Source organism: Myotis myotis, unplaced genomic scaffold (genome assembly GCF_014108235.1).
Source record: "Myotis myotis isolate mMyoMyo1 unplaced genomic scaffold, mMyoMyo1.p scaffold_m19_p_7, whole genome shotgun sequence".
NCBI lineage: Eukaryota > Metazoa > Chordata > Mammalia > Chiroptera > Vespertilionidae > Myotis > Myotis myotis.
Genome location: NW_023416379.1, coordinates 58628813 through 58772991, shown reverse-complemented (window position 1 = coordinate 58772991; position 144179 = coordinate 58628813). Strand labels below are relative to the sequence as shown.

Sequence of the window (144179 nt, the reverse complement as noted above, 5' to 3'; positions counted from 1 at the left end):
TCCTTGGGTGAGGATTTAAAAACCAAAACCAAAAGAAAATGAGATACAGTCATTATATTTATAATCCCACCATTTATTACTTAGTTTGTGTTTTTTTCAATCAGATAAGTAGGTTTTTGCCAGATTTTTCTTCTGCTTCCTATTTTACTTCTCTATTCCATTTGAACTAAGTAAGCACCATTTAGAAACTCAATACTCCAAATACAATGGAATGTAAAATATATTTGCCACCTGGAATTAAGACTGTAGGATCCTTTGGTCTGATGCATTTGTGCTTCTCCACTACTGAATAGCCATCAAAATCTCTTGAGGAGGCTTTTTTGTTTGCTTGACTGTTTAGGTTTTTAAATTATAGGTACAAGGTCACAAGATCCATTCACTAAATCAGAATATCAACGGTAGATGTGCAGCAACACAAAGGTGTTGTGTCTCCAGTAGAGTATTCTGGATAGATGATTTTTTAAAAGCTCTGCAGTTGAGTCTCATAAGGATCCAAGGTTGAGAAACATTGCATATACCCAGAGTGAGGGATTTCACACTTTATGTATTGCCAGATCTCCTTCCCTGTTACTTTATTCAGGAATTATTAATGTTCTATTTCCTGTTGTCTTTTAGAGTATCTGGTTTTACAGTTTTATTTGACATGTTTCTTCTTTATTCTTAAGATATCTAACTGCTGTGTGTGAAAGCTTTTTGAGTTACCTTTAAATATTTCAACAGTCTTATGCTACTTTTACTCTCTTTTTTTTGACAATTTCTATAGATAATGACTGTCTTTACAAATATTTAACCAAAGAAAAGAAATAAACTAAGGTAATTCTCTGCCTAGTTTAATATATATTTTTATGATGATTTATATGGCATCTTTTATTTTTTTGGTAGATAAATACTATGTCTATTAAAATAAAATTTTAAATATAAAAAAGCATTTGTGGAACTCTTTCTAAATGGTTAGGTTTCTCTTAAATAATAAAATATATATGTTCCTTTTTATTGTGATGATAAATAACATACCTGTTTAGAATGTGTACTACAGATTACAAATGTTTTGTGTGTCTATAGTAGAGTATTCTGAATGACACAGGAAATATGAACGATAATAAACAATTTCTTTTAAATTTAGCTTATTAGTTATTATTAAATTTGAAATCCATGGATTTTAGAATAATTTCTTAATCTCAGCATAAGAGATGCTGAGAATAGAATTTAAAACTTGGTTCTGTTAATCAATTACATGAATTGAGTGCTCAAAGATTTATTTTAATCAATAGTAAAGCAATAATAATAATGATAATGTAATAATACTGATCTCACTGTTTTCTGAGGAGTTTCAATGGAATAGTATTTGTTAAATTATCATGATTATCTCTTGGCAAATGGCAGAGAAATTTAAAAAAAATCTACTTCACTATTTAGTATATTACTTATCATCAGCACTATTGTTTTGAATAAATATGTCCTCATAACTTTATTAGGAGACTAGAGTAGGTAAGTGGTCTATTAATTTTATCAGAAAGGGAGAGAAGGCTCACAAAATGTCTTTTGTTAATATTTCACAGTATGGGTGACTCACAACCTTCAAACATTGCACTGTTGCATGAAATGACCTTCACAGGTTATTTAGTAAATAGTACTTGAAGTATGCTTGGGTAACAAGGAGTAAAATAAGTGACATTAGTCTGGCATGACATTTCCTGTAAATTCAGAGTGTAACTTTTATTTCCTCATTTAGCTTTCATTGAGTGAAGAATGCAATTTCAATTGAGCACTGAATTGGAGATTCAGAGAACTCGAGTTTTATTACCAGCTCCATCACTGACATACAGTGGGACATTAAGAAAAAGTTACTTTTCTGCTGTGTACATCAGAATTCCCTTCTTTAAAATAGAAATAAATTTGGTGGCTTGGAAAGGATGTTGAATTTGGCAAATATACTAGTAGGTGGCTTCAATACTCTAGAACATTTGTTTAATGAAATTCATGCTGTGTTCATAATTCAAAGAAATAACAAATAAGTATATATGTAAATTGTGATGGTGATAAATAAACAACTACATAGGAAATTACATCAGCCAGTGGAGCCATATTTACGCAGCATGCTGTGTTGTGTTATGAAAGTGGAAGAGTAAAATCGTCTGTCCCCAGCCATCCATATTAGCCCTCTCCGGTGTGATCCAAACTGCCATCACTCTCCGACGAAGATTACCTGAGTGCTTATGTTTGATTTTGGTACTGGTAGGCAGTGGTATTATTCAGTATCTGTGTATGTATGCATAGGTGTAAGCTAGTAAATTTGTAGCTCTCCAAACTTTGGATCAAGGGGGTGTATGTAAAACAAGTCAGAGCAGAAAAAGTGGGATGAAATAAGGCAGGAGAGAAACATTTTTCATCAACAGTGAAGTGATTATAATCCAGTCTCCAAACCCATCAGAAGATTCTGGTAAGAACTAGAAACCAAGAAGACAGCCAGGAGGCTAGAGAAATAAATAGCCAGACATAATAGGGAGCAAATTAACTGTTGTCTATTGTTCCTGTGGATGTGCTAGGGTGAGAAGGATATGTATGTGAAGAAAAGAATAGTGAACTGGAGAAGACTTTTTCTAAGTCTTTAACTAAAAGGGAATGAGCTTCTAATGAGGTTCACTCTGAGTCTTAGCTATTAGGTACATGAGGGTGAGTCTGGAACTAGACTTAATATCTTGAGCAGAAGGGAGCAAGTCATAGGCCACCAAAGCATGTCAGTAATAAGAAGTTTAGTGAAATTTCTAGTTGTTAATGTCTAATTATTCATGTATCCTATAAATATGCATTTACATTATTTTAACCCACTAATAGATCTACATTTTATAGACATATTTATTATTAAAGAAGTATGGAAGACTAAATAGGCAAAAATATCAAAGAACAATCTGGAGAAAATAAACGAGATATTACTAATTTAATACAATAAGTCACAAGTCAGAAAAGAGTATAATAAAATAAAAAAATCTTTAAAGATCCTGTTATGCATAGAAAGAATTTTTTTTAAATAATGGTAGACATAATTGGATAGACTAATTTCTTGTTGTTATGAATGATTTACTTGAAGCATGGTCTACAAAAAAATAAAACAAAATTCAGACAAGTTAAGTTGAACATAAAACTAAAAATCATCCAATTTGTACTTAATTTATTGAGTGCCTACAATGTACTTGTCATTATTTTAAGCACTGGGGTAACAGACAGAACATAGACATTAGCCCTATCCTACCGGCATTTACATTATATTAGGAAAGAGATAACAGTAAAATAAATTTAATAGTAAATAAATAAAAATCAATAAGACAATGGACAACAAAAAAGAAATTTGCCAGTCCAGAATTATACTTGTGAAGAACTAATTTTTGTTTGATAATTATTTACTAAAATAGCCTTCCAATAAAGAATTAATGGATTTAATTAATATTTTATTCATATATTACCAACAGACTTGGAAGTGGAATTCTGGGAAAATGGCAGCATGTTCACTCATTCCTGAAGCCTTCTCCCTCCCAACTCCATGTATTACGGAATAGTAAAGGAGGCATACAAATTACCCGCAAGTGGAATCCCTCGAGCCTCCCCTGAGTGTTCCAAGAAAAAAATAGGGACCAGATTTTTTTATCTTTGGTGCACAGAGAGAGCCATGGAACCAGATATTCTAGTTAAAATTAGCTGCTTTTTTTTTTTTTACTTACAAAGTGCCAATCAGTGAAGAATACAGTGACCAGGAGTATGGTTGGGCACCACTATCTTGATTTGTGCTGAGACACCAGCAGTTTTACCCATCATTACTTTGTACCACCATTGTAACAGTCAATTAAATTCTTCTACCAGGTCCAAAGAATGATGAAATTCAAAAATGTTAGTCAACACTTTGAATATTTCAGTGCCACTTGTGTTTGGTGCCAAATAGTCACCAAGATCTTCCTAGATATTTAGTTGTTGCCCATATCAGATGACTATAAGCAAATGAGCAAGTCCATATTTATGGATTCATTCATTTGTAAGGAAAAAAGTAAAGTTCTGCATATTAGCTATTACCTCATCTCCATGGTTTTAGTAAATCTTTAATTTGACAAGATACTATAACATTGAAAATTGACACAAATGTGAATGCTTTCACTGATTTTTCATTAATAAGCATTGAGCAATGTCAATGGTCCAAAGCTTCATTAAACTCCAGCTATTGTGTGTTCTTCAGTCAATGCAGTATGATAAAATATCCTGAAAGATGTGCCAGTGGCTCTGTAAGTCCAGTCTGAAAAGCAATAACAAATAGTTTGGGCTGTTAAAGACTGTAGCTCAACTATGCTTTAAATATTGAATTTATTTTTTTTTTAGCTTCTGAATGTTTGGTCTCAAAATAACATTGCAACTTAATTGGCACTATAAAACTATTTTAAAATATTGTGTATAAAAAACACAATAAAGAAAAGTATTAGTGCCGAAACCGGTTTGGCTCAGTGGATAGAGCGTCGGCCTGCGGACTGAAAGGTCCCAGGTTCGATTCCGGTCAAGGGCATGTACCTGGGTTGCGGGCACATCCCCAGTGGGGGATGTGCAGGAGGCGGCTGATCGATGTTTCTCTCTCATCGATGTTTCTGACTCTCTATCTCTCTCCTTTCCTCTCTGTAAAAATTCAATAAAATATATTTAAAAAAAAAAAAAGAAAAGTATTAGCATGTATAAAGATGACAGAAGTAGCATTTTGTCATAGTTTTGTTTCTTGGTTAGAGTTCCTTTAGAATAGATTCCTGTCTTCTGTGAGCCTAAATACACTCTTGTATGAAAGTTTGCATTCCTCAGCATCTTTAGATGTAGATAGTGCATCTGTGGGTTGAGAAAATGAATCTTATATTTTTTAAGCCAATAATCATTTCTTAACTATAAGAAAATATATTTATTGTATTTCAAAATAAATTATTATTACATTCTAAAATAATAAGTTTTAGGTATTACTTAAAAATTTCAATATTTTTCAAAAACATAAAAATATACAAATCCAGACTTCTTTTTGTGTTTTCATGTAGGTACAAAGATAACTGTAGAATTTCAAAGTAAGATTTACTACATGATAATTAGTTTACAAAGATTACAAGTATAACTAGTGACAATAATAGTACAATGTAAGTACAAAAAAACCCATTGAGTTAATACATGAAAAAAAATACGTATATGGGCTAATATTAGATTTTAGTAAACATACTAGTAAGAATACCTATGCACATATGCCATTAGCATTATTGTACTAATGGGCAAATAATGTCTTCATATAATTATGGAAATAGTTTGACCTTGCAAAACCCTTGAATTTTTCATGGGTCCCTTGACCACGCTTTGAGAACTGGCGTGCAGTTTATTGTACCTAAAATATACTTCAAAAAATTTGATAAGAATAAAATGAAATAACAATATAATTTAGAATTTGGAGGCACCTCAGAAATCATTTCATGGCCTTCCTTGAGGAGGGGAGCATTGGTTAGAATCTTTTACTTCCCAGCCTGTGCTATCTTAACTGCATAAATACATATATGTATACATGTGCATGACAAATTAGAATTGTATAGGATATTCTATATGATTAGTATTCACAAATATGTACTGTCGGGACTAACTTCTCTGCCTTTCTAACTAAAGGGAAGGCACTTGGTTCCCAGAGCATATTGGTTTGTCTGGCTTTTCCATAAATGATAGGAATTTATATTAGGATATATTTCCAAGACCTGGGAATGTTTTCAATGAACCATCAAGAGTTTGGCTTAACCTTCGGTTCAGTTCATGCCTTTTGGGCTTCACAGAACACTCAATCTATAACATGTGCTAGAAACCTGGATGAGGCTATGATTGAAAACTTCTGCTGTCTGTCATCTGCCACTTTGCTTTTGCTTTTGCTCAGTGGTCCATTTCCACCTGTTTGGGAAAGTGAACCTCAGAACAGCAGCAGAAACGGGAGGTGAAGGTTAACCCTTCCCAGGTCTGCGACCTGGCCCTCTTGGGCTCTCTTAACCAGCGTATCTGAGCAAATCTTGGAAGCTTCATCTCTTCATTTGCAACATTCTGCTCAAAATGAGTACTCTGAGCATTTATGTGGAACAAAGCAAGTTCAGTTTTGCTCAAACATATGACAGGAGCTGTGAAGTGTGCTCAGGGGGCTTAGAGCCTTGTCAGGGAGGCAGATGCAGTAGCTGACCATTTTATCACATGCATAGAGATGTATGTTGAGCCTTCCCTGTCAGACTGAATAAACCACAAGAGAAGGATTTTGACAAAGAAAGATCTAAATTTTATCTTAAAACATTAGAAAAGGGTAAAATACAGGTCAGAACAATTTTGGTTGTGAGTTTCCTCATTTGTATAGTGAATGTTTAGAAAACTTTAAAAATAATTCTCCAACACTCTCCTTTGACAGTGGCAACAGGGTGTCTCGTACAATAAGGTGATGGGATGGGCACCCCTGAGGTTGAACCCTTGGAAATTACTCAGTGTTTATAAGCTCTAGGTGCTGCCAACCATCTTTTGGTTCTCTGGGATTCTAACAAGGGGAGTGGGTTCCCCTAACAATTCTAACTTCTTGCATGTGGCTGCATCCGTTCTCGTTCTTTTGGCTCCTCCTGCTAAGCTTTTACAAAGATGCAGATGTTTCTTAAAAGTGGCAAAAAGATCAAAGAGACATTTTGTGCCTGATGTGCTGGAATGGGTCAAAGTTTTCTGGTAAATTTTATTTGGGCATATTAAACAAAACCAGAAACTAGTGATTTGCAAAGTTTGCTGCTGCAAATATAGAGCTTCATGGGTCAAAATTGCAGCACACACAAAAATGTCAGATTTACTTGTCTTTTCCTTTTTAATTGTGTCTAGAGGTAGTAAACCAGCAAAATCGATGTTTCTACACATTGTGGGTGATTTGTTTTAGAATATGGGTGCTTCTGCAATTAATTAGCTGAAGTCTATGCACTATTGCTTGCTCCTTTTTCATTCTAAATATGACCAAAGAGTGTATTTACCAAATGTAATGATGCCTCAAAGCAAATTCAATAGACAAACATAAAAGTAACATTTTCTTCATGCAAAGTACTGAATAGAATGTGAGGAGACAAATGGAAGCATCACACAGTACCTACGCACACAGAGGACACATGCTCTCGGAGAGAATAAATCACTCATGTAACAGCAATACATGTAAGTCCCATAAAATTGTACAAAAGGCTTATGGAGTATGAGGAGAAAGCGCTGAAATCTAGCTCATGTAGATAGATATTTATGTTTGATGAACTTAAACTATTAATGCTATTCTCTTCCTTACACACTGGGGTAACTGCTTTGAGTCTCAGGCTTAATTTCAAAGGATTAGTAACCCTGAATAAGGTTTTAAAGGATAATTAACATGTTTGCAGATATGACCAGTCTCATATGTTTGCATTTTAAAGGTATAAAAAAATTCATCTGGCTGGCACAGCTCAGTGGTTAAAGTGTCAACCTGTGAAAGAGGAAGTCATGGTTTGATTCCCCATCAGGGCAACACATCCCCAGTAGGGGGTGTGCAGAAGGCAGCTGATCAATGATTCTCTGTCACCACTGATGTTTCTCTCTTTCCCTCTCCCTTCCTTTCTGAAATCAATAAAAAATATATTTTAAAAACTATAAAAATTCACAGGAATGAAACTTTTGGTAATAATAACAGTCAGATGGATTAACGTATTTGTTGTAGGTCCTCAAATGTCATACTAGCAATTCTTCAATTCAACCATTATATTTAAAGATAAAAAATATATATTTTGAGTTAGGTGAGATCTCTGGATGTGTTCTATTTGAAAAGTTCTAGAATTTTCTCCCTGAAATATGCATTATTCTGTTGAGATTGAGCCATAATTTTCCTATTGAGAAAGTTGCTAAAATGTCTAATAATTGGGAGACATTGAATTTTTAATCCTATCTGATAAAGAGGGAATAATGCTAATTGACCCTCATGCTGTCACAAAGATGGCAGCGCCCACAGCCAATAAGGAGGGAATATGCTAATTGGCTGCCCCATCCTCAAAGATGGTGGTTCCCACAGCCACAAGATGGCCAGCAGGGGAGGGCAGTTGGGGGTGACTGGGCCAGCAGGGGAGGAGTTAGGCGTTGATCAGGCTGGCAGGGGAGTGGTTAGGGGGCAATCAGGCAGGCAGGCAGAAGCAGTTAGGGGCAGGCAGGCAGGCAGGCGAGTGGTTGGGAGCCAGCAGTCCTGGATTGTGAGAGGGATATACGACAGGGATCGGGCCTAAACCGACAGTTGGACATCCCCCAAGGGGTCCCAGATTGGAGAAGGTGCAGGCTGGGCTAAGGAACACCCCCACACACACCACCCCCCAGTGCATGAATTTCATGTACCAGCCCTCTAGTTAAAGTATAAAAGAAGAAACAGAAAGGGGCCTGATAACAATTGATGATACTTCCACACTGAGTTTGGACAAGGGCATGTCTGAAAAGCATCTGGTAAGCAGACTGGAGAGTCATTCCAATGTGAATGGAAAGGAAACTTTGAATTTTAAAATATCAGAAAAATGCACATAACTAAGAAACAAACCAACAGTTGAGAGCAAATTATGATTCTCTCAGTATGTACCTTTCTCCAATAATCTAAAACTATCTTAGGCACTAATAAAGAAATTAAGGAGTTTCTTTTCACTTCTAAAATTTATGATCCTATGATTTAACTTTCTTTACATAAAATTAAATACTTTTGCACTAAATTCAAGTAAAGCCCTATTTTTGAAGGAAAAAATTATTCTTTATTTAATATAATAAGTACCTTCTGAGAGACTTCTGTGCTTCACTTTTTGTGCTCTAGTTGGATCCATAGAAAAGTGTATGGTCAGGATTGCAGATATATGACTCCCTAGGGAGGATCTGGTAGTCATTAAACACACAAAACTATTTAAAACAAACAAACAAATAAACAAACACTTGCAGGCCATAGATAGAGCAACAGGCATCTGATTTCCATTTTAAATATTCCTTTTTCACTTCCTTTCATCACTTTCACCACTTATTTTTTGGAATGTAGGTTTTCATAATATTAAGGAATTGAGTTGCAGGCCAGTCATTTTAAGAGAAAAAACTTGAAAAGTTGTAAGAAATGACTCAGGCACTGCAATGATATTTCTAAACACACACAAAATGTTATTTGTAAATCTTGGGCAAAAATGAGGTGCAATGCATGTTTTCCACATAGTTAATTAAGCTAGCAATCAGTGATAAAATAGTTATCCTATATAATAAAAGCCTAATATGCTAAGTGTCCGGTCATCCATTCAACCAATCAAAGCGTAATATGCTAATGATATGCTAAGGCCACTCAACCGCTCGCTATGATGTGAACTAACCACCAGGGGGGAGACAGTAGGCTGGTTGACCAGTTGCTATGACATGCACTGACCACCGGGGGTAGACACTCCAACCAGTAGGTTAGCTTGCTGCTGGGATCTGGCTGATCGAGACTGGATGAGATAGTCTGGACACACCCTGGAGTCCTCCAATGGTCCCTCCCTGACTGGCCAACTCTTGCATCTCTCCGCAGCCCCGATGGTTCATCGGTGGGGTGTCTCAAAATCCGGGACCCCTCAGGGGATGTTGGAGAGCTGGTTTTGGCCCAATCCCGCAAGCCAGGCCGAGGGACCCCACTGGTGCACGAATTTGTGCACTGGGCCTCTAGTCCTATCTAATAAGAGACAAACATGGTAATTGACCATACCTTCGCTACGTCTCCCATTGGCTAATCAGCACGATATTCAAATTAACCACCAACAAAGATGGCGGCTAATTTGCATAGGTAGGCTCCAAGTGGCGGAGCGAAGCCTGGCGAGGATGCAGTTGTTCTGCACCAACCCGCTGGTGGAGGGCCTCTGGGCCTGCTTGGTCAGCGCTGCCGCTGGGATGGAGGAGCAGAGACAGCCCGCAGCGGGGCTGGCACCCAGCAGCCCCAAGCCCCACCTCAGCACTGGGGCTGGAGGAGCAGAGACACAAGCCTTCAAGGAGGCAGGGTACCCAGCAGCTCCAAGCCCCGCAGCCGTGGTGGCGCTGGGGCCGCTGGGGCCGGAGGAGCAGAGACACAGCCTGCAGGGGAGCTGACACCAGCAACCCCAAACCCCATGGCCGCGGAGGCACTGGGGCCGCTGGGGTCAGAGTAGCAGAAACACAGCCCGCAAGGGGGGCCGGCAACCAGCAGCCCCAAGCCTGGTGGCCAAAGAGGCTCTGGGGCTGCTGGGGATGCTGGGGCCAGAGGAGCAGAGACACAAGCCTGCAGCGGGGCTCGGCACCCAGCAGCCCCAAGCCCCACGGGGGCACTGGGGCTGGAAGAGCAGAGACACAGCCTGTAGGGGGGCCTGGCCCCCAGCAACCCCTAGCCCCAAGGCCGCAGAGGCGCGGGGGCTACTGGGGCTGCAGCAGAGACACAAACCAGCAGGAAACCTGTGAAAAGGGAGATAAACTATCATAACTTTATCTCCCTTTCCACAAGATGAGAAAACTAACCCTGATTTATGTAGTGATATGGCCCACCCCTTTCTACAAGCACAGGATATGTTATGATCACTCCCAGGAAGGTCTGGTCAGAATACTGTCATCTAAGAGAGGAAACAAGCTTTTGTTGGGTTTATTCTGAAGGTCAGAGAACAGGCCACCCCAACATATACCATGTTGTTATATTGATGATCTTGACCTGCAGATGCTTGAAAAACAGCAAATGCAAGGAGAGAAATCGGACCCCCAAAAGGTTCCCTTGATGGGTAAAGTGCCATCAGCCAGTGAAGACTGACTCCTGTCACAGGACAGGAGACTAGAAGTTGACATCACACCCGAACTTTGTTACACACTATCTCCCCCACCCCCATTCATCTTTCCTAAAAATCATGTACTCTCCTCTAAGAGGCCTACATATCCCATCCCCTTTCCCTAGGAGGAAGGTATTTAAATCTGGATTCTAAGCCACTTTGGGGAGTTATTCATTTTTCCCTGGGATCTCCCACATATACACGAGGTACACATGTTAATGAACTTTAGTTTTTCTCTTGGTAATCTGTCTTTCATTACAAGGGCCTCTGCTAAGAACTCAGAAGGGTAGAGGAAAACTATTTTTCCTCCTCCATAATTCCATCTCGGGAAATCAAGTCCTGGGCTGAACAGTGAGTTTGGCTCAAGTGCCAAGCAGTCCCCGCTGAGGGGAGGGAAGTTTCTAGAGGGAAATCAATGATACTGGCATCAAAGTAGGACAGAGGGCACATGCCTGGTTGCTGGTGGGAGTTTAAAGTGGTTCAACATTTTTGGAGGATGATTTGGCAAAATCGATAGAAATGTTCAAGGTGCATCCAAGAGTCTTCTAGGAATCTCACCTGCTGAGATAAAGCACAAGTGCATAAGCCCTGGTCAGAACCCAGGATGCTACTGCAGGCTCTCCTTCCATGATGGGAAAACCTGCTAACAACCTGCATTTTTAGGACAAGGTGGCATCTATACTAATAAAAAGGTAATATGCTAATTAAACTGAACATCTTCCAGATGATCTTCTGGATGTCCTTCCGGACAAAGCCATGGTGGCAGGGCTGAGGCAGAGGTGGTTAGAGGTGATCAGGCTGGCAGGGGAGAGCAGTTAGGAGGATCAGGACAGCAGGGGAGAGCAGTTAAGGGTATCAGGCCATCAGGGGAGAGCAGTTAGAGGGATCAGGCTAGCAGGAGAGAGAAGTTAGGGTGATCAGGCCAGCAGACAGGTGAGCAGTTAGGTGCCAGCAGCCCCGAGGCGTCCCGGATTGGAGAGGGTGCAGGCCAGGCTGAGGGACCCCCCCCCCCCACCTGCTCCCATGCACGAATTTCATGCACCGGGCCTCTAGTTAAAATATAAACAAAAATGTAACTCAAGCTAATTAATACTTATTCCATTTAGAATTCCTTTGCAATGAATGGTATTTTATTCTAATATTAGAGGCCCAGTGCATGCAATCCTGTGAGACCCCAGACCTGCTGAGCCACTGCGGGAGCAGGACCCCCAGAATCCACCTTGCTGCCATGGGACCCCAGACCCGCTGAGCCGCAAGGCCCATCAATGTACTGGTCATTATAGCGTTATGGCGTTACAACCACATGCCTTTTATAATATAGATGATTTACTTTAGCATAGAATTCAACATTCAGTATTTAGCATGGGATTCTTATTTTCCACTCTAGCTAAGGGAGTTTACTTATTGTCATAACAAGAGAATATCATTTTATTAGAAAATAAAGACTGCTGTAGATTCTGCACATTAATTAGTCAACAATAAGAGAGAAGCCTCAAGAATAAGAATTAAAAAAAAAAAAAAAGAATAAGAATATCCATACTTTTAATAGGGGACAGTGCAGAAGCTAGCTGAGAGAAAGTTTTCTATCGGATATATTTAAGAGAAGGTTCTGGCTTTGCAGTACTGCCATTAAACATCCACACAGCCATTTTAAGAAGTTTTCCATTTTACTGAAAGATGAAACCCACCTGTTGTTGCTGACCGTACCCTGTTGTATCTGCATTGAGCCCCAAAGGTTACCAGTGAAAGTCCTTCTAGCAAGCAGCCTCTAGGCATAACCCACCTGGCTGAGCTATTGCTCCGTGGGTGTTATTAAGTATCTGTAGCCTAATTGGTGATATGGTAACATTTATGATTTGAAAGTCTGGAGGTTACTTAATTTGTTATCTCACTTTATCCTAAGAAAATAAGAAACCTGTGATGTATCTGAATGCAAAAACAAACAAAAACTTGTATCTCCAACTTTTCCTATATTAGTGCACTAATGAATTTTATAAACCCTTTTTAGAGTAAGACTCTGAGGACAGAATGCCTGAGATAAATTCTGGTCTTGATGCTCACTAGCTGTATTCATTGAGCAACTTAACCACCTTTGTTTCTCAGTTGCATCATCAATAAAATGGGAACATTCATTGTACCTAATGGTAACTCTTGTGGATATTCTTATATTTTGTGAGAGAGAGAAAAAACAAACCTTAGAGTGATACCATATTTTTATTACACTCTAATACATTTTATTCTATTATCATGCTTAAAGTTTTCCACCTCCCAGTGCCCAAACTTTATATTTGATCAAGGAAAGGCATGCCTGAGTTTTTCTTAAACCTCTTTCAACTTTCCTTTCGTAGTTTTTTCTATTCAAAAGTATCATAACTGGTACAGGACTTTCATTTGGGAGTGAACTCATCATATTCAATTTATTGGCTTAAATTACGTAGCATCATTTACATTATCATGAAGTTCTCCATACAATTCTATTGTTTATACCCATAAAAACCACGACATGTAGAGATAAGAACTTTTAGGACAGCCCCTTGACATATGGAACAAATTTACCAAATTCTTTTTGGTTGTTTAAAATACATAAGGGGTAATTACCTTTCACAGATATTTTCCAGGAAACATAAATTTAAATTTTAGTCAATATGTTAACTGAAACAATCATGTTATGAAGTAAACATATCAGAATAAGCATGAATACTTTTTATTTTATTTTAACTGCGATAATGGATTTTAATAAAAGCAAGTTTTGTTTTGCTTAGTAACTGCTGGAAGTAGTTATGCCTGGATATTGGATTAGAGAATTTTCATGGCCAGAAGCAAACTCGAACCTGAAGAGAATGAAAACAAAACAACAAAATCTCCTGAAGGCAGCACAGGAGCAAATGACACAGGAGAAAGCAGAAATGTTTCTTTGGAGCCTGTGCATATCAGGTAACCTAATTCAGGTAAAAACCAGAAGAGGGAATGGACTTCAATGTGAAAATATTAGTTATTTTTGTAATGACAAAATATATAGTTTACTTTTTTCTTATAACAGTGAGAAAAGTCTTTTAGGACTATCAGGGCGATTTTAATTTCATGCTTTTTAGGTGTTTATAAAATGAACATAAATAATATATATTGGAAACAATTGACAAAAGCTTTTCTAACAAAAATGGGGCTGTTAGAATCTTATTTTATCTCAATTTATGTGCTACAATTAAGCAATATATTGCTGTCCATTGAAAGTAGTAAGACATGTTAATATTGCAGAGTAATCCTGTATTAGTTGTAATATCAAAAAATGCTACATAGGAAATAGTTGATAATAACCATACTAAGTTTTGCAACCTTCCTGGGTTTGATTTTATAGATTGAATCTCAAAAAATCATGTTGGGACAGGGTACAGAGGTGGAGCAGCTGAACAAACCTTTTAGCTTTGCCTACTTTTGTTTCATAATGTCATTTGTGATGACTTAAAGAAATCTGAAGTAGTTCAGAGAGTGGCACAGAACCTGGTGTTATTAGAGTATGTTAGAGTTATCTAGAGAAAGAGAGGCAGGGGTGGGCAAACTTTTTCACTCGAGGGCCACAATGGGTTCTTAAACTGCACCGGAGGGCCGGAACAAAAGCATGGATGGAGTGTTTGTGTGAACTAATATAAATCCAAAGTAAACATCATTACATAAAAGGGTTTGGTCTTTTTTTTTTAAGTTTTATTCATTTCAAACGGGCCGGATCTGGCCCGAGGGCCGTAGTTTGCCCACGGCTGGCTTACAGACTATATATCAGTGGTTCTCAACCTTGGCTGCACATTAGAATCACCTGGGAATCTTGTTAAAATCCTGATTTCTGGGCCACAACATTAGTAACAAAGAAACAGAATTTCCGGAGGATGAGGCCCAGAAATCAGGATTTTAACAAGATTCCCAGGTGATTCTAATGTGCAGCCAAGGTTGAGAACCACTGCTATATGTGTAGAGAGAGATAGAGAGATACTGATTTTAAAAAACGAATTCAAATGATTATGGTAGATTCTGGCAAGTACAAAATTTGTAAGGTAGACCAGCAGGCTGGAGACCCTGGGAAGAGTTGATGTTGCAGCTCAAATCTAAAGGCAGTTAATTCCATATTTTTCCAGGATGTCAGCCTTTCCAATTAAAGCCTTCAACTGATTGGCCAAACATCTTAACTTGAAAATAAAAGACCAAAGTGAGAGGCAACAAGTGTTCTGATTAAGATAGGGGGTATTTATGAGAAAAGGAAAAATTACATTAATAAAAGGAAATCATGTTGCCCTAGCCCGGCCCATTTTGCTCAGTGAATAGAGCATATGGCCTCTACCTGAAAGATCCCCGGTTAAGGGCATGTACCTCACTTGGGGGCTCCGTTCCGCCCTGGGTTGGGGCAGGTCAGGGCACCTGTGGGAGGCAACCAATTGATGTGTCTCTCTCTCATTGATGTTTAATCTCTCTCTCTCTCTCCCTCTCTTTCCCCTGCACCCCCCTCATCCACTCTCTCTCTAAAAATCAACGGAAAATTATCCTCGGGTGAAGACTAAAAAAAAAAAAAAGGAAGTCATTTCTACAGGCACAGAGAAGCGAACATAGTGATGCTAATTCTAAACAATGTCTTTAATTTTCAGTCCTGTAGTTATAACAAACAATTGTTTGGAATAAAGTGCTGCTGTAGGCTGAGTACAAGAGTTATTTTGCCCAATTTTTAACTTCCCAAACATTTGAGAAATAAGACTTTCAAGGCAGTTCCTCTGGACTGGCAGCTCAGACTCCATTTTAAAACAGTTTTATTTATATTATTTTTCAGAAGTCTCATCATTATTGAAGGCAGCCTGCTCTATGAAAAAAATCTTCTGATTTAAATGTAAATCTTATCAAAATACCTTCACAGCAACCTGTGTTTGATCAAAATTTAGGTGTTGTAGCCTAGCCAAAGAGACACATAAAATTAACCATTGTGGCCATCAATTGGTGAAATTTAATGACCTATACAGAGGAATAGCAAATGAAAGATACCTGATAGAGATGAATTCCTGTGCTCAAAAAAAGCTTAAAATGAATGTGTGTGTACATGTGTGTTTATTAATACACATCTATATATACAAAAGGCTAAGCAACCATCTGATTGTCCTACTGGTCACTATGGCAAGCAATGACCACCAGGGGGCAGACACCCAACACAGGAGCTGCCGAACTGCAGTGACTTGGCAGTGGTGGTTCTCGGGTGACACACCCCAGAACCAGAAAGGAGGGAACCCCATTCCAGGGTACATCATCTGAGAACTACCCTCTCACAATCTGGGACCCCTCGGGGAATGTTGGAGAGCTGGTTTCAGGTCCTGATCCCCACAGGCCAGGCCGAGGGGCCCCACCTGCCAGAGGGACCCCACTCACTCCACAGACACCCATTGAACCCTGGCGCCACCCCAGGCGCGGCTGGCCGGGGAGGGACCATGGGAGGTTGGCTCCAGGGCATGTCCAGCCTGTCTCGCCCAGTCCTGCCCCACTGGCCACCTTCTAATTAATTTCCTTTCAATGTGCATGAATCCGTGCACCAGGGCACTAGTTTAAAATATGCTTGATGCTATATTTTGGCCTAAGTTCAGAACAACAAGCTATAAAGTTGAGATAACTGCTTAACCAATTTCTACTCATTTTATTATTTATATTAAAAATGCTATTTGAAAACAATAATATTTAGAATTGCATTTTTTATTTCTCATTTGCTCCCTGAGTATTTTATCATTTGGGGTATTGTGGGGTAATTGTAATTGCTAATAGTTCCAATTATTATTTACTCATAAAATGCTTAATTACATATTAATTGGTTACTTCTTTCTCAGATTTCCTTTGAATTGCATTAAATGTGCAATACCTGACAGTATAAGCTCTATATTTTTGTTAATAGATATTTTCTGACATTCTTTATTCATTATTACAGGGACAAATGTTAGAGTTAGCTCTAAGAAAGTGAGGAGATATTAAGAGAAGAATATGATAAATGATAAAATTTAACATGTAAAAATGCCTATTACTTATTCTTCAACGATTAAAGCATGTTAGTTTGACAGTCTCTTCGATGCTGCTCTGCCTCTGTATCTATTTTTGTTCATCAGTTTATAATGGCCTTTATTATCCATAAATGAGTGAGATCATGTGGTATTTTTCTTTCATTGACTGGCTTATTTCACTTAGCATAATGCTCTCCAGTTCCATCCATGCTGTTGCAAATGGTAAGAATTCCTTCTTTTTTACAGCAGCATAGTATTCCATTGTGTAGATGCACCACATTTTTCTAATCCATTCGGCCGGGGAGGGTTAGGGGGTGGGGGTTGGGGGGTAAGAGATCAACCAAAGGACTTGTATGCATGCATATAAGCATAACCAATGGACACAAGACACTGGGGGGTAGGGGAGGCCGGGAGAATGTCAAGGGGAAAAAAAAAGGAGACATATGTACTACTCTTTGTAATACTTTAAGCAATAAAAAATAAAATAAAAAAATAAACTAAAAACAAAAGCAAGTTAAAAAATAGTTTGTTTAGTATGATATAATTTATTCAAAGTTACATACACCTAAATTGCATTCGTATGACCCAATAATCTCTTATGTATATAACCAATAGATATGCTAAAAAAGAGAATATAAACATAATTAAACATAATTAGTAATATTCAGTTTTATTCATTGTCTGTCATTACATGTAAATTATAGTAAAATGTACCTAAGTATTTTTAGTCTAATGTAGAATTGAAAGGGATCCCTGTTGAATGGGATTTTCTGCATGAAGATTTCAGATAAGAAGCATTCACTTACTATATGGAAAACCCAGTTCTCCTGTGTTTCTCCTTTACTCTCACTCTACTACCACACTCACAACACTCTGACATCAGATGTGTAGTTGTTTTTGCTTCTCCCTCCCCCACATTAAGTAATTCTGGGACACCTAGTTCAATAGGTGTCCTATAATTTAAATTCTAACGCTATATACTTAGAGATAGTGTCAGATCTCACAGGTTAAGGGCTCAGTTCCAAGAAATTGCCCCCCATCTCAAATATCAATCACAAGAAGTAGGTTCCTAGGTTAGCCACAACTTCTATCTAACTTGACTACAAATCAAAGGTTCCCATCGCCATCTCTCCCATGGGATTCAATTATTTGCTAGAACTTGGGGAAACACCTGCTTATGTTTACCAGTTTATTAAAGGATATGATAAAAGGACAGAGATGAACAGCCAGGTGAGGAGATACATAGGGCAAGTCATGTGGGAAGGGGCAGAGCTTTCTTGCTCTCTCCCAGAATCCCTCCACATGTTCATCACCTGGAAGCTCTCTGAACCCTGTCTTTTTGGGTCTTTATTGAGGCTTTATTACATAGACATGATTAATTAAATTATTGACCATCAGTGATGAAATCAATCTCCAGCCTCCATCTTTGAGTAACCTATGGGCTTTCCAAAAATACATAACAAAAGACACCATTATTGCTCTCAACACTTAAGGAAATTGTAATGGTTTTAGGAGCTCTATGCCTGGAATGGGATAAAGGCCAAATATATACATTTCTTGTTGTAAATTATAATATCATACTTAAAAATCCAGGGATTGTACATAATGCTCAAAGTAATAATTCCTATCCTTGTAAAGGTTTTTATATCACATTTGAACTTTCGGACACTAGACTGACAGGCTTTTGAACTAGTTACTTTGTAGCCAAAGAAACAATGATCAGGAAATTAATAATGCTGGAGAGTCACTTCCTTTGTGACTCCAAGTTGGAGTCTGAGTATTTATGATATGTTCCAAGTTATTCCTTACTCTCACCCCATTCTTTCTTTCTGTTTTTTGTTTGTTTTGTTGGGGTAACATTGGTCAAGATGATTATATATGTTTCAGGTGTGGTTTTCTATGTATATTGTACCATGTGCCCACCCAAAGTCAACTGACACTTTATAAGATTAATTTCTCAATTTAGAACAAAGTAATACACACCATTTAAATTGCACACCATTCTGAGTAACATGATGAAATTTTGAACCATTTTGTTGCATCCTGTTGGGGACGTAAATCCTCCTTTTACCCCGCATATCCATGCTGTATATGGTACCACCCATTATTCACCTAGTAGCCTTCTCAGCTATCAGATCGATGCTGGTGCAATGCTTGTACATTTTATTTAATAATGCCATATTCATGTAACTTTTATTATAGTATATTTATAATTGTTCTGTTTTATTGATACTTATTGTTGTCAATCTCTTTTTTTCCTTCCCACCCCTCAGCTTGTCTAATTTATAAATTAAACTTTATTATAGGTATGTATACTAGTATGTAGGTATAGGGGAAAACAGTATGTATAGGGCTCAGTAATATCCATGGTTTCAGGCATCCACTAGGGGTCTTAGAACATATCTCCTAGAGATAAGGGGGGACTACTGTATTCTGCTGTACTTATCATCTTACTGACTTTTAATATTGGAAACATTAAATAATACAATGCAATTATAATCACTATCAGTTACAAATAAAAATGCTGATTTTGCAATACTGTATTAGAAAGTTGACCAAACCATATGCAAAATTACTTACAAATTAAAATTGACATAGTAACACTGATTAAGGGAAAATAACAAGGATAATGAAGAGAATGATTTGATTATCAATTAGCAGAAGCCCCTGGGGAAATTGGTGAAGACACCAGATATTTTTGCACTTCTTATGATCCTGTCATAAAGATAACATATAAAAAGAAGAAAATGTCATTGATAGCATTCATATAACATATGATTGATTTTTTAAAATTTTTTGTTCATTTTAAGAATTAGGTACATTTTAAATTATACTTTGATGTTATTTACTATAAAATAAAACAAACATCTTTGGTTTTATTTTTGAGATAAAAATATCACTTGATCTCTTTAGATTTAATAATTTCACCCTTATTGTAAGCAATTTCCTTTATGTAGCTTTTCTTATTATAAATGTTCTCAGATAACAAGGACTTTTTGTATTTTGGAGTCTGTAGCCCACCTTTAGAGGACAGGAAAGCATTTGAAGATTTCGAATGCCTGGTAAAACACAACTTAAGGCTACTGGTTTTTTGGCAATGTGTAGGCAGTTTTGAAGTGGTAAACAGAACCAGTGACAGACCATTAATTGAGCTTCCTGGGAAGACAGTTTTCTAAAAGACCTTCATGGGTCTTACTGGAAAAATAATTCTACTTTCAGAGAATAGACAAGTAGACCTCTTTGAGGGCTTCCAGAAGTCGGAAGAACCCAGTAGAGATCCTGGAAGTGAAGCAAAGTGGCCACTTCTGACCAGCAGCCACTATAGCTAGCATCATCAACATGATTCAATAGAAAGATGAACCAGTGGGGTTCTTCAGTCATGGCAAGGCCTTCCAGAAGCCCAGAGAATCAGAGATGCAGGGCCATTGCAATCATCTAATGGGGTTTGACCAGATGAAATCTAGCAGAGACACAGAAAGGACAATTAACAATAATGCCTTTTGTTGTACAGACATGGACTACTAAACTCTTAATGTTAATTGCTTAGTAAATATCTCTGCAGTTAACTCATGATATTTTTGGGTTCCTTTCAACTGTGTTCTTTCATTATTCACTGAATTCCCCAATTAGGAATAATTTTAGGTTTTCTAAAATAGAAATAATTGAAATTGAGTAAACATAGCTAATTGTTTGGAGGTTGTATTTCTAAAACTGTATCAGAAAAAAAATTTTAAACAGTATGCTAACAAGGGTGGTTTAAAGAATTGGTGTCTGAACAAGAACTTGCTCCATCTTAAGTGTTTTCATAAAACTTTGCAAGTCATTCTATTATTTTTATCCCTCTACCTCTCCTCTCTCTCTCTCTCTCTCTCTCCCCACACACACACAGTTTTTTTTGTTTGTTTGTTTAACCTTCTGCTTCCCCTGCTAAATTTTTACTTCCCCAAAACCAGGAACTGTGGCCTATTGATGACTTAATTCCAATTCTCTTAATTTAAAAAACAATGGATCAAATGAATCCATGAATTTGAATAATTTAGTGTCACAATTCCATAGGTGGCTTTATTTTTCTTTCTCTCAAATTACAAAGCAACATATTGTGATAACTGGGCATGCAGATCTAATTCCACTAATATAGCAATGTTTATCTCCTAGAGATAAGGAAATAAAATAAGATGGTGTTTTATTATCATTTCCAGATTTATGATTCTCCTAATTGGTTATATGTAGATCATAAGAAAAGAACGCCAAATAATATTTAGGAGCTGAGGGTCCCTACTGCAATAAAATCCTGAGTGATAAAAGCAGCTATAATTTACTACAATTTTCTGAGTGTCTACTGTGTATTAGGCTTTTTGCTAGACATTTTACATGTAGTCTTTATAACAAATATACAAGATACTTACTTTTAGCCCCTTTTTACAGAGGAGAAAATCAAGCTTAGTAATTTTGTATCACAGAGTGCAAAGCTTGTAAATGGCAGAAACCCAGAATTTAAATTCAGGGCAGTGAGACTCTGAGGTATTCTGGTATGTCCTGGGTCCTACATGCTTTTGCAAAAGATGCTCAGTTTGGGATACAGGAGTGTGAGTCGAAAGGACCATTCATTGGCAACTAGTAGCTAATTTTGGGTTTATGCATAGAGTCCTCTTTCAATAAACACTTCACCTTTGTGAATTCTGAGTGAAGTAGCATCTGTAGACACTGTTGACCACGAAGCCTTGCTGACTCAGCTGTGTAGAGATGCAGTAGGTTTGTACTTTCAATGAGAACAGAAAGTCTCTAGGAGGAGATGACTAAATCATCCCTCCCCTCAATTAGGCCTTTTACATGTGGTGCTCTGGCAGCCTGACTGCCTTCGTTCAAAGTAGAGAGGAGGTTACCCTTGTAACTATATTTAGCATGGATCTGGCAGAATAAAAAAAAAAAGCCAAATAATCCTGGCAAATTCAGAGACCACTATGTTTGCATTAGGTCCAACCATTGTTTAAGTCCACATAAATAGCGTTTTCTTTGTTGAATATAATTTGAATTTATATGCTACAGTATCCTATTCTTACCTATAATTCACCTAACTGCAGCTGGCCACACTGTGGCTCATTTGCAGGTATTATGCCTGTTTCTGAGTGGTGTAAGCTTGATACTGATGGCTGCTGTCTCCCTGGTCTTCTTAAAGAATGATTTGGGGAAACAATTCAAGGGACACTTGAAGCATAACTGCCTCATAAACATATTTGACTCCATAATAGTTTTTCCAAAAACATGGACTTACAAATGGAGGTGATTTATCAATATTTACATCAGTCCCATCAGGTGGGTGGAAGCTAAGTATCATCCTTATAATTAACATCTGTGTGTCAGCTGCATGCTGAGTTTTGTATTTACACAGACTTTTCCCAAGGATGCTTCCAAACACTGCTTCTCTTTCCCACTTCACAGGTCCCTTGATAAATCAGATGCATAATGAAGCAGGCTACAGGCAAGGCACATATAGACTAATAGGAGCACTCGATTGCCAAGGCTGGTGACTCAGGTTTTCATTAGAGAGTTGACAGTAATTAGCTGTTTAGCTGTGTGATCGCTAATTAGTTACTTAATTTCTCTGAGCCTCAGTGTTCTTACCTAAAAATAGGAGACACCTACACCCTAGCCGGCTTGGATCAGTGGATAGAGCTTTGGCCTGCAGACTGAAGGGTCATGGGGAATGGACTAAAGGGTCGTGGGTTTGATTCCCGTTAAGGGTATATGCCTGGGTTGCTGGCTTGATCCCTAGTGGGAGGTGTGCAGGAGCAGCTGATCAATGATTCTCTCTCATCATTGATGTTTCTTTCTCTCTCTCCCTCTCCCTTCCTCTCTGAAATCAATAAAAATGTCTTAAAAAATAAAAATGGGAGATACCTAATTGATAAATGAGGTTCGTTTTGGATCTGACATTCAATAGATCTAATAATCAATGATTTATCATCAAAATTTAGAGGCTTGAGAGGTTTTTAGGCCTTCATTGGTGGTGAAAGCAGAGTTAAGGGGGAAAACTATCAAAGCTGGGCCTCCTAAAACTGAGCTCTAAGGAACAAGGGGTGAATAGAGCACTCCTTTATGTTCCATACCTGTCTTGCAATTTCTATCATCATTGTATTTTTCCTTTCCCTTTAATCTTTTCATTCCCAACTCCCCAGGGCATTTTCTTAATCCAGACTATGGTGATGACCATCCAACTAGTCTCTAACTTTGAGCCTTTCACAACTCTAATGAATTTTACAATTTTTTTCCAGATTAAAATTCTTGAAGCAAAATCATGCCACTATCCTATAAAAAATTCAAACTACAAAAAACACCAAGAGTTAATTCCTACTGAAAACAGAGTTAAAGCAAACTCTATTTACATGTATAATATGGCTCAAATATTATTTTCCAGCAATAATGCTCATTATTCTTTACGGTCTATGTTTCCACAAACGGCCTCCATCGACTTTCCTATTGATGTGCCTTAATGTGATTGACATTTCTGTCTTGAGAAAGTTTCCAGAAATGTCTTTTCAGCTCCATATTCCCAAACCTCTGTACACCAAATCATATTCATCTTTCCAGGTTCAGCTCAATTATCATCACATTCCCAAAGTTCTTCATAATACTCCATTTGAAATATTATTTTCATAGCATACTTACACTCTTCATATTCATCTCTCTTTATCTCTCTTTGTGCTTAGCAATTCATCCTCTCTCTATAGATAGATAGAGAGGTAAATATATATATTATATAATCCATATATATATAAAACCCTAACCCTAATATGCAAGTAGGCCAAATGGCAGAACAACCGAACAACTGTCGCTATGATGTGCACTGACCACCAGGGTGCGTGTGTGGACCATTGTGGGCATTGGCAGCAGGCAGCAGAGTGCGGAACATGGCAGGCATCGGCCGTGGCAGGATGGTGAAGCAGGTGAGTGGGAGTGCCAGACCAAGGTGGGGCACCAGTTGCTGTCATCTGGGCGAGCCTCTGATGGTTACTGAAAATTCTTGGCTCCGAGCACTGTGTTCCCATCCACACTTGCACCTGCTGCTGGCGTCTGGCGCTGGCCCCGATCACCCCTCAGGTCTTCTCCAGTTCCCCCTGATCTTGAGGGGCGATCAGGGCCGGCAGCTGCCTCTCACACCCACTGCTGGCTCCTGGCGCTTGTCCCTGTCGCTCAGTGCTGTCAGTGGGTGTGAGTTGCAGCTGCCGACCCCGATTGCACCTGTGGGCTTCTCCACTTCCCCCTGCTTCTGAGGGGCAATTGGGGCAGTAGCCGCCACTTGTACCAGCTGCTGGTGCCAGCCCCAATCACTCTGCACCATCAGCAGGTGCAAGCGGAGCTGGCGCCATCAGCACGTGGGAGCAGTGATGGCAGGAGTGGGGCTGCCGACAAATAGGGGACTGCTCTTGCGGAGGATGGACCGAGAACCGCCCCGTGCCCACCGCAGCCTCGTGGCCCACAGTTTCTTTCAAGGTACATTAATTCGTGCACTGGACCCCTAGTTAAATATGTCCTCTGAGTATTCTTTTCTTATTTCATACTAGAGGACCAGTGCACAAAATTCATGCACGGATGGGTGTTCCCTCAGCTCAGCCTGAACCCTCTCCAATTAGAGACATCCCTCTCACAATCTGGGACTGATGGCTCCTAACTGCCTCTGCCTGCCAGCCTAATCACCCCTACCTGCCCTCATCTGCCAGCCTGGTTGCCCCCAACTGTCCTCCCTGCTAGCCTGATCTTGCCCCCAACTGCCCTCCTCTGCTGGCCAATTTGGTTCTGATAGGTCGGTTTCTATGCCAGTCAGCGTCAAAAGCTCTGCCTCCTAGGCAGCCATTGGCTCCCCACAGTTCACCCAGATTTGGTTCTGACTGGTCAGTTTCTATGCCAGTCAGCATCAAAAGATCTGCCTCCTAGGCAGCCATTGGCTCCCCACAGCACCCACATTTGTTTCTGATTGGTTGGTTTCTATGCCAGTCAGAGTCTCTGGGCTTGTCAACGGGACCTTATCAGAAAGGCAGGGCTGATCAGCAGCCCCAGTGGAGGCCTGGAGAAAAATGGAGGCACGGCTGCTGGTCAGACTGGGAGAGAAAGAGGCAAGTGCTGATCAAAAGCTGCCACAGAGGCAACGGATCAGTCCCTGCTTCTCTGTTCAGGCCCCTCTCTGGCCCTGATTTGCAGCACCCTCAGCAGTCAGTGCTCGGGCACCATACCTGCAGTGAAAGCGGTCAGTGCCAGGTGGCCACAGCAACCCAGCACTGACTGCAGGACTGACTTTGGTTGGTCGAGCCTCAGTGGTTACTGATCCTTTTGACCCAGGGTTTTTATATATTAGGACTAGAGGCCCGGTGCACAAAAATTTGTGCACTGGTGGGGGGGGTGTCCCTCAGCCCCACTTGTGCCCTCTCACAGTCTGGGACCCCTCGGGAGATAACAACCTGCTGGCTTAGGCCTGCTCCCGGGTGGCAGAGGGCAGGCCCAATTCCTAGGTGCAGCCCCTGGTTGGGCAAAGAGCAGGGCCGATTGGGAAATTGGGGCACCGCCCCCTGTCATGCACAGAGCAGGGCCGATCAGGAGGTTGTGATGCCACCCTCAGTCACGCTCAGGGTAGGGCCAATTGGGGGGTTGGGGCGCTGCCCCCTGTCACACTCAGGGCAGGGCCGATGGGGAGGTTGTGGCTCCACCCCGTCACACACAGAGCAGGGCCCATGGGGGGGTTGGGGCGCCGCACCCTGTCACACACAGAGCAGTGCCAATCAGGGGGTTGGGGAGCTCCCCACTATCAGGCACAGAGCAGGGCCGAGCAGGGGGTTGGGGCACCTTCCCCTGTCACGAACAGAGCAGGGCGGATAGGGTGGTTGTGGCCCCACCCCCTGTCACACACAGAGCCGCAGTGCAATCAGGAGGTTTGGGCACTGCCCCCTGTCATGCTGCTCCAGGGGCCAGGAGGCCTCACTGCTTCGCTGATCCCAGGCCAGGAGGCCTTGCTGCTCTGCTGATCCCGGTGCTGGGAGGCATATTACCCTTTTACTATATAGGATAGAGGCCTGGTGCACGGGTGGGGGCCAACTGGTTTGTCCTGAAGGGTGTCCTGGATCAGGGTGGGGGTCCCCACTGGGGTGCCTGGCCAGTCTGGATGAGGGGATGATGGCTGTTTGCAGCTGGTCATACCCCTTCAGGGTGGGGGTCCCCACTGGGGTGCCTGGCCAGTCTGGGTGAGGGGCTGAGGGCTGTTTTCAGGCTGGCGGGTGACTGAAGCTCCCAACCTCTCCTTTTTTCTTTTTTTTTTATTATGGGATTTATTTACCATCTATGGCTGTCACTGGAGCTGAGAGACAGCTTTAGCTCAGACCTCGGCTGCTGAAAGCAGGTTTCAGTGCTTTGTTTACCTTCCATATTTGAAACTTTGTTGTGATTCCAGCTCTGAGATCCCGGCTGACTGAAAGCAGGTTTCTGGGGTTTTGTTTAGCTTCTATATTTGTAACAATGTTTCTTAGAGAGCAGCTCAGAGCCCAGCAGCAGCAGGCGGGGAAGTTGGCTTCCTCCGTCACTGGAGTAAGCAAGCCTCCTTTTTGCGTCATTAGCCTGGCTGCCGGACGCCATCTTGGTTGGCAGTTAATTTGCAATCACTCTGATTAGCCAATGGGAAAGGTACCGAAGTTATGGCTGATTACCATGTTTCTCTTTTATTAGATAGGATTGCCTTACAAATAGTGATTGCTCAATAATAAACAATTCATCATCAGCTTGTATACCATGTTATGATTCTAAATGGGAAGGAATAGAACTAGAAAACATAAATAATATTTATAAATAACAAATAATTGATCGATTGTATTGTATTTCTTAAATGGAAGCTTGTTCCCTATTTTCATAGGTTTTAAGTTCCTGAATACTTGCTAGAACTTGAGAACTCTCTTTGTTACTCAACTGATCATTTCATTGGTGTTTATTTTATTTCTTAGCTGAATGATCATTTTCCTTCATCTTTAACTTCTCTATTTCATACCACATGGAATATATACCAAGTTGCCCACTTTTGTTTGTGTCTGACATGGCACACTGATTTGATATGTCAGTGCAAAGAGCCAATATATTCTATATAATAAAGAGGTAATATGCAAATTGACCATCACTCCAACACACAAGATGGCCACCTCCATGTGGTCAAAGGTGGCTGCCTCGCCTCCATGTGGACACAAGATAGCCACTACAAAATGGCCTGCAGGAGAGGGCAGTTAGGGGTGACTGGGCCTACAGGGGAGGACAGTTGGGGGCGACCACCAGGCCTTCAGGGGAGGGCAGTTGGGGGCGACCAGGCCTGCAGGGATGCAGTTAGGCATCGATCAGGCTGGCAGGGAGTGGTTAGGGGGTGTTCAGGCCGGCAGGCAGAAGCGGTTAGGGGAAATCAGGCAGGCAAGCAGTTGGGAGCCACCATCCTGGATTGTGAGAGGGATGTTCAACTGCCTGGGATCGGGCCTAAACGGGCAGTCGGACATCCCTTGAGGAGTCCCAGATTGGAGACAGTGCAGGCTGGGCTGAGGGACACACACCCCCCATGCACAAATTTTGTGCACTGGGCCTCTAGTAAATTATATAAATTACATAAATTATTCCATCCAAGTTCATCCACTGCATGTGTGTATATGTATTTTGATGTTGCTTTAATAGAAAATAACATGTTTACACTATTTGTGGTGAGACTTTCAAGAAAAAAATATAGAAAATATACAGATTTTTAAATAGTTAACTTGCATTTTCAAAATTTATGATAATATTAAGACTTGTATTTTAATTGCCCTTTGGTAGGAAAGATTGCAATTTATGTGGGTTGAAACAAAGGGAATATATCAAACAGAGTTTGTTTGAGCACACCAATTCTACATTTCCTCAGAGTGGTTCATTTTTTCCTAAGACAATTTATTTTCCTTCTCTGCAATTAAAATTTTCTTCTCATGAGAACAATGAAAACGAGTACCAAGAAAAAATTTATAACTACTAGCAATGTAAGTTGTATTTGGGATTAAACTTAGAATTTAAACCTTTATATTACAATTTCATCTTAATTGAGTAAAATATATGAGCACTCACATGCTTTTATCTTAAGAAAGAGCTTTCTCTTCAAATTGAAAAATTAGGGTGATATTTTGCTTATTTTTTTATGAGATGGAAGGAATGGGTCATAAATGAAAAAGATTAAAAAGTTGGATATTAAGATATTAATTTATTTAATGTTGCTTGTCAGAATAATTGAAGAGTATGTAATATCACTGGTAATGATTATAAGATGGGCTAAAACTATATGCCTAAAATATTATATTGTGTGCTCATTGTATCCTGCAGCAGGAAACTAACACTATCACTTTATTGTCCACTTACATGATGGAGTTTCCCAGAGGCTGCTCACACTATAGTTTTTAAACTGTAGTCACTAAGCAGTATTTGGCCTCTTCTTACTTTTGCTCTTAGGGTCCCAGTGCTGCCTATAAATCAATTCAGAAGTCTTCCTGCTGTCATTGCTAATGATGCCTATCATGAACACAGCAATGCACAGCCAAAGTTGCATTCTCCATATTTGCTTTCAGAATCATAGACCCTTGGGAGTCTAGACAGGGAAGGAAAAATGACCTTGACACTTAGTATTTTTTAAGATATTATTTATTAAGTTGATTGGGGTGACATTGATCATGAACATATAGGTTTCAGGTGTGGATTTCTATTATATTGTACCATGTGCCTACCATCCAAAGTTAGATCTTCTCTTGGCACCTTAATTTTATTTTTTAAATAACTGTTTTATAGGATTTTTGTTTTGTTTTGTTCTGTACTTTATCAGGTGTTCATAAAAATCTCAAGAATATATATCTATTTCTGGATAGCAACCCCCTTTCAGAATTCCAAAGTCTCTATGGAAACATTTTTTCAGCTTTTGTGTGCCAATACTTATTTTGTCCCTTTGTGGTGCATGGGAGTGCTCACTCAAGCGCTTTGCTGTAGTGGTGGTAGATCATTGGTCTCTATACATCAACCATCTCTCTGTGACGTTTACTGTGTGACTTTATACTTATTGACAGTATAGTCGGTACAGATATATTCATTTGTAACAACCCTCTTAATAAGCAATAGCCAGATATCTAAGCAGCATGCAGCCATGGGGCTATTTTTACAGGTATATTGGCTACTGGGGTTCCGGAGACTCATACTAGGCCTGGTAGGTGGCTCTGCTTCAGCAGCAGTGGCTGAGAAACTTACTTCTTGCTGCAGATTTGTGGGTTGACTGAGGGAAGGGCCCTGCTTCTTTAGTCTGTTATCCTCTTTGGACCACAGGATTCACCTAGGTATGTTTTCTCACAACAATAGTAAAAATACAAGAGTCAGGCCAAAATCGCGAAGGCTCCTACCCCATTCTATTGCCGAAGGAAATCACGCAGCTAAGCCATAGTCAAAGACTACATTATCAACTAGATGTCATCTTTTGCAAAGTACCTATTCAAGTCTTTCCCCACCTTTCTTTTGGATGTATGTGTCTTTTTCTGCCTGGACTATTTTCTATTTTTTCTCTGAATGTATTCTTTCTCTCCAAGACAACAAATTCATGTTTCCATTGAACAGAATTGAACTTTTTTTCAAATGAAAGGAAAACTGAATATTCACACTCAAAATGGATTAAAGATTCAAATGGAAGACCTAACATTGTAAATCCTAGCAGAAAACATAAGGAAAACACATCATGACATAGGGTATTTTTATTTCTAAATGAATTACTTATATCTTTGATAATTGCTGCTATTGCAGTTGATATAGTTTTTTAAAAATAATTTCTGTTTTTGGATCTCTATTTCTCTATTCTTTAAATTATTACTTCCCACATTATTACATTTTTTCCATTGTCTATAAATGCCATGCAAAACTTAAATTTCTCCTTTGCATTACTCATTATATGTGTTATACTTAAGCCTTCAAAATAAATTTGAGGATTTCTATATCATTTCATTTTTACAGTCTTTTTTTCTCACTTTTCCGTATTTAGCTCATATTCTTACCTTCTTATTTAATCTTATTTTTTTCATTAACTGGATTTCTGTGTTGCTTGAACCATGTCACATTTTTCCCCATTGAGCATGCAAAATCAATTTCTTAATTATTGTTTTCTTTAGTAAAATACTTTATAAGTATTATCTTTCTCTGAGTACTCCACACATTCTTTTTCATTCTAAAGAAACTTTTCATAGCTTACATTTTGGGTTTTTAATATTTATAAATCCTTGATCAAATGAAGATATGGCCAAATAGTATGCCAATGGTTTGGGCATATAGCCCTTTTTAAAATTCTTTGTCAATCTCAGTACTGGTGAAATCCTCTTATAGTTTTTAATAACATGTTGTGTATAGTTTATGCTTCCATCCTCAGTCCCTGACAGGGTTCATTGAATACAGTTATACTGGTATAAAGTCAGACTTTTAGTACTTGACACTTTGAAAGTCTTAGCATATTAAGTAATTTAAAAACTTCATATGCAGGCATATATTGGTATCAGGATGCTGATGTTGGTTGTGATACCCATGGCATGTTCTGTGTGGGAAATACATCCTGAGCAACACCAGCAGCAGAACCCCAATCCCTTAGTGAGATGTAAGTGGGAAATTGAGAGAATACTAACATTCTTCTTTTCTTAATCATCACAAGAGGATAAGTTTTTACTGATTTTAGAGAGAGAGGAAGGAAGAAAGAGAAACGTCGATGTGAGAGAACCATCAATCAGTTGCGTCCCTTATGCACTGCGACAGGGGATCAAACACGTAACTCAGGTATGTGCCATGACCCAAAATTAAACATGCAACCTTTTGGTGTACCCGATTACTCTCCAACCAACTGAGCCACATGGCCAGGAAACATTCCTATTTAAGACATTGCTATACAGCAAACTAATTTTTGGTTAATTTTAAATATATGCAAATGCACATTTATTGTAAAATATTTTAATAGTATAGTAAAAATTCTTATGAAGATAGTTATCTATTTTTTTTATTTCCGGAATTTCCCCTTGATCCTGTTTATACAAGCTCCTGTTAAACTATACTATGGGTGAGGATATAATATAATATATATAGCCAGAGTACAAATATTCTTTAACTTACAGAAAACTATCCAACTTTATTCCAAAAATTTTACAATATTGTTTCTCAATTTCACCCTGCTTTTAGTCATGAGTTCCTCGGAGATGTTATAAACCAAAGACTTCTCCAGCACCATCTGGTATAGATTACTGCAGACATTGCTGGTAGGGAGACAAAGGTCTGTGGTACTGATCCTCTTTGTGTATCATCTAATCCTTACTACAGAATCCCGAGTGTATCTGTGTTCTGTATAAAACACAAGAATGCTGAAAGTGATTCAGAGCAGAACAAAGCTTTAACCAATGCACTGTTTCTTGCTGAAGATTGTTTTGCTTCAGTGGGCAGAAATCTGATTATCTATAAGCGGTTAAAAGTAAAGTTGTCTACACCCTCTGATAATGGTTTACTGACCACATTGCTTTTCCTATGTTTGCTCACTGAAATATGACCTCCTCTCTTCTTCCACTGAGGTTAAGAAAAAGTGTTCAGGATGGAAATAGTGTCAGGATGACGATGAGCTTACAAAATGAAATCCAATGTTTACATGTTCATTTGACAAAAACTATGATTGCATATGATGTGGCAGACATTGTGATGGGCATTGAAGGATCCAAGGATCCAAGATACCTCTTTAATCACAAGATGCTCCCAGGCCAATGGTAAAGAAAAACCAAGATAAAACAATTAGCACTGCTGCAGTGCTAATTTCTTCTATTTCTTTATCAGTAATATTAAAAAAAAACAAACACCTAAAGTACAAAATAGTGACAAAATTACAATGTGATTTCTCAAGTTTGAAATTATTTATAGACTAGAAGCCCAGTGCTTGAAATTCATGCATGAGGGAAGGGAGGGGTCTCTCAGCCTGGCCTGCACCCTCTCACAATCCGGGACCCCTTGGGGTATGTCCAACTGCTGGTTTAGGCCTGATCCCGTCGGATATCCCTCATGTAATCTGGGACCACTGGCTCCTAACTGCTCACCTGCCTTCCTGCCTGATTGCTCCTATCCACTCGCCTGCCTGCCTGCCTGATCACCCCTAACCACTCTGCCTGCCTTCCTGATGCCCCTAACCACTTGTCTGCCTGCCTGATTGCCCCAACCACTTGGCTGCCTGCCTGCTCGCCCCTAACCACTCAACTGCCTGACTGATCACTCCTAAACACTTGCCTGCTTGCCTGATCACCCTTAACCACCTCTGCCTGCCTGTCTGACTGCCTCTAATCATCTCTGCCTCTGCCCCTGCTGCCAAGGTTTCATCTGAAAGGACGCCTGGAATGATGTCCAGAAGGTCATTCGGCTGTCCAGTCTAATTAGCATATTACGCTTTTATTATTATACACTAGAGCAGGGGGTCCTCAAACTACAGCCCGTGGGCCACATGCAAATACAAATATTGTATTTGTTCCTGTTTTGTTTTTTTACTTCAAAATAAGATATGTGCAGTGTGCATAGGAATTTGTTCATAGTTTTTTCTTAAACTATAGTCCGGCCCTCCAACGGTCTGAGGGACAGTGAACTGGCCCCATGTTTAAAAAGTTTGAGGATCCCTGCACTAGAGGCCCAGTGCATGAAATTCGTGCATGGGGAGGGGGGGTCCCCTCAGCCCTGCCTGCACCCTCTCCAATCTGGGACATCCCTCTCGCAATCCAGGACCACTGGCTCCTAACTGCTCACCTGTTTGCCTGCCTGGTCACTCCTAACTGCCCCCCGCCACTGGCCTGGTCGCCCTAACTCCGCCCCCCATCCCCCACCAGCCTGGTTGCCCCTTACTGACCCCCTATAGGCCTGGTCATCCCTCACTAATCCCCCTGCCAGCCTAGTCACCCCATGCAGCCTGTTCGGTTGTCCATTCGGTTGTTTTGGTTGCGACGGTTGCTTAGGCTTAGATAGATAGATAGATAGATATAGATATAGATATAGATATGCACTCAAATACATGTATGTGTATATGTATATGTATATGTATATGTATATGTATATGTATATGTATATGTATATGTATGTGTATGTGTATATGTATATGTATGTATACATACACAGACACACATCCATACCTTCTTGGTCTCCCTCTTTTTTTCTCTCTCCCCTTTACTTTACTTTTCTCTATCATTATTAAAGTTTCAACTAACAGACAAACAGAAGGAAAACTGATTCTCTGATTATATTCTATACCTCTTGATAACACAACTATATAACATAACATAAGGCATTGGGATGATCATCAAAGCACTTTGAAGTTCTAACATTTCATAAAGTAAAAAGGAATTACATTTTAAAATTTGGTGACTTTATTTCATAAAGGTTCAAATCTCATCTGAGGACAATGAAATATGGAAAACATCAAACAGAAAAAGAGTAAGTTTAATTTAAATCACACTAGTAATATATTAGAAATTAGGAAATGTGGAGGGTTTCATGTTACTTTCCCCTAATTTTCTTTGTTTGTTTTAAAATGAATTTCCAATGGTTTTCAAAGCATAATGAGTTTCCTCAAGATTTCTTTTGAAATTATGAGGCAAGGAGATGTGTTTTATCCAGTGAACCATGAAATGAGTCTTGGGAGAATAAACATCTTGTGAGTATTTTGGACTGTTACTAGTACACTCAGAATCTCATTTGGTTTGGTTCAATATAAGTTTATCTCATTTATGAAAAGTCACAATTAGAGAGATTTTAATTATTCAGGTACTGGCTTAAAGACTCACTCTCATTGATATTCATTCATTATATAATGCTTTTATAAAATGTAATTTAAATTTAAATAATTCATATGCCATTGAGTTTGAACTTAACAACTGCAATGTCATTTTACATTTAAAAAAAAAAAAATATATATATATATATATATATATATATATATATATATGTATATTTACTAGGGGCCCAGTGCACGAATTCGTGCACCTTGAAAGGAACTGTGGGTGCGAGGCTGTGGTGGGCACAGGGGCGGGTCTCAGCCCATCTTCCATGCCCCCACCCAGCCCCTCCCGCTGTGGCCCCCCCAGTTCCCTGTCTGCCGGCAGCCCCTCTCCTGCTACCGCTACTCCCATGTGCTGATGGCGCCAGCTCTGCTCTCACCCACTGCTGGTGCCGGCCACAATTGCTCCACACCATCAGCAGGTGCAAGTGGCGGCTGCTACCCCGATCGCCCCTCAGGAGCAGGGGGAGGTGGAGAAGCCCTCAGGGGTGCAAGGGTCTGTCAGCTGCTGCTCATACCCACTGATGGTGCCGAGTGATTGGGGCTAGCACCAGGCACCAGTAGCGGGTGCGAGCAGCAGCTCCAGTGCCAGCTGCAGGTGCAAATGGGAAGGGCACTGGTAGCAGGTAAATTTGATATTAATGATAAAAAGATAAGGAATCACAATAGGGAACTAGAAATTATAAAAAAATAACTTGAGATAGTAAGCTAAATTTGAAATAACTGAAATGAAAAATGTACTCTTTGATCTTAAAAGCACACTTAAGATGATATAAAAATAATCACAGGACTTGAAGTTAGATCAATAGATATTTTCCAATCTGAAAAATAGATTTTTAAAAAGATGTTAAATTAATAAAGTGACTTTGGTTTAGGGAAAAATTTTTTTGGATAACACAGAAATCACAAACTATAAAAAAATATAAATGGATCACAACAAAATGTAAAACAATTGCTCTTTGAAAGGCATGGTTAAAGAAATGAAAAGCAATCTTCAAACTCGAGGAAAATATTTCCAATAAATGATATCTGAGTAAATATTAGTATTCAGTTAATTCTTACAACTCAATAGTTAGTAGTGTCTTTCAAGAGATTTTAATAGACACTTAACAAAATAAGTTATGCACAAAAGAGGTTATACTCAACATCATTAATCAACATGAAAAATAAACATTATTGGATATCATTACACTCAAACATAGAATGAATAAAATAAAACTGACAACACCAAATGCTAGCATGGATAAAGAGCAAATGAAACATATGTTGCTGGTGAAAATTCTAAATATGAAAGCAACTTTGAAAGACTGTTTAGCAGTTTCTTATGTAGTTAAATCAAAACTGCATTATGACACTATATGATTCAGTAACTCCACTCCTAAGTAGCTGTGCAAGTAAATGAATAAAATATATGCTGATTGCAAGGCATGCATGTGAATATTTATAGCAGAATAATTTATAAATGTCAAAAATGAAACAAATGACCACCAACTGGTAAATGGGTAAACAAGTTGTGATATATCCACTCAAATACTATCTAGCTATAAAAAGGAACAAGCTACTTTACATACAATAATATGAATGAATTTCAGACTTTTTCTTTTTTAAATGTTTTTTTTAATTGATTTTTAGAGAGAAGAAGGGAGAGAGAAAGAAACGGGATTGAGCCCACAACCCAGGCATATGTCCTGACCATGAATCAAACCAGCAACATTTTGGACTATGGGGTGATTCTTAATCACTGAGTCATAACAGCCAGGGCTCAAACATTTTTAATCAAAGAAACCAAACAATATTTTAATTTTCATGAAATTCTGGAAAATGTAAAATTGTATCGAGTGAAATCAAATTTAGTATTGCCTGGAATGGGAGTACAAAAGGACATGAAGAGATTTTTTGGAAGATGGAAATGTTGTATATATTGCTTTTCATGGTGTGAACATGCCTATATAGATTTTTTAAAACTTATTGAATTTTGCACTTAAAATGAGGAAATTTGCCGAAACCAGTTTGGCTCAGTGGATAGAGCGTCGGCCTGCGGACTGAAAGGTCCCGGGTTTGATTCCGGTCAAGGGCATGTGCCTGGGTTGCGGGCAAATCCCCAGTAAGAGATGTGCAGGAGGCAGCTGATCGATGTTTCTCTCTCATCGATGTTTCTAACTCTCTATCTCTCTCCCTTCCTCTCTGTAAAAAATCAATAAAATATATTTAAAAAAAATGAGGAAATTTGCTAGATGTGAGTTACACCTCTATAAAGCTGTTGTAAATGAACTTAATAAAGAAGGAACAAAACATTGAAAGTATACAATTCTCTTCTTTTCTATTAAATCATGCTGCCTGATTTTTTTTTACAAGCTTCTTATCCCCTTTAGTTAGTATAGGAACACTCCAATTCATTTTTACCCTCTAATCATCACTTGTAATTATTTTCCATAAGATGTGCATCCTTTGATTTCAACTGCATGTAGATAAAACTGGTTTATTTCTTCAGTCTCACACTCCCACCAGCTTTCCAAACATTCATACTCATATGTCCTAACACATTTTCATGTTCAAGGTGACAAAATATTATTTAATATCACCCCAACCTGCAAAAATCGTTATAACTTACCTTTGCTGAGCCTAAGCTAATACTAGGCACTATGAAAACTAGCAAATAGATCATTTAACTATTACAAAAATTGTTAACTTGTGATTACTAACACTCTTTTACAAAGGCACATATGAATCTCAGAGAAATTAAGCAAGTCCAAATTAACAACTAGTAAGATGTAAAGTTGAGATATCAATGCTCAAATCTTAAAGCTAAAAATAATTCTTAAGCCTATCATTTAAAAAATAAACAAGCAAAACTACACACGCTTGAATTTTGAGCTATTATTATATTCTTCCCTTTTCCTTGTACCATATGCTGAGAGCCAATATAGCTACCTCCTTTTTGTTTTTTTTCTTGTTCTGCATTTATTTCTGTTTGGCCTTGATTAAATTATTCAGTAACTGAGTCTATCCTTATCTAATACCAACCATATAATCAGTTAAAAGATGTAATAATATTTACTCATAGATGCTTTTAAATACTAATAAATTGTTTTTGCTGGTTTGGCTCAGTGGATAGAGCATCAGCCTGAGGACTAAAGGGTACCAGGTTCGATTCCAGTCAGTCAAGGACTCGTATCTCCATTGCAGGCTCGATTTGGGGTGCATGTGGGAAGCAACCAGTCTATGTGTCTCTCTCACATAAATGTTTAATTTTTTATCTCTGTCTCTCCGCCTCCCTTACACTATCTCTAAAAATAAATGGAAAAATATCATTGGGTTAAAGATTTTTAAATTAATAATAATAAAATAAATACTACTAAATTAACATGTTAATATACTAATGCAGTGCAACTAAAATACTAATCATTATTTAGTAGGCAGCTAAAAATACTATTTTCATTTTTTTCTAATAAATCAACACATTCATTTTAGTTGCTTTTCTCTCACTCTTTACTTCTTTTTCTTTCACTCTGCTATGGCTCTAGTAAAGGTCTGCAGTGTGCCCACTCAAGCCACATCAATAATTTTCACTACACCCTCTTATCCATCCTGTATTCTGATCTGCCTTTATTCTTCTTTTACAGAATTTGCAGCATATGATTCTTCTACCCAGAAACTTTCTCTATTATCTGTGTATTAAAATCTGCATTTTTTTAGTCTTTCACCAATTTGATATCAATTTTATCTCTCATATTCCATTACAAGGATTATATTTATCAACTTGATATTTTCCAGTTCCATCTTTCACCTTTTTTCATTAAACGTTGGTGATGCTTGCTCCCTTTAAAATACTAACACTATCTCTGGCTTTCATCTAAAATGTATCAAGATTAGGTTAAAATTTAGCCACTTCAATGAATCCTCTTTTGTAATTCTTAGAAGGTAAAGAATATTCTTCTCTGAAATTCTATAGCTCTTGTACTCTGAACCTTTGAGAGAAGCAAAGCATAGTAGTTTGAGTCAAGGGACTTAGATTCATTTTTTGTGAGTTTTTTTTTTTTTAAACCTAGCTTTGAAATCATGGGAAAATGTTTTTGAAGATAACATATTGGAGTGCATGTGATAATCCATATACAAATGTGTAATTATTAGTTTTAGTTATTATCAGTACATGGTTTTTATATACTATCATATAGTGAAGTTTTTGATATTGAAATTTTTTTTGTTGTTTTTTTATTTTATTTTTTATTTTATTTATTTTTTATTTATTTTTTTAATTGCTTAAAGTATTACAAAGGGTATTACATATGTGTCTTTTTTTTTTTTCCCCGCCCTTGACTATAGGACAAAATTGTCAATGGAAGATATAGAGTTCAGAACCACACTTTTAAGGTCTCTCAAGAACTGTTTAGAAGCCGCCGATAAACTTAATGAGATCTACAAGAAAACTAATGAGACCCTCGATGTTATATTGGGGAACCAACTAGAAATTAAGCATACACGGACTGTGAAATTTTGACATTAAATTAGGACCTCTCAGGAATTAAGAAGCCATCATGTATTATTATTAGTACATTGCACCTCTAATGCCACCAACAACCTTCAATAAATATGCACTCAATAAATACTTTGAAATATATAGATCATCTATCACAGAAACCTATATGATCATCTAATTTAAATGTAATTTAAAAATAAATATAAATAAATGAATAAACACTTTGAAACCATTCTTAGAAAAAAATGTTATCTAATCTAATAATAGACAAACAGGGTAATTGGCCGTACCTTCGCTATGCCTCCCATTGGCTAATCAGCGATATATGCAAATTAACCACCAACAAAGATGGCGGTTAATTTGCATACGTGGCTCCGGCTGGAGCAGCGAAGACACTGAAGGCGGCTCCGGCCTGGGAGAAGGCCTGGGTGCCGGGTGCTGGAGGAAAACCGATGCCGGCAACCAGGGGAAGGGAAGGCCTATTGCACAAATCTTTTTGTGCAACAGGCCTCCAGTATATGTATATATATGAAATGTAAGAAAAATGATAATAATTTTCATTATAAAATTAATGTGTAATATATAGATGAAAATTTGTTTGCACATTTTAGACTAGTAAATTCCATTGCTGCTAATTACAATAGTTTCCAAAATGTGACTGTTAAGATTCTTTTAGTGCATTCCATAAACCATTTTCATGAGGTTGCCAGTGACATTGGGCTCATTTGAAATTTCAAGTATGTTTTCCATCTGCTGCTGAGTTTAAGGATAAAAAATGGAAACCATAGGGAGAAAGCACATAACTCTGCTATTGTTCAGCTTCTTTTCTTTTTAGTCTAACATAATTATAAAATTTAGGTCAGATTCTCTCCTGAATGATAACCATGTTTGTCATCATTGATTGAAAAATACAGCTTTATATGCAACTGTGTTTAATAACAAACCATTAACATAAAAAGAATGACATCTATCCTTTAGTAATGTGCTAAGTATAATTGCATGCATTTCACATGTGTGATTTATTTTGATCTCCACATCAAATTTATGAAATAATTATTATTTCCATTTGTAAATGAGGAAGTTGTAACACAGAAGGCTTAAGTAAAATTCCCAATGTCACTCACCTAGTATATGGAGGAGCCAAGTTTGGAGCCCACACAATTTGAATCCAGACCCCACAACCTCTGATTAAAATCTTGAGGAAAATCAATTCATAGCATTTAGTAGATTACATATGTGTGACAGATATTAAACCACAAAATCTTATTTTGGCCAGTTATGTGATAAAGAGGGAGTGGCAGTCCAGTTATAATTAGCTGGAGAGTAAGATGCTGGTAGTAGGCTGGCCCACTGTCCCCAAGGATATCCGGGAACCAATCCCTAGATCTGAGAATGTTTAAAGATATTTTGTGGGTGTGATTAAGTTAAGAATCTTGAGCTCTTTTTCAAAAGTCATCAAAAGTGAGGCAGAGGAAGATTTCACATAGAAGAGGAGAAGGCCACCTGGCCATGGAGGCAGTGATTGGAATGAGGCAGCCACACGGCTAGGAATGCCAATAGCCACCAGAAGTTGGAAGGACAAGGAATGGATTCTCCTGTATAGTTTCTAGAGGGAATGTAGCTCTGTTGACATCTTGAAATTGGCCTAGAGAAACTGATTTCAGACAGCTGACCTCTGTAACTGCAAAAGAACAAATATATATATATATTTTTAATCCACCAAATTCATGGAATTTTTTTACAGCGGCCATAGGAAATTAACACAATGCCAATGAACCTGCAGACAACTCGTATGCAGTCTCGATCCCCACTCAGATGTTTTACAAGGTATAAAATAGCCATACTCCTGCTTCCTCAGTATTGGAAGTTAAAGAAAGATATATTCCCCAGGATGCAGGGGAGAATAATGCCAGCTAATTTGTATTCAGCTTGTATTTAGTGCCTGGATCTGTGCTAAACACTGCACAATTTGTCTTATTTAATTCACACAACTCTATGAGGTGCTTAATGTGATTATCTCCATTGTAAATGACTCAATCAGGGCATTCAGAGCAATTAAATAAATTGCTCATGTCTATCCAGGCGATACTAGTACACACTTCTGTTTTTAGACCATGTATTGGTTTAACCATTAAATAATAGTGCCTCTTAATCAGGTGCGTTGTTTCTTAACAACTCAGCCATGGCAAAAATTGTCCAGGGAAAATCTAGGTACAATCAGAAAAACAATGAAGAATAATGTTTTAAAAGGGCCTAACCCTTTGTCTTGTTTGTACTTTGCAATTGAAAAAAGATTTCTAATGATGATATATAGGAACAGAGAAGATGGGATAGTTTTACTATCCACTCCCCACCTTGCTAAAAACTCAAAATGAGACTTAGAACTTAGTCTCTGAAATTATTCACCCTGTAAATCTCACAAATGTATGACATTCAGGCACCTAGACAAATAAAAATGTAGATAGTTGGTAGATTGAAAGCTAGCTAGCTAGCTGGATTCAATTATTAGGTAAGCAGATATGATTCTTTAATTCATTTCAGATTTTACTTTTGACTACCAATAAAAATGTACTTCTTTTTTCTTGTGGAGATTAATTCAGTATATTGAGGGATATTCTTTAGACTATGTCCAGAAGAAGTATACTTTCTTCCATAGGATTTGAGAACTATAACAACACACATAAAATGGTTGTGAGTTTTACCACAAATCTGAGAAAGAATATTATATTAAACAGTGAGTTTTCAGGTACTTTAACTCGCAAGCAAGAACAAAAGAATAATGTTATGCTCTCTTCAGAAGGAGGCCATTAAATGGATAGTTCTGCTTTATTTAACCTACATGCGTTGGACTGCATATTATTGAACATCCCAGTGTTTTAGAATGTTCAAATACATTGGTAAAAACACAAACCAATTTTAAATATATCTTAACATGTATATGCATATATTAGATTCTTTTAAATTAAAAGTATTACTTCTGACAAAAGAAAATAACAATGTTGTTGTATCAAGATCTCTCCTGTTGAGTATGCTAATTTCTGTTTATTTGTGTCTCACTAAGTAGTTTTTTACCAAAAAAAATTATATATATATATATATATATATATATATATATATATCAATTATTTATTGGCAACTATATTTCAACAAGTCTCAAACCAAATTTGTCGCATATGCATAATTCACAATAGCTTTACTAACTCCAAACATTCACTAAGTTTGTGTGTCCTTAATCTAAAGAGAATCACTTGAAAACAGCATATAGTTGGGTCTTTTAGACATTTCAAAAAATTCTACTGGGGAGTTTAATCCATTTGTGTTTAAAGTTATCAATAAGGAAGGTATACTATTGGTATTTTGCCAATTTATTTGGTCTTTTTTCTTCTTTTCCTGTGTTTTTTTCCCCCTGCCTTTCTATGTTTTGTTAGTTTTGTAGTAATGTTCTTTGATTCTGTTCTTTTCCTTTCTACATATATTTTTCATTTTCTTCTGAACTGCAAGGTTTATACTAAGAAATCTACTAGTGTTCCACATGATGAGTCTTTTCTCTTGCTATTATCAAAATATTCTTTTTGCCTTTGCCTTTGGACAATTTTATTATGTGTCTTCATGTAGACTACTTTGGTTTTCTCATATTTGGAATTTCTTAGGCATTGTGAATCTGAACATTCTTTTTTTCTCTAGGTTTGGAGGAGTTTGTCATTATTTATTTTAATAACTTTTCTGCCCTTTTATCTCTCTCTTCTCCTTATGGGACTCTCATAATACATATATTATACTAGAGGCCAGGTGCACAAAATTCATGAGTGGGAGCGGGGGCGGGGCGGGTGTCTCCCAGCCTGGCCTGCACCCTCTCCAATCCAGAACCCCTTGTGGGACTGCCGGCAGTTGGACATCCTTCTCACAATCTTGGACCACTGGCTCCTAATAGCTCATCTGCCTGCCTGCCTGGTCGCCCTTAACTGCTCTCTGCTGCCGGCCATGTTGCCCCCAACTGTGCCCTCCCTGCCAGCCTGGTCACTCCTAACTACCCCCCACCCCTGCCAGCCTGGTCACCCCTTACTGCTCCCCCCATCAGCCTGGTTGCCTCTTACTGACTTCCCTGCTGGCCTGGTTGCCCCCAACTGCCCCCCCCCTGCCAGCATGGTTGCCCTCCACACCCTGCTGTTCAGTCATTTGGTCGTCCCTCACCAACCCCCTTGCCATACTGGTCAACCCATGGAGCCTGCTTGTTCAGTCGTTTGGTCGACCCTCACTAACCCCCCTGCTGGCCTGGTTGTAGGCAGCCATCTTGTGAGGGCATGATGGTCAATTTGCATATTACCTCTTTATTTTATAGGATTAGTTCACTTAATGGTTTCCCCTAAGTCATTTATACTTTTTTCACTTTTTTATTGTTTTTCTTCTTATTCCTCTGACTGAATAATTTCAAATGACCTATCTTCAAGTTCACTGATTATTTTGCTTTATCAAATGTCCTGGTAAAGCTCTATGTTGGATTTTTCAGTTAACTTATGGTATTCTGTTTTGTTTTAATTAAGTGAGGCTTTTATTGTTGTTTTTCTTCCTTTATTTTCTTTTTTAATTAAGGGTCCCTTACTGATCTTGCTTCCATGAGTGGCCGAGACCGGGTGGAAAAGGGGAGGGGAACCCGGCAGCATGGGGAGGGGCTATCTCCACAACATTCCATTTATACACTGAACTAAACAGACAAGCACAGAGTCACTACTGCAGTTAGAAGTTGGCAGCATGGGAAAGGTGGGGAGGAATAGGTTGCAAGTAGGGGTGTCATTAGAAAAAATACAGGCCCTCTCCAAAACTGGGGTGCCTGGGGTAGGGAAGACTTGGTTTGTTTCAACCCAAGAGGAATCAAAAGATCAAAAGCAGTTTGGGAAGGCCAGAACTGTCAGGGGTGGAGGGAGAAGGAAGGTCCAGGGGGAGAGGGACTGTTTGGCAACTGGGTGAAGGGATTGCCCTCCCCCTGCTGGGATCCCTCCAGCCCCTCTGGTCTGGCAGAAGTGGGCGGCCTGCAACCCCTCACAGGCAGGTCTATGGCTGCCAGATGCTCCAGGCAGGGGGCTCGAGGGGGCTCACAAAGGCTTGCTCTCCAGGGAGATGACAGCACTGCCCCCAGCTTCTCTGCCAGAGTGCAGTGGTCCTTGACCTCCTCATAGCAGTTTGCTTGTAATTCATGCTTGATCCCCGTAAGCTTATTCTCGATGGCATCCTTGGAGCTGGCATAGATCATTTTGCTCTTAAGAGGTGCAGACTCAGGGCCCAGAAGATAAACACCAGGTTCTCCTTCTTGCTCTCCTTGGTCTCATAGGTTGCATCATACAGGCCGTAGCAGCAGTCTTTGGCACCATCTTGATGAAGATGGGTAGGGGTCATCTACTGTCTGGCCCACATCACCTACCAGGATCTCCTTGCCTCTTCCAAATGATGTTCTTCTTGTCTTCACTCAGGCAGAAGAGCACCGCCCTCTCGCGCTTCTTCACCTCCTCTGGTGTCAAGGACTTACGTGCCTTCATGTCATTGAACACTTTGATGACTCCATCAGAGACAGCCACACCAGAGGCCATATTTCTGGAAGCTAAAGGAGACAGCAAGAAGAGCCTGGAAAGATGAGCGCCGCTGCAGTTGCTGCCGGGATCCGACTCAATTTATGGTATTCTTCAGATTTATAATTTCTGTTTGGCTCTTTTGTATGAATTGGATCTTTTCGTTGATATTGTCATTTCTTATATTCTTCCCCTCACTTCTGTTTAGTTGTCTGTATTGTCCTGTAGCTCACGGAGCTTCTTTATTATTTTGAATTCTTTGTTTTGTACTTCATAGATCTCTATTTTTTTTCTGTTGGTTACTGGAGATTATTTTTCATTTGTTAATATTATATTTCCCTGATTCTGTGTGTCTCTTGTAGCTTTGTGTTTGTGTGTGTATGTTTGAACAAGCAGCTACCTCATTCAGTTTTAAGAACTGACTTTAGCAATGAAAGACTTTAACCAATCAGCCTGACTAGAGATTCTGGAAGTCTCTCAAACCTTTTTATGGGGTGTGCACTTTCCACTCCTCTCCCTCCTTCCTGGGAGAGAAGACTCAGGCTTGTGTTTCTTCTTCCAAACCTGCTGAGCTATGCTGGGTACTGTCCTCTTTCCCATAGGACAATGCACTAAGATGCCAGGACAGGGGGCAAAAGCCCCATTTCTCTCTCTCCCTCCTGGAGAAGTCTCTTGGTTAAGTACCTCATTTCACTCTTGCAGATGTACTCCAGCTGCTGAGAACTGCACAGTCTTCTAAGATTCCTGCCTTCTGCTGAGAACTGCATCATCTGCTGAGATCCACATAGGTTGCTGAGATCTGCACTATCTGCTGAGTTCCTTGCCATCTGCTGGGGACTGAGCTGGCTTCTATGTGTTGCATCAGCTGCCAAGAGCCACCCATGCCTTTGTTCTTCGCTGCTCCAAAGCATTCCATCTATGCCAAATTCCTCAGCACTCTGGGTGGAGCAAGACAGGTTTCTCAGGCAGCATTCCAAAAAGCTGGGTATGTGGGATGCACCTCTCACTTTTTCTAGTCCCTGCAAGATAAATTATTGGCATCTCTTTTGATGTTTAACTCTGTCAACTGGAAGAGGAAGACACAAGTAAAAGTAAACTTACTTATTGCAATGCATAGTCCCACGTTTTTCTGGGTTACCGCAACTTCCTAACTTGATTCTGAAGTTCTCATAAAGGTATTTTGGTCCATACGTTGTTGTTAAGTCATTGTTGTTTTGGGAGGGACAAGGGTCAGAACCTCCTATTTTGCCATATTGCTGACATTAATCCCCCTCTTCAAAACTTCTTGAGATATATCTTTGTCCGAATTCCTCTCCCACTTGTATCTGAAATTTCAGTATTTATGTAAGTTCTATTCCCAGAAGTGTGTCCTCTCTCTTGAACATTTGGGGAGCCCTGTGGGCCCAGGATCTCCAGCATGCTCTCATTGTCTCAGTCCCCTTTGCACTTGCTGCAAATTGGAGACTTTGAAGACTTTCCCTAGTTTGTCAATTGACTCTTTCACTCTAGAAATGAGGGCTGGTTAGGAATTTTTGTTTCCTAGATGTTAAATCTGCCAGAAGTCCTCATTGTCTTTCCTCTGCTGTTCCCACACAACTTCTCCTCACAGCTTTTCATGGTACATTGGAGTTGGCCTTGTTTGCTCATACTCTAAGGCTTATAAAAATAACTTGGCACCAATTTTTATATTAGATGTTCTTTTTCCTTTTTTAAAAAAATTGACTTTATTGGGATAACATCCTATATAATAAAGAGCTAATATGCAATGGTCGTCACGCCCTTGCACCCTCACGCCCTTGCACTGGGGCCCAGTGACCTGAGACTGAGCCCCGGCCGGGCTAGGGAACCTGAGGCTGTGCCAGGGGACCTGAGGCTGCACCCCCTGCCCAGTGGGGCTTGACGGGGGACCTGAGGCTGCGCCCCCTGCCCAGTGGGGTTTGATGGGGGACCTGAGGTCACGCCCCCTGGGGCTTGACGGGTGGGGCCAGCCAGGTCTGGGTCTTGTGCGATTTTGAGGTGTACACGGGTGGGCTGGGACTTGACTCTCGGTCCCATGGTGCGCCCCAGACTCTGACAGGAGAGAGATTTTCATATACATTTTACTAATTTTCTTTCATCTCTGACACTTCTATTATAGATAAAGGGCAAATAGCAGTATTAAAATATTTCCTCTAATTAATTCCCTTATAATGTGCACGAATTTCATGCATCGGGCCACTAGTTGGTTAATAAAATTATATAAGTTTCAGGTCTACAATTTCATAATACATCATTTGTATATTGTAATATGTGTTCACCACCCCAAGTCTAGCCACCTTACATTACTATTCATCTCCTCTTTACCCACTTCTACCTCCCTCCCCTTTCCCTCTGGTAATTAACATACTGTTGTCTATGTCTATGAGGTGGTTGTTGTTTTCTTTCTATTCTGGTTGCCCTATCTCTTTTTATGAATGAATTAGGAATATTCAAAGTTAGTGCTACCATCATCCCTTCTCTCCCACATATTACTTTTTCCAGTTTCTGGATATATAATTGGGATAAACAGAATAGGCAACTGGCAGAATCCTCACATTTGCTCTCTGACCCAGTGGCTGAAGGAATAGTTAAGTGGAAACTCCTGAAACATCCCCTCCTTGTGAAGATTGCTTTCTGTTTCACAGCAGAAGAATTTTTTTTTTTTGCAGGAATTCTAGAGATTAATGCCATCACGTCTTGAAAGAAGCAGAGTGGTGATACCTGTCACATCTCCATTTACTCATAAGTTTAACCTGTTTTCCTGGGTAGAAATTATGCTATTCTAAACATAGTCAGATGGTGTTCCAATTACAGCTTCTGTTCTAGATACAGTATCCATACTAGAAAAACCAGTTTGGCCCCTGCCACTTGGTACATGGCTGTTGACCTGGATAATGTCTTTTGCTCCATACCTATTTGTAGAGCCCACCAGAAGCAGCTTGCTTTTAATCTTACAGAGCCAAGAGTACACCTTCATGGGCTTGTTTCAGGCATACATTTATTATCCTGTTCTCTGACATAATATAATCCCTAGCCCTAGCTTGTTTAGCTCAGTGGATAGAGCATCGGGCTGCAGACGGAAAGGTCCCAGGTTCGATTCCAGTCAAGGGCACATGCCTGGGTTGCAGGCTTGATCCCTTGTAGGGGACGTGCAGGAAGCAGCCGATCAATGATTCTCTCTCATCATTGTTTCTATCTCTCTCTCCTTTTCCCTTCCTCTCTGAAATCAATAAAAATATATTTTAAAAAATAATATAATCCCTAGAGATATTGTTTCTTAGACATTTCACAAAACTTCACCCTAGTCCTTTTCATTGACTACATTTTGCCCATTAGATCCTATGAGCAGAAAATGTAAGTACTTTAGATGCCTTAATAAGACATACCAAATTAAACAGTGGGAGATAAATTCCACAAAAGTTTAGGGGCCCTCCAATTCAATAACATTTATATGTTGGGGGTTTTAGTAAGTGTCTAGAATATTTTGATATATCCCTTCAAAGTTAAAATCAAGTTGGTGCACTTCACACAATATATCTTGAAAAAAAAGAGGCATATTTGCTTTCCTAGATTTTGCAGGCAACATATACCACTTTAAACAGTGTTACTTTAATGAATTAACAGAGTTATCTTTAAGACTACCAGTTTCTATTGAGGATTAGGACAAGAGATGGCTTTCCAGAAAGTTAAGGTTTCAGTAAAAATTTCTCTAAACTTGGACATTTTTTAAAATCATTTTTTACATACAAGATTATATTAGTTTTAGGTTTCAGTGATTAGGCATTATAAAATTTAAGTGATCATCACCAAAAAATCCCATACCCATCTGACACTATACAGTTATTAGAATATTATTGACTATATTCCCTATGCTGTACTTCATACCCCATGAATACACTATAACTATTAATTTGTACTTTGAATTCTCTTCATCTTTTTCACACATCCCCCAACCCCCTCTCATCTGGCAACCATCAAAATGTTTGTATCTATGAGTCTGTTTCTGTTCTGCTTGTTCATTTATTTTAGTTTTTAGATTCAATTGTTGACAGATATGTATTTATTACCGTTTTATTTTTCACATTTTTATCTTTTTATTCTTCTTAAAGAAGACCCTTTAATATTTTATATAAGGAGGTCTAAGGATACTCAAAATATTCATAGCAAATGGGGAGGTGATTGAAATTTCTGTCATCACCAAAAGAAGAATCTGTGAAGCAATTCAATTCATTTCCCTGAAGATAACTACTAACCTAATTTTGGAAAAGAGTTTCTGGCTTGCTACTGGGCCTTGGAAAAGACTCAGGTCACCATGGAATCTGAAGTACCATTACTAAATGAGTACTGTCTGCCTCATGCACCTATAGTTTGGGTGTATACAGCAGCAATCTGTCATCCATTGGAAATGGTATATATGGACTCAGGCAGGTTCAAAATATATTAGTTAGTTGTAATAGTAGGAGACTCAGGTTCCTTTGACACTGATTAATCTTATATCATCTCCTCTCCGTTACTCCGTATCTATGGTCTATTGCAGTGTTCCTTACAACCAGTTGACTGAGGCTATAAAAACTTATAACTGGTGAACAATTGAGTCTTTACAATATGCTATTATAACTTAAAAAGGAATAGCTATGACATTACAGCTCACTCAAGAGTGACCCTAAAGAGCAGTGGTGAAGAAATCCTACCAGTGGGAATAACTTAGGCAGGATATTTGGTAGTTCACTTTGTCTGGTGTTAGATGGCCAGAAGTATGGATATACAGTGATCTCTGGCCAGTTGTTAATGGCTTGACTGGATGGGTGGTGATTTGGAAGGAACAGGATTAAAAGGCTGGTGACAAGAAAGTCTGAGTAAAAGGTATGTGGATGGGCTTTTCAGAATGGGTGCAGATTATCAATATATTGGTGTCTCTGTGAATCTTAATTATCAGGTTAACAAAATTACAGACTTCTTGGATGTGCCACATTCTTTCCAGGTCTTGGTTAAAGAACTTATTTTAAAAAGGTAGCCAATGGGGGGAGAGGGGTGGAATGTAACCCTGGAGATTGGAGTGGAGGCTCTGCATGCGTTCAACAACCATCCATACCAAGCCTGACCTGGATAATGCTGCTGACCAGTGCCCAGCCTGTTATTAACAGAGACCAATACTGAGCCCCAGTTATGACACCATTTCTCAGTGTAACTAGCTATCTACCTAGTTAATTATATTGGATTTCTTCCCACCATGAGGGATACAGATATATCTTCCTTGCCTGTAATATTTCTGTAAACACTGCCATCCACAGACTCACAGAACACCTTGCTCTTGTGAAGTCCCCACAGCACTACTTCTGATCAGGGAACTCATTTCACAGCAAAGAAAGCTCAGCAGTGGTTCCATACCTATGAAACTAACTTGTTTTACCACAGACCTCATCATCCAGAAGTTGGAGTAACTGAAAGGAGGAATAGCTTATTAAAGAATCAGTTACATTGCCACTTGATGACAACCCTTGAAAAGAAAAGGTTCAGTTTCAGGATGCAGAATGTTTTAAACAAGAGATTGTTATATGGTTCTGTGTCCCGCAGAGTCAGTATACTTGGGTCTGGGAATGGAGGATGGAAGTGTGAATGGTACCCCCCCACACACACACACACACCTGATTGAATTGAATAAAATAAAAATATTTACCAATATAAATAGGGATAACAAAAGCCTTTTTTAAATAATAAAAAGCCAGCTAATAAATTTAAAAGGAAAGACAGAATTCGAAAACTATTGTTTGACAAGCATCACAGTACTTAATTTCTACATTTTCAATTAAGCACATGGACAATCAAGTAATGAACTTTTTTATTTAGAGTTTAAATTTTAAACTACATTACTTAATTTATAACTTATCATAAAATATGTAGATGGTATCATCCTCCTTTTACAAATATGTTTATTAACATGGAGAAAGGTAAATAAATTTATCATGATCAATCACTGAGTACATGCAGAGCGAGGATTCAAGTTTAGGAGTATCTAACTTAGAGTGCAAGCTCCAAACTTTACCTCCTTATTGACTTAGCCAGGATCCATTTCAGCTCTAATAGTTTTTCATTTTCATGAATTAGAAATAGTAAATAGAGCTGAATTTTGTTATGTCACTTAGAGTCAAGTAATCATTGTGTCCAATAAAAGTATTTTGTCCTTTTCCTCAACATATTTTAAGTTCTATTTGTAGATCCCTGTCCTCCTTTGCTCCCAAACATTCAAAACTGGTTTTAATCTTTTTGCATGTGTTTTAGCTTGATTCTTTTGGCTATCTCTCCTGAAATCTGTAGCAATACAATAGTGCTACAGATTAGTTGACAGCTTATTGCAGAAATTTCATGTTTGGCAGGCTTTAATCTAGAAAAGCCGAGAGGACATTTGTCATCTGCCAAGTGAGGTCCTCACAGATTATCTTCTTCCACATTCAAAAATGATATATTGTGACCTTCTCCACTCCTACACTCTTGGGTGTACGATTTCAATGACATGCTCACTCCACTTCCCCAAGGGTTGTTGCTAATCTTAAAACTGTTATAAGAGTTTTCACATTTAATTTTTTTGGGTCTGTTACTCAAGTTATTTTTAAATACTTGTTTTTACCCTGCATTCACATCTCTAAGGACTTGCCGTGGGAACATCTGTGATTCATGTATTTGAATGGATTTGGGGAAAACTGAGCCAAGCAAAGGGAATCGTATTTATTTGTCATGTTTAAGAATGAAGGTATTTATGCATTATTCCCTTTGCCTCTGTGGTATGAACATTATTTTGAGCTAAAGGCAACAGAGACCCTGCAGCTCACAATAAACCATTACCTCTCCCTTAAAGAATGTAAATGAAGGGCCTTGCCTATAAAAGAGTTATCACCAGAAATAATTTATTTACCCAGTTATATTTCAAGGAAAACTGCTAATTATTGAACATCTGTTCCTATCATCCTGCAATGACTTTCCTCCTTTTGAAGCACCGAGTGCCTTACCTCATCTTTTGCTCAGAATGTCATATATATATACCTCATTTTTACTTTCTGTTTTTAAATTTTTCATGGATGCAGTTTCCCTGACTCTCTCATGTATGTGGACTCCCTTGCATATGTATGCAATTAAATTTGGTTGTTTTCTCTTGTTAATATCTCTCATGTCAATTTAATTACTAGACCAACTAAAAGGAACATTGAAGGGTAGAGGAAAGATTTTTTTCTTCCTCCACACAATCAAGACTTTTTTCCCTCCACTTAAATGGGCTTAATATTTGTTTTATATAAAAATAAAACACAGCCATGATAATTTTATTATAAAAGCAATATATTTCTTATACTTAATAGTCTAAACCAGTGATGGCGAACCTATGACACGCGTGTCAGAGGTGACACGCAAACTCATTTTTTTGGTTGATTTTTCTTTGTTAAATGGCATTTAAATATATAAAATAAATATCAAAAATATAAGTCTTTGTTTTACTATGGTTGCAAATATCAAAAAATTTCTATATGTGACATGGCACCAGAGTTAAGTTAGGGTTTTTCAAAATGCTGACACGCCGAGCTCAAAAGGTTCGCCATCACTGGTCTAAACATTCATTTCCTTGCTGTTAGTTTTTTATTTTATTTTTTTAAAACGTGTTTTTATTGATTTTTTTTTAGAGAGAGGGAATGGGTTAGAGAGATAGAAACATCATCAATAGGCTGCCTCCTGCATGCCTCCTGCTGGGTATAGAGCCTGCAACCCGGGCATGTGCCCTGATTGGGAATCGAACCCAAACCTTCTGGTTCATTGGTTGACAATCACTGAGCCACATGGCTGAGAATGCTTGCTGTTAGTTTTATAAAGTGGCATGTATAACTGTGCTTATAGAACGAGCATAAGTAGATGTCACATATTTATGTGCTAACTTTTTAACTTTTACATATAAATTAAACAAGTACTTTGTGTTTTTATCTATTTTCAAATGATAAATGTTGGAGGAAATATTAGTGTTAAAAATTGGCCTGTATGCCAGATATTGGTAACTGGTAGGATGTAATTTATAATTTAAATAGAACACCTTTTGGAGTAAAGGGAGTACTACCTGAGGATGACAGGTGTATGCTGGAAAATGCCAGACCAGCTGGTATAAATGTCACAGAGGAAGTACAAAATTGTTTAGGCTACAGAGTCTACATATCAACACTTCTCATATTTTGGGGTCTATGAATAGAATTCCTTTCTTTGGGCTACATAAGTATCAATAATGTTCCCATCATTGAATTGATAAACAATAAAGTAAAGCCACCATTTCATATCCAAAGATTATTTGAACTATTTTTCTTTTCTTTTTTTTGAAATATTTTTCTATAGGGCCTAAATGGGGCAATTCAGAACCAATGGCAAGAAAAGCACTTATTTAAGAGACTGGCGAGGATGTGGAGAAAAAGGAACACTTGTGCACTGCTGGTGGGAATGCAGACTGGTGCAGCCACTGTGGAGAACAGTATGGAGTTTCCTCAAAAAACTAAAAATGGAACTCCCATTTGACCCAGTGATCCCACTTCTAGGAATATACCCCAAGAAACTAGAAACACCAATTAGAAAGGATATATGCACCCCTATGTTCATAGCAGCACAATTCACCATAGCTAAGATCTGGAAACAGCCTAAGTGCCCATCAGCAGATTAGAAAACTGTGGTCCATCTACACAATGGAATACTATGCTGCGGTAAAAAATAAGGAGCTCTTATACTGGAGAGCATTATGCTCCGTGAAATAAGCCAGTCAGAGAAAGATAAATACCACATGAGCTCACTCATTTGTGGACTACAATGAACAACATAAACTGATGAACAGAAACCGATCCAGAGACAGAGAAGCATCAATCAGACTGTCAAACCTCAGAGGGAAGGTAGGGGAGAGTGGGGATAAGGGGGAGAGATCAACCATAGGACTTATATGCAAGCATATAGGCCTAACCAATGGACACAGACAACAGGGGGGTGAGGGCATGAGTGGGGTGGAGTGGGAAGTAATGTGGGAATAAGGACACATATGTAATAACTTAATCAATAAAAAAAATTTTAAAAAGAGAGAACTTATATATTCCAGGATGGGTTCAGACCTTCTACCCTGGTAGCCTTACTGCTTCATCTCTGAGTTATCTTTTTTTATTAGTGTAGAACAAATCAGAGAGGCCCCAACAGAAATCAAACCTCTGACTTCCAGCCTCTAGACTTGTAAGAAAATACATTTCAGTTGTCTAAATGATCTAAGTCTGTGATACTTTGTAATGGTGGCCTGAGCAGACTAATAGACCTTCCCTCCTCCTCCTTACTCAGCATCTATAATCAATTACTATAATCATTTTATGGTAATTCCTCACCTTCCTTAACCTTTTTCTGTTTCATATACTTGATGAGTAATTGCATGACCAACTTTACCTTTCCACCTGTTCCCCACTGCAAAGTTAAGATGATTAAAGAAAAAGACACAAGCCATGCTGGCTTTCAATTCATGATGACAAACCTTAAATGAGCTAATAGAGCTGCCTATGAATCACTGTTTTCCAATTTTATTTATTCTCCTACTTTTTCAATATTACAATATTTCTCATTAAATTCCTGCATCTCCTCCCCCACTCAATATCTCCTAATGATCTTGCTTCCTAAACCATTAAGCAAACAGAAACCATCAGGAAAGGACTTTCAACAACTTGCACCATCACATGTACCCTACTAACTTATTCTGTACCGTAAAATTTGCCTTCCTTCCCAAAACTGTAGATAAACTGCTCCTGCTCATGTCCTTCACTTGGAAACTTCAACCCATCTCCTATTACATAATCAAGGGACTATCTCCAGCAGTTCTCCTCTACATTACCCATTCTTCTCTCTTCATTGAACTATCCCACCAAGTGGGCACTTATTTCTTCCATCCCATAATCTTCTCTTGATTTCACTTACCCTCCTGCTTTTATTTCTTTATTATGTATTCTACACATAATTTTACTGTAGTGTCTATAATTAGCATATAATTGAAAAAAAATGGAAAAATATTTTTAAAAGTGGCCATCTCAGAGTAAGGAAATTATCAGATTAGTTATTAATCTTACATGTCTGTAAGTTTCATGTATATGTTTTCATGTGTCTATACACATGCTAGTTATGTAACCATATAATTACAACATAAATACATAAATAAAAGTATATTATTTATTAAACATAATAATTTCATGTAATCAAGATGCAAAATAAATAAAACCAGGTGCTATTTTCCCAATAATATTGTCAAAAATGAGAATATGACCAGGTTTGTGGAGTTGTAACTGGCAAAGCTACTTTGAAAAGCAGTGTGACAATATCTAGCAGACTTGCAAATGTGCATACCCAGGTATACAACAATTTTATGTCTGAAAAGACACTCCATAGGAAACAAGGGCACCTAAGAAAGTGTTTGTATTACAGAAATAATCATAATCTTGGAAAACTTGAATCAATATAAGTATCCATTAATAATGAAATGCTTAAAATGTTGATGCCGGTTCCCAATAGATCAGCATGGGAGATGTTAAAAGTAATGTAAAATGAAAATGAAAAAATGGCGGATGATCCATACAACACATAACTATGCATTATTTAAGAACACATAAGATAATAATAATATAGTAAATGGATTACAAGGATTCTTATGAAAGTCAAAAGGTGGTTGTTTCTGGGAGTTCAAAGAAGAATAGTGCTGAGGGGATTCATTACAGAAGACTAGCTAAATCTCTAAAGCTTTATTCTATTTAAATAAAAATAATAAATAAATATGAAAAATGTCAGCTGTAGATATTCTAAGTTGTGGAAATTTGTCACCCCCAAATAGGAATGAACTCAAAAAGAGCCTGCAGGCTTTGGTAGAAAGAAAGATAAGGATTTATTCAAGGATCTTAGGGTTTGCAAAACTGAAACACAAGTAGGCAATACCGGGGATGTTCCATAAAAAGAAGGAAAAGCTGAGGGTTCTTATAATAAGAAGTAAATTCTTGAGAAGAATCATCCTACAGGCTTACCCTCTGGATTGGTCCAAGATGGTAATCCTCGATGACTGGTGGTCTGGATGGATGTCAGGTGATCTGAATCTGTAAACATTCTTTCCTCAGTCCTTTAGGGAGTTATCTGGAGGTTTGGTGTATATTTCAGCATTAGTTCAGGACTGGAAAGTTTAAAAGTTTATGGTCCCAGGCTAGTAAAACAAGAATAGAGTCATCTCTTCATTCTTCAACCTACTTGCTTTTACCGTAGTAACTTAGCAGCTTGAATATACTAACACCATTTTATTTCTTCACTTCATTCCTCAGTTCCTCTTGGGCATAAATATTATTTTAGGCTGATAATTTTTAGGAAATAACAAACACAGGAAAATATCTGAAAACTGAGTAGAAGTTACCCTTTTGTAAGAGACATTTACCTTTATGAGGAAAATCTCCCTTTGAAAGGGTGTCTCCCTTCCAGTACCAGTAGGAGAAGGATGACTTAATCTCTAGAAACTCCTATCAATAGAGAAGGCAAGACTTAAATCTGCCTAACAGCCTTACCCTCCTTTATTGTGCTTTGTTTGAAAATTTTTCATAACTGTCTCCCCATCCTCCAATATCTTCTTATGTTTTTAGCTGGAGATGGTATTTAAGGTGATGGCTTGGATCATTTTGGGAGTTACTCAGCTTTTTCTGGGCACCTCCCATGTACACAGGAGTTATACATGTTATTAAACTTCTGTTGGTTTGTCTTCTGGTAATCTTTTATTCCAGGGGAGAGGGGTGAGGGAACCTTCTTTTTAAATGATAAAAAGAGATAAGGATTATGTGTGTTCTTAAAAGTGTAGAAGAAAAATTACTTCCCCAGTGGAAGAATTTAAATATATTTCTAAATATATATTTTTTATTTCAGGGAGGAAGGGAGAGGGACAGAGAGAGACACATCAATGATGAGAGAGAATCATTGATTGGCTGCCTTCTGCATGCCCCATGCAACCCTGGCATGTGCCTTGACCAGCAATCAAACCATGACCTCCTGGTTCATAGGTTCACACTCAACCACTGAGCCACACCAGCCAAGCAAAAATTTTGTTTTTATTATTAAAATATTATCAACAAATGAAAATGACTAATTTGTTTTATGTTAGAGGTCAATTATTTGTGATCCTTAAAGCACCATTTAAATTAACTTAATCTAAGCTTATATTGTAAGAAACCAGTATATTTCTGGGTTTTACTAGCCCTTATACCCAATTAAAAATCTTTAACCACTATTCATAAATGATAAAAATAGTTAAGGATTATGTGTGCTCTTAAATTCCATAGCGTTAATTGTTTTTGCATGTTTGTATCAATACTTAAGTGTTGCTAGAAGTTCAAATAATGAATGAAGCCTGAATAGAACTTACTAAACACACATTTAAGATTTTCTTGTCTAAACACACTAGGAATACTTATAACTTGGAACAGTAATCTTGTATTTATGTTTCTTCAATACTTTTTAAGTGTTTACTTGCTTAGAGCTAGACAACAGCTGTCTACACATACTTTTAGTAACCAAAACACAGAAATAGTAGCTTTATTTATAGCAAAAAAACATTGTTATGAAGCCCTGTCTTGAGAAAAATTAGATGAATGGAAAGTATACAACCATAACCTGCATATTCTGAGAAGTGAAACTTTGGTAAAAACAAGGAAAAAAGGTTTTCATATTATCATTACCTCACTGTGAATTTAGTATATTTTATTTACTTAAAAATTATGAAAATATATTAGGAAGATATATGATATTATACTATTGGACTATACTTGGAGTTATCTCACAAAAAATGAGGAGATATTGTTTTAACCTTTTTCCTATACTCCAAATTTGGTCTACTAGTAAAATGATGTCTACATATTAGAAGTACTACTAATTTCTAAATTGCATATATTTTTTAACACTAAAGGAAGATATTGTTTTCCTGTATGATGTGTTTATTTCTCCTGAGTATTTCTAACCAATAAGAAGCATTATTATAGATACAAACATAATTAGCATCTTGAATATGTTTGCTATAATTGACCAACCATACTGACTCTGAATTCTTGCAATTTCACTGAAAATAAGTGGAAAACTAACTTTACATAGGAAACCTTTAAGTTCTATAGCAAAGCTTTAATAATTCTGAGCTATATTTTTGTTATTGTTATTGCTGATTTTTGATATATTGCTTTAATAATGTAAATGGGGCATCCCAAAGCATGCAACATTTCATGACAGGTTACTAGGGAATATTTTAATATATTTTCTTCAGAAAAATTATTGCATTATTTATTAGACTGACCAATTATAATAAAAATTTAGACCTAAATGCTTAGAGGTAGACATGAATATAAATAGGAAAGAAGTAGTAAAGGAATCAGTCAGTGCCTTTCTGGGAAAATTATACTTATTCTACCTGTCATTAGTAGAACCAAATCTCCCTTGATAGTACATATTTCAGGTACATTGTTAGTAAAGCAAACATGAATGAATTAAAAACCCATTCAACCCTCATTAAGTATGTTCTTCTCAGTTCTAATCCTGAACAACCTACTTCTAAATCAGTCCTCAATTCTGACTGTATCTGAATCACTTAAAATTTTGCAAAGATTGACTAGTCCTTAGTCAGTCCTGGAGTCTCTAAAGTGGGTTTCTGGATTGTATTTTTATTTAGAAAATGACTTTTATCTCTACTCCACTTTATCCATTTGTGATAACTGGGGGGGGGGGGGGGGGGATTCCAACATTTTTACGGAATTGAAAGCAAATGGCCCAATGTTTTGTTTCAACTTTGGGCAGTGTCAAAAAAAAAAAAAAGTAATCTTACAAATCCTCACTCATCACTCTCAAATAGTATTTATGTAATGACCACAAAAAAACTATCACATCAGGAAATTACTGTGTAATCAAATTAATCCATCCACATAAACAACTTTTTGAGCTTTAGTTTGTATTTTACACCATTCCAGAGGGATTGAGAAGGAGAAAAAACAAACACATTTTAAAAGGAATAATTCTTTAATGGGTCTTGGTAACTTTTAATCTAATAAGAATATTTTCAGCATTAGCTTTCACAATTTGGCAATGGTCATGTAAAAATAAAAGAAGATTTAAACCAACTCTACTGTTATAAAGTATTTATGAAGCCATTTCTGGAGCTCAATTTGCTCATATTTACTATGCAGATAAGCAGGTGAAAACATTTTTATTTTTACAAGTAGATTCAATAAAAAATGTGCCATGGGGGCAGAGAGAAACACTGTTTTATAGATATATCAGTAAATTCAATCAAAATACCTTTCAAGCAGGCTTACTTCTAAAATGTTTTACTTGTTCTTCCAAACTTCATGCCATTGGCCCACCTCTTTCTTGACATTTGACAAACCTGTGCTGAGAATACCATTTCATGGTGAAATAAGACTTTGAAAGGTATTGAACGAAGTCCAGAGCATTCAAAACAGGCGATGTCTGTCCACATGGGTATATTGTATACCTCTATTCACCACTCCATTCTTTTCCTCTGCTCTTACCAGGAGGTTTAACGATGTCCTACCCAGCATGACAGCTCAAACACAACTCATTCTCTGAAAGAATTGCTGCACTCAACTGACTTGCAAACTTCAGTGGTCTGTAATTGTGCATCTGTAACAAACATTAAGTAAAAAATAATTAACAGAATAAAATTAAATATGCCAGTGTATTTTTGAGGGAATATTTTGAACTATGAGTGTGTAATAAATAGGTTAAACTTTTTTTATGGGATGAAGATAAAACATTTAGAATTTTTTCTTTTAAATACATTTTATTGATTTTTTACAGAGAGGAAGGGAGAGAAACAGAGAGTCAGAAGCATCAATGAGAGAGAAACATTGATCAGCTGCCTCCTGCACATCTCCCACTGGGGATGTGCCCGCAACCCAGATACATGCCCTTGACCGGAATCGAACCTGGGACCTTTCAGTCCCCAGGCCGACGCTCTACCCACTGAGCCAAACCGGTTTCGGCTAGAATTTTTTCACAATTATTATCCAGATTTGCTGTTTGTAAACTTTTGTATTCTACCTATACAATAGATATAATTTCTTTACCTCTCTTTCAGTGATGTTCAAAGAATGAGAGGAAATACACATGAATCATAGAATATTTAAAAGAGCATGAAATGTAAAATAAGGCATTATTTGGACTTTGCCATAGAATGAAGTGTTTGTCTAAGTGAATGTTATAATAAATGAACTTGCTTTTTCTGTTTTGATAGGAATATTTAAAAACTTTATTGTATTCTACCCATGATAAATGGATTATAGAAATCTTTGCACATTTTTAAGTATCAATGCCATCATTAAATACATGTTTTTATTGCTTGTACTGCAATAGAAATATGTCCAAGGGCCATTAAACTTTTAGGACATTTCCCCATTAAAATCTAAAATCTGCTTTGTAGAATTTTTCTCACATTTATGCAATTAACAGCCTTTTTTTTTACTACAACATGTGTATCTGATACTTTTAAAATCCTCTCATCCATTAGCACCTTTGTAATAGCTCAGAAAAGAGACAGCTAATTTTGTTAAACACATGGCCAAATAAAAGGGAATATGTGATGATCAAGAATAAATAAGCTGAGCATCATGCTAAGTGAAATAAGCCAGTTGGAGAAAGATAAATATCATATGATCTCACTCATTTGTGGAATATAATGAACAACATAAACTGATGAACAAAAATAGAGCCAGAGGAGGAAAAATATTTAGAATATAATAGAAGCAATCTTGTTATTTGCAGACTTCTAATATTTCCTACAACTTTTATGCTATCATACTATGTAAGTATAGTTTTGGTGATATTATACTTAAAATTCTTTTATTCATAAAATATTAATGTTTATTGCATGTAATATTTTTATATGTAAGATCATTTTTCTTGAACAATTGGTGTTTATTGCATGTAACATCATATTTAAAATCATTTTTCTTGAGATATTAATGTTTATTGCATGTAACATTATTATATTTAAAATCATTTTTCTTAAAATATTGTTTACTGCATGTAATATTAAAAAAATAAAAAGAGAACAAATAAACTGCCTATGAACAGAATAGGTGAGATTTAGAGGTCAACATGTATGCATTTTTTGACCATTGTGATGTCTCATTTTCTAATTTATGTTTCTCAACAGTTTTTTCTATAGGTGAAAATGTTCTTTAAAAAAATATTCTATATATTGAATTCAATTTTATTCAACCATCACTGAGGTCACATTCTTTTCAGCAGAACAAAATGTTACACCCTATGAATGATGGAAATGTAACCAAAGCAATCACCAAAAATAAATCATTAAAGTTTCAAAGACATGGGGGGCAGCATTTAGATTCTTACCAAATATTAGGTTATTTTAAATGTATTGATGGTATTAAAGATTCAAGCTCTCCTAAGAGTTTGTGATATTGATGACATACCTGTATTTTATTGCTGTGTATTCTCAGCCAGGACGACTGTCAAGTGATACTGAAGTCCCTCATTACCCAAACAATTTTATAGGCAATCTGATGATTATCTAATGATTATAGTTTCTCAATCTCACCCCCCCTGCTATTGACTGGAAAGATTTAGTTTTAATGTCATAATAGAGATCTCCTTTCACAAAGAGTTTACAGTTCATCCAAATCATTATATTCTTTGCACACCCGATATAAATTTTCCTTTAAAAATCAAAATGAAATAAAGGAAAATCTCTAAAAATACAAGTAACCTTTCAAAGGAATTCCAAAAATATAAAGACTTTATGCTACCTACCTATTAAAATTGGCAACAGAGAGAACAATTGAAAAAAAATCTGTTTTACCCATTACTGAATAGTATGAGAGTTGTTAAAACAATAAGCCAAAACATTTTTTGAAAAGGAACATCCATTGGCATTAGCTAACCCGAGTCTATCCTTGAAATTTCAAATCAAGCAAGTGAAAATAATAATCCAGATGAATTGGCAATAAAAATTAGGCTGTATGTCTGTTTTTGACATTGACAGCTCCTAATATTTCCAATTTTCTAAATAACTTGCATCACAAATGTGTTAAAAAAAAGTAAGAAAAAAACACCAAATATGCTATATTTGTGGAAAAATAGTTTTATGAAAAAGTGGTATTTTGTACACCATTTTTGGTGCAATACTTGAGTTCAGTAAACCCAGAATACTCCATTCTAAACATATATTTTTTGTTCTTTTTAGATATCTCTAAATAGTTATTTTTTAGTCTTTCACATTTTAATATGTAATTACTATAAAGTAGCAAAGTATATTAATATAAATATAATATTTAATGCACATTAGTATCAACTGGGGAGATTTAAGAATTCCAGTATTCATGCTGCACTTTAAATTAAATCAGAATATGTGGGGGACAATGCAAGTAAGGTGTCCATAGTTTCTAATAATTCTCCTAAGTGATTCCAACATGCAGTAACAAAGTACTCAACAACACCTTCCAAGCCTACTCAAGTAACTAGATGCAGCTAAATGATCACATAAAACTTATTGGTAATTTATAACATTATTTTTATATAACCAATATACGAAATGATTTTTTAATATTTGTTTCCTCAGGAAAGTCTCTTGCAATTGTATTAATTACTTTGGTTCCAAAAAATTAGAACTTTGAATTCTTTGAGAGACATTAAGGAACTTATTCTATTATCATTTTGCTTCTAGGCACCCAAATCACAAAGTACAGCATCTCCTTCAGAACAGGGATGCTGTGCAACCAGAACACACCTAGTCAACCACATTGACTTTTTATGTCAGCGACTTCTTATGTGGCTTCCTGGGAACTAGTTAAGCAACTAGTTAGTGCTCTTGCCTTACCACTTAGTAAATATTTTGTATACCACTCCTGCTGACAAACCTATTACAAAGTACACAGTTCAACAATGCTCTATGAAGACACATATTGCATTAAATAAAGACAAAAGATTGACACCACTGAAATTTTATCATTGTATTACAAGTAATTGCTACATTGCATTGAAACAAATATGTGATACTGGTTAATAGGTTTTGCAATGTGTGAAATATTTTAAGCAAAAAGAGAAATATAAATCACCAGCCACTTCATTATTTTTATTATGGGCTAAATAGCAATCTTATTTGAACACACACAGTGCTAGAATACTTCCAAGCTTTTGCATATCACCATACACTATTAATGATTTCTGAAGACTCATAAAACATAATAAACTGCTTTGACCCTGAGAAAATTACACTTGCAAATGTACTATATAAACAGAACGTTTATGTGCTTATAATGTGTTTTGTTTTATTACAAAGCTAGCTCACTCTGTACATCATTTAAAAACCTATTTTGACTTTATAGCCTTAAATATCTGATTGATTATTCTACACAATGGATGGTTGATAGAACATTCATAGGTCAACATAATTTAAAACAATAATTTATTATTGCTAAACCAAGTCTCAAGCTAACCAAGAATAAATGAGAGTCACCTAACTTGACTTCTCTCTGTACTGTGGCATTATTACATGTCATAAAATAATTTATGTAGCATTTGTATTGCACTTAGAACAGTGTGAGATATCAACTGGTACTGATAAATGATTGTAGGTGTTGAAAATTAAAAAGCAGCCTAGTAATCTGATTGATAAGAACTTTTGAACTGTGGTGCTGTTATATGTTTTACAACTTAAAATCTCACTATTTTTCCTTCTATTGTTAAGTCAATTAGTGTCTTATAAACACTGAGCAAGACCAGACAATATTTGTTGCCTTCAATATCAAAGGTAAATATGCAGGAAGTGCTTCTTGTTTCCAATACTCTAGTTGGTGACTTAAGGGCATCCAGGAGTCTATTATTCTATTCACTGTTTATTAGATGGCTCATTCTTAATGTGGACTTTATTTGTGAAGTTCAATTTGTTCAAACTAAAATGAAAAAAAAATGATACTTGAGGTGAGAATACTGCTCATAAATATAGAGCTGATGATGAATGGCAAGATTAAACAAGGATTGTCTTCAAGTTCTAAAAGGAATTGTAAATACTTGCTGAAACTACTCACAGTGTTGGATTTTCCAGAAGCAAAAGTCAAATGTTTCAGCAGATTTGTGATTTTACCTGCTAATCGGCAAGATGTGAGAGATGAGATGATGATGCTTGAAATAAAGCAATATTTTCCCATTAGATTTTATTTCTATTGAGCCCTTCTTTCAGATGAAAATGTGTCACTTTTAAAATGAGGCTAAACTATCTTATTGGCAAGCTAGAAAATGCACCCTGGTTGCCAACCTGAAATACAAGAAGTCAAAAGCTCAGAATTTCTCCAAATGATGTGTTTCCCAAATTCTCAAACATCACCACATACTTCAAGATCCATGGTAGCATTCCAAGCAAGGTCAAGGTAGAATATTAAGGGGAAGAGGAATGAGGGATTTCATCCCTCACAGAAAGAATGACACAAACAAAATCTCAAAAAGAGCAAAGTGGAAAGCACATTTGGAAAATGGAGCATAATTCAGTGTGCCCAAAGGTTAGGGTTCTTGGGTCAGAAATAAAAATGGGAAAGCAGTTTATACACTGATGGTCAAAGTCTCACATGCTTGAGTTTATTTTGTGGGAGATGTGAGTCACTCAAGGTTTTTGAATACAGCGAGGAAACAACTCTGAACAAAGTTGGATTCTCTAGAGAGATCACATTGGCTTGCATGTGGATGAAAAAAAATCAAAGAAGAAATCTTATATTTTAGTCTTATCAGATGTTTTGTAAAGATGAAAGTACTGAATAAAGATATTAGCAAGAGCCTTATCCCCAAATGGAAGGATATGGTCCCGTCGGCTCAATCTTTTACATTTGGAGTCACTAGGTATGAGGAAGGAGCTCTAGCAAAGAGTGATGAAATAAAAAGGGTGTATCTTTACTGGAAAACATTTTTGTTGTTGTTCCAGCTTAGTATTAGTACAAGGTTAATCCTAATATTGAACAAAATTGTGCCTTTTCAGACTTGTGATTCTAACAGCAGACCCCACTGAGAAAACTTGATATATAAAACCAGTGTTATACAGAGGCACTTCTAACAATGTACTCTCCCTTTGCTCACATAGGAAAATGTCATTTCTGGCAGGACTATAAGAAAAAAAAATACCAAGCATCTTTGACCTTTGAAAGTTGGGAATAAAGAGTTCACATCTCGCCCTAACCGGTTTGGCTCAGTGGATAGAGCTTCGGCCTGCCGACTCAAGGGTCCCAGGTTTGATTCCGGTCAAGGGCATGTCCCTTGGTTGCGGGCACATCCCCAGTAGGGAGTGTGCAGGAGGCAGCTGACTGATGTTTCTCTCTCATCGATGTTTCTGACTCTCTATCCTTCTCCCTTCCTCTCTGTAAAAAATCAATAAAATATATTAAAAAAAAGAGTTCACATCTTAAAAATAAACTCTCATACAATTTTGCATACAGATATGTTTCTTATTCAGTGCACTTTTTAAAATTTTTCTAAAGAAAATTCAAATATTAACGATTGCCTAATAAGGCATGGGCTTAAGCTTTAGGAGTAGGTAGTATTCCTGTGATCTCTGATAAGTCTGTGGCATACAAATATGGTAATGTTGGTTTTATTTCAAATAAATTGAGCATTCAAAAAAAGGTAAAATCTCAGCAGTTAATAGCCCTTTCCTGATATGTATCCTGAAAAGAAGGTATGATGCCATCATTTTCATATTTAACGTAAGAGAAATATGGGTAAAACAACTTTGTACATTTTTTTTTAGGGTAAGTGACTTACCAAATAAATGACTGCCTCAAACATGGCACAGAGAGTTTCCAGCATTAGTGTTAGGATGCCTACAGTTCCTGTCACTTTGTAATGATGAAGCTATCTTAAAAAGATGCAAATTTTCAGGATCCCGTTGCTCTCCTGATCTAGTATTCCTATATGCAAACATACAAATAAGAAACTGGAAAAACGTTTAGTTACAAATGTGTTAACAGTAAATTCAATATAGGTGAATCATATATTAGACCAGCCAAAACCTAGATTACTCCTCTCCTCAAAAAAATCTCACTGTAGCCCTGACCGGTTTGGCTCAGTGGACAGAGTGTCAGCCTGCGGACTGAAGGGTCCCAGGTTCGATTGCGGTCAAGGGCACGTACCTTGGTTGCAGGCACATCCCCACTGAGGGGTGTGCAGGAGGCAGCTGATCGATGTTTCTCTCTCATCGATGTTTCTAACTCTCTATCCCTCTCCCTTCCTCTCTGTGAAAAATCAATAAAATATATTTTAAAAAAATCTCACTGCATAAATGTGTATATTTTCATCATGATACTCAAAAATCATCACAATGGGAACATATTTTTAATAGTTTTATTATTTGCTCTATATCACTAGCCTAAGTTCATACCAACACATGTCAAACAGGTTATGTCTTTCATTCTATTTTCTTTCCTTTTGCTAATCTCTCGGCCAGAAGGTATATTTTTCTCCAGTTCTGCTTTAAAATACTTCTCCTTTTTCAAGGCCTAATTAAAAAAATCTAGCTACCTTCTGTTTTGTGAAAGAATGACAAAAGAATGGGAAGACAAGCCACAGACTACAAGAAAATATTGCAAAAGACACATCTGATAAAGAACTATTATCCAAAATATACAAAGAACTTTTAAAAGTCAACAATAGGAAAACAACCCAACTAAAAGATGGGCAGTAGACCTTAACAGGCATCTCACTAAAGAAGAGAATACAGATGGCAAATAAGACTATGAACAGGTGCTTCCCATTATATGTCATCACAGAAATGCAAATTAAAACAAACATTAAGATATCGCTAAATACTTATTAGTTTGGCCCAAATTGAAAACCCTGACAGTACCCAATGCTGGTGAGGATGTGGAGCCTCAGAAATTCTCATTCATTGCTAGTGGGAATGTAAGATGGTAAAAGCCACACCGGGGCAGTGTTTGACATTATAGACTCAGAAAGTTTCATGAGTTAAATAACGAACAGTGACAGGTTTTTATAATTATTGCTTTTAAAGCTTTAAAGGCTATTCAAAAGGCTGAGAATTGAAAGTAAATTTAGTTTGTTTAAATCAGGAAATGAGTTTTCTGACATATTGTATTTGTGATTAGTGATACCTTTTTGCATACATTTTCATTATTTCTGCATATATTTATTTTTATTAAATTAGATTTACTTAAGTTATATTTAATTACTATGGTGAAGCTCTTATAATCCTTTCCCAACTTATTTTTAAAAGCTATTAACAAAGTGCTATAGATGTAATCTCTAAGTTATATCTCATGTGTTTAAAGAGATTTAATAAGAGTTTTATGAAAAGTTTACATAATTGAGTTTGACAGGCCTCTTTTTTTTTTTTTAGCATAGTCAGTGTTTCACAATTTATTATTATTATTATTATGACAGCCCCATTTTTTAAAAACAAGTAAACAAACTTGACAGAAATCTTTTAAATAGTGAGTTTGGGTTTCTTTTGGTATTTAATATGGATAATTTTAATTTAAGTGATGAAAAAAATAAATTATTGATGTTTCCTTGGGCCTAAATATATCTCAGCACAAATGGAGAAAGGCACATATAGTTTCTAAAAATGATGGTTGTACTTATTATTAGCTTTCGTTATATTAAAGTGAGAATGTTTATAAATATATCTAAATCATTATGTTATGCACTTTTAAAAATTTCTTTATTAAAATTCATTGTGGCAGTATATTTAAAACATTTAACACCATTAGGTAAATAACTTTTGATGTGGAATGCAAAGATATTAATCTATATACTTGATATACATAACTATATTATTACAGATTAAATATCAATCATTTATATAACCTAAAGTTTAATTTTTAAAAAATGGGTTCAAAATACATCATATGTAGGATTCTAGGTATATAACATAATTTCTTAATACCCAGTCCCCATTTGCTTTGTAATTAAACTAAATTATTTTAAAAGGGCCTTTTGAGAATTTTATACTAATATTTATTGAGCTTTCAAACCCTGTATTAAACAATTTAACACACTTAAATCATCATTGTTTTTGATTCTCTCATGGAAATTCTTGCCATTATATCTTCTCTCCCTGTATTCTGAATTCTTGAAGCAATCTAAGGAAGTAGAAATGGTATAAGGGAAAAAAGTGAACTAAGTTGTTACAGGGATAGGAGTGAAGGTTTTCAAATATTAATTATAGCAGACTACTGTTTTTTCTGTACAAATTTCCTCCCTAGTTCAGATTAGAAGGATTGCAGAATTTTCCAATTTCCTCTTTTCTCCTCTCAACACACTTTAGTCATCACATACTCTTATTTTTAATGTTATTTTGCCGGAGTTATGATTCAAAGAAGAATAAATACTTTGGATAAGAATCACAGTTAAACTCTGATACTTACAAGATCTAAATGAAAACCACATCTCAAGTGCCTTAATAATCATCGGAAGTTAGAAAATTTGGACAAGTGAAAATCATTGTTCTAATAACATGAAATTGTGCATGTACATTCCACAATTGATTAAATCACAAATAAGTGTTTTACAGAGTCTTGTAATTATCACAGGATAGACAAAAGGGAGTTTACCAGGGGAGTTTATAACATAAAGAAGCATAGTGCGTATTTAGGAAATCACTTTCCATTCAGATCAGTAATGATTAGTGGTTATTTTAAGCCTAAACCAACAAATATTTAAAACTAGTCCTCTATTCCCATTCACACCCTAAGAAGCCATAGTGGAATTCGGCATTTATGTAATTTCCGGACTGCCACATAAAGTTATGTGCATTCAAAATTAGGTTGTATTAGATAGAGCTCATGTATCAAGAACCTTAGGGAACTGGAAGTAATTGTTTTATTTAGAAGGTGGAATGCAATTTTAGATCTTCCATTCCTGCTGCATTAGGACCAGGGTTGTACCAACCTACTGTAATTTAAAGCCATTATTGAAATCTTCATAGCATAAAATGATTCCTTTTGCATCTTTGAAAGCCTTTGTATAAAATGGCTTATTTGCAAGGATTTTCCCAGAATGATAATAATTCATATAATGTGTAACCTGGAAAATATGTTCCATTGTTATTGAACACTCATTGAATATTTAAAATGGCTAATTTTGAGTATATATTTTATAGGACTATTGAACTTCATCATAAAACAAAAGAAGGTAGTTTGCTAGAAACATTTAGGAACAGGCATAATAGCTTCTCTCTTTAATAAAGGGAACTTTATTATCACACAAAGAACATTACCCAATTTCATAATAATAGTTTTAAACATTTATGAAAAGCCCTTTTTAGTAATATTGAGTTGAAACTCTATTGGAAGCTACCAAATTCACATTTCCATCCTACTGCATTTGCTATGAAGGTCAATTGCATAATGAAGAAAGACCTCCATTCTTAACACCACTCTAATAAAGTGATCCATTTATGTAGGACAGGCCACAAACTAGTTTGTTTAATACTATTTTATCTGATTTGAATCACACATTCTATTAGTGAGAGATTCAACGGGAAATAGAGGATGCAATCAGAGTGAGAAAATTTGAAGAGATCTCACAAATGGTTTATTTACAAATATGTAAGGTTTGTAAAACACAAAAAGTGCAGTAAGCTCTTACCACTCCTAGGCCAAGGGGCAAGGGCAGGGTGCAGTTCCTGGGTCTCTGAAGAAGACAGTTAATGTGATCTGGAAGGGAACCACAATAAGGAGAGCATTAAACAAAAAACTTTTTTTTTTTCTAAATACAAAATGAAACATAATTCCTATATAAAAATTAGAAAATAAGTAAAATACATCATGGTGTAACTATTGCTTTTTTCCAGCTACTATTCTTCCTATTGATAGTGGAAAGGCAATAGCAAACACAAACAAACAAACAAACAAAAAACACTTCTTAACCACACTTTAAAAAATAAAAGAATCCGGGCAGTCTTTGGGATGGTTTTATTTTGTGACTCATATGATGATGCCAAAGACCCAGTTTCTCTTTGTCTCTCCGCCTGCTTTGGTATCAATATTAACCTAAAACTGATGCCTCAAGGTGGCAAAATGGCTGCTTTACTTGCAGACTTCACATCAGAATGAAAAATACAAAGAGAAAATTGGCCCTTGCAAATTTTTTTCACTCAGAGTTTCCAGAAAATTTTCACCTAAATCTATTGGTCCTGAATGGAATCAACCCAACCAATCTCCGTGGTAAGAGAACCAAATGCAGAGTAGTTTAGGACAGAGAAATAGGATTACCATCCTCAAACTGATGGCTGAGTCAACATCACCTCCAAGCGCATGGTAGCAACACTTAGCAACAGGCAAAATTAATATTATGAAGACAATCTCAATGTCTAGTATTGCCCTTTTACTCTCTACAACCCCTTTAACGCATGAGGAAACAGGCTTAAACAGGTCAAGAACATTTCCTAGTGGCATTTAGCTACTAAATAACAAGGCTGGCATTGCATTTTTTAAGTAATTGATTGATTGATTGATTTTTACAATATATTTTTATAGATTTCAGAGAGGAAGGAGAGGGAGATAGAAACATCAATGATGAGAGAGAAACATTGGTTGGCTGCCTCCTGCACACCCCCTAATGGGAATCAAGCCTTCAACACAGGCATGTACCCTGACAGGGGTCAAACCATGACCTCCTGTTTCATGGGTTAACACTCAACCACTGAGCCACATCGGCTGGGCTACATTTTTAATTTCCTAGTTTAAAATTTTATGTTTTTCAACCACTATGAATGCTGTAAGAAGTAATTATCTTTTTAAAAAATATATTGTTATTGATTTCAGAGAGGAAGGGAGAGGGAGAGAGATATAAACATCAATGATGAGAGAAAATCATTGATAGGTTGCCTCCTGCACACCCTCATGGGGGATTGAGCCCGCAACCCAGGCATGTGCCCTTGACCGGAATCAAACCCGTGAGTCATTAGTCCACAGGCCGACACTCTATCCACTGAGCCAAAGTAATTATCTGACGTATAAAATGCCCCATAGTCTAAGGCAGTGGTCGGCAAACTCATTAGTCAACAGAGCCAAATATCAACAGTACAACGATTGAAATTTCTTTTGAGAACCAAATTTTTTAAACTTAAACTATATAGGTAAGTACATTGTTATTAACTTAATTAGGGTACTCCTAAGGCTTAGGAAGAGCCACATTCAAGGGGCCAAAGAGCCGCATGTGGCTCGCGGGCCGCAGTTTGCCGACCACGGGTCTAAGGGCTTTTAAAATATAAAGCATAGGATCAAAAGCATAGATAAAATTGATAATTCAAGTAAACCCACTTGAGGAAAGTAATTTTAAAAATATAAGCATTAAAAATCAATTTTATAATAGATTAAGGAATAAAGTTCACTAATATATTTTGGAAATGAAATTTGGAACAGAGTAATTTGAAACAAGAATTATGGCTACTCAATTAGTACAACATATATAAATATTTGACTATTCTAAACACAAAATTAGGACTATATGAATTTGAAAAAAATCACATTATAAAAATTATAATGAGGAAGGAAAGAAGTAGTCATTGTGCAACTACTGCTTCTATGGGTAAAATACTAAGTATTCAAAATGTACTTAAATATTCATGTATATTTTTGATCTTCTGAATTCTATGCATTGCCTAACTTATAATTTTATATTTATTTACAAAATACTTACTTCTAAAGATATTTAAATTTATCTTTTTCTATTTATATCCTATTAGATAAAATCATGAACCTAGCCTTTTGAACCAGATAAGTATCAAGTCCTAAGCAAAAACATTGACTTCAATTTCCCAAGTACACTGTTTCTTCTGCAAAAAGCAAAAAGATCAAAGAAACAGTTGGAAGCAAAAAGTAAGATCTTACCAGTTCAGAGAGACAGTTTCTCTCACATTGAGACCAATTTTATCCTTTGTATGCGCTGCACACTGCTAAATAAAGTTGAAAAAACATCACATAGATAAAATGTTTGTCTTTCCATATATGCTCCCTGGGAACTAATAAGGGTTTATAACCTACTTCTAAGCCCCAGACATTGAACGCAATATTGGGCTCATTGTTGAAATATAGAATGAATTCAATATTTGGAAAAGGTGGAGCACATTTCAGTGATACAATGTTAAATATTATTATGTCAGACTTTTCTTTGTTTTTAGTTCATTTTTATATAAAATGATCCAAAACTTTACAATATAGCCTAAAGTAATTCCTGCCCTTATTAGCAGATGAAAAAAATAACTTAGATTTGGAAACTGAGGAAGCATGAGGTAAAAAAATATAGGGAAGATGTAAGATGCTTCCCAAAAGGCTATTTATTATGACCAAATTGTAGTGACAAAGCACTTATTTTATTAATATTTCATTTCTAGGAGGTTTGCTTATAATTATCAGGGAGGTATTTTAGCTGTGTTGATATACTGACATTAAATTTGGTATCATATATAGTGTGAAACAACCAAGAAATCCACTAATCTAAACTATATTTAGATAATACAATTTAAACTTTAAGTTATCCATATATATATGCTAGTGGCCCGGTGCATGAAATTGATGCAGTGGGGGGGGGGAGGAGGGGGGGCGGTGTCCTTCAGCTGGGCCTGCACCCTCTCCAATCTGGGACCCCTGGAAGGATGTCCTACTGCTGGTTTACAGGGATCAGGCCTAAACCAGCAGTTGGACATCCCTCTTGCAATCTGGGACTTCTGGCTTCTAACTGCTCACCTGCCTGCCTGCCTGATTGCCCCTAACCACTCTGCATGCCGGCCTGCTTGCCTCCAACTGCCCCCCGCCACTGGCCTGCTCGCCCCCAAATGCCACCTGCCAGCCTGATCACCCCCAACTGCCCCCACTGTGCCAGTGTGCTTGCCCCCAACTGCTCCCCCCCCTGCTGGCCTGCTCTCCCCCACCATCCCTCCCCACTGGCCTGCTCGCCTCCAAATGCCCCTCTGCTGACCTGCTCACTCCAAACTGCCCCCCACAGTCCTGATCACCCCCAACTGACCCTCACTGATGGCCTTCTCACCCCCGACTGGCCCCCCTGCTGGTCTTCTTACCCTCAACTGCACCCTCCGCCGACCTGATCACCCCCAATGCCCCCCCAATGGCCTGATCACCCACAGCTGCCCTCCCCTCTTGGCCTCTAACCACCTCTACCTCAGCCCCGCCACATTGGCTGTGTCCAGAAGAATGTCCGGAAGGTCTCCCAGTCTAATTAGCATATTACCCTTTTATTAGTATAGAGGCCTGGTGCACAGTGGGGGCCAGCTGATTTGCCCTGAAGGGTGCCCCGGATCAGGGTGGGGGTTCCCTTGGGGCATGGGGTGGCCTGGGCAAGGGGCCTATGGTGGTTTGCAGGCTGGCCACACCCCCATGGGTGAAGGTCCCAGCCTGGGTGAGGGGCTGAGGGCTATTTTCAAGCTGGCCACACCCCCTTCAGGGTGGGGGTTCCTGCTGGGGTGTCTGGCCAGCCTGGGTGATGGGATGATGGCTGTTTGCAGGCTGGCCATGCCCCCCAGTAGGGACTCTCACCCTATGGGGATGTGGCCAGCCTGGGTAAGGGGCTGAGGGCAATTTTCAGGCTGGCCATGCTCCCCGGAGACCCAGGCCTCCAGCCCCTCCGTGATGCTTGGCTTCCTCCATTGCTGGGGGCAACCCAAGCCTCCAGCTCCGTGGCCACCACCATCTTTGTTGGGTTAATTTGCACACTCACCCTGATTGGCTGGTAGGCGCAGCAGAGGGATGGTCAATTTGCATGCTTCCCTTTTATTAGTGTGTATATATATATATGGCAAAGTAACCGTCCGACAGTCCAACTGTCCAGTAGGTATGACGTGCACTACCACCAGGAGGGAAATGCTCAATGCAGGAGCTGATGAACTGTGGTGACTTGGCAGTGGTGGTTCTTGGGTGATGCACCCCAGAACCAGAAAGGAGGGAGCCTGATTCCTCGCGGGGCCACGCAATCCCACCTTTGGCCATAGGTTATGTTGTTGCTGGGGCACTGTCGGCCCTGAATCTGGTTTATTGCTGAGCTGCAGTGACCATAGAAACCCTTTGAGCCACTGAGCTGCCCTAGGTGCACTGGCCAGGGAGGGACAGCAGGAGGTTGACTCTAAAGGGTGTCCAGCCCATCTTGCCCAATCCCACCCCTCCAGCCACCTTCTAACTAATTTCCTTTCAACGTGCACAAATCCATGCACTAGGGCACTAGTGTATTCATATTTACTGAACATGGAATATGTACTACCTCTTTGATAATTCCTTTCTGAGTAGGCAGAACACAGTACACATTTCAGTTATATGAGATCACACAGACTGGATTTATTCCCACATGGGATGAAAGTCTTATTAGGTTAAATTTGGGATGGTCCACAGGTTTTGCGCCCCTCATCTGCTCTTTATTTAGGACAGCAGTGCAGGGTCTGTAAGAGAATCAGTGTCCCAGTGAGATAGGAATGGTATAAAGTATTGGAAGAGTCAACATCAGGCTTGTTTCTTTTACAGCCTTTGATTCAGTTGGCAATTCTTCCCCAAGTAGTTGACCTTTGTGTTACCATCAGACAACAATGAAGTTGACTCTCCTCATAAATGCCATGTTCCTGCCAAGAAACAGAGCAGGTCCCTGAAGCTGTGTTGTACAGAAATCTGTGGAGAAAACACAAAGGCAATCATCCTATCTAATAATAGACAAACATGGTAATTAACCATAACTTCGCTACCCTTCCCATTGGCTAATCAGTGAGATATGCAAATTAACTGCCAACCAAGATGGCGGCTGGCAGCCAGGCAGCTGAAGCGAGCAGGAGGCTTGCTTGCTCGAGTGATGGAGGAAGCCAAGGTTCCCTGCCTGCTGCCGCCGGCCTCTGAGCTGCACTCTAAGAAACAATGTTGCAATTATAGGAGCTAAACAAACCTAGAAACGTGCTTTCAGCCAACCAGGCCTCAGAGCTGGAGAGGCAACAGTGTTTAAATTATAGAAACCCAACAAACCCAGATACCTGCATTCAGCAGCTGAGGTCATAGAGCTGAAGCCGAGCCTCAGAGCTAAAGCCAGCTCTCAGTTCCAGTGACAGCCATAGAAGGGAAATAAATCCCAGAATAAAGAAAAAAAGAAAAAAAGAAAAAAAGGAGAGGTTGGGAGCTTCAGTCACCCGCCAGCCTGAAAATTGCCCTCAGCCCCTCACCCAGACTGGCCAGGCACCCCAGTGGGGACCCCCACCCTGAAGGGGGTGTGACCAGCTGCAAACAGCCATCATCCTCTCATCCAGGCTGGCCAGGCACCCAAGCGGGACCCCTACCCTGATCCGGGACACCCTTCAGGGCAAACCAGCAGGCCCCCACCCGTGCACCAGGCTTCTATCCTATATAGTAAAAGGGTAATATGCAAACTGACCCTAACAGCAGAAGGACTGGGAATGACTGGTCACTATGACACACACTGACCACCAAGGGGCAGACGCTCAATGCAGGAGCTGCCCTTTGGTGGTCAGGGCACACTCACATGGGAGGAGCTCTGCTCAGCCACAAGCCAGGTTGATGGCTGCCAGTACAGCGTTGGTGGTGGGAGCCTCTCCTGCCTCCTCAGGAGCGCTAAGAATGTCTGACTGCAGTTTAGGCCTGCTCCCCGCTGGCAAGTGGACATCCCCCGAGGGCTGCCGGGCTGCCAAAGGGATGTCTGATTGCCATCTTAGGCCCAATCCCCCGGGGAGCAGGCCTAAGCCAGCAGGTGTTCATCCCCTGAGGGGTCCCAGACTGTGAGAGGGCACAGGCTGGGCCGAGTGACCTCCCCACCCCCCCACCCCCGAGTGCACAAATTTTTGTGCACCAGGCCTCTAGCTAACAATATAAATATGGTCTGTCTGTGAGAGTTTTCATAATAGATGGAAATAGCTCTTTGGGGTTGGAAAGTATCAGATACATTTTGCCCTCAGGCTCATTTTAAGGCTCCCAGTGCCTTCTCAGACATCCACTGTCCTTTTTTTTTTTTATTCACTTTATCTTTTAGCAATACACTCTTTCTATTAGAACAATCAAAATACCATGATTTAACCTGAAGCATGGTCAATTTAAGCCTTTTGTATTTATCTACATAACTAGACAGAAGTAGGAAAGGAGTAAAAGAATAAACATTTGTTGAACTATTGTCCCATGTTGACAAAATGTCAAATACTTGATTCATGGAGGACAGGATCATAAAATTAATTAAAATTCACCCCATATTTATACCTAGAAGATAGAGTTGAAAAACAGTTGAAATAGGAAAATATATGATGTAATTAATATTATACAAAACAATATACTGTTAAGGAGAAACTAAGATGGCGGCACAGGTAAACACCGGGAAATTGCTGCCTCCCACAATAACTTCAAAAATACAATGAAAAGACAAAACGGACATCATCCAGAACTACAGGAAGGCTGGCTGAGTGTAAATTCTACAACTAGAAGAAAAGAGAAAAGCACACTGAGACTCAGAGGAGCTGCGGAAGTAAAGTGCAAAGGTACAGAGGCTCGAGCACGCACGGGGAAAGGGGCTGGTACCTGAGGATGCAGCCGTCTTTTTGAATCAGGAGGGAGTCACAAGCTCCCGACTGCTCTGAACTCTGGTTCCGGGAAGTATCTGGGGACCCAGGACTCATACGGGGAGAAACTGGACTGTCTGGCAGCAGGCAGAACTCAGAACTTCAGGACGGCTTTCCCTCAGAGGTGCTTGCAGCAATTACCGGGACACTGAGACGCACGGCCCCTTAGGGCAGGGCTGAGGACCAGCCATAGCTGCTTGCTCCGCCCTTTGATTCCCTGAGACCCTGCCCCACCCAGGCTGCAGCAGTGGCTTTTGCATATGAATGCCCTGGCCCTTTGCAACCTGAAAATTACCTAAGAAATTGCAGCTGGGCCAGACAGACCCAGAACTTCCAAGAGAAGGCCCAAGGCCCCACAGCAGCTTGCATTGCTTCACAGCTGGGCCTCATCAGGGCACCTCCAAACTCCAAAAAAGGAAGGGGAATCTGCAGTTCTCTTCGTAGCTCCTTCTGGGTAACCAAAGGCAGAGGCTAAATTAGCACCTCCTTAGATCCAAGAGCCAGTGTACCCAGTGGCCAGAGGGGGACCATCCAGATTACAACTCCTCAGATACATAAGGGACACACTCAGGGGGAAGACTCAGTGAACACCAAAGCCCCACTGAAGCAAGTCTTGCCCCAGAAGGGTGTCTTCAGCACAGAAGTTCTCCCACTGCAGACACAGCTGATTCTCACTACCAGTTGGCCTGGAGGTCAATTCCTCCCAGTGATCCTACAACAATCAAGGCATAACTACAATAAGACTGTGCACAAACCCCACAAGGGGGTGCACCAAGAGTGTCTACCTCAGGTAACTGGGGAGGCTGAGTCACTGGGCCCTACAGGACACCTAGCACACAAAACCACTCTACCAACACAGGGAAGCATGAAAAATGCGGAGACAAAGAAACAGGTCACAAATGACAGAAATGGAGGAAAGCAAACAACTGGATATAGAGTTCAAAACCACGTTTATAAGGTTTTTCAAGAATTTTATGGAAACCGCCAATAAATTTAGTGAGAGCCTGGAGGATATGAAAAAAGACCAACTAGAAATTAAGCATACACTGACTGAAATAAAGAATAATATACAGAGATCCAACAGCAGACAAGAGGATCCCAAGAATCAAGTCAAAGATTTGAAATACAAAGAAACAAAAAATACTCAACCGAAAAAGAAAAAAAGATTCCAAAAATATGAAGATAGTGTAAGGAGCCTCTGGGACAACTTCAAGTATACCAACACCAGAATTATAGGGGTACCAGAAGAAGAGAGAGGGCAAGATATTGGAAACCTATTTGAAGAAATAATGACAGAAAACTTCCCCTACCTGGTCAAAGAAATAGACTTACAAGTCCAGGAAGCACAGAGAACCGCAAACAAAAGGAACCCAAAGAGGACCACACCAAGACACATCATAATTAAAATGCCAAGAGCAAAGACAAAGAGAGAATCTTAAAAGCAGCAAGAGAAAGACAGTCAGTTACCTACAAGGGAGTACCCATACAACTGTCAGCTGATTTCTCAACAGAAACCATGCAGGCCAGAAGGGAGTGGCAAGAAATATTCAAAGTGATGAATAGCAAGAACCTACAACCAAGATTACTTTATCCAGCAAAGCTATCATTCAGAATTGAAGGTCAGATAAAGAGCTTCACAGATAAGAAAAAGCTAAAGGAGTTCATCACCACCAAACCAGCATTATATGAAATGCTGAAAGGTATTCTTTAAGAAGAGGAAGAAGAAAAAGGAACTCTTACCATTTGCCACAGCATGGATGGAACTAGAGAGCAGATAAATACCACATGATCTCACTCATTTGTGGAATATAATGAACAACATAAACTGATGAACAAGGACTGATCCAGAGACGGATAGGCATTGATTGGACTGTCGGGCCTTGGAGGGAAGGTAGGGGAGGGTGGGGGTAAGGGGGAAAGATCAACCAAAGGACTTACATGCAAGCATATAGGCCTAACCAGTGGACTCGGACAACGGGGGAGTGAGGGCATGAGCGGGGGTGGGGGGGTTAGGGGGCAAAGTGGGGATAAGGACACATATGTAATATCTTAATCAATAAAAAATATATTGGAAAAAAAAAAACAATATACTGTTTATATTGTAACTAGAGGCCCAGTGCACTAAATTTGTGCACTGGTAGGGTAACTAGTGGCTGATGGCTGTCGGCCGGGTACTCCCTCCCTTCCCCCAGCTACCTGCTGCCACTGGGGCTTCCCTCCCTTCCCCCTGGCCAGCCCCGCCCCTGGTTGAACTCCTGGACGACCTCCCAGTTGAGGAGACAATTTGCTTACTACACTTTTATTATAAAGGATATTTTCTAATAATTTAAATAATAATTCCTTACCAGGCATATAGTAAGAGGGCCTCCCTCATTTACCATTGCATGTCTGTCTTCTCAAAATTCCTCAATATATGCGCATACATATCCATCTCCTTTTGCTTTCAAAACAGATTAAAACACACATCTTTATAGGCTTTTCATTGATTAATCCATCCTCAGCCTTTGAACTGAGTAAGACATGCTCATCTTTAAGCTACCTCTCAAGATATTCAGGATGGATTATTGTTAGGAATGTTTACTGTAGATGAGTAAATTCATTTCAGTTAATGGTTATGTGTTAAAGTCTATCTCAGATGATAAATTCTCTGACCAAGATTCTTTCCCCAAACTTAATGTTTTAAATTACTTCTTGCTTTAAACCGTAGGGTTGTATTCTTTTATACTTGTAAACTAGGTTTCTAACAACTGATTATTATTTTAATCACTAATTTAGTTTAATAAACATAAACAATCTAAAGGTAAGAAACCTTATTTTTAATGTAGTCTTGTACATTTTACAACTCTGCTTTGTTTGACAAATTTAATATAAGTAAAATAGTAGTAAATATAGTTAACATAAATCTGAGAGAAACTGCCCAGCATGGTAAATTGTTTTGCTTGAAAATGAGAACATGATAGGCAAGAGTGTTTTCAATGATTTTTTTTAAAGATGTTAAAACTAAAGTCAAGTCACAAGTTCTTTATATAACATGTTAGACATTTTTTTTTTCAATATATACAGCAGTTTTCAGAGTTGAAATATATTTGAGTACCATGCTCATTCATTATTCTTGTTTTTTAGAGTAACAATTCATTTTAGTAAATCTCACTATTTGTCACAAAATGCGACCATTTAATACAAATTGGAGTGCCCAGTACATTACTACTTTTTAAAACATGGCAATACTTACTATCTGGGCTGCCTTCGTTTCACTTGTTACTCTAATACCAAGGATCTCTCAACTTTTTATGTATATTCAATTGTCAAATACGTATGGATGACTTACAAAATCCTATTTTCTGCTCAGCTCTCTCTTCCTAATTTCTAGGCTGCAGGTATTTTGATGAAAATCTTCACGTGGGTGTCTTCCAGATACATTAAACTTGACTGTTCAAAGCTAAACCCTCCTAATATTTCCTTCTTTGTATTCCTCTCTTTAATGAATGGCATCCCATTACCCTGTTCTAAAACCAAGAGCCATGAAGAGCTATTTTTGACTCTTCTTTTTACCTTATTCCTCTATAGTTAAATGATGATAGAATCCTGTTGATTGTACCTTAGGCCATCATTATTAAAATAGTCTCTTTATCACATCTTCTGCCTATCATTCTGGCTCCCTCTAATTCACTCACAGAATGCTGCCAGCATGTTATTTCTTCCTGAAGTACAAATACGGCCATACGACTTTTCTGTTTCAAATTCCAGATGCTGCCGAATATTGCAAGTGTACACTCAGGATTTACGAGACCTTTCAGCACTTGACCCATGGCTTCCTCTTCATGCTGTTTGTTCTCTAGGAGTCTCCCCCCTCCTTCCCACGCCGCAGCCAAAGAAAACTCATTCAGCTCTTCGGCTGTGCCAGGCTCTGTCTCCCTGCCATGTCTTCCAGCAGGCGGTCCCCGCGTATGCCCAGAATACTTTCACCTTCCCTCTCCCTTCTTCCCCTTTACTGGCCTACTCGAGATCAAATATCTGTCTCAGTCTCGATGTCAGTTCCTCTCAAAGGCTTCTCATGGCCCTCAATTAAAACTCACTCTCAGATTTCAGAAGGGGTCTCTTAAATGTGCTCCTGTGGCACACTGCATTTTCCTCTTTTATTACTGATCACATTTTACTGGAATTGATTCTTCGGTTGCTTATAAAATTGTTATTTTATTGATCTCTCTCACTATATTGTAATCTTCACTCAAAAGCTTGCCAATCTTTTCTTGATATGATATCTCCTTTGCTTAGGATGATATATTAATGCCTATGAATATTTATTGAATATATGAATGGTTGAATATTCCTATCAATAGTAAATTTGAGCAAAATGTTATTTATAACTGTGTTGCTAGAAGCTTTTTATGTATTCTGACACTTGCTTCTCAATTCTAACCAAAGTCTAATAAGTTAAAATTAATTCAGCTATATTAGACTTAAATACAGCATTGATTTTACATTATAATTAGAAATATCTATCTATCTATCTATCTATCTATCTATCTATCTATCTATCTATATCTATCTCTATATCTATACCTATATCTATCTATATCTATATATATATGTATATATATATATATCTATATATCTATATCATCTATCTATATCTATATATCTAGGACCAAGCTAAAACTTTAATACATAAATGTTGACAGATATCTTGTCAAATTTACCTAATAACTTTATATAATTTAATTTATAATTGGAAATTAGTTCAGCTTATGGACATACTCTTTCTTTTATAAATCTAGGGTGTATTGCTCAGTGTCTTGTGTTTATTCCAAACATGATAATTATTTTCCTATCAAGTTTATTTGAGCAGGACAGTCTTACCACTAACAGTACCATAAACAAAGAAAAGTGTTAATTGGCAATTTTTATGAAGTTCTAGTTATAGAAGATTTTGGATTTTCTGTCATTAAAACTATATTTTCTCTCTTATAAATTTGCTGAGTAACTTGATTTTTTATGGGATGATTCAAACATGTATCACCTACATTACTTAGTTTCCTTTTATAGATGAAAACAAACCCTTATTTTGGGGAGATGTCCAATTCCATCTTAGAAAGGGACTAATTTGTCTTCATAAACTAAGTTCCAAGAAGGCAATGACAGTTTGAAAAACTGTCACGGGAATTGTCCAAATGGAATTATTAGATGTTGGAAGTGTTGCATACATGTGTTAAACAATGATAGACAAGTTTCTATAATTTAATTTTTTGCACATGTTTAAGGATATATTCAACAAAGAGCTTTTACATCTTCACTGGGAACTAATGCATTAAGACCCTCATAGACTAGAACAGTAAACAAGTGCAGAAGGTCACTGGTGCTGTGATGGTATTTATTTTTTCATGACCTAAATAAGAAAGAATATACAAAGGAAAATACAGAGTATTGTGATAATCTTGGCATGATAAAATCCCAAACCTGAACTCAACCCTAATATTTATTCTGTTACTTTTCTTTAATTAAATCTTTTTTTCCCAGAATTCTTTTTTTACCACTGACCATTACCATCATAAATTTTCTAAACAGCTAACCACTTTATTTATACCTACTGTATATGTCGCTTATAAAGTTTATTTTGAAGATGATCATTTATATTGAAAACCAAGGAAAATGCACAAACTATTAAAAATAATATATTTGGTAAAATTAACAAAACACAATCAACATTTATAATATAAAGAATTTTTCTTTATACTAACAATAATCAACTAGGATAGTAACAGAAAGTAGATAACTATTCCAATAGGAGTCAAAAAATAAGTCTACTAAATATTTGCTGTTTAGAAATTACCAATATAAAGCAGTTTACATAAATTGGAGAAAGAAATTTGCAAACATCTATTTTAGTGAAAAATTTTCACACCACTCTCACAATTATTGACAGTTCAAATAATTAAAGTAAGCAAAGTTTTTGAAAGATTTGAAATCTGTAACTAAAAGCTTGATTTATTGGATATTATATTCCTTTAAAAATATCAATTATAAAAACTGGTTCAAGAAGAAATAACAAGGCCTCTAATAATAGACAAAACAAAACAGGTATATATAAAGTGTGTAAGTTTTGCCCTAACCAGTTTTGCTCAGTGGATAGAGCATCCGCCTGCAGACTGAAGGGTCCTTGGGTTCGATTCCGGTCAAGGGCATATACCTTGGTTGCCAGCACATCCCCAGTAGGGGGTGTGCAGGAGGCAGCTGATCAATGTTTCTCTCTCATCAATGTTTCTAACTCTCTATCCCTCTCCCTTCCTCTCTGTAAAAAAAGTCAATAAAATATGAAGAAAGAAAGAAAGAAAGAAAGAAAGAAAGAAAGAAAGAAAGAAAGAAAGGGTATAAGTTTTTATTTAAAGACATTATAGATAATGTCTTCATAGCTAAGAGGCCATATCATAAATATATCATTCTTTCCAAACTGATCAATAGATTTCATGTAATTCCAATGGAATTGAGGACTAAAAACAATATAGATACTCTCATAAAAAATAAGAATAGGTTGTAAAGCTAATTAAGGCCATGTGACATTGGCAAAGGAATAGAAAAAAAACAGGATGGAATGGAGTTATCAAAAACAGAACCAAATTTGACATGCAAGATAACTGGCTTTGAGGAGCACTTGGAAATGACTGGACCAGTAAATAAATGGAGTTTATTTATTGTGTATTGTTAAAAATAAGCAAAATTGGCTTTCTACCTCATGCCATACATCAAATTATTTTTTCATGGAGGAATAGCTCTAATGCTTATATTAAAATGAAAAATAAGAAAAAAGGGAGCAAATGATATGAAATAGTACTTCACAGAAGAGGTAATAGAAATGATCCATGCACATAAAAAAAATATTAACCCTGGTTAAAAATCAGTGAAATAGTAAAGACAACATTATAATATTATTTAGCACACACTAGTTGGACAAAATTTAAGAAGTCTGTTAATTTCCAATGTTGAATCAGTAGAGACCTTTAAACCATTCTGATAGCAGTATAATTTGATAAAATGGATCTTCATATAATCTACAGCAATTTCACTATGATGTTTGTACAACAAATTCTAGGAAATGCATTCAGAAAGATATACAAGAATGTTTATTGCATTATTGTTCATAACAAAATCTGAAAATAGCTCAGTTTCCTCAATAAGAGATGAACAAGTAAATTTGTGCTTTTGAAAAATAAAGTATTATAAAACAGTGAAAATAGATATATGCACTTATATGAAAACTATTAAAGAAGAAAGAGGAGAATAATAGAGGTCAGGAGAAAAAAGGGAGTGAAAAAGACAAATTCAAATAGTAGTTACCTCTTTTAGAGGAAGCAGAGACAGTGGATAAGGAACGAATACATGGATTTTAATAATTTTAATGGGTTTCTGGTTTTGGGATTTGGTGGTAGGTTCATGGGTTAGCATTTTGCTGTGGCCTTTATAGCTTATACATATATACTGCACATTTTCTTTGTATAGATTCAATATCATTATGCAATGTAAATAATCTAAAAATCACACAACATGTAATTCACCTTCATATTTCCGACCCATAAATAGTATCAGTACACAATAGAACTTTCATACATATTTAATAAACCAAAGGATGAGCAATTAAAAACACATTTACAGTTGAAGGCGAGAAAGACTTCAAAATACTTATAAAAAGAAAGAGGGAAAAATAGTGTAGAACAATAAAGCATTTTGATACAGAATAAAACCCAAGTTAGGACATAAAAGAAAGGCTAAGGCTGAGAGGCATTACTTAAGCCACTAAATCCACTTAACCAGATGTCATTTCACTTACAGGTAAAGAGAGCTGCAGAGCTCTTTGTATTTATAATCTTAAAATCTTCGTAGGGCCAGAAGACTAAGGCCAAACAGAAATAAGCATCACTAAAATCTAAGAGGCAGAATTTATTTGTAAAACATGTAACAGGAAATTCAATTCATAAAACAAACTTTTCAGACAGAGGCCATACGAATTTTAAGATACTTAACAATTATCAAATACCCTTTCAATGCTAAACTTGTTTTTAGGTAGCGTGAAATTCTCAGTACCAAGATATCAATGGCCCCATTTTTATTTTAGGTTGACAAAGGGAAATTAAAACTAATTACTGTGTTCATGTGAGTGCTACAATTTGCTGAAGGCTTGCAAATGAATAATGTTCAACTGATAATTCAGAGAAAAAGCCTTTATCAAATGGATATATTTCTTTGGGGTAGTTTTGCAAATATGTGGTTGTTTTACATAAAACTCTTGGCTAAGCCACAGAAAGAGCTATATTACAGTCTAAAAATATATTTCTCACACAAATCAAATAACATAGCAAGACTTTCTTATCACTACCCAGCAAGCCTTTACTATATAATTTAGTGTTTAAGAACCCTTCTGCAGAACCAGGTGGCCTTGGTTGAAATCTTGGTCCTAGAAGAATTATCTGTATGACTTTGGGAAAATTATTTAATTCCTCTGAGCCTTAATTTCCTCATCTGAAACTGGGATATAAAAATAACATTTAGCCCTAGAAGGATAGAGCGTCAGCCTGAGGACTCAAGGGTTCCGGGTTTGATTCTGGTCAAGGCATGTACCTTGGTTGCGGGCACATCCCCCAGTAGGGGGTGTGCAGGAGGCAGCTGATGGATGTTTCTCATCGATGTTTCTAACTCTCTATCCCTCTCCCTTCCTCTCTGTAAAAAATCAATAAAATATAGTTTAAAAAAATAGAAAAAATAAAAATAACATTTAATCCATAAAGGTATTGTGAGAATTGATGTCCAGCACATGGTAGAAAAATCAATAAATAATTGTTTCTTAAATATTTTCATGGTTTTATAATAAACAGAATAATTTTCAAATAGCATCAAATAATTATCTTTGAATCTTTATTAATATTCCCAGTCACATGGGAATGGCATATGGTGGAGACTTAGTAAAGAATCCTATATAATAAAGAGGTAATATGCAAATTAACCCTCATACCCTCACAAGATGCCTGCCTACAACCAGGCTGGCAGAGGGTTTAGTGAGGGATGACCAAATGACTGAATATCATGCTGTGTGGGGCCACCAGGCCAACAGGGGTGGGGGGATTGAGGGGGGGGGCTGTGAAGGGAGACCAGGCCAGCAGGGGAGAAGTTGGGGGCAACCAGGCTGGCAGGGGAGGACAGTTAGGGGCAACCAGGCTGGCAGAGGGGGGCAGTTAGGAGCGACCAGGCCAACAGAGAGGGTGAAGTTGGGGGCAACCTGGCTGGCAGCGGGGAGCAGTTAGGGGAACCAGGCCGGCAGGGGGGGCAGTTAGGGGCGATCAGGCCAGCACACAGAGGCAGTGAGGGGTGATTAGGCTGGCGGAGATGCAGTTATGGGTGACCAGGCAGGCAGGTGAGCAATTAGGAGTCAGCAGTCCAGGATTGTGAGAGGGATGTCCGACTATCGGCAGTCAGACATCCCCCAAGTGGTCCCGGATTAGAGAGGGTGCAGGCTGGGCTGAGGGGACCCTCCTCCCCCATGCATGAATTTCATGCACTGGGCCTCTAGTCCTATATAATAAAAGGGTAATATGCAAATCAACAGAACATTGGGATGGCCAGTTGCTATGACGTGCACTGAGCACCATGGGGCAGACGGTCAATGCAGGAGCTGCCCCCTGGTGGTCAGTGCGCTCCCACAGGAGGAGCACTGCTTAGCCAGAAGCCAGGCGAGTGCAGCGGAGGTGGCAAGAGCCTCTCCCGCCTCTGAGGCAGTGCTAAGGAGCAGTGAGCCAAGCAATAAGGAGCAGTGAGCCGGTGGGCAGTAAGGATTGAGGGCTCCAGATGGTGAGAGGGATGTCTGAGCTGGCCTAAGCCCGCAGGCAGACATCCCCCAAGGGGTCCAGACTGCAAGAGGGTGCAGGCCGGGCTGAGGGACTCCCCCACCCCCAGTGCATGAATATTTGTGCACAGGGCCTCTAGTTTCAGAATAAATATACTTGGGGATATTGTTCATTCATTTTCCAACAAAAGTATTGAAGACACAGCTGTGAGAAGCGGTTGGAGTTTGGGTAGGGCAGAAGTGTGAGGTATATAACATAAATGTTGCAGGTATTCTCCCCTCTCTATCATATTGTCATCTGTGTACTTCACACTGATAAAAGCTAGTAGGTTATTGAGAAATTCACTGAAGTCTTGGTTCAGTCAAACATTTATCGAGAAGTTTCTGGACAACAGTCACTATGCTGCTGTCAGTAAACACAATGTTCCAGTTTCCATGGACCTGTTGCAAACACAGGTGGGGCAAACAAGGAATCAGAAGAGTATCATTATTTTTTTTTTTTTTGGTAATTTTCCTTTAAAAATCCACCTTTTAAACAATACACTAAAATTGGGGAAGGAGGCTGAGTATTTTCTTCCCTATTACCTGCAGTTTGAGCAGGGAAGCAAATTACCTTATCCCAAAATTTATTTGTGCTAAAGTGATGTGTGGTAGTGAGTCAAATTAGAAGTTATTCTCCATTGTTAGGACCAGAGGCACTACTTGCAAAGCGTTAGAGTGTTTTTGGAAAAATGACATATAATATGCCATCATAACGATTGACTTATGGAGGGAATCTTGGTGAGAATTGGAAGTCACATAAATTCACTTTTACTCCCACATATCTATGTGGTATTAAAAGTGAGCATGTGTGCCCTAACCTGTTTGGCTCAATGGATAGAGCGTCGGCCTGAGGACTCAAGGGTCCCAGGTTCGATTCCGGTCAAGGGCATATACCTTGGTTGCGGGCACATACCCAGTAGGGAGTGTGCAGGAGGCAGCTGATCGATGTTTCTCTCTCATCGATGTTTCTAACTATCTCTCTCCCTTCCTCTCTGTAAAAAATCAATAAAATATATTTTTTTAAAAAGTGAGCATGTGTGTACTTGTTCACACTGTATGACTATTCATGGTACACTTGGCTGGATCAGGTTTTAGTACAACGTGAATTTAATAGCTATAATTGCTTATACTGTTCCTGAGGCTAAGCTAGTTCCTTTTGAAAGGGTCAGGCCACTGCAGATATTGAATTCAGTGTTTGTTCACTTTAATCAAGGTTTCATTACTCAGTCTTTTTAAAGCTAGTCCACATGAAAATATCATTCCCTTCTCCCTTCCTTCTCTGCAGCCACCAACCCAGGAAAAGGGGGATTTAAAGCTGTTTCCAGAAAACACACAAAATATTATGATACAGCATGATCTGGCTTTCACGTCTGAAAAGCTGAAACGTGCCTTTGCTAACGTGCAGTAGGCCATGAAATAATTATGTTGTGTGCTAAATGGCACTTTTCAATTTTCATTTGTGCTTCAACACTCAGTTTTCAGTAGATCATTTAGAGAGGATCAGCATTCTTTGGAAACTTAAAAACACACCACAGGTCAGGGCAGCACGGCCTGATGGGAAAAGAATGCGGCCCACAAAGGTGGTCTTTGTGAGACGTGACGACATGCTGGTGTCTGTTACAGAATTGGCAGGCTCACCGCTTCCCCTAGTGTCTGCTCCTGAAACACTAAACTCATCGGTGTTGCAAGGCACGACTCAAGGAAACAAGTACGCTTTCAAGGCACCCAGCCCTCTGTTTCAGAATAAGGATTAATTTCACACATTTTGGTGAAATCCTTCCATAAAGGAACTTGATGTTGTGCAGTGGGTTTTGGTGAAAGACCATTTAGTTTGTTGACTTTTTAAGCGGGATTTATAACGCCTAAGGTTCAAAGTGATAACTAGAATAATAGGAGCATTAACAATTTCTAGAAATGTATTGAGCACCTTTATTACATTATTCCTTTTGGCCAGTCTTGAACTGTTGTATCAACAGAGACAACTATAGCATTTTATACTTGTGCATTTCTTCAGGCCTATTTTGAAAATGAGGAACTTTGAAGTCTTTAAACTACATGAAAAGTGACTTTATTAGTATTTGAAAATATTTTCTATGTGAAAAAAAATCTTAGGGATTTGTACTTTATCTAATTAGCACATCGAATTCTCTTTTTAACTTTTACCTCACAGAATAGGCACTCTGCCAGCTTTAGTATTGGAGTTGAGTGATCTAAACTGTTACATCTAAATAAGGCCTAATTCCAATGGCTAGACAACTCTGCATTCTAGTTTTGTTTTTAATTCAATGTTTATAGTGTCATTTTAAAATATTTCTCTCTGCATTTTCACTTACCATTTTCTTCAACCATGGTGGAGTATGTAAGTGTTCTGTGTTAGAATTATGAGGTAGCAAATATCTTTAGCACCTTATTTTTGAGGCAATTTAAAATATTTTAAAGCGCTGCATTATTTCTGTCATTACTGCGAAAAAGGTAGTCTTAAATATCACTTTTATTTACAAAATGAATTAAGGTTTTTTTAGAAGTGCATGGTTGATTGGAACCAATGTATATCACTCTGTCCCACAATTTTGAAAAAAAAACTTTGGGATTTTCTGAAAGAATCCTAGTATATTAATCTTCCCCCCTCTCTTTTTTATCATTAGATGCGAATTTTTTCTTGGTTTTTATTTTAATGTATGCTAATGCTGTTATACTCATCTCACTCTATATTTTCTTCATGTTTCTATAAAAATGATGTGCTCTACAGTCAACACACAAATACGATTTTCCACTTTACAAATACTTTCAAGTGTATTGTCACATTTGTTCTTTACTCTCACCATCGGTGGTAAATGACTTACCCAGAGTCCTATCACTTCTGCATGGCAGCAGGGAGACACAAAGTCAGGACTTGTGATTCTAAAATCTCTACCATTTCCTCGTTTCACTGTTTTCTTTTGTTTTAGATAGCAAGGAATTACTTTTCATGTACATATTTTTCCATATTTAAAATACAGTGCATGCTACTGTGAGATGTCCACTGAAGAGATTTCCAAGATGTCCTGCCTGGTGGCATATTTACTCACAAAGAAAAAACACGGCTGCTCTTCTTAGTCGTGAAGCCATTGATTTCCAAATCAATTGTAAATAGATGTATATCAACCTGTGTAAAGGGAATATATTTTCAGGTAGAATGAGGCAAATGGAAATGCCAAAGGTTAGAAAAATCAGTGTGAATCTCCACTAATAACTGAAGGTAAAAAAACAAAACAAAACAAAAAAAACTTTAAAAGTGATTAAAATAGAAAGAAATATCATCTCATAATTGACTGAAATTTTTCTCTAATACTAATATCTTATGTTTTTATCTCTTTATGGGTAGATGATATACCATTTTTTCTGTGATTTTCTTCTCTCGTTTTCCGTAATGAATAATATAACAGAGTTACAATTATAAATGAATATTATTTCAACCTCTAATTCTAAAGCCCTAGTACTGTTTCTATTTTTCTAAACTACATTCCACAGTTATATTTGTGTTTAAAATTTTAAAACCATTAAGTATACCCCATTTGACATCCTACCACTATCACTTATTATTATAAGGGAAAGATTATTCTGGTTAACTACAAGTGGCTATATTTTATTACCTGATGTCATGTCCAATCATTTTTTTAACATAGCAATTTTTTTTCATTTATTGCTTGATGTATAGTTAGACTAAAAGAAAGAAAGCAACATTTTAGAAACTGGCAGGTCACCATTGCTTTTGCAGAGAGCTGCACTTTATGGTTACTCTTTTATTTTATCTGGCTTAAGAGTAAAATGGATGCTACTCATCTGTGGGAGGCGATAGGTTTCAAGTAGTAGGATTATATAATTTATTCTCCACATAGGAATACTTTTGATACTGAAAGAAATCACTAGAAATACTTTGAGTCAATAAATTAAAACTGTTATTTACTTGGAAGAACTGAGATATATGGTCGCTTTAGTTTTAAGTAAGTCCATAATATTTTGTTATTTTCTTAGTCAAAGAAAAGCAATAGGAATCCTCTTGTTTACATATTTATGGTCCATAATGCCACATTATCAGTGCCATTAGAGAGGAGGTTGCTGACCATTTGGTGAGGAATATGCCCAGCATGGCCTTCGTAAGCTCATATAAGCTTAAAAGAATGCAATATACAAAGTTCTGTGTGAGACTTTTCAATTCTCTTTTTAAGGTAAAAGTTAAATTAATCTATAATAATGAAAGTGTAATATACTAATTATATCAGACAACCGAACAAACTTCTAGACATCATTCTGGACATCCTTCCGGATGAAGCCACCATGGCGGGGGCCAAGGCAGAGGTGGTTAGGGGCGATCAGGCACGCAGGCAAGCAGTTAGGGGTGATTAGGCAGGCAGGCAGAGTGGTTAGAGGTGATCAGGCAGGCAGGCTAGTGGTTAGGGGCGATCAGGCAGGCAGGCAGGTGAGTGGTTAGGGGCAATGAGGTAGGTAGACAGAGTGGTTAGGGGTGATCAGGCAGGCAGACAGGCAAGCAGTTAGGAGCCAGCAGTCCCAGATTGCGAGAGGGAGAGGGATGTCCAAGGGGTCCAGGATTGTGAGAGGGTGCAGGCTGGGCTGAGGGACACCCCCCCCCCACACACACACACACAAATTTTGTGCACTGGGCCTCTAGTTATATAATAAGTGTAGACATTCATCCATACCTTGTTCTTCACAATAGAAATCGAAAGGTCTATCAACACTACTCACTGGATGCTGAGATCAGAAAGACTCTCATAGGATTAACCTGCTTATCTGGATAGGGTTAGAAGGACAAATGAATCCTGCAACAGCTGTTCTTTAAGGAAGATCTGTCTTTCTCAAATGGCACAATACATTCATAAGATGCAACACATGCACATAAATATTCTTAAAGCGGTAGTGCTGAGATTTTTCTCACTATACATATACCACCACAATTGTAAGGTATCTATTGCATTTCCTCCCAAACCTCCCTTGGTGGTGTGGTGACTCTGGCTCAAAGGACAGAGACCAGGAACAAGAAGTATCTTTTACTTACAACTATAGTGCATAAGTTGGTGAGCAAATTTAAAATTTTTTCCTGAGACACATTGCAAAATGTGGCACAAATTCAGAAGAGCACAGAGTATCTGGTAGTAGGAAATTGGGAAAGAAGGAATGGAGCTAAGGTGTCATAAAGTATTTAAAGAGCAGAGAGAGCCCTGGAAAGTTCAGATGAGATGTTTGAAACAACATAAAAGACTCAAGTCTAAAACACATAGGCGTATTTTATGTGTTTTTAAGCCAGAATTTGTGAAAATGGCAAAATGGTTAAAAGAAATGAGCCCACACTATGGGTTGAGAAATGCATACATTTTGCTTATAGGATAATTTAAGTATAAATATATTATTCATCAACTTTTAATTACTATAAAGTGGAATTCAGATATGACATGGTGGGTCTCCCTCATCAAAGAATTGGTGGTTGCCTTTGGTTAGTCTGGCAAAATAACTGGAAGCCTCCCATGTTTTCACTCACAATTATCCCCAGCCTACTAATTTGGTTTTTCAAAGTGCTTTTTAAGAATAACCTAAGAAAAGTAGTATCATCGAATACTTTGCTTCCATCAGCAAGCATGGCAGATTTCCATCTTCTGCTCCATAGGCCACAGCTGTAGCCCATAGACGGTCACCACAAACAGTGTGGAGTTCAACAGCAAGGCTGGGCTCAAGGCTCTTGCCTTCCTTTATTTCCCGCCTTTCTGGCTCCATGCCCACTCTACCTCCAGCTTTGTTTACCAAGTTTTCAGTTTTCAGAAAAAATCCGAATTCCCCAAATACCTGAATACAGTGGTTCTCAACCTTCTGGCCCTTTAAATACAGTTCCTCATGTTGTGACTCCCAACCATAAAATTATTTTCGTTTCTACTTCATAAGTGTAATTTTGCTACTGTTATGAATTGCAATGTAAATATCTGATATGCAGGATGGTCTTAGGCGACCATTGTGAAAGGGTCGTTAGTCCCCCAAAGGGTTCGCGACCCACAGGTTGAGAACCACTGCTTAATCTGTGAGCGTCTGGAAGTTCCTCAACTCTGATTTGTTCCTTTTACATTCTAATGTTATTTTTCTCTTTACCTTAGAGAAAGTACTTAAAAAAATTCAGACTATTGATAGCATCATTACTCTCTTTTTCTAATACTACTATTAATTTTGTTTTTATATTCAAATATGGCATGTTCTTTCAAATAGTCTTTTGGATACAAAGTGATAATCAGATTGTGGACTTTATTGACCATGTAACATGATATGGGAATTCTAAAATATAGAAATATTTTAATCCTTGATGGTTCAAAAGAAATTTCCTTTGGCATTTATTGTAGCATTTTTTTGAAGGGAGTTGTATAATTTGTGGGTTTTTTTGACAATTTCTTTAATATTTAACATTTCAGTTGGTTTAGTTCAATTTTTTCATTCTCAAGACAATAACATGTTTTTAATTTTAATGTTTCTGAAATATAAACATTTTAAAAGGAATTGACAGTATTATATATAATATTCTCTTAAAATTTTTAATATTTTTATTTATAGAAATACCTACTTATTATTTTTCATTGTTATTATGGGAAATGAAAACTTATACAACAGTATAGAGATAGTCTAATGAGCTCTCCTTGTACCTGTCACCTAGCATCAAAAATTAACTCATGGCAATCTTAATGCATCCTTCCCAGCATCCATTTCTTTTCTTCTCTGAATTACATTGAAGAAAATCCAAGACATTTTATCACTTTATATGTAAATATTTCAGCATATAACTTCAAGAGATAAGAACTTTTTAAAAAATACTTTCACTTAGCATTATCACATATTAAAAATTAACTGTTAATATCATCAAATATCTAGTATGTGTTCACATTTGCCAAAATAGCTTTTTTTAGTTGCAAATGTTGATTTTTTAATATATAGGTTTTCCCTTCACTTTTTGTTTAATTTTTATTGTATTCCATGAGATGAACATGTGGCTTTGCCCCTTGTTGTAGGCTAAATTGTGTACTCCTGAAATTTATAAGTTAAAACCCTAACCCTCAAATGACAGTATTTGAAGATGGGATCTACAAAAAGATAATAAAGATTAAATGATGTCATAAGGTGAGTCTCTAATCTGATAGAACTAATGCCCTTAGAAGAAGAGGTACCAGAGGTCTCTCCCTCTCTCCTGCCCACAGAAGAAAGGTCATGTGATAATACAGGAAGAAGGCAGCTACCCGCAAGACAAGAGATCCACTAGGTGCCAGTCCTAATGGCACCTTGATCTTGAACTTTTAGCCTCCAGAACTGTGAGAAAATGAATGTCTGTTGTTTAAGGTACCTGGTCTACAATATTTTATTAGGGCAGCCTGAGCCAACTAAAACACCCCTTGTATTTCAATGTATTGGGAGTTCAAGTTAGAAATTTATCATTTTTCAATCCATTATCCCTCAGTTCCAAATTCACCCTTCATTATGTTGCTTGAGATACCGAACATACTTTCCTTTGCAAGTGGGCATGATGTCAAGCTCTATCACAGAAGGTGCCAAGGGGATCCTAGAGAAGGAAAGGAACTCTGCCTCCTGGTTCTGGTGAGTCATTTTGGCAGTTTTCTGCAGCACAAAGTGGCCAGCCGCACAAGGCACCTCCCTGTGGATGATGTCCCTGGCATCTTTGAGCAGATGGGCAATAAGTTCCAGGGCACAGCACCTCCCCTTGGGTAGTTTCTCAACCAAACACCCCAGAGAGTAGTTATGCAGCGAGGCTCTCTGGTGTGGAGTCTCCTGTTGCACAACTTCCCCCAAAACCCCCAAAGGCAGATTCTCCGCGAATCGCTCAGGGCGGCGCTTCAGTGAATCTGCCATTCATGTGCCTTGGACACAGCCTCTCCAATGGGATCTAGATCTCATCCTTGAGTGGGAGTCTTTTTCCGATTTGCTCTTTTTTCAGTGTTTTCACACCCCTAGGTGTGGTGGCTGTTCCCTATCTCTGCCACTCCTGTATTATTTAGAATTATTTTTATCCTAAAGTATCCAATTCCTCATTACGCCAATCCTGAGGTAGTTAATAATTATTTACATTACATAGCTCCTGTCCAAATTACTATATGATTTCTATCTCTTGATTAGATCCAGACTGATATAAAAACTTAATCAGATTCAAATTCAGCTTTTGTTTTATTTTTCCAAGGCAACTTCATAGGTATTTGTATATACATCACTGGACACACGATGTCTTAATTTCTGACTGTGATATAAGCAGTCATTACCCATTTTGTCAATTCATTAAGGTTAGCAAAAGGTTTGAAAATTAATGTTCTTTTTTCCAGCTTTATTAAGGTAAACTGACAAATAAAATTATAAGATATTGATGGTGTATAATATAATGAGTTAATATATGTATAAATTATGAAAAGATCCCCCATTGAATTAATTTTAATTATATAATACACCATTATCATGATATTCTAATTTTACCATTCCATTTTCTAATGAGTAACTGGAATACTTCAATAAAATAAAAATAATTCCTAAAAGCAAAAAGTTTTTTTGGGACTGTTTGCTCCTGATAAGAGCCTTGTAAAAGGTAATTACCAAGAAAACAAAAATTCTGTATTTTATCAAAATAATGTTCTGTGTTTTCTGTCATCTTAATTGGATCTTTGATCACTTAAGAAAATGCAACGTTGTCAATAGTAAGAGCTAACTTTCTATAGTTATCTTTGAAATCTTTTATTGTTACTTTGGTTAAATAGATAAGTATTATTTTGTAATAATAAAAAATAGAAGCATCCCTTTATCAACAGGTTAGGTACTCTGAGATACAGATGATATAGAAAATATATAATAAATACAGAATTATGTCCGACTTTCCCCGTGCTCCTTTTTAAATCATGCATATATTCATTTCCAAAATAAAAATTTTCACTTGTTCAGACCCATCAAAGTTTCTTTTTGTTTTGGTATCATTGTGAACCCATAAAAATTAACATTTAATAAGTTCAATGAGTTTTAGTTATCCTTATTAGTGTTCTAATTATCTCAACTTTGGCCATTTGTTTTCTTTTAAGGTAGTTTTGGAATCCTTATTTTCTACTATGATAAAATATCCCATGTTTATTGTGTATATTTTCTTTTTTAAATCCAGAATATACCATTTATCTAAAGAACATGGTTATCTTCAGGAGGGAATGATAGTGAGGCTCCCAAATCTAGACACTTGGAATGCTTATTGCTATAGTATTAGTTTAGGTAGTTCAGTATTCAGAACGAGGAAATAGGTATTTTTTAAAGAGAAAACATACCTTGAGTTTATGCTGATATTTCAAATTGAAATTTAGGATTAGAATGTTTTGATTTTATGTGTATCTCTCTCTCTTTTTTTTTTTTTACACTAAAATCTTGGATCCTAAATGACATTAACAAGCTTATTCTACTTCTATAAATTCTCCCTACTCATCTCTAATTTTTTATGGTTTTACTTTATCTACTTTGCCAAGACATTGAACAATTTTTACTTGCCAGAGGGTTTTTATTAGGGATGAGTCTTGCATTTTAGCCAAGTTTTTTTCAGAATCTATGGAGATATGCATATAATTTGGCTTCCTATAATTTTTATTATTATGTTCTATTAATGGATTTCCTAACAGTGAACCAATTATGCATCCTTGAAATGTATGGTTTACTATTTTGTCAATGTGCTGTTGGATTCTACTCACTATCATTTCAATTATTACTTTTGCATTTATATTCATAAGTGTTACTAGGTTTTAATTTAATTTGTTACACTATTCCTATCAAATTTACATGTAAATGTTACACTTGCTTAGTAAAAGAATTTGCAAGTTTTCCTTCATTTTCTATGCTTTGGAAATTTTTATGTAACATTGGGACCTATGATGTTTTGTTAGAAGTCTGCTGGGTCTAGTTTTTTTTTTTTTTTTTTTTTTTTTTTTTTTGGAGGGTCAGATACAGTTGTGTGCTGAAAATTGCTTAAACCAGTGTTCAAGAACAGATTGTTATATTTCCAGGAATTTAATGAGCTCATTGTTGAATACAGAAACTATTGCATAATATAGAATCAAATAATTGTTCCACTCTGCAACTATATAAAAAAGGATAAGAGCTAGTAAGAATGCACTCAGTATCTATCAACCCCAAAGTTTTTTTGTGTTCCTTAGTTATTCCTCCCTCCTATGTCTCCCTACCCCCAATCTCCAGGAAACCATGATAGCAAATTCTTTTATTCTTTTTATTAAGCATATTTTTTTGAGATTTTTTTTCATGTTCTTCCATGCACCAGTAGTCCATTAATATTTATTGCTGAGAAGTAATTCATTTTATGGGTATTCTGCAGTGTATTTATCCATTTATCTATTGATAGGCATTTGGGTTGTTTCTAGTTTTTAGTTATTGCTGAATATCTTTCCATAAGATTATTGGCAACCTATATATCTTCTTTGTTGAAGTATCTTTTCAGATCTTTAGCCCACTGTCTATTGCATTCTTTGCTTTTGTATTATACAGTTTGAGATTTTTTTATATATTCTGGATACACATCATTTATGAGACATGCTTTGCAAAATTTTTCTTATATTCTATAGTTTGTCTTTTAATTACTATAACAGTATAATTTAAACAGGAAACATTTTTAATGTTGAAGTTAAATTATCAGTTTGATTTGATCAATTAGTTGTCTATATTTATGCCAATACTATGCTGTCTTGACTATGCTTAGCCTTCCAATTTGTTCTTTTTCAAAATTATTTTAACTATATTAAATCCTTTGCATTTCCAAATGAGTTTTATACATGATATATAAATTTCTATAAAAATTCTACTTGGATTTTGATCACAATTGTTTTGAATATGCCGACTATTTGGTTTATAATTGACATTTTAACAATGAGTCTTCCAACTCATACGTAAGATATCCAGTCTCTATTTATTGGTGCATTTTTTTAATTTTTTCTTCAGTGTTTTTTATTTTTTTATTTTTAAATAATTCTTTATTGTGGAAAGTTTTACGTATGTCCCCAATGTTTTGTATTTTTCAATGTCAATATATTGTACTTCTTTTACCAGATTTATCCCTAAGTACTTTCTATTTTTGATGCAATTGAAATAATATTGTTTTATTTATTTTAATTTTTGTTTTTTAGTTGTTATATAGAATCACACTTGATATATATATTTCTACAACCTGAGTAAACTTCTCTTAGTAGTTCTAGTAGTTTTTTTGTAGATTGCATGGATGTTCTACATAGATGAGCATGTCATCTGTGTTATAAATACTTTACCTCTCCCTCTCTAGTGTGGACAAATCTTATTTCCCTTTTTCTTAAATCTCTTAGACCATATTATATATAAATGGTTAGAGAAAATATCCTTCTTTTCTTGAACTTAGGAGGGGAAAAAAAGTTTGTTTTCTTATCATTAAGCATGATAGTAGCTCTATGTTTTTCATGAATGTCCTTTATCAGGTTAAGAAAATTCTCTTTTATCCATACTTTGCTGAGAATTTTAGATTTGTCAAATGTTGTTTCTGCATATATTAAAATGTCATATGGATTTTCATTCTTAATTTGTTAATATGGTGAATTACATTGATTGATTCCAAATGTTAAAACACCTTAAATTCTTGAAATAAATCTTTTTTCTGTGTTGTTGTGTTCAGTTTGGCTAAAGTTTTGTTTATAATTTTTGCATCTTTTTTTCTAAAGAATGTTGATCTGTAGTATTTCTCTCTCTCTCTCTCTCTCTCTCTCTCTCTCTCTCTCTCTCTCTCTCTCTCTCTCTCTTTGTAATGTTTTTGTATGATTTTGGCTTCAGAGTAATCCTGACCTCATTAAATGAGTTGAGAAGTATTCCCTACTCTTGATATTTTTGGAAGATTTTCTGTAGAACTGGTAACATTTATTCCTAAAATGTTTGCTGCAATTCAAAAGGTTTCTTTGTGGGAAGTTTTGTGTGTGTGTGTGTGTGTGTGTGTGTGTGTGTGTGTGTGTTTTAACATCTTTAATAGACACAGAGCCTTCCACACTATTTTTTCTTGAGTTTTCTTTTGCAGTTTTGATTATCATGGATTTTTTCCATTTCAAGTCATTTTTTAAAAATATGTTCAGACACCAATTAACAGTTTTTCAGTCAGTGACAGACCACGTATATGATGGTGGTCCCATAAGATTAAAATGGAGCTGAATTTTCTGTAAGAAATGGATGGATATGTGGTTCAGAAGGAATATTTTTCTCTGACCAGAGAAATATATGTGGATCTTGGCAATATATTCCTTTTCACTCACAGCACCTCATATTTGAGTGCACAGTCAGTTAGCCACTGACATATCTTAGCACAAAGGAGCCTGTCCGCCAGGGCTACATATTTAAGGGCATGGCAGCCCTCCCAGATCCAGCCTGATGGTCTTCAGGGGACATTGTGCAAATTTTATTTTACACATAATTCTTTACTCTTTAAATTATTACATGAGTCTTCTTTTTCCCCCATTGAACTCTCCCCGGCCATTCCCACCCCCTAGCACATGCCCTCACCCCCATACTGTCTGTGTCTATTGATTATGCTCATATGCATGCATAAAAGTCCTTTGGTTGATCTCTTACCCCCTCACCTCCACCTTCCCTCATAGGTTGAACAGTCTGTTCAATGCCTCTATGCCTCTGGTTCTATTTTTGTTCATCAGTTTATGTTGTTTATTATCATTCCACAAATGAGTGAGATCATGTGATAGTGATCTTTCTCTGACTTACTGGCTTATTTCGCTTAGCATAATGCTCTCCAGTTCCATCCATGCTGTTGCAAATGGTAAGAATTACTTCTTATTTTAGAGCAGCATAGTATTTCATTGTCTAGATGTACCACGGTTTTCTAATCCATTCACCTACTTATGGATACTTAGGCTGTTTCCAAATCTTAGCTATTGTAAATTGTGCTGCTATGAACATAGGGGTGCATATATCCTTTCTGATTGGTGTTTCTGGTTTCTTGGGATAAAGTCCTAGAAGTGGGATTACTGGGTCAAATGGGAGTTCCATTTTTAACTTTTTGAGGAAACTCCACACTGTTTTCCACAGTGGATGCACCAGTCTGCATTCTTACCAGCAGTGCACAAGGGTTCCTTTTTCTCCGCATCCTTGCCAGCACTGGTTGTTTGTTGATTTGTTGATGATAGCCATTCTGACAGGTGTGAGATGGTACCTCATTGTCATTTTGATTTGCATCTCTCAGATGATTAGTGACTTTGAGCATGTTTTCATATGCATCTTAGCCTTCTGTATGTCCTCTTTCAAAAAGTGTCTATTTAGGTCCTTTGCCCATTTTTTGATTGGATTGTTTATCTTCCTTTTGTTAAGTTGCATGAGTTCCCTATAAATTTTGGAGATTAAACCCTTATCAGAGATAATATTGGCAAATATGTCCTCCTATGCAGTGGGCTTCCTTGTTGTTTTGATGATGGTTTCTTCTGCTGTACAGAAGTTGAGGCCCTAAGATCCTGTACAAGGGCACGGGTCCACAGGAATTACCTTAAAAAGTATTGTTGCCACTGCAACTTGAGTAAAAGCTTTCTGTGGTAGTGTGGAGCCAACCTTTATCTCTCCTTTGGATATATTTTCAGGTTTTAGTGATGTAAGCATAGATAATTTTTATTTTTTCCATCAATTCAATGACAGAAAGAGTCTTTTGTGCCAGAGAGAATAAGCATAACCAAAAACAAATTTCCAAAGCTAAAATATTGAGTCTTCAGCCTACAGTCTCTCCAACTTAAAAACTATTTTTTATATAAATCCAACTAAATTCCTTAATCTGAACAATGCTCCAACATGCAGTAGCCAAAATCACTTGCTGTGACAATCTCCCATGTTCCGTTATCTCTCCATCTTGATTTCTTACTCCTGGGAATGGTCAGCATATTTGTTCCATTCAGGCTTTCAAGTGTGTGAATAAGCCACACCCACATTAAGGAGGACAATCTGCTTTATTCAGTCAACTGGTCTAAATGTTAATCTCATCCCAAAACACCCTCACAGACACACTCAGAATAATATTTGACCAAATATTTGGGCACTCCATTGTAGTTGAATTGACATATAAAATTAACCATCACAGGGACTGTGACTATTTTTGGTATTCATTTCACTCAGCACAAATGAGCACTAAAAAAATAACCATCTAGCCCTCCTGAGCTCTCCTTGTACACTATCTCAGAACTTGCAATGCCCCCTCCCAGTTTTGAATGCTCTTCTCATGTTGACCCACCAAACTTGGCACACAGAGTGAGTTGTCTTCCTCATGAGAGTAAGCATTTTTTGTCAATGTCTGGGGTCTCTGGCTCTCAGGACTACAGAAACCCCTTTGCCTTCAACTGTACTTCTTTCCACAATTGCTGATGCTTCTATACCGGCCTTGTGGCAACATGTGGCTGTTCATATACTGAAGTTTGCAGGAGGATCACCTTTTAACCTATGTGAGCTAGAGATGCTGTGTCTGAGTTGATGTTTTCTTTTCTTAGTCGTTGTGTTCTTTATATAGATTGAAACAGAGGAATGCAAAGATTATACCATTGCTCCTGCCCTATTTCTTCTTCTGCAAGTGAACATATTGAGTGCCAGCTCTCTGCGGTTCTTAGTGCTCAGGCAGCAGTGAAAAAGACCAAGACTGTCTCATGGGCCTTATGTAGTTGTGGGAAAGAGAGAATAATTTAGTAGAAAATTCAATGAATCAGAATATTTCAGATATTACTGAGTGCTATGTGAAAAAGTGAAGTAAATTAGAGAAATCTAGAGAGAGGTTATTATGGATAGGCTAGTCATTGAGGGCCTCTCTAAGACAGTGATATTCAACTGAGACCAAAATTCAGAATTAGAGATCTGTGGACAAAAAGAAGGTGGTGTAATAAATTATAAATTCCTAACTGGGTAGGTCATGGTGAGTAGTCACACCCCAGGACTATAAACTTTTTCTATGAAAGGTTTTTAAGCTAAGTCCTGTTCATTGTGTTTGTGCATCTAGGTTAGCATACCTTTGAGATGCCAGAAGTAATACCCATCTAAGGCATAACCATCCTATGAAAACATATAATCTTGTCAATTATACTGTAATCCTGGCCTTGCTTTTTCCCACCTCCATATAATCTTCTTTATGTCACCTCCTTAATTTCAAATGCATAAATGAAGCTTCAAAAACAGTTATTCTCTGGAGCATTTGAGATCTTGCTCCATGGCCTACTAGTATGTCATCAGTTTGGCTCAAATAAACTCTTATAAAAATTCTCTACAAGTTTGGACATTTCTTACGTCAACAGATCTGAAGATACAGCATTTTAGACACAAGTTAGATCTAATTTAAAAGGTGTCTGGTGGGATTATATTGGCAGGAAGAAGTCCAGTGGGCCTAGAACACAGAGAGGAGACTAAATATAACTCATAACTCTCTTACTAATTGGATTTACATGGACCAGTCCCAGGGAGATTGATTATCTCAGAATGTACTTATTTTACTGAGTTTCTAAATGTCTTAAGTGGAGGACTAGACTTTGGTTGTTAATACTCAATTGAAGTATTACCCTTAGAAGACCCTGACTAAGCAGCAAGCCAAATATCTATAAACACATTCTTTCCTTGAGTTCATTAAATGTACCCTGACTTTAAAAGAACAGTAATGTTTTGTGAATTCTAAATTGTACATGTAGACATGCAGCCATCTTATAAAACATGAGGGCTGTGGTATCTTAAAAATCCTTTGGAAGGAAATATTGACTTTCTATAGAGAAGAACGCCTAAAGTCAAAATTCAATATAATATTTACTTTATATATTATAACTTGGCTCTGATTTCTTGTGATAAGATGCTTGATTCTCAGAACAAATAAGTATTAGACATCTTGAACTTACTATCCCACCCCCAAGAATTAGTACTACTTCAAACCAAGTTTAAGTCTATTTTTCAAATTCAAAACATGGTAAAATATCAATGTTTTTGGATAACATTACCTTTGAAAAGTAATTTGTCTATATTGTCTACTTTTTCCATTTCTGATAACTCTTTTACACATCTTTGTGGATGCTGTGTACGGTCTTTTAAAGAAAAAGATATTAACATGTTTCCAAAAATAAGTAATATAAGTGAATAATGTCTTTCCTATTTCACCTATGAAATAAAAAAATACATTGTCAAAGTTGGCAAACCTCTTTGGCTTATCATTTATGAACTTTTTCCCTTGAAATATGATGAAGAGTAAAACATGGACTCAATGGAAATCTCACTTTACATGCCAGTTTAAGATTGACCATAAGAATAATCAAGGTAGTTTTATGTGTAGAGTTAAATATACTATACTTATGTGGGAATTTAATTAATTATATTTATGTGTTTTTGAAAATTTAAATACTGGATTAAGTACTTAAAAAAAACAGAAAATAGTTTATATTAATTCTGCCAAGAAAAGTATATTTTATCATCTATAAAGGTCAAAGAGATTAAGATGGGAATAGGAAGTAATTTAAGAGCTCAAGAAGTGAAAGAGAATTTTGATTGCCTGACATAAATATAAATAAACTTGATTTATAGCTTGTTTGAATTGGCTACTGTGATTGATTGTATATCTAATCTTCCCTCCCTGACTGTAGATTGTAATAGAGGGCTTAGAAATGGAAGAAGTTTTGAGCTACTTGTTTCAAGAGCTTCTGCTAAAGAAATTTGCATTTTAATTTATTTATGAATTCCACCACTGCTTTGGTAAAAGTAAATCACAATGAATGCAGAACACCTTTAATTTTATTCCTTAATAACTTAACACTTTATCCTGGAACAGAAGCTAGTTTTAAAAATTGATTAAGGAAAAATTGTTAAGGCTGAAAATTCCATTGACCTGTAGGGTAATCCAGGGTAATAAATATACCTAGGTGGGCTGCTGATGTTCTGCTCAGGATATTTTAATTATACGTCAGAATTATGTTTGTGGTCCCAGACCTAGGAAAATTGCACAAGGTCAGCCCCATGTCTCCTTTCTTTTTCAATTCCCTTCCCCCTATTTGTACTTTTAGAAGAACTTTTTGTTCCCATCAAATGAGTCAGACCAGATGGGGACGCTAATTTATTTTTAATGAATGAGTGTCAACCGAAAACTGAAGGGGTTTTGTCATTCTGGAGAGCACAGCTTAGGGTTTTGGCAGGAAGGCCTCTGCCTTGAGACACTGCTCCTACCTAGCTTGTTATTTATTACATTATTTTATTCAGGAACAATATATTTTAGTCAACTATTGAAAATAAAGTCTCAAATCCAAATTTCCCCATGTTATATTTAGATAGCCAAAATAAGTAACCAACATAACCAAAGTTGATGTTTTCCTTTAATTAAATTTATTTATTTATGTATTTATTTATTTACTTATGTTTTATTTATCTTTATTGTTGAAAGTATTAATGATGTCCCCTTTTTCTCCCAGTTAATCCCTTCTAGCCCATACCTGCCCCCTGCCCCAGGACTTCACCACACTTATTTGTCTGTGTCCATGGGTTATACATATATGCATATAAATAATTTTTTGGTTAATTTCTTCCCATCCACCCACCCACCTTTGCCTTCCCTCTGAAATTTGACCTTATTTATTTTTTAATCTTCACCTAAGAACATGCTTTTATTGACCTTAGAGAGTGAGGAAGGGGGAGGGACAGAGACAGAGAGAAATATGTATGTGAGAGTGAAACATCGATTTGTTGCCTCCTGCACATATGGGAATGGAACCCACCCGAGACCTTTTGGTGCATGGGACAATGCTCCAGCCAACTGAGCCACACTGGCCAGGGCCAGCTCAGATCTTAAAAGTGAGAGAAGGGCACTGAGATGCCCCATCTCCAGGTCTGAGGCAGCAAAAGAATGAGATTTATTTACTCTTTGCTTAGGAGTGAATAAGAAAGTATTAAGACGTATTGTACCATAATTAAGAAAAATGAACCACAATTGAAAAAATAATCTTTTGCTCTCTTTTTCCCCCAATTGTCTCTGTGTGTTTCTTTTATAAAATATAATCAACTTTCTTATAATTGATTTTTCCTTTATTTTTAACTAAGCATGAGCTGAATCCATGAACAATTCTGTCCCTGTGTGTGCCTATATAAATGTCCACTAGATGTAGACAGGAAGTTAGTAGGAAGTTTGGGTGAAGCAATCAGTTTTTAAAAACGCTATTATTGAGACATTTTAAATGCAGAAGAGTGGTTGGAAAAATTTTCCCTTGGAAAGATCCTATAACACTGAGAGGTTAAACTTGGATTCCTCTTGAAAAACAGGATCCAAACTTAGTGCTGTATACAGGATGTAAAAAAGTCCCTCTGGCCACACTGGGGGGAAAAAAACCGTCTGAAAGGGAGTGAAGGAGAGGCCGGACTTCACGCTCCATCACATTTTGGAAAGACAGGGCCTTCATCTGACCGTAGGGCCTTGAGTCTGCCAAGCAGTAACAATGAGGAAGAGAGCCAGATGTACTTAGACCTGTTTCAGTTAGAGACAACCGGACCTATTGCTTGCATTAAAGCAAAGAAAAGCTGAGGGCCATTCTAAAGTGCTTCAGTCTGTATAAAGTTTTCAAAGAGTATTTAAATATATGTCATTGATTTTAAATATTTGGGATAGAATATAAATAGAGGGAAACTCAATATTTTGGAAGAAGAAAATGTAAAAGTCATTTAAAAATATACTACACTTGTGAGGATAGAGATAAACTATAATTGAGTCTATAGCAGGGGTGGGCAACCTTTTTGTGAGTGCGTGCCAAAACCAGCAAAATCTCTGACTCAAAATTCTTCTGCGTGCCAACCCTAATTTTTTGAGAACATGTTACGCCTACTTGATATCTCTTAAGGTGTACATATATGAAGAACCTTGAAGGAATAATAAAATTCATTCAAGCGACAAAAACACAGTATATGATGATGAAAAATACATTTATTTTTTAATGTATACATGTACACTGATAGTCCGACAGAAAACTTTATGACTCCGTTTGATATTATCAGTGGGAATTTTGCTGCTGTATCACTGATGACAGAGATTTTACATCAGGTTTTTATTTCGTGACCTTCAGAGATATGCACGAGCTACTACTTTCATCCGTCAGGCTACTCCTACTACGAGACTTAACCAAATTCATCACTGAGAACAAAGATTCACAAGCGTATGTGGATGAAACCAAAACACTGGTCGGATCTAGGAAGGCAGGGAGAGTTAAGGCAGAGGCATAGAAATTGCTCTTTCCCTCTCTCGTCAATCCATGTCTATGGTCTTTAAGATAACTTGTTATGTAAAATTATTTATTTATCTAAGATGCACCTACACTGAATTTATCTGAAAAATAAAAAAGTCGATATTAAGAAAAAATTGTAAATGGAAGATTATAAGAGAGGGTTTCGCATGCCAGCAAAAGTTACTGGTGTGCCATGTTTGGCACGCGTGCCAGGGGTTGCCCACCCCTGGTCTATAGACTAGCAGATTGTCAGGAGTTCTTTATTTTGTGTGTTTTTAGTGGGATCATTTGAATATGTTTTCTATTAATTCACAGGGAGGGGGAAAATAATCAAAATAATATGACTGCCTCTGGAGAAATGTGGTTTGAGTACTTGAGAAATGAGTATATATTTTTTTTCCAAGTATAAAAACAGCTGAAAAAAAAGAGTAACTGTATTGATTGACTCTAAAGTCTAGTATTTTCAATGCTCCCCTCTTAGCTGTTTATGCCTCATAGGTAGTCACATTTTGTAGCATGTAAACAGGTATGGGGCCAGTCCTTGAGGCGTGAATTACAGGCTGATTAGGAAATATGAAATAGCCTGGTGAGAACTCTACCCAAAGGGTGTATTTGTTCTGAGTAGTGACCAGTGGAGCTAATGGGATTACCTATCTCAAGATATGTCATTGATGAACAAATAGAGACAAATGGTTGTGTTCTATAAGCCTCAAGACACAGAGAAATCAATAAGAAGTTATAAGAAACTAGAAATTGTATGATGACAAGAAAAATTAGTAAGGAGAAATCATGAAGCAGAGCAAAGAAAGCAGGAAGCTGATAATGGCAGAAATATTCTGGTGAAATATATGAAATATCTGTTTTTAGAGGCCAAATAAGTAAAATATACACAATTTTACACGATTCAACCTTGAAAAACTGCTTTTAATCAGAAATGGGTTAATTAATATAGCAGTTGAAAGTATGTACTGGGAAGATAGCTTCTAGAGTGGCTGAGGCACCTTAAAAACTCCCAAAACTGGGTTATACCTGGTATTTTTGTCCAAGAAAGAGTAAAAGATGACTATATAACTCTCTATTTGATATGGCAATGAATGCCTTTGTTCTACAAGATCTGAAAGGCTCTAACAAAGTCATCCGAAGTAAATATGGAATCAGTAACATTGACATGCTTCCATCACTATGAACAGAAAATAATCCACTAAATGGAAGAACATGTCACTCTTTGAAGATATACCCTAGCCCTCATGTCTTGATTGTGGCATAGGTAGTATCCTAGGCTTACCAAGATTTTGAGAACCCAAGAATAATCAGAAGAGAGTTGAGATTACTCAGTATATAATCTTTCAGCAATGAAAGAAAAGTGAATTGTATGAGGTGGTTAAAGTTCTCACAGGCAAAATTTATTTGCCTTGAGAAAGTTCAAATTCTGCAACAGAGATCACACGAGATGATATTCTTTAGCCAAAGCAAGCCCTATAGTAAAAACCTATAAAGCCTTGGGGAACCGTGTTCCTGAAAGAGAATAGGCTATGGAAATGAAAATGTGAGTTACAGGGTAAAAAGAAACACCAGGAACCAAGAGACAAATGAGGACAGTGGAAACTTGAGAGAAAAAGACACTTATCTTCAAGGCTCCTTTAGTTTTGTGTATCAATTAGGAACAAATCTGATATTTATATTACATTTCTGGCCTTCATATGCTTACATTTGAATGGAACATGCTTTTTCATTCTTTTACTTTTTATCTGTCTGTGTCTTTAAAATACCTTGTAGGTGAAAGATAGCTGGGTGTGACTTATTTTATCTATTACTAGTGGCCCAGTGCATGAAATTTGTGCACATTAAAAGGAAATTAGTCATGTCCCCAGCTGGCACCAGGCAGGGGCGCAGTGGCATGTCCCTGCCCACCCATGCCTGCCATGCACGCAACCTCCTGCTGATTAGTCGTTACAATGTGAGGGTATCATGACCATTTGAATATTAGTCTTTTATTATATAGGATTACCTGTGATATCTAATTAGAGCAGTGGTTCTCAACCTTCCTAATGCAGCGACCCTTTAATACAGTTCCTCATGTTGTGGTGACCCCCAACCATAAAGTTATTTTCATTGCTACTTCATAACTGTAATCTTGCTACTGTTATGAATCATAATGTAAATATTTGATATGCAGGATGTATTTAGGTGACCCCTGTGAAAGGGTTGTTCGACCCCCAAAGGGGTCACGACCCACAGGTTGAGAACCACTGAATTAGAGCATTCTGCATAATATTTAATGTATGATTTGTCATTTGTTTTTGTTGTCTTTCCTGACTTTGCTCTTTTGTTTTTCCTTTCTTGCTTTGTTATGAATTACTCAATTACTATTTTAATGCCATTTTTATATATTTATTGGCTTTTTGACTATAACCCTCTGTGCCATTTTTATTGCTTGCTCTAGTGCAGTGGTCAGCAAACTCATTAGTCAACAGAACCAAATATCAACAGTACAACGATTGAAATTTCTTTTGAGAGCCAAATTTTTTAAACTTAAACTATATAGGTAGGTACATTGTTATTAACTTAATTAGGGTACTCCTAAAGCTTAGGAAGAGCCACACTCAAGGGGCCAAAGAGCCGCATGTGGCTCACCAGCCGCAGTTTGCTGACCATAGCTCTAGTGTAAAAATAAAGCCTTAATTTTTCACATAATATTTAATATCATAACACTTTATACTAAACATAGAAGCTCTCGAACCATACAGATTCACCACCCCATCATTCTTATGTTATAGGTGTTATATGTATTTATATGATATGATTCTTCCATTTTACAAATGAGGAAATCAAGACTTAGAATACACAACCTATTCAAGTTTATGAAGCCAGTAAGAGATAGAAATAGAGCCAAATTTAGTAGTAATCTACAGAGCCACAGTATTGACCAGCCTGCTACCTAAGATGATTACCACCTGGTTTTTTCTACTTTCTGCAGTTGAAAAAATTACATGTATGTGTGTGAATGTATGTATGTATACACACATGTATACATTAAGTAGACTATACATACAAAAATTTTCCACTTAGAGACAATCATTATAATATATTTAATATATATAAGTTTTTGTTTGTGTCCTTGTAAGTTTGGTATGCTTATTTTATATTGACATATTTTTAATTTATAGAAATCAAGTCATGTTTACTACTCATTCTACTTTTTTTTATCAGTCAGCACTATATTTTAAAAATTATATATGCATATTTTTATGATTTTAAGGATTGCATTTATTTCAACTGATTCATAATTCTCCATGTTGCACCCATGACACCATACTTATATAGCTCTCTGGTAATAGCAGAAGGTTGCTGGCTTCCCAATCCCTGACATCAAATATGATGCAACAGTGAACATTCTATCACATGTCTCCTTAGGAATTTATTTGAGAATTTGTTTGAGTCTACACTCAGGAGGATATCTGAGCCACATGGTACATATATATTTACTTTGACAAAGTTCCACAAGATTGCTGTCCAGAATAGTTACATAAGTCTATATGCTCAACAGCAGTGCATCATGGCTCCACATCTCGGCCAACAATAGTCATGATTCTAGAAAATGTCTAACCAAAAGGGAACTATTTAAAAACAATAACAGTATATGAATAAAAAATGTAGATTGTATTTAATTCACAATTCCTTCTTTTTAATTTGGAGAAATAAATACTTGAAAAATATCTTGCAAACAATAAATTCAGAGTAACTGCAAGTTAACTTGAGTTTTATCAGTTCAAAATATAGTCTTTATTCTAGTTAGTGAGAGCAAACTTTATTGTTTATGTTTGAATGTCTGATGTAGGGAATGGGAAAATGTGAAGATGACAGGAAGGTCTTAGAGTTATAGAACAGCAATATTTTGACAGTAATGATTATTCAAAGTTATATTGTTAAACTGCATTGCACTCTGTGAACCAAATTGTCTTATCTTTGTCTTAAAGAATGTTATTTTTTTCTGAGAATCTTTATTACCACATTTGATAGTTATTTTCTTGTTCTCTTGGGCAAATTTAGGTTTGTATGAATCTCTAATTTATTCTTGGAAATTGTCTAGTAAGTTCTGGAGAGCTATTAAAAACAATGACTATAATTCAAAAAGTGTTTTAATGGAATAAAATAATTTAAAAAATATTTAGTATTGTAAATTGTTTAAGTCAAGTTGCACATGGATTGATTGAAAACATTGAACTATAAAACAAGTAGACTTTGGCTTGATAAAATTAACTTTATTAACTGTGGTTCTAAACAAATTAGTTCAGAAAAAGTCTGGCTATAAGTTAAAAAATTTTGATTGTTCTCAGAAATACAATGTTTGTTTATTTGTTTTGTTTGTTTAACTAAAAGTTTCTTAGGTAAGATGGGGGAATCAGACAGTGTGATCACAAGAAGCTGTCAGAAATGGAGATATTATGCTCTTTAAAATTATTAAATCTCCCAAGAAGCATATCAACATAAAATATATGTGAATAGTGAAGAAAACAACAAACCTCTATTAATATTGCAGTGAATGCTTTGGATTTTAGGAAAACAGCTTACTGTTGAATACAGAGCAACAACTGAGACACTGCTATTGCTCGTTGGAATTGGGCAGTTGAAGATCAAAGGCACAAGAAGGGGATGTCTCTCTTCTACAAAATCCCTAGGAGTGAAATTCCTCAAAATTGTTGTGCTTTATTTTCCCCAACCACAGAACATGACTCCATGTACTTGCCAGCATTAATAAGCATTTTTTCCTGACCAGCACAATTATCCCTGTAGATTCTGCTCTTTGAAAGGACAAATGAACAGTGGCTAAAGAAAGCTGTCTTTCATTGGGAAGGTTGCAACTGGATCAACTAGTGCTTAATGGTGGCTATGGGGCTTTGCATTTACTCCATTCATATACCATCATGTTTTTAGCAAAGCCATGCCAGTATTTTGTTGCATGAACAACTTCTGAAGTTACACCAGTATGTGATAGTTTTGCAATCATTGTTTTCCCCATTGAGAGATTCTATAATGTTCATCGTTAGTAGATTTCAATAGTACAAAAAAAAAAAAAAAGCTGTAGCAAGAGGAGATGCTTACTTCACTTACTATAAGTTCTCAGAACCCTCTGCCCACTGTACGCACACACACACACACACGTACACAATAATCCTCCAAGATGTTTTTCCAATTGAGGTCAATTTATCATGTCCTTAATTATTTCTGTACTCTCCACAAAAATGTTTCTTGATTATACTCAGTCTTTAAAAATATAGTAGTCCATAAAATTTTATACACCTCAGTGTTGTTTAAAATAGTAATACAACAATAAAAAAGATAACTTTATATATAATTATAGGAATCATTTAAAAATTTATACTTCCTTACAAAGGAACACTATATAGCCATTAAATATTTTTAAATGTTTAACTCACCATTCTTTTCATTTTTCACATGGAAATTCACAATATTCTGAATGTCATAAATACTAAATATCTACAGTCATTTGGTATGATTTTATATACATAAATTTCTATGCATAGATAAAACTTTGCAAAATATATAACGAAAGTATCAACAGTGATTATTTCTGGATTGACTACATCATGATTTTTTTTCTTTTAAATTTTTTTTCTTTATTGATTAAGGTATTACATATGTGTCCTTATTGCCCCATTGCTTCCCCACCTCCCCATTTATGCCCTCACCCTTAGGCTTATATGCATGCATACAAGTCCTTTGGTTGATCTCTTCCCCTTACTCCCACCCTCCCCTACCTTCTCTCTGAGGTTTGATGGTCTGATCGATGCTTCTCTGTCTCTGGATCTGTTTTTGTTCATCAGTTTATGTTGCTCATTATATTCCATAAATAAGTGAGATCAAGTGATATTTATCTTTCTCTGACTGGCTTATTTCGCTTAGCATAATGCTCTCCAGCTGGTGCAATGATGTTCTTTACTTCCCCTTTATACTTTCTAATATGTTTGAATTTTTCACAATTATATTACTGTTATAATAAAAAATTGAACTTTTCTCAAATATTAAAATTGAAATCTTTTACATGAAATTTGACATAAAACTCCACAATGAGACCTGAGTAAGCAAAATTTAGAAAAAAATATGCTTCAGATCTTAGAAAACATCTCATTGTTTTCTCACCAAACATACATTTTTTAAAAGCTTAGAATGTTTTATTTATTTACTAGAGCCCACCTGCCACCCTGCCACACTTGCCACCACACCCACCAGCCCACTGCCCCACCTCACTCGCAGCCCCGCCCACCCACCCGCCTCTGCTCGCAGTGTTTGCTGCCCTGCCCGCCCAACTGCTGCCCACCTTGCTGCAATCGGAGCCTGTGGGCCATGGGGTAGTAACCGAGAGGTGCTCAATGCACCTCATGGTGACTAGTCGTTTGTTCATCCTGGTTGTCATGGACACTGGCTTTCTATATAGATAGATATATTTACTTATTGGACATTTTAGAGCATGTCACATGTGAAAAGCAAATGATGTAGAATTTGTTCCTAGGCAATGAGAACAAAAATTAGACTGATTTAATTAATAAAAAGCTAATGATGTTGAATTTATATGTATTTTTACCATGATTGATATGGTATGTAGTTTTTAATGTTCTAAAGTATATTCCAGCCCACCTGGTGTTGCTCAATGGTTGAGCATTGACCTATACACCAAAAGGTGGTGAGTTCAATTCTCGGTCAGGGCACATACCCAGGTTGGGGGTTTGACCCCCCAGTTGTGGTGTGTGTGGAAGGCAACTGATGGGTGTTTCTCTCTCACATGGATGTTTCTCTCTTCCATCCTCTCTCTCTAAAACCAATAAAAACATATTAAAATAAAAAACGCAGAAGTAGTTAAGACAAAACTAACATTCGTGTAGGCATAGGAATTAAAAGAATACTCAGAGGGGGCAATAAATAAAATTTCTTTGTTTAGGGAGAGGGGAAAAGGCTGTGAATTTTTCATATGTTAATGTTTTATATCTTGTCACCAAAAACAATGTTGGGAAATAATATATCCTAAGAGCATATTCTTCCACTGCAGAAGCTACCCCCAGGGAAAGGAACAGACTTTGCTCTGAATTATTAGGGATTCATTACTCCTTGGCCAGCCCATCTGAATGCAATATTATTCAAAATCAGATATCCCACTGGAGCAATACTATAGCCCAGATGGTCAATTATAACATCTCCTCTTCCATTTTTTCCAGGCTGAAATAATGTTTCCCATACTTAATGGTGAATAACTGTGGGGAGAAAACTAGTATATGATCTGGTGCTTGAATAGATCCAAAGTTTTCCTCATGGTACTTCAGTGTCCATGACCTTGTAAAATTGGCATGTGGGGAATAAGACAAGTCAAATTCTCAATTTTTACAAAAATTATGCCCTTCACGACCATCTGATCTTCAAAGTATGAATCACAAACTATGGGCTATAGAATCAGATAGGAATGATTTTGTTTTCTGTCCCTACCTCGGATTAATTTCAATCACGTTCTTTGGGATTTTAATTAATAGCATGTGCATCAATTTCCTCCTCAATATAGTGCAGTGATGGCGAACCTATGACACGCATGTCAGAGGTGACACGCGAACTCATTTTTTTGGTTGATTTTTCTTTGTTAAATGGTATTTAAATATATAAAATAAATATCAAAAATATAAATTTTATTTTACTATGGTTGCAAATATCAAAAATTTCTATATGTGACACAGCACCAGAGTTAAGTTAGGGTTTTTCAAAATGCTGACACGCCAAACTCAAAAGGTTCGCCATCACTGATATAGTGGATACAGTGAGATATTTTTTTTTCAGGAATAATGTGCTAAAATGGAAATACCTAATGCTCCTTATAACAGGAGTATCAATACTCTTGATTCCTTGGTTCCTCTCAAAAGTCCAGGCAAAATATACTCTGGAAAAAATTACTACAAGGAATGATATCCATCCTTTCCATTATGGCAGCACTTCTCAACCTTGGCTGCATATTACAATCATGTGGGAAGTTCTTTTTGTTTTTGTTTTAATCCTCACCCAAGGATATGTTTTTATTGATTTTTAGAGAGAGAGAATGGGGAGAGAGATGTAAGAGAGAAACATAGATCAATTGCACCCAGACCAGGGATAGAACCTGTAACCTTTGTACAGGATTATGCTGCAACCAACTGAGCCACCCGGCCAGGGCACATAGGGAGTTGTTGAAAAACTGTATGTCTGGTATATATTACAGAGCAAGTAAGTAAATTTCTCTAAAGTGATGGAGCCTAGGTATTAGTTCCTTCCTTCCTTCCTTCCTTCCTTCCTTCCTTCCTTCCTTCCTTCCTTCCTTCCTTCCTTCCTTCCTTCCTTCCTTTTTCTTTCTTCTTCCTTTCTTCCTTTCTTTTCTTTCTTTCTTTCTTTCTTTCTTTCTTTCTTTCTTTCTTTCTTTCTTTCTTTCTTCCTTCCTTCCTTCCTTCCTTCTTCCTCCTCTCTCTCTCTCTCTCTCTCTCTCTCTCTCTCTCTCTCTCTCTCTTCTCAAGGTGATTGTGATGCACAGTGAAGGTTGAAAACTATTGCTCTAGTCCTGTGGTTCTCAGTGTGGCTCCCAGACCAGCAGCAGCAACAGCACCTGGAAAATGTCAGAAACAGAAATGCTCACGCATTCCCCAGATCTGCTAAATCAGAGATGTTAGGGGTGAAGAACAATAGAGTGTGTTTTAAAAGGTCCTCTATGTGATTCTGATGCACAATAAAGTTTGACACAATAAAGTAATGTAATCAATGATAAGCAAATGTATTGGATAAAAGAATCACTTGAAGTGTTTGCTTAATATGTGGATTTGTGTGTCAATATTCACAAAATTTTACACTAAAAATGTTAATTGTGTTGTTGTATTATTTTTTTAACTTAAAAAAATAACCCCAAAATATAAATTTGAGGATCTTACCATCAGAAATTCTGAAGCAATTTTTCTGGCTTGGAGCTCAGCAACTACATTTTTAAAGCATCCAAAAGATCTTCTAGATGTGGCTAAAGTGGTCTGTAGTCCTCTAGCTATAGGTCAAAGAATGCATATCTCAGTACACTGAACCAGCAACCCATATGCTCTTTCTCCACATCCTCACAAAAATGCCTGATGGGAAAAAGCTTTCATGCTACCTTTGTTATAATATTCTTTTTTTTTAAAGGGACTCCATGGATGTGATTAAGTCAAGGATCTTTTTAATTTTTATTGATTTCAGAGAGGAAGGGGGAGGGAAAGATAGGTAGAAACATGAATGATGAGAGAGAATCACTGATTGACTGTCTCCAGCACTCCCCTACCCCCACTGTGGATCAAACCCACAACCTGGGCATGTGCCCTTGACTGGAATGGAACCCGGGACCCTTCAATCTGCAGGCAGATGCTCTATCCACTGAGCCAAATTGGCCAGGGCTGATATAATATTCTTAAGGGCCAAATTAAGAAATGGTTTCATGAGAAAATAATTTTGCATGTCCTCCATAAATGTTTTTATTGTTTAGTAATCCTCTTTATAAAACCATTATAATTATCCTATATAATTAAAGGCTAATATGCAAATCAACCAAAGGATGGAACGACCAGTTGCCATGATGCGCACTGACCACCAGGAGGCAGACGCTCAATGCAGGAGCTGCCCCCTGGTGGTCAGTGCGCTCCCACAGGGGGAGCACCGCTCAGCCAGAAGCCCTTAGCCGGGCTCACAGTTGGCGAACTCAGTGGCGGTGGCAAGAGCCTCTCTGCCTCTGCAGCAGCTCTAAGGATGTCCTACTGCCAGGCTGCTAGAGGGCTCAGACCAGGCTGAGGGACCCCTTTGGGTGCCGAATTTTGTGCACCAGGACTATAGTTTTCTTATAAAAATCACTTCTGAATAAATTGTCTTCTATACTGATTACAGAAACAAATTTCCTTATCTAAAAATTAAAATATTTTATTTCATATTTTGCTGTAACCATACCAGATAATATAGTCACATTTAATGTCAGTGGTAATGCTGTATTTATGTAGGTTTGTATATATTTCTTTTCCACATAATATTTTTCCTATATTGACAATTTTCTTGAATGTATTCTTTATTATATCACCTTAAAACCTTTATGAACATAAAAGGATGACAACTCTTATAATAAACTAAAGGCCCCGTGCATAAAATATATGCATGGAGGAGGGGTCCCTCGGCCCAGCATGCACCCTTTTGCAATCTGGGACCCCTCAGGGGATGTCTGATTGCTGGTTTAGGCCCAACCCCTCAGTTGGACATCCCTCTCACAATCTGGGACCGCTGGCTCCTAACCACTCACCTGCCTGCTGCCTGATCACCCCAACCACTCGCTTGCCTGCTTGATCGTCCCTAAGCTCTCTGCCTGCCTGCCTGATCACCCCAACTGCCTTTGCCTGCCTGCCTTATGATCCCTAACTGCCTCTGCCTTGGCCCCCGCCACTGCGGCTTCACCTGGAAGGACGTCCAGAATGACATCCAGAAGATCGTTCGACTGTCCGGTCTAATGACCATATTATGCTTTTATTATTATAGATAGTAACCTCCAAGGTAATTCAAGTGCCTTTTAAGACATTCAGTTATCCAGTGATAATGAATGTAGGTTACTGATTTAAGAAATTCTAAGAAAAGAAAAACCAGGTACTGGGTGGTTTTGAAAAAGGAACCTGGAAATCATTTTTAATACAAAAATACGATGTGTTTTTGTGTTTAGATAAATTTTGCAGTCAGCACTTCATCAACTGAATACATTAGGCCATACAGATAACAAGATTGTTATGAGAACTAGATTTCTTGTTTCTTGTAAGGGGAAAAATGTATTTTCTAGATTATATAAATCTCTATAAAAAATGCATGACCCGTTGACATGAATGTTCTGGAAACTAAACCTATGGCTTGAATAAACTCTGCTGCATGGATCACACTTATACACTTTGCAATTCTCTAGTCTTTTTCTCTGCCTTTGAGTGGAATTGTTCTCAATCCATCTCTGTGGGCTGAGTCAACATTTAAAATCTCCATACAAAGAGGCTTAAGGACTTGCAACATAAATGTCAGAATGACCGCAGGTTCTTTTCAATCGGCCTCATGATAAGTGAGTAGGCTCACAGCCACAGTGCATCCAAAATAAAACAATAATAAAAAAAGTTAACTTGGGAATACATCAAACTATAGACCTATAGAAGGATTTCATTTTGTTTTTAAAGGCATTCAGGTTTATAAATGCTTCCTTAGAAAATTTGGGAGAGATAGAAAATCAACATATTTTACATACTTTCCACACTTCACTAAGCTTTTATTAAATGAGGGATTCCAATATTTTATATAAAAATTCATATTTTTATATTCATAGAATTCCCTGGACTACTCCCTTCATGTATTATGGTGAAAAAAAAAATACCACTGAAAAGCCAGATGTTTATGATTATCCTTTTTCTGGAGAACATGTGCCTCTCTGAGTATGCCACGTGCAGGGGAGAGTCTCAGAAACAAAGTGGCCTGTTTTATATATTTATATAAGGAATTTAATCTGAAAATCTTAAAAATATTTTTACATTAAAAATTACAAATTTTGTTTGAAAAAGAGTTAACTATATCTTATCAGGCAGACGCTTTTATGGCATACTAGCCACTATGAAAAGTTGCTGAATTTTCAGCTGAACTAACCCATTTTTAAACAGTTACGTATACATTTTATATTTCTAAGCTTTCAAATGTAACACATAACTTCAAGTGCAGAACAGATAAACATTTAGTTTAATGAATTAGCTACACTGCCATTTTTTGAATAAAGTGTATGAAGTGAATAAATTATTATTAGGCTGCTAAATGGCCTGAGGGTTCACTCTATGCATGAATTTCAATCTCCTCAGGAAGACCAGTCTAGTGGTGTCTGGGCTTGGCACTGATGAAGAGAAGTCTCTGATTTGCTGGTTTGTAATAAAGAGTCTGACTTCCTTTTTGATGTTTGACTGCTGACAGCTTTAAAAACTACTATGAGATTCCCAAAGGCTCTTAGTTTCATGTGCCCATCACTGAAAATATCCCTCCTGAACTCATTCTTAGAAATATCACGGGAAAAAAGGTTTAACTTTAGTTTTGTATTATCTAACTGAATAAAATAGTTTTTATTTCATAAAATTGGTATGTGTGCTGTTGAACAGAGAATTTGCTTTACTGCTCCTAATAATATGAAATGTAGCTCTTCCATAACTCATATATTATCTTTCAAAAAATTTCAACTTTTGTGCAATATGGATTAACTTATCCAACTTGTATTCATTAAGTTCTTCTTATGTGCCATAAATTATAAAGGCTCGTGGGGTGTCTACACAATAGAGTTTCTGTGTCTAAGCACATGTGGTCTAACAGAGAAGACCAAGCCCTAAAGGATTATGTGCATGATGTGGGTATGCAAGGGAGGTACAGAAGTATCTATGGACAGGAGATTTTTTATTATTAATTCATTAGATCAGAATGTTTTTCTCTTTTAACAGATAAGGAGACTGAGTGTCAAAGAGGTCATTTCACTTGTCAAAGGTCACAGTGATTCTAGAAATATTTAGGTAGTTCAACTGTTGCCAATGTACTTTCCTTTTTATTTAGTTTCTTAGAAGGAATATCTATTTTTAAAAAACAAGCCAACAATAAATTCTTTTCCTATCAATTTTTATTTTTATTAGTGATTTTTTAAAAATTTGCCCTTCTAGAGGGAGGAAGTTACTCTGTAAATGAAAATATATGTCTTTCAAAATAGATCTAAAGCCCTGTAAGCTTGAAATTTCTGAGAATCTCTCACTATAACTTATCTCATACTTATCGCAACATAGTTAAACTTACATACTTGTAAAACTGAGAAGTTATCCTCTATTTCTTTTTTAATTGATTCCAGAGAGGAAGGGAGAGGGAGAGAGAGATAGAAACATCAATGATGAGAGAGCATCAATGATCATTGATCAGCTGTCTCCTAGATGCCCCACACTTGGGAGCAAGCCAGCAACCCTCCTTGCATGTATCCTGACAGGGAAGTGAACCAATACCTCCTGGCTCATAGGTCAACACTCAACCACTGAGCCATACTGTCCAGGCTACCCGCTGTTTCTTGATTTTATACACACAATTCCACTCTCATCACTTGATAGTAACCTACTCTAGAACAATGGTTATATATTTATTTGATTTAGTCTTCCCATTTGGGAGATGAGTCAAATGTTAATATGTTATGTTAATACATTATATATGTTATTTGAAATAAGTAGTATTTAATGGTATTTAATGACCATTTTAATTAAGTGGTTAGGATTCTAAAATATATTTTCCCTAAATACTCTATTGTATTCCCAAGTGTTGGGAAGAAAGTAGTAACTAGTTTATTTTTCCTTTTCGAATCCATGCCTACCATGAACCTTCCTATTGTATATATAAAGTAAGAAAACTGAATTAGAAAATTACCAATATTGCTCCTAAGAGTGCTAAACTCACCATCAATAATGACAAGTTTTGCCGAAACCGGTTTGGCTCAGTGGACAGAGCGTCGGCCTGCGGACTGAGAGGTCCCAGGTTCGATTCCGGTCAAGGGCATGTACCTGGGTTGCAGGCATATCCCCAGTGGGAGATGTGCAGGAGGCGGCTGATCGATGATTCTCTCTCATCGATGTTTCTAACTCTCTATCTCTCTCCCTTCCTCTCTGTAAAAAATCAATAAAATATATTAAAAAAAAATAATGACAAGTTTTATAAAAGGGTGACTCTAATTTTTAATATAACTTTTCAAATGCAAATTTGGAATCTTGTCATTTATTAAAGCAGGCTGTTATGACTGTATTATTTTGGAATGATGCACTAAGCCACAACTATTTCATATCAAAACATAAACCACCCAACAAATTATTTATGTATAATTATGGAGAATTAATTTGTTTCCCTTGGAATTTACAGGTCATGAAATATTTTCATATGTGTGAGAATGTGGGTTTATAACACAGTCTCAGAAACGTCATCAAGACAGGTGTGCCTTGTCAACATTTGTATTAGAAAACAAGTGAACTGAACAGTTGAATATTGAGCTATTCTTGAACTGCAATAGTGACTGTTGTCATGGAAATTCTAAGCAGTCATTTTACAGCATGTTACAGTGTGGGAGAGTGGGATTTGAAAATAGGAAGGGGTATGTTGACCTGGCCATCTAATGGCCAATGTCCTTCTTTAGGTTCCACGTGGTCAGAACTAAAATAGAAGCTCCTATTTGAGACATTATGGACCGGCAAGAAGCACCAAACCAGGTAAGTCAAGTAAGAGCCTTTGGGGAAAATCTGAAGGTTAAGAGGACATTTGATGTTATGGCTGAGAAATGGGGATGAGGACAGAACATATTGGAAACAAATGTGGAAGCTTTTGAGCACTGATTATACATGACACTTTTGCACTTTGGGCTAGTGGCTGCACAGCTGTTAATTGGTTTGTAATGGCTTGAAGTATAAATGACACACATTGTAATAGCGTCGCTTTTGGATAGGGCTACCTAAATCCATCTGTGTCTTCTGCTACCAGGGATACTTGAGCCCATTACCTGTTGCCAGGAGACCACCTGAACCTCCCCTTCCTTCTTTCATCACCCCTCTATTGAAATGCAAAGCTCCAGACAAGGGCTAAGAGAAACCTGTGCACAGTGTTTAGCTGTTGCTGTACCTAAGGACGATAAGCACTGCTTTCATCCTTTAAGCATGTATATTCTCTAATTCATTCATAATGTGTGTTTGTATTAGTTGATTAACAACCTCTTTTCTCTCACATAATGCTGTCATTCAAGAATTCATATGGAAAGCTGACAGTAATTGGATATGCTGCTTAAATGGCTAATTTTTGCCCCTCCTTGTGCATTTTTTTTTTGTTTCTCTTTCATGCTAGAGACCTCACATTAACCTCCAGAATATTATAAAAGTTTAGTGATATTATCTCAACATTTAAATCATAATATGGTTATGAAATTTGTCCATAATACTTCAACATAGAAATGAATTAAGATAGAATCTTTTCTGTTTTGTTCAAATCAGTTGTCTGATTAAGGAATCACATAAACTTTTAAGTAGCTTATCCTAATCAAGTAAAATAAAATTTGAATAATTAAATATATTCTTACAAAATTTTCTGTCAAAGTCAAATTTTCATGATTCAAAATTGGCTGAAAAAATATTGATGTTTTTGTTACTTTGAAGTTTTCCCTACAATATATGAAATATTATTATTAAACTAGAGGTCTGGTGCATGAAAATTCATGCACTGGAGGGGGGGTCCCTCATCCCAGCCTTTCCCTTCTCACAGTCTGAGAGCCCTCAGGGGTGGGAGTTGACCTGGTGATCAGGGAAGGTGATGGCCCATTACACCTCTGCTGCTGCCACTGCCGGCAACACAAGTCTCAGTTGGCCCTGGTTACCTGTGCCTCAGGCCTGCCCTGGGCAGCTGCAGGGCTGAGAGGACTGGGGGACTCCACAGGCAGGCGCGTGGCAAGGCCGGGCCCGCCTTGGGGCAGGCCAGGCCTTGCCGAGCGCCTGCTGCCACAGCGGGGCTGAGGGTACTGGGCACCACCATCTTGTGGCTGTGGGCACCTCCATCTTTGAGGGCGTGGCAGTCCATTAGCATATTCCCTCCTCATTGGCTGTGGGTGCCACCATCTTTGCAACAGCATGAGGGTCAGTTAGCATATTCCCTCTTTATTGGATAGGATAATTAAAAACACTTACTTTAGATAGAAGAAAAATCCCAAATCACTGTGACATAGATGTAAAGCTAGAGAAACTATCATTGGGTATCATAGAAGCCCTGAAAATATTCAAGGATTCCTTTGGCTGTATTTGTCAGGAAGTGCCAGAATGCTCCCATGGCCTGGTGGGAACATCAGAGGAATGCTACTCAGAAGAAGAAACCCAGGAAACACCATGCATAGTCTCAAGGCAGCTTGTAGTCCAAGATGGCTACTTATAGGTCTATAGTCAACAGAAGGGCCTGACAGCAAAAGGAGAAAAACAGAAAGATGTGCAGGACACTTATTAGAAATTACATATAACAAATATACATACTATTGGCTGGAATCAAATCTCATGGTCACACAAAACTGAAGCATAGCTAGGTAATCATTTTAGAAAGAAATATGCTGTCAATTATAAATGAAGGAATTAGTCTGAATCTTGTATCCCATACATGAAATCCAAATGTAATTATAAGGTGGCTAAATTATATTATTCCTCATCTATAAGTTAGATTTCATTCACAGTATTGACTGCGTATTTGCTACTGTCCTTGTATTTGACCATGATCTGCCCTTTTTCTTTAGACCACCACACCTACTTTCCATACTTCTGCATTCTAAACAGTTGGATGCAGAACAAACCTTTATTTTGTCTTAGGAAAAAATTACAAATGGGAAAGTACTGTGCTCAGGAATAAATTATTTAACTTACTAAACCATATGCTCATTGCACAGAATTAAACTTCAGATGAAGGAACCTGCCCTTGTTTTTTTCTCCAAGTATGTAAGATTCTGACCTAAATTAAAGTTTTCAGGTTGTCAAGCACAAAGCTTTTTGGAAACTGATCTCAAAGGAACTGTGTTGTACTCACGAAGATAAACCCCGGCTGAGTTGTTATGTGACAAATGGAACCTATCCACTCCAGACTTAGACTCTGGCAGAAGTGCCTTTCCACTCCCTGCTTGTAGTTTATTACCAAGGCTTCCAGCCTAGACTGGTTGTCGTTGAATCTGGATCTGCTAATATAATACATGTTAATTTCTGTTTTGAGACATACCTTCTAAAATTTAGGAATGAAAAGAAGAGCAATGAAATCACAAGCTATCCACTATTCAGTCAATCGATTTGTTTGCAGGATTTATACCCAGACTACTTCCAAAAAGTTTTGAGGTAGTTGAGTCTTCAGAGCACTATTCTATCACTGCCAAGGGTGGTTTCTGGCTGGATCTCAGGGACAGTTTCACATCTCAGAAAGAGTTCATTGTGGACACCCTGAAAGTATTACCTGAGCAATGTGACCTCCCTCTATGTCAAAATAAAAACGTCCCACTATTCCCATGACAACATGAGACTCTTCCACCACACTAACCTTCCAGGGAAGGTAATTATAGCCCACCAGCAAAGGACCCTCTGATAGTGAAGGACATGTAAGTATATTATGCACAAATGCTCCATGCATGGGACAAATAGCTAGCTATTCACTATAAATGCTCCATGCATGGGGCAGTAAATGAATCTCAGTGGAGTATTTTTATAGTGAATAGCTAGCTATTTGGGATATCTGTCTTATTCATTTTGATGTCTTCCAAATTTCTCTCTCTCACAAATCAGCATATACACTCTATGTCACATTCCATGAAATATTCTAGCCACCTATACCAAACAGTCCATCTCTGCCTTACCTAAAACCTGGCTTCCTTGAGGATTCCAGTGCTGCTTGACATCCTGTTTATTCTGTCACACCCATCTTACCTCAGAATTCAGTCTCAAGATCAGCAATGCCATTTACAGACTAATATGCCCCCATCTTCCTTGAACAACCCTTGTGCCTTCATCTATAATATACTGAAGCTTTCATTTTTGCTATTAGTTTCTTACTTCTCACCAACTAATTCTATGTTTTAGCAATTGTATCATGTCATTTTTCTACCTAAAGCCCTGCTATCATCTTGGGTGACCCCAATATCCATCACTGCTAGCCTCCCTCTGGCCTCTCAGCCCATGACCTTCTTATCCTCAATATCTTTCATTCCTATTCCATTTTAGTTGCCTACTACTAATAATCCAGAAATGCTCCATGTAATAGTTAATTAAATTAATTCAAATATGCTGTTGATATAACTTCCAATCTTTATTAATTATTTTCACACTATATGTTCAATAAACTTTCAAGATATGCATGGTAACCTCTCCACCTTCTCCCTGTTAGCATGTTCCCTTCTATTCTTTTCCACCCAGTTTATTTTTCCCATCTATTATCTCTCCAACTCTCATTTTGCAGTTCTGAGCCATATTTTATTGTTTCCTTTTCCTCACCTTTCCCATCCAAACATATAGCAGGTCTATTGGCTCAGCAACAAGAACAAGCTACATCTTGCCTCTATTCAGTACTTTTCATTTCTACCCATAGTCCATGTCACCAGTATCTCCCTCTTAGATTACTACATCTACCTTATGATCTTTTTTCTTTCATTCCTTTCTCCTTTTTGCATTCTTCATTCAGCAGCCAGAATTATTTTTAACTTTTCAATTATATGTTTTATTTTAAGATAATTGTAGATTTACATAAAATTGTAAGAAATAATACAGATTTTGTGTACCTTTTACAAAATTTCTTCTAATGACGACATCACAAAAATCTATAACACAATATCACAACCAGAATATTGACATGGATACAGTAAAGACACAATATTTTGATCACCATAAGGATTTTTCCTGTTGTCCTTTTAGCCACATATATTTCCCCCAGGTAACTGCTAATCTGGTAACCATTTCTGTAATTTTATCATTTAAAGAATTATATGTAAATTTAATAATATAGTATATGATTTTGGAAGATTAATTTTTTATACAACATTATTCTCTGGGGATTCATTCAGGTTTTGTGTTTATCAATAATTCATTACTTTTTTATTGCTGAAAACTCCATGATATGTATGTACCACATTTTGTTTAATCATTCATTCTGCAAAAAAATTTTTCCAGGCTTTGGCTATTATGAATAAAGATGCTATAAACATTCATGTACAAGTTTTTATATGCACACAAGTCTTAATTCCTCTGGGGTAAATACCCAGTAGTGTAATTGCTGGGTTGTAAGGTCATGTATGTTCAGTTTTTAAAGAAATTGCCAAGTAGTTTTCCAGAGTAGCTGTACCAAGGTGCATGCCCATCAGCAATGTATGAGTGATCCAGTTTCTCAGCAATCTTTCCAGCATATAGCATTGTCACTACTTCCATTTTAGCCATTTTTATGGGTAGATATCTAGTGATACCTCATTGTGGTTTACCTTACATTTCTCTAAATGATTATGACATTGATTATATTTTTTAAAAATATGTTTTTATTGATTTTAGTAAGAGGGAGAGGGAGAAAGAGATAGAAACATAGATGCCAGAGGAACATTGATCAGCTGCCTTCTGCATGCCCCCTACCGGGGATTGAGCCCACAACCCGGGCATGTACCCTGACCTGCCTGGAATCCAACCAGTACCTCTTGGTGCATGGGCCGATGCTCAACTCACTGAGCCACACCAGCCAGGCTATGCTGAGTATCTCTTAACGTGTTTCTTTGCCACTGTATGTCTTGGGTGAAATGTCTGGTCATATCTTTGCCAATTTTCTACGTAGATATTTTATTTGTTTTACTGTTGCATCTTGAGAGTTCTTATGCATTTATCCTAAATACTCGTCTTTGAACATTTTCACTATGGTGAGTCTTCTGATTCATGTACATGGTAGGCCTCTCCATCTATTTAGATATTTGATTTCTTTCATCAGCATGCTGTTGTGTTTACCATCAAGTCTTTTATGTTTTATTACACTTACATTTGGGTATTTCTTTTTATATTTTGAACAATTATAAATGGTACTTCAGTTTTACCTTTGGCATTGTGTTCATTGTCAGTCTGTATAAATACAATTGGTTTTTGGATGTTTATGTTGTGTCCTGTAACTTTTATGTACTCATGCATCAGTTCTAGAGTTTTTTCTGTAGATTCCTTGGGATTATCTACATACAATCATGGCATCATGTATAGAGACAGTTTTATTTATTTCTTTCATTATATATTCTTTCCATTTTCTTGTATTGCCTGATTGCACCAACTACAACTTCCATCACTGTGTTGGATAATTGAGGTGAGAGCAGATATCCTTGTCTTATTCCTTTTTCAGAAAATATTCACTCTTTCATTATTAAATATAATGTTTAATTGTATGTTTTTGTAGTGCTCTTTATCAAATTGAGGAAGTCTCTCTATTTTTCTAAAAGTTTTTATCATAAATGTATATTGGGAACTCCCAGTTTCAGCTCCGACATGTAAAGACCTGAGAAGTCATCACTTCCATGTTACAATAAGAAAACAAATGTGTGAGGGAGAGAAAGTCAATTACTTTTCTTGGACCGCTAAGAGAATTGAGGTCTCAGGGCAAAACACCACTCCAAGTCTGAAGAGAAAGCCAAATATCGAAATTATAGGTGAGATTAGCTTACCAGGAGCAGAAGCTTCTGGAGCCATAAATTAATACATAGACTTCAGTGATAATTTGGGCAAATTTTTGGAAGCAGAGTATACATTAGTATGAGAGTGAGAAATTTTTATGAGCTGGTCCCAACACTTTCATGAGTTATGCCCTCCAGAAACATCACCAAGTTCTCACAGTAGAAAACAAGAAAAATATCTATGTGCTTCTTACAGAAAGGAGAAAAAAACTAACCATTTTGAAATATGCCCAGAGCATTTGCTGTAGGAAAGCCAATAATCTCAGAGAAATAACTTTATTATAGCCTTATCCAACAAGGGGGAAAAGAAATTGCCCTTCTCTATCTCCCTTCTGCCTTCTTGTCTCACCTGAGAAACAATTGTGACAATCACAGGACAGGGACATAGGCCCACTAAAGACTGAAACATAATCATAGGTATATAGGATGTTTCACCTCCAATCACACACATTCCCATTACATCAATAAGGTTTAAGTATAATAATGGTGGGTTATAGCTGAAAGAATTGCAAGGACCCGTCTCTATTTAAGAAATAATTTGTAGGGGAACCCCATTACAGGAAGAAAGACACAATCAAGAATACTAGAGGGACTTGAGGCCCCTGGTACCTACAGCTACAGCAAACATTAAATACAGATGAACTCCTAGTAAGATTAACATTAGAGCTTCACACTAAACGCTTATTTAACTCTAGTCCTATTATTTAATACATCATGTATGGCTTTCAACAAAAAATACAAGCCATAATCTGCCGGAAGCCAGTCCATCCTTGCTGCTTGACACAGTTGCTGCAGGAAAGAAACATCTGCACAGCATATGTTTCAAGGGACCTGGAGTATATAGCATACTGTTCTTAATATGTTTGCTCCCCTTAGCGCTGTGTGTTTTAACCAAGGTCACCTCTCCGAGAAAGGTTGTTTCCCCAGGTAGGGATTTTTTCCTGAAGTTAGGGAGGGGATAAAACTCCTTAACTAAGTGCCAGGCTGGTAGTTAATCACTTTAACTACAAACAATCATGCTTAAGCTACATAATCTTTACTCCCTGGAATGGAGATAAGAAACGCCCTAACCTTTGTAATAGAAATTGACAGGATTAAAATCAACTGGTATAAATATGGATGTAACAAGACAATAAACAGCAGAACCTCTCTGGAGATCCAGACCAGAACTTGGCTGGAGATCCTGGCTGGAGATCCTGGCTAGGCTGCTGATCAACTGAACACTGTCTCCGTGTCCTTCCTTCTTCGCGACTCCGTCTACGCCTTTGGGAACCCCTGGACCTGCTGGGGTTGGACCCCGGCATCTGGCGCCCGAACAGCAGGGACCCTTAGGTAAGTCCCCCCGTACTTGGGACGGATAGGACTGCACCGTAGGGTGCTGCAGACCCCCCCCCCCCCCCCATATTGGATAAGTAAGGTAAGCGGGTAGTTAGTACAGAACTTAGATTGACAGGATGGGTCATACTGAGTCTAAAGAAAAAAGACTCTATTAATCTTTTAACGCATATGCTTGCTAGCAGAGGAGTTAAGGTTACTCCCAGTCAGACAGAAAGTTTTATAGAAGACGTATGTCAATGGCTTCCTGAGGATGGAACTGTTAATTTAGAAACTTGGACTAAAGTAGGAAAGCAATTAAAGAACTGTTACAGCTACCATGGATCTGAGAAGGTCCCGCCAAATGTCTTTTCCCTCTGGAATTCAATCTGTGACACCTTGGCACCAGAGGCAAAAACGGTTGAACTTTCTCAAAATTTAAATAGTCCCTCGGCTCCACCCAGAGGGGATACATCATTATTGTCTTCAGCCCAATCTAAAAGCAATTTAGCTATGCCTACTGATCGGGAGGAGAATAAATATCATAAACATGACCATTGGTCCTTTCCAGTCAGTAGAGAGGAGAGAGGCCCTCCCATTCAAAACAGGCTCCCCAAATTAGAAAGGAAGCCTGTGGCTCCTATGAGCTCCATGTCTAAATTTCAAAGGGCGATAAGAGAAGCTGAAGCTAATGGAGATCTTGAATTCTCACTCTGCTTCCCAGTTGCATATGAGAATGAGTCTGGTGGGGACGGAAACCCCACCTGGGAGCCTATACCTTACAAAGTACTTAAAGAATTAAAATTGGCCTGCTCTGAATATGAACCTCTAGCTCCTTACACACAAACCTTGGTAGAAACCCTAGCCAGTAAATGGATGACTCCTTATGATTGGTCACAGGTTTGTAAAGCCTGTCTCTCAGGAGGCGATTAGTTATTATGGAAAACTGAATATGATGATATTGCTAAGAAAGCTGTAGCCACTAGCAAAAAAACCAGAAAAGGAATAACCCTAGACATGATATTAGGAGAAGGTGATTTTAACACGGCTCAGGAGCAAATGAATATGCCCACAGAGGCACTTACCAAAGTAACCAGTTGTGCAGTAAATGCCTGGAAATCCCTACCTTATACAGCAGGAAAAACAACCACCCTTACAGAGGTTAAACAGAAGGTCGAGAAACCATATCAGGATTTCCTTTCTCGCCTCATACAGGCAGTCAAGAGAGTAATCAATAACAAAGAGGCAGCCGATATCCTAATCAAACAACTGGCTTTTGAAAATGCTAATAATACCTGTCAGGCTTTATTAAGGCCGATTCGCAGAACAGGAACTATAAATGATTTTATAAAACAGTGTGCTGATGTAAGTCCAGCATTTATACAGGGTGTAGCTATAGCTGCAGCTCTCAAAGGGGAGACATACCCTCAATATGTACAGGGTATAGGACAAGCCAGCAATAATACAAATAATAAAAGAAATATGAACTGCTACTCTTGTGGCTTATCTGGGCACTTTAGCAGAGAATGCCCAAATAAAAATAATAATACTCAGGCCAGATGGCAAGCTCCTCGACAGCCTGGAAATACATTAGGGAATAATATTAATCCTCCAAAAACGGTTTGTCCCCGATGTCAGAAAGGATTCCATTGGGCAAAGGAATGTAGATCAAGATACCATAAAAATGGTCGGCCTTTAAACTCTACAAATAGCTCCCAAGGAGGTTATATCCCATCACCTCAATTGGGAAACTTGAGAAGGGGCCAGCCCCAGGCCGCTGCAATAATAGGGGCATCAACCCTCAACCCCTTTGCAAATTTCAATCAGTCAGTGACCTCTTCAGGGCAACCCCAGGCAGTGCAGGATTGGACCTCCACTCAACCACCCACGCAATACTAACCCCAGACTCGCCAGTAGCAACCATTCCTATAGGAGTGTCTGGGCCGCTGCCTGAGGGAACTGTAGGTTTAATATTAGGACGGAGCTCCACCTCGTTACAGGGGATCTTAGTCATCCCAGGAGTTGTTGATGCAGACTACACAGGAGAAATACAGATTTTACTTTCCCCACCCACCACAACTATACAGATTCAGCCCCACCAGAGAATTGCCTAATTACTCCTGTTACCAATACATAAAATAGGGACAGCTGTTACCCAGAAAGCTAGAGGGGCCGGAGGCTTTGGATCTAGTGATGCAGCATTTTGGATACAAGAAATCCATGCTACTAGACCTACAAACATTTTACAAATTCAGGGAAAACCAATTGAAGGTCTATTGGATACAGGAGCAGATGTTTCCTGCATAGCAGGGAAGGATTGGCCCTCTTCATGGCCCACGCACACCACCTCCACTTCCCTAGTAGGACTAGGCAAGGCATCTAATGTAAAAAAGAGTTCTCAGATTTTAACTTGGGCTGATGAAGATCAACATTCAGGAACATTCTGTCCCTATGTAATTACAACTATCCCCTTTACATTATGGGGAAGAGATATCTTATCTCAAATGAGAGTTCTATTATATAGCCCCAGCGGTGTTTGATTTACTCCTGTTACAAAATATTACAAGAAAATGAGTTTAAATATTCCTCTCCTCATCGTGTTCTACAACATACTCTATTTGTAATTAATATACTAAATGTAGATTCTGAGGGAAATTCCCCGATGTACGGGCATTGGAACCCTGATCTAACTAAACCTAAAGCCCTCGTCAAATGGAGAGACTTGCTTACAGGAGCCTGGAAGGGACCTGATGTACTTTTAACCTGGGGGAGAGGATATGCTTGTATATTTCCACAGGACTCAGACTCACCTGTGTGAATTCCAGACCGTCTAGTCCGACCTTATGTCTCACCGCCCTCCATCTCTGCCTCACCATAGCACACCTGACCAGTGCCCGTCTGCAGCAGTTGTGCAGCCCTGAGCTGGAACAATCTGTCCATTGGGAGGATCACATGTGCCTCCTTTTTGTCTTTCCACATGTCCCAGCTTTGCCCCACATCTCCTTTCCTTTTTCCTTTTTTTAAAAATCTAACTACTTGTTTGCTGGTTCTTTGGCCTTTCTCCTTCTTTCCTGAACACAGCCTCTTCTAGAATCTCCCTACCCTACTGTTCCAGGAAGGGCACCTCCCTTTTATGCCGTGACTAGGGATGTTTGGTATATGTCCCATACATGGAGTTGTCTTGTGCCAAGAGCCTGACATCCTGGGCTGAGAAAGCCCTGTTCCAGGACTCTCCTTTGTCCTGTATTGGCCCCTCTTACCCTTGTGCCAAGAGGGACCCTCTTCTTACAATCCAATTGCCCATAGCTGTTGCCTGAGCTCTCTGTTCATGCTGAGGTTGAAGCCTCATGGTGGCTGGTACCATGGATCTGTCTCTCACCCAGTAGCATGAGCTGGGCCCTCCCTGGAGAAGAAACCTGGGTTCCCCAAGATATGTGATCAATGCTGGGGCCCCGCCAGCAGGCAAGGGGATCCCAAGGCAGTTGCTGGGCATGGAGACCAGAGGGACATAGGCTACCAAGGAGACAGAACTGAACCTCACATCACCCTACTTGGCCCAGAGATGGCTGGTAGTCAAAGACGGGTAAGACCCCACAGGGTGGGGCAACCTAAGACAGGCACAGTCGGGGGCCAGTAGGAGAGAACTTGGGGTTCAACAGAGGTGGGGCACAGATCCTCACCCCCCCAATGGTTCAGGGGCTTGAACACTCGCCCCTTCTGAGGAAGGTCTCCTGTCCCCATGGCTGCTTCCCGCTTCCCATGCCCAGCTCAGATCGGGACCCAGGTAAAGACAGAGACTGGCTGACAGCAGCTGCCCTCTCACTGCAACAAGACTTGTTTCCCATTTCTACCTTGGACCACAGGGAGAGGGGCAGCTGAAGGAAGCTGTGTCAGGATGCTGCCTTCTTCCCTTTCTTCTCCCTCTTTTTTCTAAACATGGAAATGCCTTGTAGTTCTTTTGCTTTCTCTTCTTTTTCTCTCTACTACCCTCCATCTTCCATAACAGCTGACCCAGAGGGCACAGCTTACTCCTCCTCTGACACCGACACCACCATCAACCACGGCCCTGATGGACCCTTTGATGCAGCCCTTCAACTCGCTGACACTTCCGGAAGCCCGTTGCCAGTGACGCCATCCGCTAGCCAGACCAACAAAGACAATCAAACCAACAACTCGAGGACAGCTGAAATCCCTTGACTGAAGAGGCCGGCAACCTTCTACAGGAATAGGGCTCCTTGTGCTCTCCATCCACTATGTTTATAGTTATGCTCACTGTCATTGCTTGCCAGTCTTCTTCCGTGTCTTAAACGGCCCAATCTGAGAGGTGGCCACTGATTTGCATGCAATAATCAAAATCAAGAAAAAACAAAGGCTGGTAAGACAAAGTGAGTATCAGAATCTGATTTAAATATGGCAAAAATGTTGGATTATCAAATCAGGAATCTAAAATAGCTGTGTTTAATATGTTAACAGCTCCAATGGAAAAAGGTAGAAATTCTAAGAAAGAATCAAAGGAAATGTTAGAAATCAAAAACAAAGCAGAAATTTTAAAATGCCTTTGATGGGATCATCAACAGACTGAAATATAGCTAAGGCAAGAATCAGTGAGCTATCAATATAAACTTGCAAAAATTAAATGCAAAGTGAAAAAAAATGAAAACTCCCTCTCTCTCTCTCTCTCTCTCTCTCTCTCTCTCTCTCTCTTTCTCACACACACACACACACACACACACACACACACACGAACTGTGGGGCAATTTCAAAACTTTGTTACCTGCCTTTTACTAAAGAGTTAAAAGCCTAATACAGTTTATTTTTACTAACATTTAAATTTTATTAGGTGAAAGTTTATTATTTTTTTTTAAATGGAGTAAAGTTTTCATTGCATTGAGCATTACAAAATTTATTTTTGATATGTTAACTTTATTAAGATTTTGGGGTAAACCTAGGGAATTTTCTCTTATTAAACTTCAATGAATTTTCATTTTACTTGGAAATGAGCAATTACTTTTGGCTAAATAAATACCATTTTTTATTGGTATATAATAAGAAGTTGTAAACAACCCATGACAAATGAGACTTGTTTCATATATATCTAGATATATAAAAGCCTAAGCAACCTTTCAACCATTCTACTGTTCAACCAATAGCTATGACATGCACTGACCACCAGGGGGCAGACACTTAATGCACAGGCATGGAAACATGGAACGGACTGATGAATTTCAGAGGGAAGGGAGGAGGGAGGAGGGTGGGAAGAGATTAACCAAAGATCTTATATGTATACTAGAGGCCCATTGCATGGATTCGTGCACCAGTGGGGTCCCTCGGCCTGGGCTGAGCCTGCCGAAACTGGCAGCCCAGCATCCTGTGAGGGGTCCTGGATTGTGAGAGGGTGCAGGCCAGGCTGAGGGACCCCACCAGTGCACGAATTCGTGTACTGGGCCTCTAGTATAATAATAATATTCCTCAAAGAGTTAATATTTTCAAAGAGTTAATCCTTTGAAAACTAAGGTTTTAATATTAGCCAGTTCTTTTGTTTTATTTTTATTTTTTAAGTAGTTTTGAGGGAGAATGATTTTACTTGTATATCAATGTAAAAATATATATGTTTACCATCTGGCATTTAATTCATGGTGTTTTATTCTTTTTGTTTGTTAATTCTCACCAGAGGATATTTTTCCATTGATTTTTAAAGTGTGGAAGGGAAGGGGAGAGACAGAGAGAAAGAAACATCTATGTGAGAAAGACACATCAATTGCTTGCCTCCCACATACGCCCAGGCCAGGGCTGGGGAATTGAACCTGCAACCAAGGTATGTGTCCTTGACTAGAATTGAACCTGGCACCCTTCAGTCGACAGGCTGATGGTCTATCCACTGAGCCAAACAGGCTAGGGCAGGGTGTTTTATTCTTTTTTAAAAAAATTATCTTTATTGTTGAAAGTATTACAGTTGTCTGCTTCCCCCCCACCCACACACACACACACACTGACCCCCCTCCTTCCCCACCTCTCCCCTCCCAAGCCTTTGCCACACTATTGTCTGTGTCCATGGAAGTGTGTTTTATTCTAAATATTTTATTAAATGTAAAAAATTAAGAGTGAAGTATAAATAATTATACAGTAAATGCCCACATACCCATTACCTGAATATAACATTATATTTTACTATTCTTATTTCATTATATATATGCCCATTAATCCATCTGTGAAAAGATTTTGAATTGGAAAAAATTGAACAAATTCTGGTGTTTGGTGTGTGAGGTAATCTGCTATCAGTAGCAGACATCATAAAAATTACCAGTGGCTAGTAATGACAATTAAATGTGTGATATTTTTCAGAGATTTAATTAAGATTCCTTGAATTTTGTTCCTGCTCTAACCAAAATAATGAATATTTTAAAGTATTTATGATATAGGTATATCTATTATCACAGAAATTTTTTGGTATTCAAATTCCAGTTATTTGTAATTATTCTACCTTTATATATGACAAAATAGAATATGAGAGACATAAGTAGATTTCCTTACCTCACATACCCAGGAATTGGCAAAGACTTGATTCTGGCCCCCATCATTCTGACCCTGTATCCTCCTAGTCCCTTCATTACCCCACATGCACCTCTCAAAAAACTGACAATGGCCTAATGCTATCAAAATGTAAAGAGCTAAGCATAGTTTACAAAATAACAAAAGCCAATGGGAAAACATTTTCGTTTTCAAGAAGTAAACATTTGTGACTTTAAAAATAGAGACAGTGATCCCAAAAAAAGTTGTTTGTCAAGTTATTTTCTCTTCATGATACCTGGTTGGCTTTCAGAGGCTCAGCTTCATGGATATGTGTTGGTTGGTTGGAGCAGGCTGAGGCCAGATGGTAGGGTCTACAGGCAGAAACAAGAGAGGGATTTGCATATTTCAGTTAAGAAGTTTCTTTCCCATTTGGAGGAATTATAGGGAGATTTTTGAGGACAGAGATTAAAGATGACAAGATGTTACCAATGGAGAATACCAAGAAGGTTCCAAAAATAGGGAGACTTGTTCTCAACTAAATCATGAAAGAAGTAGTATTTCTGGGAATTCAGCAGATTTTCAAGTGGTTTTGGTCATCTGACATGAATTTAAAAGTGATAAACTTGGCCACTTAAATGCTTTTAATTATTCTCCATTGGTTTAAGGATTTATTCAGAGCCTATAAACAAATAAGTAGCTTTCAGCATTTCTGAAATATGAATCTCAAATAAATATGGTTCACATATGCAAGAAACTATTTGTTTAACTTTTTACAAAAGTATTATTCTATTTTTCCAAAAAGCATTAAAGTTCAGAACAGTAGAGATTGTATTTGAATCAACATGTGATTTAAATCAGGATTAAATTATTAACAATATTTTCCTGGAAAGCATGAGTTCTCTTCTACTAAGAGAATAGGTTAAATTAAAAGCTATGAAGAAGTACAACAACACAAGGAAGCATTATTTATCAGAAATTTTCCAAAATAGACATGAGATAAAAATCTAATAGATCAGATAAAATTAAGTGACAATACACATAAGACAATATCAAAATAAAGAGCAGAATATTACAGCTTTCATATATCATTAGTATTTCATATAAAATTATTATTTGGAAAGTCAATACAAGCAAGACGCCAAGGGCATTTCTGAGAGATTTAGAATGATTTAGAAATAGAGTATTTGTTCTGCTCCTTTCTTAACTTTAGTTTTTTATTGACTTTTGAAATTTATTTCTGTGACTAATTCATACCATCAATTTGATTAGGAAACATCATTATACTGTAAAATTAAAAGCATTTATTTGGAAAGTTAAATGATAACACAATCAGGGAAACTACAACAGTTTTGCATGAAGGACCTTTCTGTGGTTATGGAAATGTTCTATAGCTTAATTGAAGTATGGGATTCACTTGTGAAAACATTTAATTGTACCCTTAAGACCCATAAGCCTATTATTAACCTGATCTACAAAAATTTAATTTAATCATTTTCATTGGACTATGCTTGGTGTTCCAAAGGGGATTAAGTTTAGGAAAGAAAGATGAAATCTTCTATATTATGTATAAAATGCATCTGAAGAAAAATGAGGTTATCTTTCTTATCAAATAACTTGGCTGGATGGGTTCAAGCAGAAGTGTGATGTTAAATAACATAAAAGTACAGCATAAAAACGGGACTTGGAAAAGATAAATAAGAAACTACAGTAACGGAGAAAAATATGATTTAACAAAGGATGGTATGAGTGAGTAGGAGGAACAGCAAAAGAAGACCTTTGTTTAATTCCTAGTACAATTACTTATAAACTGTGACCTCAGCAAGACATTTCCTTCTTTTATCTTTGCTTTCCTCATCTTTCAGACCTCCATAGCTTTTTCACAGAATATGTATGGTAAAGTATTCTAACAATGAATGCAAAATTTCATAAAAGCTTTTTAGTTCAATTTAGATAGGACTCAGATCACCAATATCAAGATTAAATGATTTGTGCATGACATAAAGATGATTGTAGAATTTTGCTGAAGATTTTAAATTTGGAAGGAAAGCAAAGCATAGAATATGGTTAAGAAAATAGAATCAAGAGAAGTATTTTAAGGTTTGTTTATTTTTGGTTGGTTTTTAAAATTTTTGTTCTATATAAGCAATATTACCTCTAAATATTTGTGACTGGTAGTTTCATGAAAGAAAGAAGGCTTAGAAGAGTGATTTGGGGAGAATATTTTCCTGAATAGATGTGTAATCCTTGCCAATTTTCAATAAAATTCATTTCACTATTGATTTTAATAAAAGTATGCATGCATAGGTGATAGTTTTGTGTGTGTGTATATCACAGACTATGTGAGAATCTGATAAAAATACCAAATGTCAGTACTGAATATTACATATAAGTACATATACACACATATTGTATATACAAAATTATAGTTTCAGGTGTTCACAAACCCACCAAAGCTCATCTAATGAAGGGGCACAAGTATCTGTAGTTGAGTCCTTAGTGTAGCTTCTAGTGATTGTTGTATTTTCCCATGAACACAAAAGTAACTGTTACATTATTCTAGTGGCATCAGAATGTTTGAATTAAAGTTATATGACACACACATATTTCTCTGCAAAAAAAAGAAAAGAAAAGAAAAAGTCATGTCAAATATTTTTAAAGACTGTCCTATTTTGGCTGCACTAGATTAGAGAGAAAGATTTCAGTAGTTTTGATACTAAATGATTACAGAGTAGAGCAAGACAGACCTAGAAAGCTAAATGTAGGGTTTTAGAACAATGATGTGGTTGATTGCATGGACCAGTGAAAAATGAAGGAATGCCTAAGTGAATGTGTTAGTGAACGAGTGAGGGAATGAAATGAAAAGCCTCGCCGAGGAAAATGGTAATGACACTGAGGTGGCCAGGAGTTGCTGGATATTTATGTCCAGGCAGCTGAGAATCCAAAGACAACAGCCGTGAATGAGGTGTAGCCCATCTTTTAGCTCCTGATATAAACTGAAATTATCTGTGCCTTTATGCCTTTTTGCAGCTGATGACTTTCTATTATTATTTTTTATAAAACATACCTTCTCCTCATCAAACAACTCCCACACTTCATTCCACCTCCCCGCCAATGCTACCTTCCTAATCAGACTCAACCAATGAAGGATTTAAAACTTGGCCGTGTGTGAGGGGAAAAAGTCTCTCTTCTATGAAACTGTGTCTGTAGAGACTGGCTTTGGCCCAAGCCACAGGAACTTTAAACAGTCTGCTAGCTCAGTCCGAACAGACAGGTTCAAGCAGAGTGGGATGAAAGCTGCCACCAGACTTTTAATCTCTCAGGTGGCAGGAATCCTTGATGTTTTATGTCTTATTCTCTTGAAGATGGCTCATAAATGTATGACAGCAAAGTGAAATATTGTTAAAATTTATTTGACTGGTATATCAAAGAGGAGAAAGTGGAAGAAAACCAGATGATTCTGAACACAGGTGTTTATTCAGATTCAGATGACTATTTAGATTATCAGACGGGTTAAGAGTCACAATCATGATTTCAAATTTAATTCAACTTCAACACGTTTCAAAACAGCACTTATTTTCATTTTGACAGCATCAAACAGCATGAGACCAGCTCTGTCCCTGGCTCTGCCACATGGTGCCTATGTGACTTGTGAGTCCTTTAGTGTCTTTGAGCATCAGTATCTTTATATATAAAATAAAAAAATTGTTATACTATATTTAGACACACAAAGAAGCTGTTTAATTATCAGTCATTTTATTAGTATTATAAATAACACTAATATTTATAATATTAATAGCACTGTGTCACTTTATTTATTTTGTTAAATATGTTTTTATTGATTTTAGAGAGAGAGGAAGGGACAGGGATAGAGGGATAGAAACATCGATCGGCTGCCTCCTGCATGCCTTCTACTTGGGATGGAGCATGCAACCTGGGCATGTGCCCTGACTGGGATTCGATCTGGTGATCTCTTGGTTCATGGGTCAGTGCTCAACCACTGACTCATACCTGCAGTGCTACAAGCACTGTGTCATTTTAATTGGCTTTTTTACACATACTGACAATTGAATCCTTTACCTCATAAAATGTTCAATTAATTATGTAAAATATAATATAGTTTACATTAGAACTTATACACAGTACATAATTTTCAACAGTATTAAACATTTATCACACTGGTGAGGTTTCTAGCTCAAACATTAAATTCACTAACTACACCTAAAATGTTCTGATCATTTCTAGGTTTAGTATTTATAGAGATTGGGTATCAGGTGTCTAAGTGTTGCATTTTAAGATGGACTAAAGATTTTCCCTTAAAACAAAACACTAAAAAAAAACACAATGTGACATTTGGGACTCTGATTCATTCTGATAAGTAAAGTATATGAATTTTAATAAAGGCTTCGTTACACATTCTTTCAAAAACGTCTTTTCCAAGATCAGAGTGTTTTCTTGCATGTAAATATCTACCAATTGTCTTACTCTCAACTCATCTCATCCCATTGTTGAGACAAATACAGTAATCAAACCACTTCCAAAATGTACTAATGCCCATTGTGCTCTCTTAGGCCTGGCCACAAGCAGGTTGACCCATCATATCAGGCTATGTAAAGGACTCACCCCACTTTTATTTTTAAATTCTAAAAAATCAGAATAAAACAAATCCCAGAAGTTTTATGTAAGCATTGATGCAATTTTACAGAATAAATGCTGTTTTGGAATGATAGTACAATAAATCATCTCCTAGGTAGTTTTTTAAAGGGATAATTAGGTAGCATCATTCATAAGTAATATTTGATCATGAATAGACTGACTTGCTTCAAATATATGATTGGGACAAACTTGTCAGGAAAAAGTATATAAAAATAGAGTTATGTAAAATAGAGGTCAGGCCGAAACCGGTTTGGCTCAGTGGATAGAGCGTCGGCCTGTGGACTGAAAGGTCCCAGGTTCGATTCCGGTCAAGGGCATGTACCTGGGTTGCGGGCCCATCCCCAGTGGGAGATGTGCAGGAGGCAGCTGATTGATGTTTCTCTCTCATAGATGTTTCTAACTTTCTATCTCTCTCCCTTCCCCTCTGTGAAAAATCAATAAAATATATTTAAAAAAATATATAGAAGTCAGAAGGTAATTGGTAAATTGTCTAGCGATAATAAAGAGGCCTTTAAAATAATCTGGAGACAGCCCTAACAATATAATTACTTTATAATCTTTGTGTTCCTTCTTTTCCGTTTATGTTTCAGTTTCTGCACTTTTCCTTTCAGTTCCTTTTCTAGCTCAGAGTCTTTAAAGTTGTATTGACATTTCTTTTTTGTGCTAGGTCTGACTATATTGGTTATAGAGTAAAATGGCATTTGTTTCCTAGGTTGCTCCAAGCAGTGGTGGGTGTAGTCAAAAGATGTACTGAAAGATGTTGGTGAGTTTGAACTGAACTTGTGCATATTTTATGCAGTGAAAAATCTTTGCACATTTAGAAGTTTATGAATTTGTACTGTTTACTTTGAACTCCCCAAATGGAATCACATTAAAAGTATTTGTTGGAGGTTGGAAAAATATGTTTAAAACAATAGTGCAAGTAGTAGAAATTTACTTTAATGGCAAAGAGTTTTGCCGTCTTCTCATTGATTTCAATTTAATTCAGTAGGTTCATAGAACAGTTGACCAGATGTGCAGGAAACTAGCCAAAGTCTATCTCTTAAAAACCTCAAGTTTGCATCATTTTATGCTTTGCCTCATTGTTTTGCTCTACAACATCCTCCTAATCGTAACTAAACAACTTAGAAAAAAATCATCTTCTTATCCACTTCTCCTATAAATCTCCCTCTCACACAGCTGTCCCTGCTTTGCAGGATGAACTTGCTCTGTGATTGTGGTCTAGCCCTGGCAGGCTGCAGTGGTTTGCAATGAAAGTGACTGAAGGCTCCGGAAGAGGAGTTGAAGACTTGGGAACCACACTGTTTACCAAAAGAAAAAGAAAGAAAAATTGGCCACTGTTAACACTTATTCAGTTGGTTTTATGATGTCTTTAGGACAAGGAAAATGATGCTCACAACTACATTCCAGCGTGTGTGGGGTGGATGGGAAGACAGGAGAGGAAAGAAGGAAGGCAGGGTGCTCCAGTGACCTGGATACAGTGACTGGATTACTGTACTTTCATTTTTTTCTAAATCACACACAAGAAAAAAAAATGATCTAAAAGGAGGATGAGGGGATGGGAAAGCTTCAGAGTTTGGGATTCCATGATTGTGAAATTTAAGTTCATAAGGAAAGGGGGTTATTATTAGCTTTAAAATGATCCTTATCATTCTTACTTTTTATATTTTGCTTGTAATTTAAAAGTACAAATGGACTTTGAAACATTCATTTGAATATTTCTTTGACAATTCTTGCTGCAAACACTCTATTGATTTGTGCACAATTACTGTCATGAAATTTAAACTATGAAAAGCATTCAGCACGTGAGGTGATTCGCTTTCTACACACAAAGCGAATGCCAACATTCAGCACAAAGGTATTAAGTAGCACACATTAATAATCCAAGATTATTACTCAGAGGGCAGAAAAAAATCTAAAATAGTATTTTTGTTTTTCAAATGTGTTGTGCTTTTTTTTTCTCTGATTATCACATCTCATCATTCAATGTTCAATGGGGGGGGGGGGGGGGGGTAGGGGAGGGAGGGCAGTGTCTCCAGAAAACACCACAGGAGTAATTAAGGAATTTAAAAAACAGTTTATGTAAACACATTCATGTTTTTATAAGGGAAATAGTATTGAGTGTCTTACATCCTATGGCCAATCGCATGTCGCATGAAAAGAACTTGGTTATGATGTTAAGGGAATTGGAATATCCAAACATTTTCATGGAAAACGAAGTTTCTTTCTGAGGTAAATGTTGGCTTTGTTTTAAAATATGCTTCCTTTAAACTGAGTTGAGTAGATGAGCTAATGTAATGATAATAAGGCAAGGAAGTTTCAAAAGGAGTTACAAGTTTGAATTCAGAAAGTGTGACTTACCTTTTAGGCTACTCATTACTTTACAATATGCTTGATGTGCTGTCCTCCAGAGGAAGGAGTAGTTAGACACATGATAAACCCTGGATTAGAGGTTGAATGTAAATATATTCAATTATCAGAATTACAATTCCTATAAATTACTCAATATTCAAATGTGTCCCTATCAACTAAAAAATTATCTTAACTCCTTGTTTCCTAAGATCTCAAAGTAGTGACACATAATTTATCTTATGTATTATAGTAAAAATATTACAGTAAAGTAAAATAGTACTTTTGATATTAGTTTTACTTTTAAAAATCAAAAGATCGCAAATTAATGGTTACGTTCCCTGCATTAAAGCTGATGCATGAAAGTAGTGAATTGAGGTACAATCTTCCACTGGGGTAGAGGGATATAGAGCAGAGGGTCTAATTTTTTTCCAAAATGAACTTTACACTTTTTTTTAACTTTTGCCTTCCTTTATTATTTATTTATCTTCTATCTTTGGAGTTAGAGTTGAAAGAACAGTAATTAATTTGTTCCTTTCGTTTACTAGTGCACTCGTAATAAAACAACCTGAAAAGTACTCTGCTCACACTGCTGTGTGACTCGGTTATAACAGCGCCGATTCTTCGATGTTTTTATAGCCAGTCCCTAAGACCTTCCAAACCAAGTGAATAAATCCTCAATAAATTGTTTGACATTTTCCAGTGCTAAAATAGTTCAAATAGTTTCCTATATCCTGTGTCCCTCCTCATTTTATTTCACATCTGTGTTTGCCACTAATTAATGCCATCACTTTTTTTATTATTATTCAAATCTAGAGAATTTAAAAATATTTTCTTCTAAGAAATATCTGTTATACATTTTTTATAGCTATGCAGATTGATTTGACAGTCTTGTTATTATATTTTTTCCTAGAGTAAGAAAATTTTGAGGTCTTTAGGAAATGAGCATGAAGTGAAGTTGTATTTATATTTACAGCAAGGTAACAGACATTTGTCTTATTTACTTATATAAATATAGATTTTAATGAATACAGTTTCCTTTGTGAATTTTGTACACATTTGACCCAAAAATGCTAAATCAAAAATCAAGGAATAAATTTTAACTTAAAAATTGTTTTAAAGAATTATATGTGAACATTTATGATGCCATTTATTCTTCTTGTCCTCCTTATCATTCAATTTATTTTCACATGCATACTAAAGCTTGCTTTTAACAGGAGCCCTATAACAATTCCCTCATTACTCTTATATAATATATTCTACATATAATGTTGCACTCACGGACAATATCCATCCTAAAAAATTCCTGATTCACTGGTAACTATAGAGTCCTAAAGAGAGGTAGTGGATGCCTTATACCAAAGATAAAAAGAGATCAACACTAAAAGAGCCAAGACTATGAATCAAAGCTTCAGAACTATATAAGAAAACAAAAATGAAAAGGACTAGTAAATTTCAATAGTCTTCCTTTATATTTACATAGTGTCAGCTTTTGAAATGTGCACAGTACAAAATAGGGCACAAAAGCAATATCTCTTCCTTCTGTTTTCCTTCTACCCTCAAACATTTTGGAAGTCTGAGTCAGCCAACAATTGGACATGAAAGTCATACAAGAACTGTAATAGTAATAGGAAAAAGAGCATATATTTTTGCAAAACATTACTTTTCGTTCCAGCAGGAGAAAATATGCATGGCTATTTATCTTGGTTTTGCTGCTCCCTTGCACTGTTCAATATGGGCTGGCTGTCTGGACGGCTTTCCACAGTCGCTTACAAGAGCTTCACTATTCGTTAGGGCAATAAGGAGATGCTTTTGAGTGTGTTGAGTTAAAAGCTCCATTTAGTCTTTCACTCAATCTGCTTATGTAACTTAAATATTTTTAGTGCCCAGGAGTTCAAAGCAGCTAATATGTTGTGTTTCAGAATGACAAATAGAACACACTAAAAACAGCATTAGAATGTTTTCCTAAGCAAGTTTCAGGGAAATGTGTGGTGCTCTGAATGGAACTCCACATAGCATTTTGGCCATCGAGCATTTCCTTCCTTGTGCTCAGGCCTGAATGAGTCATTGTGCCCGGCCTTCCCTGCTCCCCAATAGGTCTGGGCCTGACCATGAACAAGCAGCAGGCAGAAGCTGAATTCATATGTGGCTCCCAAGTGACAGACAGGAAATATTCCTTCTGGTAATTTATTGATGAGCTAAGTCCAGATGTGTAGCCCATTTCACTGAATAGAGCATCTTGGTAGCTTGGTGCTCATCCTGAATGGCAGCCAAGGATTTCTTACCAGTAGTCACCAAGAGAACACACTCTTTCTTATTGAGGCCTGAGATGTGAATAGCCTTGTAGAATTAATCCATTCTAGGGAATATATTAAGATGCATTTCTACTATATACTGACTGTTACCAGGAGACTATTTGAGATATTGTAATATCTTGGTAGCATTCTAGCTTTATTTCATTTCCAGGGGCATTTGATTTATGAAAATCTTATTAGTGGAAAATATCACAGTCTTGACTCACTTGCTAATGTGATCAGTTGTGACAGAAGAAGTCCTATCTGGAGAAAGAAATGTTTTATTAGTTCAGCAGATGCTGCCTTAAAAATCAGAACTTTTTTCAAATATTGAATTTTATTCACAATATGTAAATATCTTAATTAGAATAAAAGAGTTCCAAAACACAATCACAAAGCTGTTTTTATCACCCAAAATGCAAAGAAGACATGTCATTCAGTTGATCGTCACATAAAATTTGGAGTACATGGAAGGTTATTGAGTATAACTGTCATTTAGAGAACACTAAAAGACCCCAGTGGTCATGTTTTAGGACATTTTTCTCACAACAGTATCCTAAAATACAGATCCTTTTCAAATCTTGAATAAATCTCTATAAACTTTAATTCAAAAAGTTCCAGGTTAGCCTGGCCAGCATGGCTCAGTAGTTGAGTGTTGACCCATGGACTAGAAGATCTCCGTTCAATTCCTGGTCAGGGCACATGCTGGGTTGCAGGCTTGATTCTCAGTACGGGGCGTTCAGGAGGCAGCTGATCAGTGATTCTCTCTCACAATGCTTCAGTCTATAAACCATTAATTAAGTTTGATTTAGTCGAACAATTAATGTATGTTGGGAAAATGTAACTTTATTCTATAAGAATATATGAATATATGTGACTATGAAATTTGATAAAGCTAATCAATTTTAGGACCAGTTTTTTTATTTTTTTAAATCTTTGTTGTTGAAAGTGTTACATATATTTCCCTTTCTCACCCACAGACTTCCCCCCCAGCCTGTCCCCACCCTCCACCCCAGGCCTTCACCACCCTATGTCTGTGTCCAGGGGTTATGCATATATGTATACAAGGCCTTTGGTTGATTACCTCCCACCCACCGCCACTCCCCCCTCACCTTCCCTCTTAGATTCTGCACTCTGTTCCATGCTTCCATGTCTCTGGATCCACTCCATTCATCAGTTTATTTTGGTCATTAGACTCCACATATGAGTGAGAGTATGTGATGCTTGTTTTTCTCTGACTGACTTATTTCACTTAGCATGATACTCTCCAGGTAGGACCAGTTTTGAAAGCATATTCCTGTTCTCAAGAAATGTATGCTTTCTGTATTTTAATTATTTAATACATTCAATTTTATTTTTTTTATTCCTGGTCTTTACACAGTCTTCCTCTTCCTCCTGCTTTTATAACTTCCTATATAAGACCATTCTGCACTCCAACACAAAGAGGTAACATTTTTCTCTTTCCATATTTTCCTCCAAATTTAGACATACAAATTAGCTTGTATAGAAAGGTTTTGGTCATTAATTACAAAATGGGATTATTTAAAATATCTTTTTTCATCTTATCTTCTCATAGATGCATTCTAAAAGCCTTTCACATTAGCTTATATAGCTCATTTATTTTTTAATAAATGCAAAATATTTCATGAGTTAGCTGTGCCTTAATTTATTATCCATTTCTATATTGATTTGCATTCACTTGTTTTTCAATTTCTCTTTATCCATTACGAGGTAAGTGTACTTATGTAAAGAAATTTTTACTTATTGGTGCTTTTATTTCCATGTAATTAATTCCTCGGAATGGAAGTTCTTGGTCAAAGATCTAATGTATTTTTAATATTAAGAGATATTGTCAGACTGCTTTCAAAAACAGGCTGTAACATTTATAGTTCTATTAGCCATATGTGAAAACTACTCTTTTCTTATAAGCTATGAGAAGAACATAAGAGGGCAATAGAGCAATATACTTGAAATACTGAGAAATATAATTAACACAATAAATCTGTATTCATCAGACTATCACTTCAAGATCAAGGGTAAAGTAAAGATATGTTCAATATATAAGTATTTAGAAGGCTTGCCCATGCATAATTTGTCTAAAATATTACCAGAAAATATACTGCAGCAGGAAGAAAAATAAATCCAAGATATATAATGGATACAACAAGAAATGAAAAGGTATTAGCATTTTGAAAAAATTAAGGCAGAAGGATTTATGAAAGAAGGTTATAATTTCAATTGTAATATATATATTCATTACAGAATCA

General features: G+C 37.3%; 1 pseudogene; it reads right to left on the bottom strand.

The window, feature by feature from the left end:
- Nucleotides 1-43244: 43244 nt before the first annotated feature.
- On the bottom strand, nt 43245-43736 carry LOC118660690 (annotated as a pseudogene).
- Between the last annotated feature and the right edge of the window lie 100443 nt (nt 43737-144179).